At 35.1% G+C, this 121,896-nt stretch overlaps 1 protein-coding gene and 1 pseudogene across 5 annotated transcripts; both read left to right on the top strand.

The window, feature by feature from the left end:
* The first annotated feature begins 7,818 nt into the window (after positions 1 to 7,818).
* SLC6A15 (solute carrier family 6 member 15) lies at positions 7,819 to 77,614 on the top strand. Of its 5 annotated transcripts, XM_031650647.1 has the most exons (14): positions 7,819 to 8,165; positions 28,039 to 28,527; positions 33,944 to 34,101; positions 34,451 to 34,577; positions 36,199 to 36,380; positions 43,587 to 43,697; positions 47,200 to 47,441; positions 47,737 to 47,929; positions 49,856 to 50,048; positions 53,337 to 53,496; positions 56,920 to 57,082; positions 58,494 to 58,623; positions 62,243 to 62,307; positions 77,404 to 77,614. In XM_031650647.1, exons 2-14 carry the CDS (start codon positions 28,239 to 28,241, stop codon positions 77,458 to 77,460), a joined length of 2,070 nt encoding a protein of 689 aa, XP_031506507.1. In that variant the 5' UTR covers positions 7,819 to 8,165; positions 28,039 to 28,238; the 3' UTR covers positions 77,461 to 77,614. The 5 variants fall into 5 exon arrangements, with proteins under 5 accessions (XP_031506507.1, XP_031506508.1, XP_031506506.1 ...); XM_031650648.1 differs by lacking the exon at positions 62,243 to 62,307; XM_031650646.1 differs by lacking the exon at positions 62,243 to 62,307 and having other exon boundaries at positions 58,494 to 58,807; positions 77,404 to 77,490.
* Positions 26,329 to 26,477, top strand: LOC116269097 (annotated as a pseudogene).
* Positions 77,615 to 121,896: the final 44,282 nt, after the last annotated feature.

Here is a 121,896-nt window from a genome sequence, read left to right as displayed (position 1 = left end):
ATCAAACTGCAAAAGTTATAGCTACAGTGCATATTTAGTGCTTAGATAAGATGGAAAAGGCATTAAATTTGTGGATAAAAGACATTAAAAGAAACATATTCCAACTGATGGCAATCCAGTTTGGTACTGTTCGTGATTTCAAGCATCCATGGAAAGTCTTAGAACATATTCTCCCAGGATAAAGGAAGACTACTGTATTGCTGAATGTGGTCTGATAATCCTAGGGCATTTACCTACTCAGGTTCTAGCATATGTCAACTTCAGATTTGGGAGGTGGGGGAGTAAATATTTACTACTTGCATAAAATTACATATGCTGAATCCCTGTACACCTAGAGAATTCCAAATTCTCTAGGTCTAAAGCCAACTTCCAATTTATTAGACTGGTGACCTGCAAGTCTACCCCTATTATATTGCTTGTGGTCAGGGATGGGGGGGCAAGGATGAGATACAGAAATAACAATAGGAGGTCAGAGTTCACCATTACTCAGGGATGATGCTCTTCATTCATTTGAGTACTCGTGACTCATGATTTCACCATCAGCTGAGAAAGCCAGGCCCAAACATCACCCTTTAATTACATGCTAGACTGTCAAACTTTTTCTCAATGACTCAAACTCTTCAGTTCCTAGTATCCAATGTAGCTATACTCCCTGTAGAAGGTATTTTCATATCATGAAGTGTAGGAAATCTTCTATTTGTTTATGTTTTTGAGTGTTTAAAATGTTGTGTTTCCCCCCCCCCCCCCTTGCCCTTTTACTGTTAATAGTGCTTTCTTTCATTGGGAGAAGTTTATGCCACTCTGTTTGATCATATGGAAAAATGAACTTCATTTGTGAGGCCACCTTGGTTGGCTCAGGTGTAGGAATGTGACCCAACATAGCCAAAGTCTTCCCTGGGAGGTATAGAAGTCAAAGAAGGAGAAGGAGAAGGAGAAGGAGAAGGAGGAGAAGGAGAAGGAGAAGAAGGAGAAGGAAAAGAAGGAGAAGAAGGAGAAGGAGAAGGAGGAGAAGGAGAAGGAGGAGAAGGAGAAGGAGAAGGAGGAGAAGGAGAAGGAGAAGGAGAAGGAGATGGAGAAGGAAGGGGAAGGGGAAGGTGAAGGGAAAGAAGGAGGAAGAGGGGGAGGAGGAGGAAAAAGAAAGAGAAAGAAAACAAACCAATCCCCTTCCCACATTTTATTTTTTTAATCTAAAATTAAAAAAAACAAAACAAAAAAAAACTAAGTCTATATACCATAGAATACTATGCAGCCATAAGAAAGGATGAGTTAATGTCCTTTTGGAGGGACATGGATGAAGCTGGAAACTATCATTCTGAGCAAACTATTGCAAGGAGAGAAAATCAAATACCACATGTTCTCACTCACAGGTGGGAATTGAACAATGAGAACACTTGGACACAGGGTGGGGAACATCACACATTGGGGCCTGTCGTGGGGTGAGGGAAGGGGGAGGGATAGCATTAGGAGATATACTTAAAGTAAATGATGAGTTAATGGATGCAGCACACCAACATGGCACATGTTTACAGATGTAACAAACCTGCACATTGTGCACATGTACCCTAGAAGTTAGAATATAATTTAAAAAAAGAAAAGAAGAAAGAAAGAAAGAAAAAGAAAAAAGAAAAAACAAAAACAAAAAAACTAAATCTAGGCCAGGCATGGTGGCTCATACCTGTAATCCCAGCACTTTGGGAGGCTGAGGTCGGTGGATCACTTGAGATCAGGAGTTTGAAACCAGCCTGACACACATGGTGAAACCCTTTCTCTATTAAAAATACAAAATTAGCCGGGTGTGGTGGCACATGTCTGTAATCCCACCTACTCAGGAGGCTGAGACAGGAGAATTGCTTGAAACTGGGAGGCAAAGGTTGCAGTGAGCTGAAATCGTGCCATTGCACTCCAGCTGGGGCAACAAGAACAAAAATCCTTCTCAAAACAAACAAACAAATAAAAATCTAAATCTAGTTGGAATAGGATTATGCAATCATATGTGTCTTAAAAGTCTATGCTACATATTTGAAGATTTAAAATCCACAATTAATAAGCTGGATTTAACAAGTAAAACATACATACTCTTTGGAAGCCAACATAGATAACGTAAATGAAAGTGAGCAAGTACTAGGCCACAAAGAATGTCTCAACAAATTCAACAGAATTGATATCATAAAGATTAAGTTATATGACTTAAATGTAACTATAAGTAATAAACAGTAAAATAGTTTAAAATATGCTTATAAATTAAGTAAATAATAATTGAAATTATGGTTATTATTTTTTAGGGTAGCCTCCTCAAGCCAGAATAGGTTCAGAGAGACTCCTGAAATTATTTTAAATGAGCACTTAAAGTATTATATAACCAAAATGTTTAGGTTGCAGCTAAAGCTATACTCATAAAATAAATTATAACCTTGAAGCAATGTAGAAATTAAAATATAATGCACTTGTTCGAATTCAAAAGCTAGAAAAAGACTGAACTCAAAGAAAGTAGAAGAAAGATATAAATAACACAAGAAAAGAAATTTACAGAAAATAAAAAATTACAACACCAGTAATAGTAATAGCTGTTTCTTTGAAAAGACTAACAGATAACGTTTAGCATTTAACAGATTAAAAGAGAAATGAAGAAAAGGTTGAAACCAATCATATGGAGAAGTGCATATATCTATAAATGTAATCTAGGATTTAAAATTCAATAGAAAATAGTATAAAAATTATTGAAGCACTTTTAAAAATTAGGTGAAATGAACACTTTAAAATAAATGAACTGCCAACATTTACTCATGTACTCGAGAAAAACTAGTTAACTTGAATAGACCAACAGAAAAACTGAATAAATAATAAAACATATTGCTAGGTACTGTGGTTCACAACTGTAATCTTGGCATATTTAGAGGCCAAGGTGGAAAGACTGCTTGAGCACGGGAGTTGAAGACCAACCTGGGCAACATGGTGAGACCCTGTCTCTACAAAAATAAATATTAAGCCGGGTGCAGTGGCTCACGCCTGTAATTCCAACACTTTGGGAGGTCGAGGCAGGCAGATTACGAGGTCAGGAGTTCGAGACCAGTCTGTCCAACATAGTGAAACTCTGTCTCTACTGAAAATACAAAAAGTTAGCCGGGTGTGGTGGTGTGTAATCCCAGCTACTCGGAAGGCTGAGGCAGGAGAATCGCGTGAACCCAGGAGGCGGAGGTTACAGTGAGCCAACATTGTGCCACTGCACTCCAGCCTGGGTGACAGAACGAGACTCCGTCTCAAAATAATAAATAAATAAATAAATAGATATTAAAAAATTAACTGGACATTGGTGGCATGCACCTGTAGTCTCAGCTACCTGGGAAGCTGGGGTGGGAGGTTCACTTGAGCCTGGAAGATTGAGGCTGCAGTGAGCTGTGATTGCAACACTGCATTCTAGTCTGGATGACAGAGCCAGATTCTGTCTCAAAAAAAAAAAAAAAAAAAAAAAAAAAAAAGCATAAATAAAATATCTTTATCTTACCCCTTTCCTCCTTTCCTTGATTTCTCAGGTGAGTAAGAAACAATATCTATCTCATAAAAGGGTATTCGAGAGACTAGAAGTGTAAGCTTTGGATCTCATTTTACAATGCTAGAATAACCTTATAAGGAGAACATAAATCACTTATCAATTACATTTATGTATATAGATGAAAAACTCTATAAAAATATGAAAAAAATGGGTCCATCAACTTATATAAACAAGAATAGTATCTCATAATCAAGTAGGATTTATTCCAGGGATGCAAGCATGGTTCAATAACAGAAAATCTATGAATATGAATTTTATAAAATAAATTATAAAAACTATAAGCTTGTCTCTACGGAGTAAGACATCTTTGCAATATCTGGGTCTCCTTTCTCTTCCTCAAACACACCAGTTAAATTCTTCTTTTACAGTCTATTCACTGATCCTACAATCTTTTTAAACTGACTGAAAAGACCCTTTTCACTGACCTCTACCTGGAACTTACCCCCATCTCCTAATATCTGTAAGGCTAACTCCTGCAAATCCTTCATGTCCTTGAACCAATAAAATCTCAGTGAGACCTACCCTGACCACTCTATTTAAAATCTAACTCTACCCTTTTCCTGGGACCCTCCTCAAAGTCAGGGGAACATAAACACAGGGGCCTTAACTTTTCACCATGTACAAGTTCATAGATTGAAATGTATTCAATGAGCAAGTATCACTTTTGTATTCAAATTGTTTTTAGAAGTAAGTATAAAAATCATGGAGCCTATAGAATCTGTATATATCCGTGAGATTGTGCAGCAAATAAAAGGCAACTCATATACTTTATACAAAACAAATATCATTAAATATTTTGGTTTTGGATATTTAAGTAGCTATATAGACTAATGCTGAGCATAGTACCTGACACACACAAAATGTTTTAGAGACATAGTCTGCTATTATATTAAACATTATAATAAAAGAGCAACTTAAAAACTTAGTGGTTATAATCAGTTCACAGAGGTAGGGGGTGCATTTCTCTGTCAAAAAAATGACAGCTTGTGTTGGTATTTTTACTTGCCAGGGCCATTTAGACTTTATCTTCAAAGTGCAGAAACAGCAAAATTCAATCATTTTCTACATTGTCTTAATTGCTTTACTATCTTAATCAATTAGTTAAAAAATTGATTTGATTACTTTGGCATTTGTCAATTCAGTTAACCCATCCTCTACCTATTGAGACATCAGAGAACCTACTTTCCTTGCATCTACCTCTCAGCTCTTTATCAGTAGTATGAATAGAACAGAATATTCAGTGGATATTTTGGGCTTGTGCAGACTTTGGTTTCATAAAAATTTGGATACCATATTTCAAACAACATTTGGCATGGAGGACATTAGAATTAAAAATTGTATTACAATGCCAAAAAAAGATCCTCACAATATACTCTACTGCACGTATAGCAATATAAGCAAATGAATTAATGTAATCTTAGGATGTGAATTGTTTTCAATTTTTTTTTTTTAGTATTGTAGTTTTAAAATCATCCTTTAGTAAATGTTTGAATATTTTTGTTATTATAATAATATAAATGTTATATAAATATATAAATATAAATATTATAATAATATAAATGTTAAATATTTTTCTGAACTCTAGTGCTACATCTTTGGAAGTTTTTACATAATATTGTTATTCTAAGGGATTTGGTTTAAGAAATAAGGTAGAAATGCTTGGTGAGTCAGATTCCTTCTCTCCTCTAGTCAAAGAGAATACTCTTTTCCTTCATGTGATCTTTTATCAAATTTTAAAAATAATAAGTATAATGTTAATTGCTTGAAAGCAGGTATCAATTTCAGAAAGTGATTTAGATAGGGGCAGGTTTTTATTTTTACAATATCTAACAGATGCCTTCTGACTGTATGACCTTGGACAATCAAAGCTTCAGTTTTTTCTTTGACAATGTTTGGTAATAACTAGACCTACATCACAGGCTTGGTGTAAGAATTAAGAAGTATATATTCATAAAATATTGAAATTATTCTGTACATTGCAAAGACATAATTAACATTTAATGAATCTTGTCAATATTATTAAATACAGTGTGGCTAGAAGCACTAGTCTACCTTAACTTGTAGTTAATTTTTCCAAGTTCTGTTTTTTTGTTTTTTTTTTTCCTTTCTGTGTGCTGCCTCTTCCTCCCACACCAATACCATGTTGGCTATTTTGCCCAATAGTGAAACAGAAAGAACTCTGTGATCATTAGCCTAAAATGTATTAGCAACTGAATTTTAAATCTCTGAAGGCTCATTGTTGTTAAATTTTAAAAATGGATACATTTTACCTTTGGCTGGGGTTCTCAGACTCTCCTTTTGGGGTCTCTCCATTCTTCCTCTATTTATTGTTTTCAAAGTTGCCTACCACATGTGTTGAGATTCCACTCTTTCCTCCTGTTAAAAATATATAAATTTGTTAAAGGTTTACAAATAGTACAAACGTACATGAAGTTTGAGGCCAGCAGATCTGAATTTATTTCTCCATTCTGTCATTGAACAAGTTGTCTGACTTTTTGCAATTTTTTTGAGTATCACCTCTCTCTAATCTCTAAATTAGGAAAAATCACCTCATTAATTAGTTGAGAGGATTAAGTAAGATATTATTAAGTCCCAGGTACTTAGTGGGAAGCTTAAAACAATAGTTCCTTTCTCTTACTTCTCTTCATTGGCATTGAGACATAACTTAGTATCAGTCATTATGGAGGGCATCACTCTACAAATATTTTGGGACCTATGCGTATGTATTGGAATTAGGTATCAGACATAAGTGAAAACGCATGAGAGAGAAATAATTTTAGTACTTCTTGGTACTACCGTGAACTATTTCTGCCAGCATAGGGATAACTTTGCTTCCCACAGATAATCCTAATCCTGATCATGGTGGACACAGATCTCCTTATTTTCTTAAAATTTTCTCAGTTGTTATTGATAATGTTGGTACTGTATTTCAGTTTCTTTATATATCAACATTAAATATTTGCCTGTCACCAAAAATGTGAAGTAAAAAGCAAAAAATTTCTATAAAAGGTTTATTTTGACTGTTTTTATTTTTTCCTGTGGTGCATCTATCAAAGAGCATTTATTTACTTATGGCAGGGGAGGGGTATCAGGGAATCAAATCTAATTTAATTTCTTAACTTTTAATTTTTCAAAGTTGGGATTGGAAGAGAGTCTGAGAAAAAGCTCTCTTGGCTGCTTTAAAAGCTAAGGATTAGTAGCAATGTTCTGACCTGAAATTTAGGTCTTGTGATTTCTTTCCAAGAGATTTTTCACTGCATGAAAAACCTGTCTGCAATGGCCTTTTTTATTTAATTCAATCTTAATTGGTTGCGAACTGTAAAAATCTAAGGGATTGTTAAAAGGCCTCAAAGTGCACAAAAGTATTTTTAAGAGTAATATTAATAATCTGGAAGTGAAAAATGTACTTTGCTAAGTTACTTAACCTTTTACCTATGTTCTAGGTTCATTTTGCATTTCTTTTAAATTTTGAATGTTTCAAGGACGGAAAATTTCATCCCTAGAGCATATGCACTGTTTAGGGGACAGTTCAGCCATTTTCAAAAGCAGGCTAAGCTTTGTGTTCAGAGATGTATATTTTAGGAATTCTCCACGTGGCTTAATTACGATCATGCCTTGATTGTCAGCAGAGGTAAGTCAGGCTTCATCTTCTAATGAGACCCCTTGGAAAAGAGTCGGCTGCTGAGGCACCAACACACCATAGGTGAGGGAGGACCAGCTTTCTAAAACGGCCTTTCATAACCTGGAGGGAATCACTGAGCGCTATCAGACCACCGCCTGACGGAGAAGCCAATGCCCAGAGGCTTTTTCTTTCGCAAGAGATGGAAATGGCCGGCTTGTGGAGATAGGTAGGGAAAAGGGTTCTTCGGGTCACCCATTTTTTTTTTCTAGTCCCATTACTGACTCTTAGAGAATATTCACATGGTGCCAGGTAGCACCATGCCTATTATTCTTCTCACCGAGGCAAAAGTCAGGGGCGGGTAACTGGTGTCCATTCTTTCGCTTGAGTGGGTTGAGAAAGACGGGATGGCTGGAGGAATTTGTTTTGTTTTGCTTTGGAGCGGGCTTCCTCAGTTGCATCCCGCATCGGGCGGGCACAGCCCTGGGCTCTGGGAAGACGCCGCTGGGCAGCCGCAGTGGCCGTTGCATCAGTGGGTTTTGGGGCGGGGAGGTGCGGAGCTCAGCGGGCTCTCCTGGCTACCCCTCCGCGCCCCGCCGCCGCCCACAGCTTACCCTTCTCCTCTGCAGCCCGTAGGCGCCCGCAACACGGGCGGACCGGGCACGTGGGCGCCTCCGTCACACCCTCACACATACACACACACGCGCGCGCGCACACACATACGCATGCACACGCGCACCCGCACCCGCGCGCCTGTATCCCGTGCTGTTTCCCTGGCAGACACACAGGCGCTCACGAGTCTCTCCTTGCTAGCCTGCAGGGCAGCAACCCCCAAAACCCAGCTCCTGGTCCCATCTTAGACAAGAAGCTGCTTCTCTGAAAACAGCTCCTCTTCGGCCTCCGTCACAGCCACCTGGACCCTACCCTTTCGCGACTGCTGCTGCTCCTGCCGGGACGTGGAAGCAGCAAAAGGCGCTTGGTCAAGACACACTGACGGTAATGGCAAGCGCCTACGCTAAGGGCACAACTGGGGATGAGGTGGGGCTCGCCATTAGCCACCCAGAAGCCTGGGCACCAGCACAGGGAGCGAATTGGCAGACGGATGCCGGGAAGGACTCGCTGCGTCTTGGGGTGGGAGGAGGGAGGGCAGCTCAAAAGCCCTGGGAGGGAGAAGCTGGGCTGGGCGGGCAACCTTTTAACTCTGCACCTCTGCACAATCAGGGTGGGGGGCGACAGGCTGCACATGTAAGGGGAAGCACATGGGTTGAAACGTGCCGCCATCCTTCCTTCCCGTCGTGGAAATTACCCACAGCATCCCCAGAGACCTACTTGTTTCCAAGTCAAGTCGGGGTTGATTGAAGGGTGGGGTCCAACACGGGGAAGTCCAAGAGGAAAGTTGGGAGGGTCGGGGCAGAGAGAGGCGCGAGGTGAATTGGAAGCTAAACCTCGTGCAGGTGGGCGATGGGGTGGGGAGACCAGAGAGCTTTATTCCTCGTTCGCTTCCGTTCGCTTTTGCAAAGGCTGAAGGCGACTACCGAGGACAGAGTGTTTTCACGTGACCACAGTTCCCTTTTGCTTGAGGTATCCTGTGATAAATGGCCCGAAAGGGGGCCTTTCGCCGTGCGAAAGGCACGTGGCTGCTGGAGAAATCACGGCTCCTGTGTTTCTGCGCACCTGGAATTTGAGAGTGTGGCGGTGAGGGTGGTACTGCTGGGATTGTAAGAAGATGGGAATCAGTTAGAAACCCAGATCGTTTCTACCTTTCTTTCACTAGGCTGTTCTGTGTGTGACTGGGAAGAAGACGGTATTGAGTACAGGGAAAATCTTGCACTCTAACGTAGCGCACCAGCGTGATACATAAGAATGAATCAAGACGCCCGAGGCGTTCGGGGGCCGGCATGACCCACCCAGTGGCACAGGCTGCGGGAGCGGGAATTATTTTCCCTGAGCTGAGAAGCAGCATTTGATATGCATTTGAGGAAAGCAAAGCTCCGAGGCTCGCGCTCGCCATCCTCCCGCTTTCCCTTTCCATCCTCCCGCTTTCCCTTTCCATCCTCCTCCCTAGCTGGGAAAGGCTGGAGTAAGACGGGGCGGGGTCCGGACTCCGGCGCAGTGACGTAAGCAGTGTTTGGGTGCTTATGCAAATGAGTCTGCGACCGTTTCTTCTGGTCTTGCCATTTTCCCCTCCAGATCTTAAAGGTAGACCCAATCTTAGTCTGCACCATCCTTGCAGTTCACTACTTAAGACATATGGGAAAAATGAAGGATTTGCTTTATATGCTGCCTTTGGTCTCCTCATAGCCCATCCTGTAAAAACTATTTTCTACCTGTCAATGCCTGATTGCTTTTCCGCGACACCAGCAACAAAGTGTTTGCTTTGAGGAATTATTCTCTGCAGACACAACCCTCATCAAGCCCCTCACCTACCCAGTCTCATTTCTGCAAGAACAGTGCTGAAATACAGACCTACTTATGTCTTAGGCACCTAGTACTGGGCTTGACTTGTACGTTCTTAATAAATGCTTAATGATGGACTAAATTTTTTTTGAACAGTGTCGGATTTTGAAGGGAAGGCGAGGGTTAAAGAAAGACACACACACACACACACACACACACAGAGAGAGAGAGAGAGAGAGAGAGAGAGAAAGAAGGCGGCTCAACAGCAAATTCAGGCTTTCTGTCCAGCATAAAACCTACAGAAGTGGGGGACCCGGCTAATGCCAGAGCCCGCTGCCACTTACAGGCTGGGTCAATTTAAAGGTATGGGCAGAAGGGGTCTGAGCAGTATGGCTTGCTGCCCGGCGGGATATTGATAAGATGCTTCCATGAAGAGGCGGTTCTGGCCCTTGTTCCGGCGGAATGTCGTTCTGGTGTTCAGGGTGTTCCTTGGACCTTTGTCCAATAAGATATGATAGGGATGTCTCTTTAGTTGGGCCTTTGTCCCCCTTGTGGACAGTTGGTTAGACGGGATGTTTCTCACAGCTCGAACCCCTGTGAAATGTTTCGCTTTGACCAAGGTCTGCAAAACAGCAGGGAGCTTACAGCATGGTGCAGTTTGGACTAATAAACAGTATGTATTTTTTTCTTTCATATTAAATTCAAGATATTCGACCATCAAAATCTGGTGATTTTATTTTTGTGGATTGTTGCCTTTTCATGGAATCATCAGTGATCCATGTGTATTTGTTGGAGTAAAACATATCCCAACAAATTTAAAACAGAATTTATTAACCATTTTTCTCCAAATAAAGCTTTCTCAGTCTTTTTTTTTTTTTTAAAGATGACAGGAATTAATAGGATTTTTAAAGAAAGATAATACTTTACTGTTGATAAGCTTTTTTTTTCTGATTGCACATTATATACTTGATTGAAAAATTATTTTATAATTCTAATATAGTTAACTCAAGATATAATATTTTAATGGAATAAATAAAAGCATTTTTATATGTTTCTAGGAGATAAGTAGTCTATCACTGAATAAATATGAAATAATACAGAATCTTAAAACTGGATAACAGTTATGAGAGATGCCAATAATCAGATGAGATGCCTTCCTTACCACCTACTGAAACATTTAAAATAAGTCAGACTAGTTACTAAAATCTAAAGTCCATATTCATAGTTATTACCTTACCCAGTGATCATAGTTGAAATTGTAAATATGCTTCTCCTATCATAAAATAAAATGTGTATGTGATAGGTAAGATATTTGCATCCTTTTTAACTCTGGATTATATCATCTAGGCAATTCAATCATTGACTTAAAATGGCAGACCCAAAAGAGACCTTGGTGGCTATCAAAAGCTCCTAAAAACTTTTCTTTCATTTCTCAGTGGACCTCTCAGCTTGTGGAAGAGTATGTGTTAATTCTTTATTACTACATACATATGCATGATAGGATATATTAGTATATTCCTATGCAGCTCTGCAGAGTAGATTTTGAAATGGTTTCTCAGCAGATGGTATTAATAAAAATCCACAGGCATAGTTGGATGCATGAACAACATTCAAGGTTACACAGCAGGAATCATTAGATTTATTTCCCCCTTACTTATAACACTACTCTTCTGGCAGTCTTTACTAAATAATTTTTGCTATATTTATCTGCTTAAGTATTAACTTTGACCAGTAATTATCATCTCTTTTTCTGTGGACAACAAGCCCTAAAAATAAACTGGGATATAGGGCAATTTTAAATGCATAGTATCACTTGACACAGGGCAGAGTTGTAAGTTGTGTTCAGCCTTGAAGGTCACTTTATTTCCTTGTGATTAATGTGCTAAGGTATCTTTTCACATAAGATTAATTGATTTTTATTTTTAAATAGAATGCATACTTTGGGAACTTTTTCACCTATCAGATTGGCAAAGATCAAAGAGATTATTTGTTATACAGAAGAGGGCAGAAGAAAGCGGGTACTCTCATGCATTGCTGGTGATAGTGCAAATGGACACAATTTTTATAAAGGGCTATTTGGTAATATTTATCAAAACTATAAGAGCGTCATACCTTTTGATCAAGCTATTCCAGTTCTAGAAGTTTATTCTACAGATATGGAGATGCAAGATATACAAAGTAATTTGTTGGAACATTGTAGTAGCAAATTCTCAGCGGTGATCTAAATATATGGTATACCTATACCAAGCAATATCATACAGAAGTTTTTCTAAATGAAGCTATTACATTGAGATCAAAAGTTTCGAAGAATTTATTTGAGTGAAAAACTAAGAGGTAGAATTATGCACATCGTAATTGTTGTGTAAAAAGAAGCAGATTGGGGGCTGGTGGGGAGAAAACACATATTAGCTTGAATATATAGAGAGTGTTTAAGTGTGTATACACACACACATATATATATGCTAGTATATACAGAAAATATTTATTGAAGATTTTGATTACTTATTGGGAGGTACAGATGGTACAGTATATTCTAGGGAGAAAGGGTAGGAAGATATATATATATTTCTTTACTCTGTGCCCTTTAATATCATAGTATTCTGTATTCAAAATATAAATACATAAAATATTTTAAAGTGAAGACAGAGGCAAATGAATACCTTTGGTAGAGTTTTATTCATTCATCAGGTGCCATGGAATTAGTAAGGTACAAAAGTCAATGAGTATTTTGACTACTCCCTGATTTTTGTTGTTGTTTCTGAATTTACAAGAAAGTTTCCTCTTTCCAGAGTTTTAGTAATAAAATTATATTGCAGAAGCATATTTAGTACTTGATTCAATAAAGTTAGCCAATTATACCAGCCAAAAAAAAAAAGGCATAATTTTAGGGTATTAAAAAAGTCTTAATTTTGAGATGGGAGTTGAGTCCCATGTAGGTGGTAAGAAATAACACAGAGTTCTTGTAAGCTCTTGACAATATAACATTGTGTCATAACATTTACACAATATATATAACATTTTGCAAATATAACATTTTGTAATAACTACATGAAAACTTCCTAATCAGAATATTGACATTGATACAGTCAAGTTACAAAAGAGTTCCATCACGTAAGGATTCCCTGTGTTGGCCTTTTATAACCACAACCACTTCACTCCAGTTCCCAGGCTCTCCTTAACTCCTGGCAACCTCTAATCCATTTTCTCTGCATCCTTGCCAGAATTTGGTTGTCACTATATTTTGGCCATTCTGATAGGTATATAGCAACATCTCATTGTATTTTAAATTTGCATTTACCTATTGGCTAATAATATCGAGCCTCATTTCATGTGCTTATTTGTCATTCATGTATTATATTCAATGAAATGTCTGTACCTATTTTCTTATTTTATTTATAATGGTGGGGTATTGTTTTTTTTTTTTCCTCCCGAGTCTGGCTCTGTCGCCCAGGCTGGAGTGCAGTGGCGAGATCTCGGCTCACTGCAAGCTCCGCCTCCCGGGTTCACGCCATGCTCCTGCCTCAGCCTCTCCAGTAGCTGGGACTACAGGCGCCCGCCACCACGCCCGGCTAATTTTTGTATTTTTAGTAGAGACAGGGTTTCACCATGTTACCCAGGATGGTCTCGATCTCCTGACCTCGTGATCCGCCCGCCTCAGTCTCCCAAAGTGCTGGGATTACAGGTGTGAGCGACCGCGGCTGGCAACAGTTGAGTTTTTTTTTTTTTTTTTCCCCGAGACCGAGTCTCGCTCTTGTGCCCCAGGCTGGAGTGCAATGACACGATCTCGGCTCACTGCAACCACCGCCTCACTAGTTCAAGAGATTTCCCTGCCTCTGCCTCCCTAGTAGCTGGGATTACCGGCGACTGCCACCACGCCTGGCTAATTTTTGTGTTTTTCCTAGAGACGGGGTTTTACCATGTTGGCCAGGCTGGTCTCGAACTACTGACCTCAGGTCATCCGCCCACCTCGGCCTCCCAAAGTGCTGGGATTACAGGCGTGAGCCATGGCGCCCGGCAACGGTCGGGTTTTAAGAGTTCTTTATATATCCTAAACACCAGTCCTTTGTGACCTTCAAATATAGTCTTCCATTTTTAAGCTTTTTTTTTTTTTTTTTTTCCATCCTCTTAATAGGTTCTTTCACACAGCAAAAGTTTCAAATTTCGAGGCCCAGCTTATCAGTTTTTGTGTTGCTGAATCCTGCTTTTGTCATGTCTAAGGGTTCTTTGGTTAACCCTAGATCTCAAAGATTTAATCTGATGATTTGTTTCTTAAAGTTTTATATTTTCCACCTAAGTTTGTGATTCATTTTGAATTAATTTTTGTATAAGGTGTGAGGTTTAGGTTCAGGGTTATATTTTTGCCTAGGGTTGTCCAATTATTTCCAGAACGATTTGTGGAAAGAGCTATTTTTTTCTCCATTGAAATTGCTTTGGGACCTTTATCAAAAATTAATTGGGCATATTGTGTGCACTTCTTTCTGGGTAGCCTCTTCTGTTACATTCATTTTTGGCTATCCTTTCACCAACCTCACATAGACTTCATTACTGTAACTACATAATAAGTCACGAAATTGGAAAGAATCATTCCTCCCACTTCATTCTTCTGTTTAAAATTGTTGTAGCTCCTCTAATTTTTTGCCTGTTCATATAAATTTTGAAATAATCTTCTTTGTAGAAAAATGTCACTGATATTTTGATAGGAATTCTTTTAACCATATATCAATTTAGGGAAATCTGACATCTTTCCTATGTTGAGTTTTCTAACCCATGAACATGGCATGTCTTCCCATACATTTAGATCTTCTTTCATTTACTTTATCAGCACTTTGTAGTTTTCAGCAAAAAATGTACCATCCAGGTTTTGTTACATTTTTTGTGTAATTATGTCAGTTTAATGATTATAAATGCTATTGTATTTTTAATTTGTGTCCACTTGTTTATTGCTAACATATGGAACTATAAATGATTTGTGTATGTTTACCTTGTATTCTGTGATTTTTTTGTACTATTATTCTAGAAGGTATTTTTGTAGGTTCATTAGAATTTGTAATATAGACAATCAGAATGTCTGCAAAACAATTGAATACTGTATTATTAACATTTATATAACATCCTTGAAATGACCAAAAAATAAACATGGAGAACAGATTAGCGGTTGCCAGGAGTTAAGGAGAGCCTGGGGACTGGAGCAAAGTGGTTGTAGTTATAAGCCAACACAGGGAGTCCTTATGTGATGGAACTCTTTTGTAACTTGGCTGCTCTTCCTGATTTATGTGACTTATACATAAATTTGTAACTTGACTCTTCTCCTTTCTTGATTTATGTGACTTATACAGTTAGCTTTCTGTATCCTTAGGTTCTGCATCCACAGATTCAACCAATGCAGATGTGAATCTAATACTTGTGGGATGCAGGACACACAGATGAATGTGGGACTTGAGCATCTGAGGATTTTGGTATTTGTGGGAGGTCCTTGAACAATGCCCCTTGGACGCTAAGGGGTGACTGTATTTCCTTCTCCTTACCTTATGCCACTGCTTAGAACTTCCAATACTATGTTCAATAAGAGTGTGAGAGTAGACGTTTTTGTCTTGTTTCTTATCCTGAAGGAAAAGCATTTAGTTTCTCACTGGTAAATATAATGTCAACTGTAAAATTTTTGTAGATGCTGTTGATCAAGTTGAGGAAGTTTCCTTCTATTCCTAATTTTTGACCATAAATGGATATTGAATTTTGTCTTTTCTGGATCAATATAGTCACGTGATTTTTCCTCTAGTCTGTTATTATTGTATATTACATATTGATTTTTGAATATTGAACCAACCTTGAATACTTAGAATAAACCCTACTTGGTTATGGAATATAATTTTTTTATACATCGCTGAATTCTGTTTTCTAACACTGTGTAAAGGAATTTTGTGTCTATATTCATTAGGAATATTGATCTGTAGTTTTTTATTTTTTACTATGATCTTTGCCTGGTTTTGGTATCTGAGTAATACTGCTTTCATAAAATGAAATTCAAATTATTCTATCATCTTCTATTGTCTAAAGAGATTGTGTAGAATCGATGTTAATTCTTCTTTAAATGTTTGGTAGAATTTTCCAGTGAGATTTCTTTTGTGACAGTTTTAAAATTATGCATTCAACTTCTTTATTAGTTATATAGCTATTAAATGATCTATTTCTTATTGGCTAAGTTATGGTAGTTTGTGTTTTTTAAGGAACTGATTGGTTACACCTAAGTTACTAAATGTATGTGTGTAGAGTTTATGTTAGTATTCTCTCATGGTCATTTTGATGTCTGCAGATTTTGCAGTGATAATTCCTATTTCACTTATGATTTCCAAGATGCCTTAAGCATGAAATTGACTATATGCATCTTTACATATGATTCACTGAATGTGGCTTGGAAAGTTAATACCTATTTTGTGGTTAAAATAAAATCACTGTGTGTATTTAAACACCTAAACCACATATCCTCTACATAGATCTAGCCACATTGTGAAGATTATTGGACAGTGTTTTAAATTTCAGTAAAGTTTGTTTAATTTTAGTTAAATCCAATACATAATTAATCTTATCCATAGACAAATGTTTCAGGTATCTATTGCTACACAACAAACCATTCTACAACATAGTGTCTTAAAATAATGACTTTTTAAAATCATTCTTCTGTGAGGTGGTTGGGCTCTTTTGGATGGTTCGTCTGTTCTGATTGGTGTTACCTGGCAGTTCAGCTAGGGTTGGAATATCAATACCTTTTTTCCTATGTCTGGAGCTTCACCTCAGATGATGGTTGCTTGAGACTATTTCTCGCTCTCGCTCTCTCTCTCTCTCTCTCTCTCCCGCTCTTTCCATGTGGGGTTTTAGCAGGAGAAGTAGACTGTTTTATATGGTGCCTAGCTTCCAAAAGAGGGAAAGCAGAAACTGCTGAGCTTCTATAGCCTTGGAACTTGCATAGTTTCACTGCTGCTGCCTTCTGGCCAAAGCAAGCTCAAAGTTAACCCAGATTGAAAAGAAGGGAAAACAGCCTACTATAGCAAATAACTATGAAAGATCCAATAACATTTTATAAGGATTTATGAACAAATAAAACATATTCAGTGCCTTTAAATTATTATTTTTAGAAAACATAGTATACATTAGTTTAAATATGCCTCCTAAAGATTGGTCTAGTTCCTACTCCCTGACATCTGTAAATGTTACCTAATTTGGAAGAAAAGTCTTTGCAGATGAAGTATTTGAGATGAAGATATGATTTCAGAAGATCCAGATGGGCCCTACATGCCATGACAAGCATCTTTATAAAAAAGATGGAGAAGGATATTAGACTGAAGTAGAAAGAAGTAGGCAATCTGACCACAGAAACAGAATGGAGTAATGAGGCCACAAACTGAGGAATGCCAGCAGCCACCAGAAGCTGGAGAAGGCAAGGTTCACACTCTCCCCTAGAGCCTCCCGAGAAAATACCGACCTGGTAACGCCTTGATTTTGGTTGACTGAAACTTATTTTGGATTCTTTGGTCTCTAGAAGTATGAAAGAATACATTTCTGTTGTTTGAGACATTAAATTTGAGGTAATTTGTTAAAGCAATCTTCAGGAAATGAATATAATGCCTAAGTCTGAGGTGTTCTTAATATGTTAATAAAACTTTGTTTTAAAAACTTTTTCTCTACTTCAGAAATCTTTAAAAGAATTTTGAAAGATTGTCTGTCTTTGGTTCACAGAAGTCAACAAAAATATACTCCAATTTATGGAAATTGCTTTCTGATTATAATTAATTTTGAAATAATTACAATTTCACGGAAGGGTGCACATGGAGGTCTGTGCACGATTTACTTGACTTCCCCACCACTTTAACATCTTATGTAAGACACAGTACTATATCAAAACCAGCATATTGATATGGCAGAATCCACAATATGTCTATGTTTATAGCTCTATGAAATTTTATAAAATGTGTACCTTCTTGTATCCCTTACCACAATGAAGATAGTAACCTGCCACTCTTTTAAAAGCACACGCACTTACCGTCTCTGTCCCTAACTCTTCAAACCATGGATATGTTGTACATTTCTATAATTATGTTATTTCACAAATGTTATATAAAAATTGTTATATATGTATTTCTTTGAAATTGGCATTTTTATATTGTTTTCACTGAGTATCATTTCCTTTAGGTACATGCAAGTTGTTGCATGTATCAGTAGTTTTTTTTAATGCTGAGTAGTGGTTCATGGTGTGAATGTAGCACAATTTAACCATTCACCGATTAAAATGCATACTGAATAGTTTCCAGTTTTTGACTATTATGAGTAAAGCTGCTATGGACATTTGTATACAAGTTTTGTAAGTCTTTTTCTTATTTTTTCTGTGATATATCCCTGAAATATAGTTGCTGGTTACTACGAGAAGTTTTTACTAGTGTTAAAAGTAACCAAGCTTTTTTCAGAGTGACTGTACTATTTCACATTTCCACCAGCAACATGTGATTGATTTAGTTTCTACATGTCCTCACCAATATTTGGTATTATTACTTTAAAAAACAAAGTTTAGCCATTCTGGCAGGTATGTTATTTATAGTCCACCTTTAGGGGAAAAAAATATATATTTAATGAAGGACAAATTGTGACTTGGTATCGTTATTTGTAAAAAAAATTTTTCCTTTCCTTTTGATTGGTTCTGTAATTTTTTATTTTATAGCTCATTGTAAAAATTTTATGTAAAGGGGATATAATTTGCAAAAAAAAATCATATTTTTCATCAACATTATTATTTCAGTATTTCATCAAATCTCTTGATGAAAATTTTTTTCTCTGTAATTATACCATAACTATAAACTAATCAGCATATGGTGACAAATTTTCTTGAGCATTACAATATGGTCCAAATTTTGATTTTATTTGGATGGTCTTTATTTTTGTCCTATATTAGAAAATAGAAAAATGAATTGCATTTGAATCTGGAAATAATTAATTCCATATTCAGATTAGTTCATATTTAAATAAAACTTTTTTTTCAGTGAAATTTTGAGTTGTCAAAGTCAGGGAGATAATTTACTGGTGTTCTAGTGCTTTATTATAGAATATTAAGCTTGTGACAAATGCCAAAAATTAGCCAGTGCAGACATATCTGTTGAGTCATCCATCATTTATGTCAGATGCAGATACCTACCTGCTACTTCAAGTGTTTGCATATTTTCCCTGGAAATGTTAATTAAAATGTAATACAATTTCAAAAGAGATTGTAACAATGGCTTGGGGGGTAGAAAGTTTTGAAAGATGGAACAAGAATGGCAGAAAGTATTGAGTTAATTTTGTAGTGAACATATTATATAGCAAGACTGGTCAAGATAAAAACAAAGAAAAAGACCTATTACCAATATCAGTAATAAAAATGAGATATGATGGCAAATTCTATACACGTTTTAAAAACTGTGGAATATTATAGAACACTTTATGGCGATGAATTTGGCACTTTACGTAAAATGGACAAATCCCTCAAAAAGATGGCTTACCAAAAGTAAAACAAGAAAAGGAAAATCTTAGTAGCTGTATATCAATGAAATAAATTGAATTTTTTAATTTAAAACATTTTCAGAAAGAAAACCCCAAACCTAGATGGTTTGGGTTATTGGTGAGTGCTGCCAAACTTTTCAAGAAGAAACGAAACTAATTCTATACACATACTCTCAGAAAATAAAAGAGAAATCATTTTAAAGCTTTCTAAGACACCACCAAAACCAGAGAAACAAAATAAATTTATATATATATATATATATATTTATATACCCACTTTCCCATGAATGCAGTTGAAAGAAAATCTATAACAAAATGTAGCAGATTTATTTTAGTGACGTATTAAAAAGTAATTCATCATGACCAAGTGAGGTTTGTTTCATAAATGAAAGATTGTTTTAAGATACAAAAGCAACGAATATGGGATACTCCATATCAATAGATGAAGAACTCATATGGTTATCTTAATAAAGGCAAAAATAATTTGTCAAAATTTACCATAATAATTCAAAGTAACTACCACACTGAACTAGGAATATAAAGTAACGTATCTAAACTAATAAAGGGATCTATGAAAAAATTGCCCAACTAACATTGTACATAGGGGAACATTGACTACTTTTCAAGTAACACTGAGACATAAATGAAGATGCTTGCCTTTAGCATATCTAGTCAATATTTTGGTGGATGTCTTAACCAGTAAAATAAGTCAAGAGAAAGATATAAAAGTCAACAATTATACAAATGAAAATTAAATTATCATTATTGACTGATGACATGATTATGTAAGTGGAGGTCCTCCGGGATCTTAGAAAGATACAAAACTTGATTTAGCATCTTTGTGGACAGAAGCCTATATTAAAAATCAGTTATATTCCACATACTAGCAAAATACAATTGAAACCTGTAACTAATAAAAGAATTTGCAATCATATCCCAAACACACATTAATCAGAGATAAATTTAACAAAAGTTGTGCAAGACCAATACAATGAAATCTCTGAAGCACTGTTGAGATAAATTAAAGGCACGAAATAAATAAAAAGATACACCAAGTTTATAGACTGGAAAACTTAATTGGTTAGATGTCAGTGTTCCCCAAATAGATCAAGAAAATCAACGTAATTCAATTTTAAATCCTAGTAGGCTGTTTTTGTTTTGTTTTGTTTTGTTTTGTTTTTGTGGTGGAAATTGTCAAGCTGATTTCAAAATTTATGTGGAAATCAAAGAACCTAGAATAGGTGAAACAATCTTGAGAAGGAACACAAAAAGCAAAATGGTTGGGGTTAAGAACCACTGAGATGGAAATTTATTATCATGGTTATAAAAATTTTGGATCTAGTTTTAAGTGCTTCAAAATGGATTTATTTTGAAAAATATATGAAGATAACTAAAGCAATACAAAAAATGAGAGCTTGAGAAAGAGGTAAATGTAAGTTCAGAGTTAAATAATGTGAAGTTCCCAACATATTTGTGTATTTATGTTCATATACAGAGATAGATGAATGGAAACATAGCAGTAGTTTTTGATTCATAATTGGTGTGCCATTTGGGGTTTTTTGCAATCTGTAGAAACTTATGCTGGATAAGAGGCAAAAGAAAAGTAATATTGGCAGCCACAGGAGCTCAAAGAAACAATGGGGTGCTTGGCAATGAAATGGAAAAGGACAAGAATGAAAATAGTTCTCAAAACCAGGAACCAAAGTCCATGACTACGGCAGTATTTACAGCCTGGGCATAATGCCTTTGATGGAATTGGATGACATGCCTACTTTTTTAGTCTTTTTGTGCCTCTCCTCAAGACTACAACTCAAGGGAGGTGGAAACTAAGCAGATGCTAAATTTTTTTCAAAGATAGTGGCAGTATTTTTTTTTCCTCTCTTCACATGCCCTTTGCAGTAGGGTTTTGTTGCCCCTTCCATCAAAAAGTAAGGTTTATCTCTACTCTTGAATCAGCGTGGACTTACGTTTGAGACTTTCTTTGGCCAATGAGGCATTAGCAAATGTGAACTAGAGAGAGGCTCCAGTAGCACTTGTGCATTGGACTCATCTTTTTTTTTTTTTTTTTTTTGGCTACGGTTGGAAATCTGAGCTACAGTATGAACAAGTTGCAGCTAGTATTTTGGAGAGATTACTTATAAGCAAACCAAAGTGCTCCATCTGATAGCTTGCCTTTTGCTAGAATGTCAGTTAGACCATATTAGACCACCTCCTTATAACTGATAGATTACTGCAGTGCAGGACCAAATTCAAGAACAACTGATCATGTAAACCTGGTTCACACTGCTAATCCAGAGAATCATGAGCGAATTAAACTGTTTTTCAAAGCCACTAAATAGAGAGGATATTTGATGTGCAGCAATGGATATCTGAAACAAACAAACAACAAAAAAATTGTGTTAAGGAGAAAATTAAAACATGTAGCATTGGCTCTGGACTTAACATTGTCCTTAATATTACAGAAGCATATACAACAAATCAGTTATAGTCTTGACTATAGTCAACAAATCACTATAGTCTATAGTGTTGTGATAATCATAGTAATAAAAGAGAGAATATACTGAGTCCTCTCAGTGTGCTAACATTGACTTTATGCACTTTTTTAGTAGATAAGTATATTATTGTTCTCATTTTATAAATGAAGAAACTGAAGCACAGTTTAGTAACTTGGCCAGGGTCATAAAACCATAAGTGACAGAGTTACAATATGCACTCAAGATAGTCTCTTTCTAAAATCTATATTTAAATATTTGGGAATAATACATGTCTTTTCACATCAACACATAGCGATTCTTATAATATCACATTACAATTAAATAGGAGAGATTATATGAACACATGAAGAGCTTAAGGTCATTATCCTCTTTTACATAATAAGGTTTTTTTTTTTTTGTTTTTTTGTTTTTTTTAAGACAGATCTTACTGTCACCCAGGTTAGAGTGAAGTGGTGCTATCTCGGCTCACTGCAACATCCACCTCCTCGCTCAGGTGATTTTTGTGCCTCAGCCAACCAAGTAGCTGGGACTAAAGGTGCTTTTTTGTAGTTTTTGGTAGAGATGGGGTTTCACCATGTTGGCCAGGCTGGTCTCGAACTCCTGGCATCAAGTGATCTGCCCATCTCAGCCTTCCAGTGCTGGGATTATAAGTGTGAGCCACTGAGCCCAACCAAGTCATATTTACACAGTATCTATTACTTCCTACATGAAAGATGAGCATATTTTTACACTTTTATTTCTTTTTCTCCTCTCATTTCAATTTTTGCTTTTATTTTTATAATTTAATTCATAATTGTCCCCTGCACATAATTTCTATAAAGTGTAAACCATATCTCCTTGTTTAAATTAATGTTCACTTCTATTCTTTAACACAGCTCCTCTTTACTAAGATCTTTTACTTTGTTTTCTCTCTTTGGCTAAATTTTATGATTATTTAGTCTTTCCCTCCATTCCCCACTCCTTCATCCCATAGGACTCATCATTATTTAGTCTTTCCCTCCATTCCCCACTCCTTCATCCCATAGGACTCATCATTTCTCTCATGCATAGGAATATTTGCCTGTGGCTTTTATAATCGGAATACAAATTAATTGAGTATAAAATTGGAAATCACGTATTTTTCTCTTAGTTTTATTGACATTAATGAATATTATGAGAAGTGTTTTAATTTCATGTATTAATGAATATTATGAGAAGTGTTTTAATTTCATCTTTCTAATTCTGCTTGAAATCCCTCAGAATTCTTTATCTTAGTAATTTCTCAGTGTTTATTCTTCTATATTGTTATTATTATTTGCAAATACAAGTCTTCAAGCAAAACTTCTGCTTTTCTTTTAGTATTTTGTGTTTTATTAATTGTATTATTGTGTTTGGCTATACCAATTAGAAGTTTGTTGGATTACCTTTAGCTGACTTCAGTTTCCATTAGCTTTCTTCTAAATTACTTTAAGATATTTGTACCTTTTCATTTCTGTTTTTGTGAACATTCTTTACATCTGTCCTCCATGTCTCAGATATAGTTTCAGTAGTATTTATTCTAGTTTCTGTTGTTTCTTTTTCTATTTTATTTTATTTTATTTTATTTTATTTTGAGACGCAGTCCTGCTCTGTCACCCAGGCTGGAATGCAGTGGCGTGATCTCGGCAACCTCTGCCTGCAACTTCTGCCTCCCTGGTTCAAATGATTCTCCTGCCCCAGCCTCCTAAGTATCTGGGATTACAGGTGCCCGCCACCACACCCAGCTAATTTTTGTATTTTTTTAGTGGAGAGGGAGTTTCACCATATTGGCCAGTCTGGCCTCGAACTCCTGGCCTTAAGTGATCCACCCACCTAGTGCTCCCAAAGTGCTGGGTTTACAGGCATGAGCCACCACACCCGGCTTTCAGTTGCTTCTAATGTGATTTTTAGTCCCCTGATGAATTCTCCCATTTCTGGTGTTCATCCACTTACCTTTTTCTTTCAGTTAATCTTTTAGTTCACTTCCATGAAATTTATTTTAAATAAATGTTTTCTTTGTAACTCTGAAGCATATTGTTTCCCGGTGTATATTTATATTCTGTATATGTCTTTTGCTTATGTTTCTTCCTCTGTCCACTATCACCTCTACCTCTATCTCTCCATTTCCATACACATATTTTTCATTATTTGAAACTACTCATTTTGAATAAGAAAAGTTCTATATTAGAATATTTTTTGACATGGAAAGTAGTGCCGTACAAATGGAGTGAACTGGGGAACTCCACATTTTTCATTTAGATTTATTCTCTGAAAGAGAGGTTGGCAAATGTTTTCACTGAAGAGTTAGTAAACATTTTAGGCTTTACAGTCCATAACAATAACTCTGTTGTTGTAGCACAAAATCAGCCATAGCAATATGTAAATCTATGGGCAGGGATATGTGCCAATACAATCTTTTTTACAAAATACAGATGGTGCGTTGTATTTGGCCCATGAGCAATATTTTATGGGCATGGATACATGCCAATACAATCTTTTTTAACAAAATACAGATGGTGGGTTTTATTTGGCCCATGAGCAATATTTTGTTGACTCCTCCTCTATTGTACAGTTGTAGACAGGAGGCTCTTACCAAATAATGATGAGGACATGTATTACAACTCTTCCGTGCAGAGGAAGTGCAGTGAATGATAGTTTGTTCCTCAGTTGATTCTCTGTCACAAAAATGGATGCTGCTAAGTTGGCAGAGGCTGTGCTGTTACTTGATACTGATTCCACCACTGTCCATATGACTTATCAAGCACTGATACTTTATCACTCTATCTCTCTTCCTGGACAATTCTGTTCATTTCTTCTTCTATTCCCAGATGTAACAATTATAACACATTTTTGGCAATTGCCAACCTGTCTTATGATTTTCTTTTTTGTCTATGTTTATAGACTACATTTATGGACTAAGGTTTTAGGCGGGCTTTTAGAATTTATAAAAATGGTTATCCTTCAAGAAAGTTTCTCTTAAAAATTTGAAATTGATCTGGCTTCTAAATTGTTGTCACTATACTTAGTTTTAATAAATCTGTTCAGAAACTAAATTTATTTATTTACTTTTGGCTGTATGAAACCTGTGCACAAGAAGTGAATTCTTATGTTCAGTGGGTGCATGGTCTTGAAGTAAAAATACAAACAAACTGGGTGCGGTGGCTCACGCTTGTAATCGTAGCACTTTGGGAGGCTGAGGCGGGTGGATCACGAGGCCAGGAGTTCAAGACTGGCCTGGCCAAGATGGTGAAACCTCATCTTTACTAAAAATACAAAAATTAGCCAGGCATGGGGACAGGCGCCTATAATCCCAGCTATTCAGGAGACTGAGGCAGAGAATTGCTTGAACCCGGGAGGCGGAGGTTGCAGTGAGCCGAGATCGCACCACTGCAGTCCAGCCTGGGCAACAGAGTGAGATTCCATCTCAAAAAAAAAAAAAAAAAAAAAAAAAAAGAAAACATCTAATAGTGCACAATACTTGTTTAGTTATATGATCTTATTCTTTAAACCTTTCAGTTCATTCATTCAACAGATGAGTTTAAACACTGATAATATGGGGGTAAGATAAACAATGTCATTCTCAAGGCAATGACTTATTTTCTCCCAGACTTACATGTTACTGTGAATACTTTAATATTAATTACAATTCTTCCCCTATCTTCCTACAGCCACCCCAGAAAGACCAAGAAGTGGGAGAGGGTAAACAAAATAGTAAGAAAAGAGAGCTTAAATAATTTTATTTATAATATAATTAAGGATTCATTATTTTTTTTTTTGCTCATATTAGAAGGGGAGCTCTTAATGCATGCAAATACTCACTTCAACTCCCTTTTTAATAAGTATTTTATTATATAAAGTTTGGCTAGAGTTGTTATACAATATCTATAGTATATGTGTATATTCAAAGTGTTTATGATATAATATTACATTTAAAATTTGTTTACATTAGATACTGATTTTTTAAAATAGAAAATATGACCTTTAGGTAGTCTGATCAGAATTTTTAAGTGTAAACTTTGCCAAAGGATATCTTATCTAAATTGGTGAGGATTATTCACTTGGTGTGTAAAAAACATGCAGTAGTAGCCAGAGGTATTACCTTTTATTTTGATTTTTCTTTGTGTATTATTTTGTTCAAAGAATAGAAATGTATAGAAGAGATATACTATTTTCCATAATAATTTGGGGGAGATTCATGGTTAACACTATTTAAATTTTTTTCTTTTTAAAATGTTGAGTGTTTTTACTATGATAGTATCTCTAAGCTTAGATATCCTCCTTACTTTTCTGTCTGTATGGAAAAAGCAAAAGGAGTAAGAAACCAAAGTTTATTGTGGGAACTGAGGTTAAGAGAGGCATAACTATCAGCTTTTACACAATTAATAAGTTGTAGTGCTAGGACACAACTCCAAATTTATCAGACTAAATCCATGCTCTTATCCATATATCACTTGCTACTATGCCAACACATTGTATCTTCAGATAATTTAATAAATGTAAATCTTTTCTTCTGGATAATTCATGTCTTACAAATCACAATTTTTTATAGATTCTATTGTTTTCTTCCAGCAAATACTGTCTAGAAATTTGTTTATTTCAGTTTTTCAACGGCTATATTTATTAATGTATTTAACTAATAATTACTGAGCTGTAGGGGAAAATAATATAAATTAAACAGATAAAATGTCAAACCTCATGAATTATTTCAATATCAAAACCTTGTTGGCCTCTGTGAAATAGTCACTGTGATCACTTCTTGGCCTTTTTGCTAAGATCAAGTGTACTATCTGTTCTTATCAGTTTAATCACTGTGGGAAGTTTTACACCTATTCTAGAGATGTGTCTATCAGTCAAAATATTTTGGGAATGCACCTCTTTCACAATTTTCTAAACAATTTTCTCTTAATCTTCACCAAATCCTAAATGAGAAGTGTTTGCTCTTAGGGTGTATATTTTAATTTTAGAAACAACTAAACATCATCCAACCTAAAGGCAACAAATTAGTTACATAGTAAGTTAAGTAATTTTTTTCCATTGGGTTACCCAACACTTTGTCTTGCTCCTTAAGATTGTAGATTGAAATATGATAGCTGTTTTCTTTGACTTTGAATGTCAATCTAATAGCAGCTCTCTTAAGAAATTATATTTTATTCCATAAATGAAGGGCAGAATTATTGGGCTACCATTTCATAAGCTTCCTGATCCAGATTTGAAGATAAGTGCTCATATTTTCAGTCACATTTTAACTAGGTGTCGCTGATTTGTAGACATGTCTTGTATACTTACTCGGTCTGTGTCTGAATGGGGAAAAGGATAGGAGATGTAACATACAAATAAAAAAAGGAAAAAAAAAAATCCCAAAGTGATTACAGTGTTTTTCTTGAGCTGTTAAGAGACTGATCACATATATAATGTACATTGATCATTTCTCGTCTCATTTATACTTTTCCTTATGTTTGGGTATGACCTCACTCCATTTGTGCTCAACTCTAATTTTATCCAACATTCTTGATTTTTCCTGTTGTAATAATGTTGGGTCATTTAAATTCTCCACTATAGTATTGTTATTTGATGTCCCTTTCTCTCTGTTAAATATAATATCCTTAAAAACAAGCTTTGTACGTTTCATTGATTATTATATCCCATAAAGCCCCATCACAATAAATATCAAACGGGTTGGGTGCAATGGCTTATGCAATATAATCCCAGCACTTTGGGAGGCCAAGGTAGGATCCCTTGAACCCAGAAGTTCAAGACCTGCCTGGACAACATAGTGAGACTTAATCTCTACAAAAAGGAAAAACAAAATTAGCTGGGTGTGGTGGTATACACCTTTAGTCCCAGTTACTTGTGGGACTGAGGCAAGAGTATCTATGGGAGAGGTACAGGCTGCAGTGAGTCCTGATTTTGCCACAGCACTCCAGCCTGGGTGACAGAGTGGGAGCCTGTCTCCAAAAATAAAATAAAATAAACTAGGTTAAATTTTTAAGAAGAACAATTAATATCAAATGAGTGAATGACAAATATTTGAACAGAAGAGATTATATTTAAGACAAATTTACAGAGTTGGTTTGCAATTGTGTATGTAATTCTATAAGGAAAAAAATCAAGGATATATAAGAAAAGATCTGCTTTAGTCAGGGAGGAAAAAATAAAGAATTAAGAAAAAGAGTCCTAAAAGTTTAGTTACTGATGAGCAGAATATTCATTATGCATTGGAGTGTATCTGAGATTTTTGCAAGAAGGAGGATGTTAGCTAAGAAAGTTGTATTTGAAGCTCATACGTGCTTTACAATTCTCATACTTATGAGAATATTAAGCTCTGAAATGCTAAAGACAATTACATGTCTTATACTCTGTAGAAAGGGTTTCTGTCATAAAAATAAAAAAGAATAATTCTGTATTTTAAATATTTTTCATCATTAAATATAATCACATTTCAACTTATAATTTTACAGGTACCTACAGAATACTGGACATACGGATTCAGAATCCATAAGGCTTTATCACCTTGAATCAAGGATTTATTTGATATCATCCTCGGTCTTCCTATCAAGTAACATTGTTTTGAAAAACAGAATTAACACATTTGCCATAGGGAGTTGTTTTTTTTTGTTTTTTTTTTTGTTTTTTTTTTTAATACTTCCCATACTTTCCAATGCCTAAAAATAGCAAGGTGGTAAAAAGAGAATTAGATGATGATGTTACTGAGTCTGTCAAAGACCTTCTTTCCAATGAAGACTCAGCTGATGATGCTTTTAAGACAAGTGAACTAATTGTTGATAGCCCGGAAGAGAAAGATACAGATGTTGAAGAAGGATCTGAAGTCGAAGATGAAAGACCAGCTTGGAACAGTAAGCTGCAATACATCCTGGCCCAAGTTGGATTTTCTGTAGGTTTAGGAAATGTGTGGCGATTTCCATACCTATGTCAGAAGAATGGGGGCGGTAAGTAATTTTTTTAAGTGATAAATTACTGTAGTGAATTGCAATTGGGTTTCTCAAATAGCTCGTATTATTGCTGTGTCTCATTATTTTTGAAACTTTCAATTTCATTGTAAAGCTAGAGAAACCCACTTCTTTGTGGGAAGTGAGCCCAGATATGTTTTCGGATTAGGTTTCCATAGGAGCAGATGGGCTTGCTGTGAATACTCCGGGATCGCTTAAGGGTAACACATTCTCAACTTCTTTCTCTGGAAGCTTATTAAACATCTCTGAATTACTGAGTGAAACTTTTCTAACAAATATTGCATCATTTGTGCCTGTCAGTTATTCCCTTTGAAGAATAATCTAAAGCTTCTGATATATGACAATACTGGTGAAGGAAAATAGAGAATTTTCTCTCCATGATTTATTAATTCTTAATTTTAAGTTGCCTCACTCTTCAAAAAATAAAAAATGATATGTAATTTAGAATAATTATGATCTTCAAATGCTGACAAGAACATTTAAATACCAGTAGAAGGAATGTAAACAGATAATATAATGCTAGACATTCTTCATCCTTAGGCATTTTATGTATTTCCTTTCCAGTTCCACGGTATTTTGGAACAATGTTCAGTTTCAAAGACAACTTTAAAGAAATTAGCAACCTTAATTTTGAACAAAATTATCTGCAACATCATTGCTATTCTTGCTATTAATATCTGTGTTTGTACTTAATAAAGGCTTATTTAGCAAAAATTATCTTAGAAGTCCAGGGAAAAAACTTTACAAAAGAGAAAATTGTTTATGTATGATGCTAGTTCTATAGTATACCAAAATCAAACTGAATTTAATCTAACATTGGATTGAAATGTTATTATATATATGAAATATTATTATTTATGTACATGTACATGCTGTTAAAATAAATGTGGCTGAAAACAAAATACTCCATATGTCATGCATTTCAGGACACAAAGTATATAACAAATATTTTGGTATTTGATTCTAGTTTGTGATAATTTCATTGACTGGGCAAAAATATGGTTTATTTTTAATATAGTTGTAATCTACAAACCCTGCATCAAATAAAATAATAAAACCCATGCGTATGTAAATGTTTTCCTGGCCACTGAAACATGAAACTCTAAGATGTTATGGTGACAAAATATGTTTAAGATATCTTTTAGTTAATTCAAGTAGGCACAAAACAAAAGGTTTGGAAAACATAGCCCATTTGGCAAATCTGCCTCAGAGGTAAAGATCGATACATAGAGTCAGTGATGCACTGTGCATCCCTATACTGAACAGCTCCTTAGCTAGCCAGTAACCTCACACATGAATTATTTATCAAATCAGCTGTAAGCAACTATGTACTCTCCTGCCTTTTGTTTCTCACAAATCATTCCATTTGCCAAGACTAGCAGAAGATCAATTCTGGTTTTGAGACGTTTTTGCCTTGTAAATGGTATTGACCACACTGTTAAAGAGGATAGCTGATTTGGCTAAAAAGTCAGGTTGACTTCCATTTTGTACAATTTCTGTCTTGCTGGAGAGTGCTGAAAGATTTTATATGTAGTAATGGGTTCTTAGCAAAAATGGCTCCTCCTTCTTATTTCCAAATGTTAAAGAAGTCAAAATATCTTTCTAGTATTATTTATTTTCTACTAAATGGAAATATTAGAAAGCAGTACTATACATATTATAAAATACCACCTGATTTTTCATTTTAGAAAGGTTGTTACAGTACCAAAGATTGCACTCAAAATTCAGTATGGCATTGAGTCTTCTAATTGTTGGACAAATATCTTCTGGCTAAACAACAAGAAGATAGTTCTCAGCCTCAGGCTATCAAAATCTTATTCATGAATCATTTAAGCACTTTCTGAGTAATAAAGAAAAAGTAATAGAGTCAATATAAGTTTAATTTCCAAATGATTTTATCCTTTTAAAGCACAATGGTTAAGCGAAGTAGGTGGTATAATATACAGACTTCCAGATCAGGTTTGGAAGTCAATTTGACTGTTTGAAGCCTGGTTCTTTTTCACACTACCCATGTGACCTTTCACAGGCTACCTCATTTGTTCAGGCTTAGTTTCCACCCTGTAAAATAGGGTTAATAATTGTATCTCTCTCCAAGGATTCTTGTAAGGGATAAATTAATAGCTACATGTAATATGTTTAGAAATGTGGCTGGCAAATAGTAAATATTCAAATATATATATTTAAAGCATAACACATTTATTTAATCGTAGTCTTACATGACATGAGAACTTTCAGAAATGAAGACCCAAAGACTCAGGGAAAACTGTTTTTATGCTTAGATTATGTGAAGAATAGGCAGCCATGTAGAAATGTACTTGGACAAAAGGGTATGATCTAATGAGAATAGACTAAAAGAAGCAAACCCAGCAAATCCTGTCTGTTCAGATTCTTCTTGGCCTCTCTGAGTAGCATTCCTTCCTCCTGGATATGAAACAAGACCTCTCTGGAATGAGGATCTTCAAGGGAAAAGGGAGAAAATGAGCTTTCTAGGTGTTGTGGCTTGCTTTGGGGAAGAGACATTCTAGTTTCTATGACCCACCTTGAGGGAAAATAAATCTTGTGTCTGTGACTTGCTTCAGGGACAAAAAAAGAGTGGGAGACAGGAGTAAAGGAAAAGGCCAGGAAGCCTTGGCTTCCGAGTTCCTTCCAATTTCCTTTAGTTCAAGGTACCCAGCATGCCAAAGTGCCATGCTTAAAAGAAAAATTATTTCAATAGCTTTTGGAGTACAAGTGGATTTTTGTTACATAAATGAATTATATAGTGGTGAATTCAGAGATTTTAATGCATCCCTCACCCAAGTAGCATACACTGTACATAATATGTAGTTTTTTAACCCTATCCCCCATCTCAGTCTTCCCCTTCTGAATCTCTAAAGTCCATTACATCATACTGTATGCCTTTGCACACTTATAGCCTAACTCCCACTTATGAATGAGAACATAAAGCTTTTGGTTTTCTGCTCCTAAGTTATTTCACTTAGAATAATGGCCTCCAGCTCCATTCAAGTTAATATGAAGGGCATTAGTTTGTTCCTTTTTATGGCTGAGTAGTATTCTATATGGTGTATAATATCACCTTTTTTTATCCACTCGTTAATCGATGGAAACTTAGGTTGTTTCCACATCTCTGCATTTGTGAATTGTACTGCTGTAAATATATGCATGTAAGTGTCTTTTCCTTTTTGTTTTTGGCTTTTTTTTTTTTGACAAGGTCTGACTCTGTCACCCAGACTAGAGTGCAATGGTACGATCTCAGCTCACTGCAACCTCTCCCCTACTCCGGACTCAAGAATCAATCTTCCCACCTCAGCCTCCCAAGTAGCTGGGACTACAGGCGCATACCCCATGCCCAGCTATTTTCTTTTCTTTTGGATTTTTTTTTTTTTAGTAGAGACAGGGGTCTCACCATGTTGCCCAGGTTGGTCTCGAACTCCTGAGCTCAAGCAATCTGCCAGCCTCAGCCTCCCAAAGTGCTGAGATTACAGGCATGAGCCACCATATCCAGCCTCAAGTATCTTTTTCACATAATAACTTTTTTCCTTTGGGTGAATATCTAGGAGTGGGCTTGCTGTCTTGAATGGAGATCTACTTTTAGTTCTTTAAGAGATCTTCATACTGTTTTGCATAGAAGAATTTGAGATAGAAGAAAAGTCTAAGTATCCAACAGCACATCACACACACATAACTGGAAAAAAAAATCCCCAATGAGTTCAGTCATAATTCTTTCTCTCTCTTTTCTTACTCATTCACATGCATGTAAACAACCCATTCATAATCTAAGATTTGATGCAGGTGTTAAAATTCACTTTCAGTCTTTGGGAAAAACGTTCAGGTCAACAGTTGCTGAATGTTACTCATCATTTTAGAACTAGAATTTTGTTTTCTAAGCTCATGCATCCAATTTTTACATTGTATATGTAGTTTTGTTAGAATCAACTAAGAATGAAAGACTGAAAATCAGTCATAGGAAAGTTCAGATTATGTAGCAACCACTATGTAGGGAAAATTCCTGTATATAATCATTATTACAGAGATATACAGATGCTGAGATAAATAATTTGAAAAAATCCATTATTTCACTGCTTCAGCTGAAGACAGTTATTCACTAAATATTTGTATTCCACTAAATATTCCATTAAGACAATTTGAATAGCTTCAAAAATCTATTCAGTGCCATTAACCATATGATAAATATGTAGGAAATGCATAATAAAAGGCTCTTTATAGAAAATAGGAATTAGTTACCATTGATTATAAGACCTTTACATTTAACAGTATCTAGTTGGACAAAACTGCAGATTAAAAAATTGAATATAAAAAGTTTAGCTAAGAGGTTATTTAATAATAATTTGCACATGTAGCTTCTTGTAGGAATGACCTCCGCAGGCTCAGGAAGGTCCCTTGAGCTGGGTAGTTTGAGACTGCAGTGAACAGTGTTCCCACCACTGTACTTCAGCCTGGATTTTGGAGACAGAGTGAGACCCTGTCTCCAAAAGAAGAGAAAGACACAAACAAATGAGTAAAGGTTTCACATTTATCTTTTTATAATTCAGTTAATAGAATCTTGTATTAACACTGTCAAACTATTTAGGTACCTTTTAAAATCACCAGTCATAGTCAAACATCTTAATTTGTGATTTAACTAAAAAATACTTTTTAAAATATGGAAACTTTATTATAAGGATAATAACATACATTTTTACAATAGACATTAAATGTTTTAGTTTCTTAATGACTCACTACCTTTTCTGATAATTTTGGAAAACAAAAAACTCTTTGTATACTTCTTTTCTGTAGTATTTATGGGAAAAAACGACATTTGTCTCCGGTAGAAATTATTTTGCTGTTTTTTTTTTTTGTTTTTTTTTTTAAATTTTTCAGTCTAAGCAGACATTTCTTCTTCCATGACATTATTTTATTTGGAAATAAAAGTCAACTTTAATGCCATAAAATCTCATTCACTCTAATTTTTCTGATTTAGAATGCATTATTTCAATGAGTTTGCATAAATTTTAATAAATGAGTTCATAAACATTGTGTGAATAAGATTTCTAGGAGTTTGTGAAATCTGCCCCAGAAAAGAATGAATTTTAAATAATCAATTATTTTTATGGAAAATGAAACTGTTTTACTCTTTAAATAAATTTAAACTAAAGCTATTCATTAATATTCTTAATTTTATCCTAGTTATTTTATTATCAGAAACCCTTTGTAGAAATCAAATTCAAGTTTCAGAATCTAGAAAGTGCAAAGTAATTAAATTGTGTTTTCTTCAGAGTTCTCCATAATGACACTATATAGTAATTCAAATATCTTTAATGGGATAAAGTGAATTAGTGTATTTTCTACTGTGAGTATTGAAAATATAATCTATGTTTTGTTCTTGTTTCTTTAGGTGCATATCTTTTACCATATTTAATACTACTTATGGTAATAGGCATTCCCCTTTTTTTCCTGGAACTCTCTGTGGGTCAAAGAATTCGGCGAGGCAGCATTGGTGTATGGAATTACATAAGCCCTAAACTGGGCGGGATTGGATTTGCAAGTTGTGTAGTAAGTTTCCTGGTGTTGATGTATGCTATAATCTTTATAGGGTTTGAAATGATATAATTCATTTTTAAATGAAACTTTGGAGTGTGTGTTAATAAACAACTCTTTTACCATGTTTTAGAAAACATTACTGGCATATGGACTAACTATAAATATTGCTATAGCTCGGTGGTGTCAATGCCTGTTCTAAGTCCTGAGAAAGACATTAACTTTTTAGAAAAGATAATGTGTTCCAAATAAATAATAAAATGAAGAGGATGTTTAAATGTTAAGTAACATTTTATGCATTTGATTTCATTGTTTTAATGGAAGAGGTATGAGAGGTTTAATGGAATGTCATTTTATTTTGCAGGTGTGCTATTTTGTGGCTCTCTACTACAACGTCATCATTGGCTGGAGTTTGTTTTATTTTTCTCAGTCTTTTCAGCAACCCCTGCCTTGGGATCAGTGTCCTTTGGTGAAAAATGCTTCACACACTTGTAAGATATGTATAATATAGTGTTTTGGTATTTAAGCATTATAAGAGTGGCAAAGGTACAAGCTTTCAAGATATTTTCTTTTTAAAAATAATGTAGAAACATCATTCAAAATTATCATTATAACAGACTTTGCTCACATTCAGGATTGACATACTCTTAGAGATAGACTTTTGGGACCATCTAGTTTTTCTAGCTCTTTCCTAGTTATTTTACTATGCCCGATGATATTAGGGTAAAGCATTATAAGCCTTCACTTATTAACTTTGATAATCTTTATTTTGTAGGCCCTGATTGATGCCTTACATTTTCATTAAAACTAACACAAAGGGGACAGAAATACGAATTTGAATGAAAATAGTTGCCTTTATATCTTTGGTTCGGTTGTTTCATACTTTTCCCATCATTTTTTAAATCTCATAATATAATATAAATATTATAAAGAACAGTCACCTATAGTAGTGATGTCTAGTAAACATAGATTCTAATGCACAAGTATAGTTTACTGTAAACATTATTAATATAATAATTCACAATAATTTCCAATATTGAATCTGAAATCTAGTTCAAATTTCACATTTGTAACCCATGTCACTTTAGATTGGCCTCATTTCTTTTTTTTTTTTTTTTTTTTTTTTTTTTTTTTTGAGACGGAGTCTCGCGCTGTGTCACCCAGGCTGGAGTGCAGTGGCGCGATCTCGGCTCACTGCAAGCTCCGCCTCCCAGGTTCACGCCATTCTCCTGCCTCAGCCTCCGAGTAGCTGGGACTACAGGCGCCCGCCACCACGCCCGGCTAGTTTTTTGTATTTTTAGTAGAGACGGGGTTTCACCATGTTAGCCTGGATGGTCTCGATCTCCTGACCTCGTGATCCACCCGCCTCGGCCTCCCAAAGTGCTGGGATTACAGGCTTGAGCCACCGCGCCCGGATTGGCCTCATTTCAAAAGCAACACTTGGCCAGCAGCTAGCATATTTGACAGTGCTTACCCAGGGAGTCAATTCCATAATTCCAGGGGTAGTAGGGGTGATAAGCCTGATTTGTTTAAATTACTTTGATAAGGGTTTGGGTGCAGTGGCTCACACCTGTAATCCCAGCACTTTGGGAGGCCAAGGCAGGTGGAGCCCCTGAGGTCAGGAGTTTGAGAGCAATCTGGCCAATGTGGTGAAACCACATCTTTACTAAAAATACAAAAATTAGCTGGCTTTGGTGGTGGGTGTCTGTAATCCCAACTACTTGGGAGGCTGAGGCAGGAGATTCACTTGAACCTGGGAGGCAGAGGTTGCAGTGAGCGGAGATCGCGCCATTGCACTCCAGTCTGGGCAATGGAGCAAAACTCGGTCTCAAAAATAAAAATAAAATAAAATAAAAATAAATAAATAAAAATCACTTTGATAAGAAGTTCACATATTCTTACTGCAGAACTATGTAAGAAATATCTAACAGGATACATTTCTGTTGGTTGCACAGTTGAGATTTTATTGTTCATTGTGAATGTACACGCTGCTATACAATGGTAGTACTTTTCTAGGAAGCATTAAGAATTCACTTACAGGTTTATTGGACAAAAAATTGTCTCATTTTCTTTATATTCTGAAATAATTGTGTGTTACTTTTCTTTCTACAGTTGTAGAACCAGAATGTGAACAAAGTTCTGCCACCACCTATTACTGGTACAGGGAAGCACTGAATATTTCAAGTTCCATTTCTGAAAGTGGGGGCTTAAACTGGAAGATGACCATCTGCTTGTTGGCTGCCTGGGTCATGGTTTGCTTAGCTATGATCAAAGGCATTCAGTCTTCTGGAAAAGTTAGTATGTTAGAGCCCTTCTCTTTTCTGCTAATCACCATTTCTGGATTCATCCCTCTCTCAAATTCTGTTAAAATTTTCTGTGGGCAAATCACACATAACGCTTCATTCTAGGTAGTTAAAGATTAGTGAAAAGTGGCACTTTAAAAGTGTGCTTAAATTTTTAAAAAGACAAATAAAAACATAAGTGTTTTATAATGAAATCTAAGGTTAATTATAACGTTTCCTTATTTCAACAAGATCTTTAAAATGTTTGTTAATACTTAAAAGTCCTTTCTTCTTGCCATTTATTCAATTAACCCTAATGTTTCAGTTCTCTAATTACCAATTAAATTATGGAAGTTGGGAAAGTAGTAAAATGAGTAATTCATTCATTTTGTTTGTTTGATATCATTTGTTTCACTCTGCTGTAGGCGTTCTAAGGAATAGTTGCATAAGACATTTTGAAATAAAGTCGTGTGGAGTGTTTCTTACAGCTCTGAACATCATTAAGTAGTTAATAATAATTCTAACAAGGAATTCAGAGTAGTGTAAAAGACTAAATATCATTCCTTCTAAGGCAAATTGAAAATTAGAATGGTTGTGGTTTAAAAAGACATTAAGTGAATTCTAGGTAGTTTGTTTGTTGTTATTTTTAAAGGATGCACTAGGAAAGTAATTGCTATTCACTATTTTGCTTTCATATTACTTTTTTTTTTTCATTATTACAGCCATTATTCTAAAGCTCTCTATATCTCTTGGCTGGATCATAGCAAGAATTTACTGTTGACTCTTCTCTCTGCCGTTTAACAGTACAGCTGTTCCATTTTCCTTTTCAAAGTATAACTCTGATTTCAGGCTAACTTATTACCACTCATCATCACATACTAGCAGGAATGGCAATAGTATTAGTAGTAGTAGCAGTAATAGTAGAAGTAGTCATAATAATAATAGATGATAAAGATGTTTCTGATAATAATTATGGTAAGAACAATCATTGAAGCCAATATTTATTACAAATTTATTTTGCTTTGGGTGCTGTGATAACTACTTCTTATGCTTTATCCCATTTAATTATAAAAACAACTCTTGAGAAGTAATTTTGATTTTCAGAACAATTTTACAGATTTAAAATAAACAGACTTGAGAAATTAGGTTGACTTATCCAAAGTTTCATGGCTACTAAGTTCTAGTATTTGGAGTCAAATGCAAGTCTGTCTAAATCTAGAGCCCGTGTTCTTTAACGCAACACTATAATGTCTTACCCTGTCCTAGTCCCAACAATTAGTGAATTCTTTCAGGGCAGAAGTCTGTCTGATTCATCTTTGCTTCCTGTTACTTTATATTTAATTAAAATTTTTAGTGACTTTTTAACTTGTAAATTGTAGCTGATTTTACATTTACCTTCCTGCAGGAAACTCTGTATCATTTTGTCTTTTGAATTTGTGAATATGCTTGATAACACATCTAAATATCTTTAAGTCTTTGGCAAATGTTATTGTATTGTATGACTAAATAACTTCAAATTGTTCAATTGTGTGTCTTCCACTACGTCAGAACCACATTCCACTCACATTATAAATGAAGGAATAGATTCTTAAATAAGACCTAACCATATTGATATGATTCCTAACATAATATTATTTGGTAGAAAGAAAACCAACTGTGGTCATCCAGAGAAGCTTGAAAACTCTTGTACTCAAGTTCTGTTACTACCACGTTTTGTTTCTGTTTCTTCTTAGTCTGTGTCGTAGCATCACTTAAAGAATTATGCATCCTTTTCTTATCACAGAATCTTGGGCTTGTTTTTCTCATGTCACATAGTATAAATTTATATAGAAAATGTAATACAGTTTATTTAGTGCATACACTCATTATTTTAATGAGAATGCTTCAGGAAAAGACTAGTATTTGGGCAATATTTGAAGAAAGAATTTAACAGGCACTGATGGGGAGAAAGCAAGCTGTAGGTAATATGAGCAAAGATGTGGAAGCCAAAATAGTCACAATTCCTCAATCTGAAACAATGAGTTAAGTATAATAAGAATGACTTCATGAGGAATTAAATGTTAAGCTTTGTGTTTACCTACTAAACAGAAAATGCCCCCAAATAAACAGTGTCACAAGTACTGAAGAGAGAAATATTGTTTAAGGCTAGGACATGGAAAAACAACTTAGAGGATTTAGCAGCTAAAAGAAGAATGAGTCAGCTGGTGATGTGCTTGGTCAAACCACATAGTCATACATGCATATACATATACCGCAAAATGCTAAGTGGAAACTGCATGAATTAAAAGAGGGGTATGATAGGGACATTGTCCTTTGGGCTAGGTAGGCACATATCAGTTGGACCACATCTGCAATACTGGATTTTACTGAAATCTTGTATTTTCCTTTTTATTATGAGAACTTTCAGCTCTGTGATCAAAGTCTTCAAATAGTTAAAAAAAAGAAGAATAGGGCTGCTTTGTGTGACCATAGAAAGCAAAACTATGATCAAATATTGGCTATTATGGAGGAGGTTGTGATGGTGGTAAGCCTTCAAAGAAAGAAAGGCCTTTCAAGAATCAAACTTGACAATAATGAAATCAGTTGCCTCAATGGTAGAGAGCTCAGCATCACTGGAGGTGGTCACACAGAAGTGGCATGTGCCCTAGTTATAGCATCTAATAAAGGGATGCCTGTCTCAAATATGGAGGATAGAAATGAGCAGCTCCAAGCTTTCTTCGAACTCTAAGGTAGTATTTTCTACTCCGACTACTTTTCTATTGTTACTATTACTATGCTAAATACTGTGCATACATTAGCTTGTTTATTCTTTCTGTCAGCTAGATAATTTACGTGTTTTATCCCCATTTTACTGCAAAGTTGACAAGCTCAGGAAAAATAAATATTTGGCCAGAATTAAGCAACCAATACATGATAGACAGGGCTAAAACTAGACTATAAAATTTTCAAAAAGAATGATACATTCTGAAGGTATATTTATAATAAACATTTTCATATGTAAAACAATGGTTTATGTTTTCGATTTTTTAAATAGTTTAGTAAAATGAAAATGTTTTATACATGTTTCATACAATCTTTTGAATGATAAAATAGTCTCTCTTACTAACATACTTGCTTCCACAGGCATAACAGTTGTCAAGGCCCAGGGGGGTCTTAAAAATCAAAGGAACATGTTTCATTGTATCATTTCCCAGTTTTAAACATGTATACTTCTTGGCCAATGAGTAAGAATGATTCACCCATTCATTATTATTTTGAGAAAATATTTATTAAGCATTTACTATGTTCTAGACACTGATCTAGTTTAGGAAATACAGCTAACAAGGTAAACAATGTGCCTGTCCTCATGGAGTTTCCATTATAGTGGCAGAGGCAGCAAACAATAAACACATTTATAAAATAACTTCAAGTTACAAAACATAAAGCATGGAAACAAGAAAGTGGTTGGTATACATATAGTCAGTAGGTTGAATTTAACTCATTTTAATAATATTATGCAACTGGCTATTTTGGTCTAATAAGATTAGAGCCATATGACCGGATGCAAATAATTTGTGTTTAAAAATGACACAGATATTTATGTAACCTGCTGACTCCTAAGACATATCTTTTTAAATCATGGAATTTAATAATGAAATATTTTGTCCTCTTACCTGCTTACAGAGGAATACAATTGATGGGTTGCCTTCTTAATATCACTTAAATGTTTGAAATACTGACTTATTTTTCTCCATTTTGTGGGCTTGAAATGTTCTTGTAACTTACTAGGAAACTGTGTTAGAGTTTTATTGAATACAGATCAGTGTTCTTAAGAATTTAAATGTTTGTTGAATTAATAAATGAAAATCGAAATATCTGGACATATAATTAGAATATAATTTTCAAAATACTGCAGAATAAAGATAAGCTTGCAATTTTAGGAATTAAGTGCAGGAAGAAAAACTCAAATTCCTGTAAATCCTATCTCAATGAACAATGTATTTGAATATCTGCTGTTTGTCAGGCACTGATGGATATGCCTATGAGGCCACAGTCTGTCCTCATGGAACTCATAATCAATGAGTGAATTGTGTACAAGAAGAAAAACTTAAATTCCTGTAAGTCTTATCTTAATGTGCAATATATTTTAGTATTATATTATTGAACAACAATAGCACAACATATTGTAATGATGATTAGAACATACTAAGTAGAGTAACAGAAGCACATAGAAAGTGTGTAAGAGTGGCCAGGCGGTGGCTCACGCCTGTAATCCCAGCACTTTTGGAGGTCGAGGCAGGTGGCTTGCCTGAGCTCATGAGTTTGAGACTAGCCTGGGCAAAACAGTGAAACTCCGTCTCTACTAAAATACAAAAAATTATCCGGGCATGGTGGCAGGTGCCTGTAATCCCAGCTACTCGGGAGGCTGAGGCAAAAGAATCACTTGAACCTGGGAAGCAGTGGTTGCAGTGAGCTGAGACTGCACCACGGCACTCCACCCTCAGCGACAGAGTGAGACTCGGTCTCCAAAAAAAAAAAAGAAAGAAAGAAAAAAGAAAGTGTGTGATAGTGTAGAGTCAGCAATTGCAATTAAACTGGATTAGGAAGAAGGCTTCACAGGGGATGTAAATTTTGGAACAGGGTTTGATGGTTGAAGAGAAGTTCACCAGCAAGTTCACAGAGAACTGTGTGTAGGCACAGATAACAGCATGTGCAAAGCTCAACGACTGCTGAGTATTTCTGTGTGACTTTTACATACAACTTGTGCAGCTCGTGGAAGATGAAGGATGATATGCAAATTGGTTGATGATATTGAAGGATCTGTGAACTCTTGTAAAATGATGGGCTGTTACCTAGCAAACAGTGTGGAACATTTGAGGATTTTAAATAGTTCAGTGACAGCACCAGATTTTTAGAAAGATCACTCTGGCAAGTGTGAAAGATGGATTTCTGGGATGCAGAGGAAAGCTAACAGAATCTGGAGGCAAGATGAGCAGGAAACTGTTTTCATACTGAAAGGTATTGTGCTATTGAGAGGGGAAGCAAAGGGACAGATGTGAGATTTCTGTGGTAGAATTAGCTAGGTGTGGTGATCAGTTGGTTTATGGGATTTGAGGAAGAGGGACATACTAAGGATAGATTAGAATATTTTAGCCTGGAATAATATGAGTACAGGAAGAATCTTTTCTTAGTACCTAATTAGAAATTATATTAAAAATATAAAATATAAATTAAAAAGGTATATTTTATTGGATAAAATCATAATCTAACTAGACTTTATAATGTATAATCTTCATTACACTTATATAAAAGTAGAATTAATAAAGCAGTACATTTGAGTTTTGTTTTAAAAGGTAAAAACAAGCTATTGTTCAAAAGTAAATCCATACTTCTGGCTAGCCTCAACATTTGTGAAGAAGAATCATAAAGGTGATAACTTTAATTCAAGTGAGATCAAGGCAACTGCCAAATTTAATGAATGCCAGAAGTAGGCAGGGAGAATGAAAAAAATCCATCTGAAAGCATTCTGATTTTTTTAAAAAATCAAAAAATTTGAGTGAAGGATTAATCAAAGGATTAAACCAATTTGAAATTATTAAAAAATTATGTTCATTACAACTAATTAAGTTAAAATATAATTTAGTTTTAAAATATTGAGTTCTAACGTATGCTGACATTTTATCCATATTTTTTCCTTAGAGTGTGCCACGTGTTTAAATATGATTCTTAAGTGGGTAAAAGAGAGAGAGAAAGTGCCCCTTATTGTGTTGCCTTATGTTAATGTTGTTTGTAGTTATTACTGAATTCAGTATCTCTTACCTGCCCGGAGGCATCATTTGCTATGACACTTTTTCCTCCATTGTTCCCATTCTCCTTCCATTCCTTCCTTCCATAGATACATATTGTAGAGTTACTATGTCAGCAACTGTGTTAGGTGTGTGGGATTTGGTAGTAAACAGAAAAGATCTTTACCCTCACTAGCTTATACCCTGGTAGAAGATACAAAAAATAAACACAGAAACACATAAATAAAATGCCAAAAGTGCTAAGTACTCTAAAGAACAACAACAAGCCCAGGTAATATCACTGAGGGTTGGCAGGGACAGATGGGAGAAGAGAGGATGGAAAGAGGCGTCCCCTTATTTTGGGTGGTCAGGGAAGACCTCAGGGAGAAGACGAAGATGAGACTAAAATAGTAAGGAGGAGCAAGTCATCTGCAAATAAGGAAGAGGTGCTTCTGAAGGAAGGTGCAGCCCTGCACCCTAAGGCTGGCTGAGCTTGGTAGACTCACAGGATAGCAAGGGCCTGAGTGGCCAGCGCTCCATGGGAAGAGTGGTGGGCAGGCAGGCAGGCACTGTGGCGTAAGGCTTTGCAGGCCAGAGGGTGGAATCAGCACTTCACTCCAATGGCCTTAGAAATTCCTGGAGTGTTTTAAGCAGGGAAAGACATAAACCAAGGGGCAGCCAGCAATTCAGATAGGAGAATATTGTGAATGGTCCAGAACCACTTCTAGATGTTTGGCTTTACCTGTGGGATGGAGGGTGGGGCCATTTTCTGAAATAGAGATGGGTGGGAACAGCTTTGAGGGAAATTCAGAAGTTTCCCTCTGGATCTGAAACATTTTAGAGACCTACTAGGCCTCCAGAGGAAGATGTCAAGGAGGCAGTGACTGAGTAGCACACTTCCTTTTCTATTATAAATATTTGATGAACTGTTTAATGGTGAAAATTGCTGAAGCGGAAAGTAAAATCTTTACACGTTTGATTGTTTGGGTTCTGGAAGACACAGCATAGGAACAATGCTGCATTGAAAGCTTTACAGAATCACAATGAAAATTTGGTTAAAAGAAAAAGACATAGGACTTTATTTTGCTACTTAGAACAACAACAAAAAAGTAGGAATTCATTAGGTAGGTAGTGCCTGTTCATTTCTGTCTTAAATATTTCTTGTTTTATGGACTATAAGGAATCAACACTGTTGAAGCTACACCAAAGCTTATGGATTTTTTCAAAGGAGATAGAATCTTTTAAATTTAAATTACATCTCAGATAGAATCTTAAGGCCAAATCACAACTCATAAACCATTCTTAAAAAATGGCTTTAGAAGTTATTAATAGTTTTATTAACCCTGTCATGAAACAGTGACTGTCAAAGTACAGAAACTAACATATAAAATCTTAACTATAAAAATATAATTGTCATTGCATCTCACTTATTTTTATTTTTCTTTCTGTGCAGATCGTATATTTTAGTTCTCTGTTTCCGTATGTGGTACTTATATGCTTCCTCATCAGAGCATTCCTTTTAAATGGTTCAATTGACGGAATTCGCCACATGTTTACCCCTAAGGTATGTACCGTATTTCTATTTAAGGCTTATGATCATGAAAGCTTTATGTTTATTGTTAAAATGTTCTAAGTTATGTTTAAGGAATAATTGTTCTAATATATGTACATTAAACTTTTAAAATATAGTTTTTAACCAGTCTAGAAAAACCAGCATTTTTTTATGTATAATTATAGCCATTTATCTCCATTTTCTAGATCCCATTTTGATTTTAGAGTGAGGCTACCACTATTTCAACTTCAAAAATCCCTCTTTTATAATAAATTTGTTTCTAATTTTTATACTGATTTAACTGCAATTTTTCGGTCTTCATTTACTCTTTCCCCTTTCTTCTAGTGCTTTTTAATCTTTTTGTGTTATGGACCCATTTCAAAAAGTGACGAGGATTTTCTTACCAAAAAAAAGTAGTGAACATATTAATTTGCTTAGTGTATCCGGAGGTTGACCGATCATCTAGAATCCATGGACCCTAAAATAAGATTAAGAACCCTAAAATACTCTCTCAGAGAAAATTAGTGTTTTCTTTTCTTAGTGAATTTTTTTGAGGTTTTGTAGTTTTGTATCTTCTGGAAGAATATAGTGATCAGCTTGTGAAATTCTGTAACTTCTATAGATGCATATATATTTTAGGAAAATTCTCATTAGACGCCATCAAGGGCTCAGAACTTATAATCCATCATGCAACTTAGTAGAGCCAAACTCAACACTAGGCACATTTAACCTGGTAAATCATAACTGTGGACTTAATCATAACTTCTTATATTGATTTAACAGGAAACAAATAAGTTTTTGATAGTATATATATATGTGTGTGTGTGTGTATATATATGTATATATATATAAAATTCACTGAAATGAAGGTGATCCCCATTATTAGTTTGCTAATGCTATCATAGGCAGACATAAAGATGAAACTGTCTAAAGATATGATTTCAAAATTAGTTTAGGAATTAAAAGTTATCTGAAGGATGAATGTGCAGGCAGTATTGTGCTGTGAGATTTGGGCAGAAGGGATTAGCTTCTCTGGAATTCTTTGTCACTCCTGGCAGCTGCCTTGATACTGCGTAAAAGAAGCTGTGTTCTTTGTGCGTCTGGTTCTGAGTTGGTATTCATTCTGTAGTAGCAAAATGCTGACACCGGTGTCTGGTTTTCTCAGTTACTTCAAATGTCCTGTTTAACATTTAGAGTTCTTGGAACTTCTCTGTGAACAACTAGTTAAGATTTATGAATTTCAGCCACACTATAATTTAAATCTGCTACAAATGGGCCATACTTAATGACCAAAAATACTTATATGTATAATATTGAAGAAAATGTTTTCTGAGTTCAAGACAACCAAAGTTCTGTGTGAATTTCTAGAATATATTCTCTTTCTAAACTGACAATTGCTTCTGACAAAATTCTAAACATTTGATTTAACTAGATATTTTAGAATTTAAATGCTTATACATAATAATTATATATAGTCCCAGTACTGAAAACTGCAGCATGAATTAACATTTTTTACCTAGACTGGGGATCACTATTAAAATGTTAATTTTCCTTCAGCTAACTTTTCATTGAGTGTTGATAAGACTCTATTACATTTCTGTAGGATGTGATACTCAATATGAGAAGTAGTTGTAATTTTTTTTTTTTTTTTTTTTTTGAGACAGAGTCTCACTCTGTCGTCCAGGCTGGAGTGCAGTGACCGGATCTCAGCTCACTGCAAGCTCCGCCTCCTGGGTTCACGCCATTCTCCTGCCTCAGCCTCCCGAGTAGCTGGGACTACAGGCGCCCACCGCCTCGCCCGGCTAGTTTTTTGTATTTTTTTAGCAGAGACGGGGTTTCACCGTGTTAGCCAGGATGGTCTCGATCTCCTGACCTCGTGATCCGCCCGTCTCGGCCTCCCAAAGTGCTGGGATTACAGGTTTGAGCCACCGCGCCCGGCCAGTAGTTGTAATTTTTTAAAAAAATTACATTGTTTGTGTAGGGGAGAAAGTATGTAAGCACATCCAATACTCCTGAAACAGTGAGTGGAGGTTTAGGTCAGAGATTGGAAGGGATGCTGGCAAGGTCTTTAGTAAATAGGTCTTTTCTGCCATCTAGTGGACAAAATAGAGATAGACAATTGAATGTATTTTAATAGAATATGATGTAGCAATGGCCAGTAAACAATATGCATATGTTAATTGCTCATAAATGATGAAGATAATCATGATTATGTTTAATAAGCATATTTCATAGATTTTAATAACCAAAATTAGTTGAAGCAATACATCCTATTGTTTGAGAGAATATGGATTTTGGAATCTACCTGTGTTCTTATTTCATCTCTACCTCAGAGCTGCTGTGTAACCTTAGGCAAGTTACATAACCTTCCTAAGACTCAGGTAAAAGTAGCAACAACTTCATGGGTTGTTGTGAATACTAAAAGAATTAAGCCACATAAAATGCTTTTCAGTGTGTTTGCCGCTATAGCTTGTCTATGTTATCGGTTACTGAGCATTTTTAGAGTGTGGTAGGCACCGTGGTAAGTGGTACCCTTCTTATTATTCTGATCTTTCTGTTGAAGAAGCTGAAACTCAGAGAGGACACGTCATTTGCCATTGGTTGCACTATTGTAAAATTACTAAATGGCAGAATCAGAATCTGAAACTCTCTGTAGAACTCATGTTCTTAGCCATGTTTGACATTGCTCTCAATAAAGGCAATTTGATTGTAATGGTAAAAAGAGATAAAACGCCAATTTAAACACTATTATTACTGAAATCAAACTGAACTGTTTTGATGTATTGAGGTCTGTGCCATACATGGCTGATCTGAATTGTTTCATTTAAGTTTTGATTATATACAGTGATAATTATCTAAGACATAAAGCACAACCGCATGAAATATCTGTTCAATATTTAATATCTGTTCAGTGTCAGAAGTTTGGATCTGAAAGAGTATCTTATATACAATATAGATGAATTTACTCTATTTTCAAAGAAAAATCTTTTAGTAGACTTTTAAATGAATGAAGAATACATATGTGAATATGCAAAGTACAAGTAGTTCAACTCTAACAAGTTTATAATCGTTTTCTGCTTCAACCATTAGATTAACAGCAGAAAACACAAAACATGGAGTCTTAGTGAAGCAACTCTTAACTTTTATTGGTAATTGACCTGTTTTGCTATGGAAAGAAAAAAGACATAATGGGAAATTACTGAAGATAACTAATTTTTCTTCATATTCTCATTTCATATTCCCTTTCATATTCTTAAAGTATTTAAAAACCACCATGTAAGTGGAAAATCCCCATGTACTTAAAATCTCCATGTAAAGGATTAATAAACTTGCTTACTCATAATTGTTTCCTAAAAATAGATGTTTATTTATGCTTAAGAATATATTATTTCCCGATTTAAATAACCTTTGGCTGCATAAATATTGTAATATATTGAAACAGTAAATTCTATAAAAATTAATTATTCTGAAATATTATTTTGTAGCTTATTCTATTATGTTTATTTTTAAACAGCTTGAAATAATGCTGGAGCCCAAGGTCTGGAGAGAAGCTGCTACTCAAGTATTCTTTGCCTTAGGTCTGGGATTTGGTGGTGTCATTGCCTTTTCAAGCTACAACAAGAGAGACAACAACTGCCACTTTGATGCTGTCCTGGTGTCCTTCATCAATTTTTTCACTTCTGTCCTGGCAACATTGGTGGTGTTTGCAGTTCTGGGCTTCAAAGCAAATGTCATAAATGAGAAATGCATTATACAGTATGAATATTAATTTCCATTTGCCTTTTTTCTTATTTAGTTTTTATTTTGTTATTTATAATTTTACTGATACATGATAGCTATACATATTTATGAGATACATGTGATAGTTGGACACAAACATACAATGTATAATGGTCAAATTTGGGTAATTGGGATAGTCATCACCTCAAACATTAATCATGTCTTTGTGTGGGAACATTGCTCATTCATTAGCTTATAATGGCATAGTCGTTTACAAACTATACACCAAAGAACTCTTATGTGCTCATTTGTATGTTGTTTTATTTTTCAGAAATTCAGAGATGATCATGAAATTTTTGAAAATGGGAAACATTAGTCAGGATATTATTCCCCATCACATCAACCTTTCAGCAGTTACTGCAGAAGATTATCATTTAGTTTATGACATCATTCAAAAAGTGAAAGAAGAAGAGTTTCCTGCTCTTCATCTCAATTCCTGCCAAATTGAAGAAGAGCTAAATAAAGTTAGTAAGCCATGTTTGAGCAATAAAATAATTATCATTCAGTTGAAATATGCATTATCCAGCAGACTCCCTTCAGGAAAAGGGTCTTCAAATGCCCGAGGAAGCTCTTAAAATGCCCAGAGAAGCTCCTGGGCATTGTAAGGCTTTCAGAATTTACATTCTTAATTTTAGAGAATATGTTTTCTTAAATGGTAAAGATTTGCTTTATTTTAAAAAGTTATTTCATTGATTGAGCCACAATAATTTAAAATATGAATATAAAGTGATTTTCATCATAGAATGATGATCAGTCTGAAATCTTTCTTGCTATAACATTCAATACAGAATTAGAATTATGGCCCTCATTTACATATACATCATATGATTGCTTTGATGCATGAATAATATTTAAAATAGAAATTTTAGTAGTTGCGTTCCACAAGTCATGATCAAGGTTTTTTTTTTTTTTTTTTTGTTTGTTTGTTTGTTTTTTGTTTTTTTAGCCGGAGTCTCACTCTGTCGCCCAGGCTGGAGTGCAGTGGTGCGATCTTGGCTCACTGTATCCTCTGCCTCCCAGGTTCAAGCAATTCTCCTGGTCAGCCTCCCGGGTAGCTGGGATTACATGCATATACCACCACATCCAACTAATTTTTGTAATTTTAATAGAGATGGAAGAAGGGGGTTCACCATGTTGGCCAGGCTGGTCTCAAATTCTTGACCTCATGATCTGCCTGCCTTTGCCTCCCAAAGTGCTGGGATTACAGTTCTGAGCCACTGTGCCCGACTGATCAAGTTCTTTTTCTTAGCTATGTTGTATTAAGTAAGAAAAAGGTCAGCGTTAATAAATGTGCTTGTATTGGCTGCCACTGTCTCCTGTATGTCAAAAAGGGAAATATAATGGGAAATTAGTCACTATTTGCTTTAAGATAGTTAAATGTACTTGAGACTAACGTAAAGAATCATGTGTGGATATTATTCATTAAAAACGTAAAGCCATCATTAATAGAAAAACCTTGAATTTCTCAAGGAAATATTTAATTAATTACTAATGTACTATTCAAAGTTTTGTTTTTTTAATTCTCATCTATCTTTATGAGATGACACAATCAACTTGAAGTTTGGTTATAGGTACAGTTAGACGAAGTAAGTTGTTATTTTACAACTCAATATTTGTGATATTTGTAAAGATAAGCTAACATTAATATTGGCAAGTAAGTCCATTTCTTTCTGCCCAATTGGAGTATCTGTCTTTTAATTCATTTATCTGGAAATTCATTGTGTCTCCTGAATTATGAAAACCATCCCAACTTTTTTTTTTTTTTTTAAATCAGGGAGGTAGGAATATCAGAAGTAAAAAATGTAAAGATACAGATTTTTTAAATTAAAAATTGGCTTTTTATGATCTACTTATTCTGTTCACATCCTTTTATTTTGCATTTGCAGTTTTCTCTTAAAACAAGTTTATTATTCATAGTATATATATATTTTACAACGATTGAGCCACTTTGAGGTAAGGTAAAACCAAATTTTTAAAATCTTTATGTATATGAGCCAGAAATAGTTTATATATATATATATGTATTTATATGTCTATGATAATATGTCACTATTCATATTCATAAGCTTTAAAAAAACCCAAACATATTATGTATTCTTTAATATAATTTTTCATTCTAGGAGTCTTGTGAAATAGTATATACAACACAGTCGTGTACTCTGCTTAGTAATTATACACAAAATTTCATTATTTGGATCTGCTTGATCTCATTAAATCCGGGTTCTGAGAATGACAACATGATTCATCAGGTTAAGAGCTGATGTGAGCATGTCTATTTCCAGCAGCCCTGGACATTATTCAGAGTTCTTTTCTCCTCATTGTAACTGAGATATAGAGCCATTGTTTAATTATTATTCTGTACTAATGTTGCTATTTTGTGTATTTTACAGGCTGTTCAGGGGACTGGCTTAGCTTTTATTGCCTTTACAGAAGCGATGACACATTTCCCTGCATCTCCCTTCTGGTCAGTGATGTTTTTCCTCATGCTGGTCAATCTAGGCCTTGGCAGTATGTTTGGAACCATTGAAGGGATTGTCACGCCTATTGTGGACACTTTCAAAGTGAGGAAAGAAATTCTTACTGGTGAGTATTTTTCTATTTCACTTTTCATTGAACAAAGCCAGGCCATTTTATTCTTGGTGAAAGTTTAGAGATGAAAACTGGAAAGTCTTATATTTTGAGTTTTATTAATTTCTATTATTACTATTTATTTATGATTGTATACATTGTATACATTTTAATTATATAAATTTTTATTGTATATATATTATAAAATAGGAATGTTTTAATATAAATTACATTTTATCATTTATTAATAAATATTTATTGTTATAATTCATTAATAGTAATGCATTATCAAGAATTACTGACACTAGAATAAAGTCATGGAGTGTTTGTGTATAATTTTGTATTCAAGTCAAATAATCATAATTAGAGCAGTTCAGATGCAATATTCCTATCCAAAAAGTACATAGCTGAAAATGATAAACCTAAATCCAGTTCTCATATACAGCAGCAACAGTGATTTACTAGTAGTTAATGTCTCCAAGTAGAGAAGAAAATAATTTATCAATATGAATGGTAGTTAATAGGTCCAATTTACAAGTGATTCTTAAAGTACCAGTTTAATGCATCACACTCTCATTTAAGGGATATAAAAGATATAAAAAATTATGAGAGAGATACAAATATATATTTAAAAATCTCCAAAAATAATAACACTAAAATTAAAATCAGATTGCATAGATAAGACTTATAGCATGTAAAATACTGATAGAGAGCATAATGGATTTTACATGTTAGAATTCAAAAGATTCTAAGTCATCTAAATATATGATGGAGCTGTCAGAGAAAGAGATGGAAGTTGAATTGGAAAGAGGAAGGGTCTTCTCAAGGGTCAGAGGATAACTTTAGTAAACATACATAAATGGAGATAAAGGCAACAGTAAGAAAGCTAACCATACGAGAGTACAGAAACAGTACTAGTAAGTGATGTAAAATAAGATTGGATAAAAATTTTATGGATAACCTTGAATGCTGGGCAATGGTGTGCATCTCCCAAAGGCTATTTCTTAGCCATAAAAATTAACTAAGAATTTATGTGTAAATAACTCTCAAATATATACCTTTATCACTTGCTGCTCTGATAAGTATGTCTGTATGTGTTTGTGCATGTGCATGTATGTGTGTGTATAAAACAATTTAATTTCAGCAGTTTGTTAATGTTGATAGCTATATATCCACAATTCAGCTGAACAGAAATGAGGAACTGCTTTATATTATTCAAGAAAGTGATTTCTACTTCTTAATATGAAAATCCATATCCTGCCTGAAATGCAAGCTAAAGTCATTTTTGTATTCTTATCCTTGCTCACCATATCCAAACTGTCCTCTCCTGTAGTAAAGGGCTTACAGGTTAAGGAAAAAGTAACAATGTAAAGGGAAAATCACATAAAGTAGTATTTTCTAACTCCTTCTAGAAGACTTATTTGGAAAGAGCAAAAGGGAATGTACCCTCTTTCCCACTTCTTGTGTTTTGGGATCATACTGATACTTCAAATAGTAGTCATATTTGACCTCAATGAAATATTACCTCATTTTCTTTGGTAGGTGTGTTTTCTTCTCTTTTATGCAGTAAGATTTAGGCAAATGAATTACTCATTATCTTTTCCCTCACATCTCCAGCAAAACTCTTACTGTCTGTACCACTTATAATGTGCTTTTTTTATATTTGCCTCATACTGTGGTGTAATTAGGAGATAGTGAAAGTGACACAGGCTGTTGAGAAAGACAGATTTGAGTGCAAATCCAGACTCTGCTACTTCCAGCTTAGACTTTAAGCATATTACTTAACATTCTTCAGGACCATTTCTCTAATCTGTAAAGAAAGCAATACATTGTTCAATTGGGATGTTATAAAAATTAAATGAGATAATGCAATATTATTTTATACTGTGATAAGCATTTAAATTTAATATGCAGTAGAATCCAAGTAAATGTTACTTTTCTTATTCTACATTATATGTTTACATATGATATTCATTTCTGTAAGATGTAACTCACAGCACCAGTATAGTACTTAAGAGATGGAGGTAATTTCTTCGTGTAACACATACTTGCTGAAATTGTTAGGGAACATTCATATGATTGAATCCATGGATGTCTTTTTTCCTTAGCTGCCATTACTACTCTACTTCTTTCAAGTTTACTCACCTCTGCCGAAATGTGGTTGAGGAATGGAATGCAGTCATCTTTTACCTTTGGAGGCTTCTCTGCTAATGAGCACAAAAAAACAAAGAGTCTAACAAAAACATGGGAATATTATATGAATTTCAAATCTTCTCTAAGTAGTAGCTGGTCAGAAATTTATGCATCTGTTTCTTAGCTATTACTGGGGAAACTCTTTTTAGATTATTTTTCTTAGATGTTATTTGGATGATCAGATTGCATAACTCCATTATAATTTGTTTCCAAACTAACCTGTTCAGGCAAGATAAAGATATAAATGTGGATTGTTGTTGAGGTTTTAGGTGTGGTCAGACTTTTTCAGTTATGCTTGAAAAGTAACCATATTTCAATCAATGATATAATATGTATACTTCATAATATTATAAGCCATATTAGTCTCATTATTAATTCAAAAATTTCATCTATATTTCAACACTACAGAACATTATAAAAGGAAGAAATGACCTATGAATATTTGCTGCCTGAAGTCACTTTGCTATTAATTATAGGAATAGAGTATGGAAATTTATACTTTCAAAATTTTCTGTAAATTTTGTCTCACTTATTATTGTACTTGGTAAATGAATAACTTGCTGCATACAAACGTTATATTTATATGGAGTCATTACTTAAATTCACTATATGCATAAACAATGAATAAATTCACTATTCATAAATTCATATCAAATACATATACTTTTCACATCAATCAAGTACACTGATATGAAAAGTATATGTATTTTAACTGATGTGAAGCATCAGAGTAATCTCAAGGGAAAAAGACCTTTGGAGGATTTGTCCAATACTTTTTATAGTCACTGTCTCTAATCACATATATGGACTGAGAGGTAATAAGATCACCAAGCTCATTACAGCCCTATTTACCTTGGTAAATTTACCTTGGTAAATGAATTCAGGGAGATGAATTACTGTCTTAGAATAAATTTGTATGAATGTTGGGACTATACCCAGGTAACCTAATTCCTAGTAGGTTATATACCATGTATCAGGAAAGGTATTGCCTGTTTATATGATGGACATGTTATAAAAGTTTTAAAAGTTTGAATATAATAATTTATAATAAAGTTTAAAGGACTTGGCTCTGCATAGAGTCTCATTTTTTCATTTGTTTCTTTTGTCTAGTTATCTGTTGTCTTCTGGCATTTTGTATTGGCCTGATATTTGTGCAACGCTCTGGAAATTACTTTGTTACAATGTTTGATGATTATTCTGCTACACTGCCTCTGCTAATTGTAGTCATTTTGGAGAATATTGCTGTATGCTTTGTTTATGGCATAGATAAGTAAGTATATTTGCTTTTATGTATTCACTTTTATCTCTCTTTTGAAAACATCAATTATCAACATTCATTTCATTAAGAAGAGGAAAGAAATGAATAGAAGAAACAATTCTTTTAAAAAATCAAATCTTTTGCAGGCTCTTATTGATTCAACAGTTTTGGTAAAGTACATTTACCTATTGGGCAAATAGAATTATATAGGATGTAATAGTGTGTAGAATTTTAGAGCTTTGATTTAGTCCTGGTTATCAAAAAGTAACTTTCAGGATCTAGTAAGTATTGGCAGTGTTCCAAGAACCTTAGGTTCTTTGAGTTGTTAATCTACATTCCACAGATGTAGTTGTTATCTACATTTCACAGATAAGGAAAATCAAGCTTAGAGAGATACCCTGTGACTTGCCTGTCACCCACCTGGACAGCGACAGACCTGGGACTCATGTCCATTTCTGTTTAACTCTAAAGCTTATCTCCTAATTATTTTGCTAAACTGATTTATAAGAGGAGTGCATGTGTCATAATGACTTATATAGCAGGACAATATTGGGAAATGATATTTTCCCAGGTGAGACGTGTATGTCATTTGCTGCACACAAACGTTATATTTATAAGGAGTCATTACTTAAATTCGCTATGTGCATAAACAATGAATAAATTCACTATTCATAAATTCATATCAAATACATATACTTTTCACATCAATCAGGTACACTGATACGAAAACTATGTGTATTTTAACTGATGTGAAGCATCAGAGTAATCTCAAGGGAAAAAGACCTTTGGAGGATTTGTCCAATACTTTTTATAGTCACTGTCTCTAATCACATATATGAACTGAGAGATAATAAGATCGCCAAGCTCATTACAGCCCTAGGTAAAGTAGCAATGCATGCACCTTAAGTGAAGACCAGAGTCCTTTTAAGCAACATAAAGAATATTGTTGGTATTGAATGAGCTTTGTAACAAAGCTTTGTAACAAAGCTTTATGGTTGCCAAAAGCTCCAGGCCAGGAAGGTTAGGAGAACTTACATTTAATAATCATGTACTGTATAATAATAGTAGTAATAGCTCGTACCATATAATTCAGCAATCATGCTACTTGGTATTTACCCAAAGGAGTTGAAAACTTATGCCCACTTAAAATTCTGCACGTGGGTGTTTATAGCAACTGTATTCATAATTGCCCAAACTTGGAGGCAACCAAGATATGCTTTAGTAGGTAAATAGATAAATAAACTGTGATACATACAGGCAGTGAAATATTATTGAATCCATGAAAAGACACAGAGGGAATTTTAATGCATATTACTTAGTGAAACAAGTCACATATGAAAAGGTTACATATTGTAAGATTCCCCTATATTATAATATGGAAAAGGTAAAACTATGGAGACAGTAAAAACATCAGCAATTGACAGGGGTTGGGCCAGATCCAGGGAAGTATAGGCAGAGCACAGAATGTTTAGGGCAGTGGGACTACTCTGTATGACACTGTAATGGTGGACACATGTCATTATACATTTGTCCAAACCCAGAGAATTTATGACACAAACAGTGAATTCTAATGTAAACTGTGGGCTCTAGGTAATAATGATGTGTTAACTTATGTAGGTTCATCAGTTGTAACCAATATTCCACTCTCGTGGGAGATACTGATAATGGAGGAGGTTATGCGTGTATATTGGTAGGAGCTATATGGGAAATCTCTCCACTTTCAGTTCAATTTTGCTGTGAACCTAAAATTGCTCTTAAAAAATAAAATCTGTAATAAAAAAATAGTCCGTGTTAACTAACATGAACCATATCTTACAGATGGGAAACTGCCCCTTCTTTTACAGGAGGATACAATATGTTAGCTGTAGAGCCAGTACTGTAACCTTGACCTTCATTTCAAGGCCAGTTTTCTCTAAGCTTTACTAGGCTACTCAAAACTCATAACCTGTACCATGATGGAATTTGATGTTGTTATTGGATTGATCTGTAAATACATTTGTAGTTTAGATTTCCATTTAGATGGTTAATTATTCATGATAAACTTGCTAAGGAATCTCTCTTTTTAATGCTGGTGTTCCTGAATAACACTATTTATAACAACAGAAGAAAAAATACTACTACTAATAGATACATCTGTCGATTTTGTACTATATGTGAGGTAGTATGCTAAGCATCCATTGTTTATGGTTCTAGTAATAACCCTCAAAGGTGGGTATTATATTATCTTTTTGGAAAACACCAAAAATGAAACTTAGATTAAGATACACATCAAAAGAACACAGAACTGTGATCTGAAATGAGGTCTCTTGCTCTTCAAAGTTCGTATTTTTTCTAAAGGGCAGGTATAGAATTCTTACACTGAAGATGTCCTTTAAGATTCTGGAGCAACTTGGAAGAAATGAAAAAGGGAGGAGAAACATAGAGATTAAGACTGGGTCGGGCACGGTGGCTCACACCTGTAATCCCAACACTTTGGGAGGCCAAGGTGGGCAGATCACTTGAGGTCAGGAGTTCGAGACCAGCCTGACCAACATGGTGAAACACCATCTCTACTAAAAATACAAAAATTAGCCGGGCATGGTGGCAGTCGCCTGTAATCTCAGCTACTCGGGAGGCTGAGGCAGGAGAATCGCTTGAACCTGGGAAGACAAGGTTGCAGTGAGTCGAGATTGTGCCACTGTACTCCAGCCTGGGCAACAGGTGAGACTCTGTCTCAAAAAAAAAGAAAGAAAGAATGGACTCAAGAGATATGACAATTCATAACAATTAGTTACTATATGTAGACCTTTTTAAAAATTCAGAATGTAAAAAGAAGAGTTCAGAAAATACAACATTGATTAGGTATATTTGATGATATTAAGGAATTATTATGCTTTTAATGCTGTGATATTAAGGAATTATTACTTTTACTAATTTTTACTAAAAGTAATAGAAAAATTAGTAAAAGCAATAGTTAGTAAAATTATTTACTAAAAAGTAATTATTACTAAAAGTAATAATTCCTTAATAGCATAGTATTAATAGCATAGTAATAATTCCTTAATGTATAATTACTTAATATTTCTTAATAATAATTAAGTAATAATTACTAAAATAAATAATTTCTAAATAATTTCTTTTAGTAATTATTACTTGTATTACTAAAAAAGAGACAATAAATTTTTAATGCACTGAAAATATTTTGTTTATAGAATAGAAAGTTATCAGTAGAAGAATTCAATAATTGGCTTAAGAGAGTTTTCCCTAAATAAAAATTATAGTACTTAACTGTTTTCATTTTACTTTATAGTCATCTTCCAAGAGGAACTTTGATACAATATAAAATGTCATAGGGTATCCATGGCTAAATCTTTGTCAGACCATTAATACAATGCACATTTTTAAGGTTTAGCAATATTAAATTAAGGAATAATTAAATACTTTCTTTTTATTCAGGTTTATGGAAGACCTAAAAGATATGCTGGGCTTTGCTCCCAGCAGATATTACTACTATATGTGGAAATACATTTCTCCTCTAATGCTATTATCATTGCTAATAGCTAGTGTTGTGAATATGGGATTAAGTCCTCCTGGCTATAATGCATGGATTGAAGATAAGGTAAATACAAAATAAGGGAATTACATTTTTAAAAGGTACATAAAAAGCTTTTTTAGAGCATTTTGTCTCTGTCACAGCATTTTTTTGCTGTTAATGAATGGCATAGCTTTTATGCAAGGATATGAGATTTACGTTTGTGCCCTGCCCCAAGCATATATGATTTTTAAAATACATTGTGGATGTTTTTAACACATATGAAACACTGACCTTGTCCTTATTAAAGCAGATATATCCATCTTAACATTGATGAACCAATAATTATTGGGCCTTTGACTCTAGGAAACATATTAATCAAACCAGAAATGCTTTAATACATGAATTTATTAAGTTGTATCCCAGGCCAGGTGCAGTGGCTCATACCTATAATTCCAACACTTTGGGAGGCCAAGGCAAAAGGATCACTTGAGGCTGGCAGCTTGAGAGCAGCCTGTGCAACATAGAGAATCCCTGTCTCTACAAAAAATGAAAAAAAATTATCTGGGCATGGTAGCACTCGCCTATAGTCCTAGTTACTCGGTAGGCTGAGGCTGAAGGATAGCTTGAGCTCAGGAGTGGAAGGTTACAGTGAGCTATGATTACTACTGCACTCCAGCCTGTGTGACAAAGCAAGGCTCTATCAATCAATCAATCAATCAATCAATAAGAATTGTATCCCAGATTTTATGTAATGATGAAAAATATGTATTAGCAAAGTACACAATTTAGTAAATTTTAAAGTAAAGTTCTGTTATAACATTTATATTAGCAATAACTATTTCAATTTCTATTCTCAAGCTGAATAATAATGTAATCATTAGGTGTATCTCAGCTGCCATAAAATCAAAGTGCTTATTTTCCGAGATACCTGTGACCTTTAACTATCCTGTGGTTAATAATTCTAGACTGAGGCATAAACAAATCTGTTCTCTCACCAAAACCCTTGGGGCCAGATGTGCTTCAAAAGTTTGGTTTTCAGATTTGAGAAAGATATATGACACGTTTAAGAGGTATCTATTGCTTAGTAACAAACTACTCTGAAATTTAATGGCTAAAAGCAACATTGATGTATTATTTCTTACAGTTCCGTGGCTGAGCTAAGCCGTTGTTCTTCTTTTCTTGCCTGGGCTAACTCAAGCAGTTGCATTCAACTTGGAGGAGAGCTGGGCTCTCTTTTTAGGTGGTTTTTCATTTATAACGTTTCCAAGCATTATGGATTCAGGGCAACATTGTAAGAAACAGAAGCAGAAATTGGAAGGTCTTTAAGGCTTAGTCTTGGAATTTGCTTAGCGTCATTTCCACCGCTTTCTATTGGTCAATACAAGTCACCAAGCCAGCCCAGATTCTTTCCTCATAAGCCGGAAGCAAGTACGATATTTCATGTATGTGCAAAGAAAGATAGATTACTAATAATTATTATTTTCTTCTTTAACAGGCATCTGAAGAATTTCTGAGCTATCCAACTTGGGGACTGGTCGTCTGTGTCTCTCTGGTTGTCTTTGCAATACTCCCGGTCCCTGTAGTCTTCGTTGTTCGTCGCTTCAACCTTATAGATGATAGTTCTGGTAATTTAGCATCTGTGACCTATAAGAGAGGAAGGGTCCTGAAAGAGCCTGTAAACTTAGAGGGCGATGATACAAGCCTCATTCACGGAAAAATATCAAGCGAGATGCCATCTCCAAATTTTGGTAAAAATATTTATCGAAAACAGAGTGGATCCCCAACTCTGGATACTGCTCCCAATGGACGGTACGGAATAGGGTACTTGATGGCAGATATTATGCCAGATATGCCAGAATCTGATTTGTAGCTGGGGGAAAAGTCAGTGGGTTTTATTTGGTTCATTTTTACCAATGAACATTGGCCCTACTAAGAGAAGCATTAGGCTTCCCTTATCAGAGGGCGATCTCAGGTGTTCCATGGCTGTGATCTTTAATCCTAACAGTATATGTCAGTTCAACTTGAGCATTCTTTTGGATTCTTTGGTTTACATTTGTACAGAAAGGTTTGCAGACAAATCTTAGGATGGCTGAGGCACATGTATGCCAGGATTTTTTTTAAGTACCTTTGGTGTATTTTCAAGTATTTCTATCTCTTAAAAAAATGGTGTTACCTCAGTTTCTAATAATTTCTGGGTTTAGTAGTGTTGGCAATTAAAAATGGTATACCTTAAAATTTATAAGTTTGCCTTCAGGGTAACTTCCAGTATCATAATGAGCAGTTCTGTAAGTGGGTGCCTCTCAGCACATTTCCATGAATATATTATGTAGATAGGCTGTATTGATTTTGGTAGCATTGATACCTTCTTAGGCAATTAGTTGAAGAAAACTGCAAAATATTTTCTTATGTAATAGCTGTATAGAGCAATAGCATCAAAGCATAAGAAGGCACTAATGCTGGGATGAAAGATGAGATTCAGAGGTGACTGAGAATCATGTGAGTGATGGCTGTATATTTTGTGTAAAATATATGTGTGAAAATGAACTAGAGTGAGTTACTCAGCACTCTCAAGAATTATGCAGACTCTGCATTTTTCTCATGCCATGTGCCTAAAAATCTACTTGATATTTATTGTGGTTTCAAGATTATTCATAGTATATTTATACAATATACTTGCAATGCATATAAGTACTTAAAGTACTAATTGGAAAACTTGAAGCAAGATGGCATTTTAATTAATCTATTTCTGTTTTGCTTCTGTTTTATGCAAATATACATCATTTTTAAGTGATTGTTAAAATTGTAATGCATTACATTTTAATCTACAAATAAACAAAGTTTAGAAATGTTTGTTTTTCACATTGATTTTCTTTGTATCACCTCAACTGGATTGTCTTTCATTTCAGTCAGCACTTAGGCATTTCATAATAACTAAACATCACATTCCAAGTGGGATTAATTACATTAATTGAATAGAGTTACCACCACTTCAGAGACAAAGGAAAAATAGAATATTATGGTTCAATGGTGTTCTTATGTAGTCTTATGATTCTTGAAAAAGTACTTATAGCCTCCCAAGAAACCATGTGTGCAATTGACTGCTTGCTGTGTCAATATTGTCTGTAAAGTATAAAAGACTATGATTTTTAAATAAAACTGTTGTGTATATGAAATTGGATAGAGCAGAGAAACCTCACTGAGTGCCCTCTAGTTAAAAATCTTTCATTTATCCTACCACCAGATCAGTTACATGTTAAAAACAGTGACGGAAATAGCAGCAAAATAGGTGAGATAATACACATGCCGTATCTATCGATTTATTTCAGCCAGTATTCTTGCTCTGCTATAGATAGATGTTAATAAACAGTATCATAGCATTTAAAATATTAATTCCACTGGTGCATACATTTTTAGTCTTTTAAAATATATTCATGAGTATTATGTTTTGTATCCCTTTAAAAAGGTTTAATATTTTATAAATAGGCAGTATATGCACATGATACAAAACTAAAAAATTATGACAATTCAGTGTGAAGCAAGTTCTCATCCAACATTTCTCCTGGCCATCCATTGTCCATCCTTAAAGGCAATCACCATTGCCGGTTTCTTCTGTATCCTTCTGGAAATACAATATATTGCATAAATGACAGCATTCTATATTCTTTCGTCTATATTTTACTTATTTCTGTGAAAAATTTATTTTGGACAGCATTTTACATATGAATACTCACAAATGTGCTTCATTATTTCAGAGGCTGAAGTAATAAAAATTTTGTTTATTTTTGTGTCGAGGCAATATTTTTATATAGTACCCTAATCTTTATAATACTTAACCTGCCAGACTTTAACGGTAACACGATAATGCATTGCCAAATAGCACCATTCTTCTTCTCTCGCTCTCTTGCCATGGGGGCTCTTAAAAAAAAAAAGTATATATCTAAGGCATGCAACATGCTGTTTTGATGTATATAAATATAGTGAAAGCAAAAAAAGTATATATGTAAGGTGTACAATATGCTGTTTTGATATACATAAACATAGTTGCAGCAATTAACTTGTCAATCATCTCCCATAGTTGCCTTTTCTGGTGGCAAGTGAACCTAAAATCTATTCTTTTAGCATTTTTTTCAGTATGCAATACAATATTATTAACTATTATTTTCATGTTTTACATGAGACCTCTAGAGTTATTCATCTATATAACTTTGAACCTTTTGACCTACTTCTCCCCATTTTCACCTTCTTCCCACTCCTGGTAATCAACTGTTCTACTCTCTGTTTCCATATACTTGGCTTTTTTTTTTTTTTTGTTTCTACATATAAGTGAGGTCATGCTCTATTTCTCTATTTCTTTCTGTGTCTGGCTTACTTCACTTAGCATAATGTCCTCCAAATTTATCCATGCTTTTGCAAATGGTATAATATTCTATTGTGTATATATATCATAATTTCTTAATTCATTCATCCATTGATTGACACTTAGATTGTTTCCATATCTTGGCTATTATGAATCATGCTGCAATGCATGTGGGAGCACAGATCTTCCATGAGGTGCTGATTTCATTTTCTTTTGATATAATCTACAGTTTGGGTACCTGCCTTGCACTAGGAATTATTTCTGCATCCTTCTATTCACTGAGTAATATGAACAATGCAGGAATATTATTTTTGAGTTGAAATAGAATTTAAAACCCTTATTATGGTTTCACTTGGCAGATAAGGAAATCTGGCCAAAGAAGTTAAAGAAAAATGGACAAAGTGCTCTTCTTTTTGCTTCCTTCATGCAGTCGGTTCTTCAGCTGTACACTTATTTATTGATTTATTCACTCAGGATCTATTAACTAAAATTCTAACTTATTCTAAGTACTTTATGCAAGACACCATTATAATTAGAGTATAAATGCTATTCATTTTTTTCCATTTTCTCTTGTTTGCCAGTGAGAACTGCTACCTGCCTTTTCCCAGGCAATGTAAGATTTAATCAACAAATAGCAGTTTGAAATAGCCTTCTCTATACTGTAAAATTTGAGGCTTTCAAATTTGTGTTACTTTCCACTACTTCTATAAACTCTGGCCTAATGTTGCACCTCCATGTGATGTAGCCAAGATTCATCTGTCTTCAAACAGAAAGGAGACTAGGGACTGAGACGGGAGGGATAATAAATATTCTGGAGTAGAATACAAGGATGACGGGGTGGAGCAAGATGGTGGAATAGAAGCCTACACCTTTTATCTTTTTTGCAGGAACACCAAATTTTAACAACTGCATGTACACAGAAAAGCACGATCACAAGAACAAAAAAAATCAGGTGAACATTCATAATACTGGTTTTAACTTCGTATTGCTGAAACAGGCATTGAAGAGGGTAGGGGACATTCTTGAATTGCTGAAGCCACCTCTTTCCCATTTCCTAATAGAGGGCCTGCTGTGCAGGGTGTGCACTTGGGGAAGGGAAAGCACAGTGACTAAGGGACTTTTTCATTTAACTCAGTGCTGCCCTCCCACCGTAGAGAGAAAAGCTGTGCTGGGCTCAGTCAGCACCTGTGCACAGGGAGAGTATTTGGACCATGCATAGCCAGAAGGAAATCGCCCATCCCAGCAGTCAAAACTTGGGTGTCTCAGCAAGCCTCAACAACATGGGCCAAAGTGCTCTGGGGTCCTAGGTAAACTTGAAAGGCAGTCTAGGACACAAGGACTGCAATTCCTAGGCAATTCCTACTGCTGGGCTGGGACTAGGATGGACTACGGTGGCACATGACCTAGACACCAGCCTGGGTGGTTAAGGGAGTAGTGCCTGTGCCACCACTCCCCCAACCCCAGGCAGTGTGACTCACAGCAACAAAAATGACTCCTTCCTTTTGCTTGAGAAGAGATTAAACAGTAAGAAGGACTGTATCTTGCATCTTGGATACCAGCTCAGCCACTGTAGGATAGGGCACAGGGTAGAGCTGTGAGGTCCCCATTCCAGATGCTAGCTCCTGGGTGACACTTCTAGACACATCTTGGGCCAAAAGGGAGCCTTCTGCCCTGAAGGAAAAGACCCAGTCCCGGCAGGACTTACCACCTGCTGACTAAAGAGCCCTTGTGCCTTGAATAACCAGTAGTGATACCCAAGTAGTATGCCATGGCCCTTGGGCTCTGAGATGTACTGGCTTCAGATGTGACCCAGCACACTCCCAGCTCTAGTGACAATGGTAAAAGACTCCTCCTGTTTAAGTAAATCAGGGAGAAAATAGAGGACTTTGTCTTGCACCTTGGGTACCAGCTCAGCCACAATGGGCTAGGGCAACAAGCACGGTCTTGGGATCTCTGAGCCGAGGACTAGGCTCTTGGACAGCATTTCTGGACCAGCTCTTGGCCAGAGGGGAGCCCACTTTTCTGAAGGGTGTGTCCCAGTCCTGGCAGCATCCACCATAGCTGACTGAAGAGTACTTGGTCTTTAAGTGAACATCAGTGGTGGTCTGGCAGAGAACCTTATGGGCTGGTGGTGATGGTGGCCACAGAGAGGCTCCTCTGACTGAGGAAAGGGGGGGAAGAGTGGAAAGAATTTTGTCTTGTGCTTTGAGTGCCAGCTTAGCTGCAGAAGAATAGAACATCAGGTATATTTTTAAGATTTTTGACTCTAATCCCTGCCTCCCGGACAGCATCTGTGGACCTGTCTGGGACCTGGGAGAACCCACCACCTGAAAGGAAGGACCTGAAAGGAAGGAACTGGTTGGCTTTGCTACCTACCGATTGTGGAGCTGTAGGGCCTTGAATGAACACAGGTGGTAGCCAGGTAGTCATTACAGAGGGCATTGGGTGAGACATAGTGTCGTGCTGGCTTCAGGTCAAACCCAGCATAGTTCCAGTAGTGTTTACCACAGGGGTACTTTCAGTGCCACACTCCCAGTTGCAGGTGGCTCAGTACAAAGATTCCATTTATTTGAGAGAAATTAAGGGAAGAGAACAAGTGTCTCTCCCTGGTAATCCAGAAAATGTTCCCAGATCTTATTCAAGTCACCAAGGTGGTATCTCTGTGAATCTGCAAATAAAACAAAACAAAACAGCATTATTGGGCTTCGGGCCCAAGTCCTTTTGAATACCTTGAAAGCCTTCTCGAGAAGGACAGGCACAAACAAGCCCAGATTGCAAAGAGTACAATAAACACCTGACTCGTCAATCCCCGGAAGCACTGACCATCCATAAGCATCAAGATGATTCAGAAACACATGAGCTTGCTAAATGAACTAAAAGGCACCAGGGACCAGCCCTGGAGAAAAAGAGATATGTGATCATTTGGACAGAGAATTTCAAATAGTTGTTTTGAGGAAACTCAAAGAAATTCAAGATAACACAAGGAAGAAATTCTGAATTCTATCAGATAAATTTAACAAAGAGATTGAAATAATTAGAAAGAAGCAGAAATTCTGGAGTTGAAAAGTGCAATTGACATAATGAAAATGCATCAATCTCTTAATAGCAGAACTGATTAAGCAGAAGAAAGAATTAGTGAGCTTGAAGACAGACTATTTGAAATACAGTCAGAGGACACGTAAGAAAATAAAAAGAATCAAGCATGTCTATAAGATATAGAAAATAGCCTAAAAGGGCAAATCTAAGAGTTACTGCCCTTAAAGAGGAGACAGAGAAAGAGACCAGGGTAGAAAGTTCATTCAAAGGGATAATAATAGAGAACTTCCTAAACCTAGAGAATATCAGCTTTCAAATGCAAGAAGGTTATAGGACACTAAGCAGATTTCAGCCAAAGAAAACTATGTTGATGCATATAATAACCAAACTCCCAAAGGTCAAGGATAAAGAAAAGCTCCTAAAAGCAGCAAGAGAAAGGAAATAAATAACGTATAATGGAATGTCAGTATGTCTGGGAGCAGACTTTTCAGTGGAAAGATTACAGGCCAAAAAAGAGTGGCATACCATATTTAAAGTGCTGAAGCCAGAAATAAAATTAAAAAAAAAAAAAAACAAACTTTTACGCTAGTATGATATATATGGCAAATATATTCTTCAAGCCTGAAAGAAAAATAAAAGCTTTCCCAAGCAAACAAAAGCTGAGAGAGTTCATTCATACCAGACCTCTTCTACAAAAAAATGCTAAAGGGAGTTCTTGAATTTGGAAGAAAATGACTTGAATAAGCAAGAAGATACAAAACTCACACATAATAGTAAGCTCATAGAAAAGGATAGAATATTATGACATTGTAATTGGGGTGTATGAAATACTCATCTCTTAAGTAGAAAGACTGAACGATGAACCATTAAAAATGAGTACAACAACTTTTCAGACATAGTACAATAAGATATGAAGAGAAAGAAAAACAGTTTGTAAAGTAGGGGATTAAATTACAGTATAGAGTTTTTATAAGGTTTCTTCTGGCATATTTGTTCATTTATACAAGTAGTATTAAGTTGTCATCAGTTTAAAATAATGTATTATAAGATAGTATTTGCAAGCTTCATGGTAACCTCAAATTGAAAAACATACAATGGATATACAAAAAGTAAAAAATTAAATCATACCACCAGAGAAAACAATATTCACTAAAAGAAATACAGGCAGAAAAGAAAAAAGAGAAGACAATGAAACAACTGGAAAAAAATTAGCAAAATGGCAAGAGGAAGTCCTTGCTTGTCAATAATAGCATTGATTATAAATGAACTAAATACTCCAATCAAAAGACATAGAGGGGCTGAATGGATTAAAAAACAAGAACAAATAATCTGTCGCCTACAAGAAACACACTTCGCTTATAAAAATACACGTACACTGAAAATAAAAGATGGAAAAAGATATTCCAAATTACTGGAAACAAACAAATAAGAGCAAGAGTAGCTATACTTATGTCAGACAAAATAGATTTCAATACAAAAACTATAAAAAAATGAAGAAGGTCATTATTTAATGATAAAGGGGTAAATTCAGTAAGAAGATATAACAATTATAAACATATATGTGACCAACATTGAAGAACCCAGATATATAAAGCAAATATTATCAGATCTAAAGAGAGACAGAAACTCCAATAAAATAATAGCCAGGGACTTAAAGTCCCCGTTTTTAGCATCCTGAGCAAAAAGAATAAAACCAGGGGAATCATATTGCCAAACTTTGAATTATAGTTCAAAGCTATACTAGCCAAAACTCCATGATACTGCCATAAAAATAGACACATAGACCAGTGGAACAGAATAGAGAATGCAGAGAAACAAAAGACAGTCAGTAGCAAATGTTAGCAAGGATGTGGTGAAAAGGGAACTCTTGTACACTCTTGGTGGGGGTGTAAAATAGTACAACCACTATGGAGAACCTTTTGGAGTTTCCTTGAAAACCTAAAAATAGAGCTACCATGTGATCCAGCAATCCTACTGCTGGGTATATGCCTAAAAGAAAGGGAACCAGTATACCAAAGATATATCTAGACTCCGATGTTTGTCACAACAATGGCCAAGATTTGGAAGCAACCTAAGTGTTCATTAGCAGATAAATGGTTAAAGAAACTGTGATAGTTACAGAATTGAATATATCCTGTCATAAAAATGAATGAGAGAGCCTGTCATTTGCAACAGCATGGATGGAACTGGAGGAGGTCATCTTGTTAAGTGAAATAAGCCAGACACAGAAAGAAAAACATTGAATGTTTTCACTTATTTGAGAGATCTAAAAATCAAACTAATGGAACTCATTAAGATAGAGAGTAGAAGGATGGTTACCATAGGTTAGGAAAGGTAGAAGGAGAGTTGGGGAGTGTGGGGGAGGTGGGGATGCTTGATAAGTCAAAATAAATAGTTATAAAGAATGAGTTATGACCTACTATTGATAGCACAGCAGGGTGACTATAGTCAATAATAATTTAATTGTACATTTTAAAATAACTAAAAGAGTATAATTGGATTGTTTGTAACACAAGGATAAATGCTTGAGGGGATGGCTACCCCATTTCCATGAGTTTATTATTATGCATTGCAGGTTTGTATAAAAATGTCTCATGCATGCAGCTGTATTAATCCATTTTCATGCTGCTGATAAAGACATACCCAAGACTGGGCAATTTACAAAAGAAACAGGTTTAATGAACTTACACTTTCACATGGCTGGAGAAGCCTCACAATCATGGAGGAAGGAAAGGAAGAGAAAGTCACACCTTATGTGGATGGTGGATGGTGGCAGGCAAAAAAAGAGAACTGGTACAGGGAAACTCCCATTTTTAAAATCATCAGACCTTATGAGACTCATTCACTATTGCAAGAATAGCTCAGGAAAGACCCACCCCCCTAATTCAATCACCGCTTACTGGATTCCTCCCATGACATGTAGGAATTGTGGGAGTTACAATTCAAGATGAGATTTGGGTGGGGACATAGCCAAACCATATCAGCCACAAATATGTACACCTGCAATGTGCCCACAATAATTAAAAATAAAAAATTAAAGCATAAAAGAATGAAGGAGAAAATGTACTTAGTAAGGTATGAGAGTCATAATGAGATAGTCTAGTATATCGATGCAGGGAGATCTTAGGACATAATTTCATGAAAATATGCTTGCATTTTCATGTGTTTGTGTTTGTGTGTATTTTTATGCAGAAGTTACTTCTTTTTAAGAAATCATCAAATGAGTATGTGGTTCCAGTAAATTCAATATCAATACATAGTGCTTCTTAACTATAATTATGTTTTCAATCACCTGTACCTTTGTTAAAGCTATATTTCTGTATTAATCTATTCTCACACTGCTATGTAGAAATATCTGAGACTGGATAATATATGAAGGAAATAGGTACAATTACCTCATAGTTCCGCAGGGCTGGGAAAGCCGCAGGAAACTTACAATCATGGCAGAAGGCAAAGTAAACACATCCTTCTTCCCATGGCAGCAGGAAAGAGAAGTGCTGAGTGAAGAGGGAAAATCCCTTATAAAACCATCATATCTTGTGAGAACTCACTCACTATCACAAGAACAGCATGAGGGAACCACCTCCATGAACTAATCACCTCCCATGATGTCCCTCCCCCAACACATGTGAAATACAATTTGGATTACAATTCAAGATGAGATTTGGATGGAGACACAGAGCCAAACCATATCAATTTCCAACCTACTAAATAAAAATTCTTTTGGGATTGAAAGCAGGACAAGGGTATATTTTTAAAACTTCAAAGTTATTCTAATATGCATTCTTGGTTAGGAATTATGGGTGCAAAGAAAATTTAAAAATGACAAGTAAAATACTGATTTTGATATCCTTTGGATATAGTTTCTCCCCAACTAAAATGCATGTAGAAATTTTATCTGCAATGTGGCAGTATTGGAATATGGGGCCTGATGGGAAACGTTTGGGTCATGAGAGTGGACCCCTCATGGATTGCTTGGTGGCTTTCTTGCAGAAGTGAGTTCTCGCTCTTGTGAGACTGGATTAGTTCTTGTAAGAATGGAATAATGCCCGTGAGATTGGGTTGTTGCAAAGGGAAGTTCCTCCTGGTTGGTCCCTTTTCACACATCTTCTTCCTTTTGACCTTCTACCATGTTGTGACCAGCACAAAAGCCCTCAGCAGAAGCCAAGCAGATGCTGGCATCATGCTTCTTGAACTTCTCAGCCTGCAGAACTATGAGCTAATCAAACTCTTTTCTTTATAAATTACCCGGACTTTGGTATTCTGTTATAGCAACGCAAAATGAAATAAGACAAATTATTATTGCCTTTTCTCAAACAGAATGAAAATGAAAGTGGTTAGTTGTAAATTTTTGAGCCATAAAGTTTTGACAAAAAGAGAAAACCATAAAACTCTAGAAAGTTATTGGAAATATTAAAACAAAACAAAACATTCCATAAACTATATATTACTGAGTATAGCATATTTTCACCTTCACAATTTGGAACTGAAATAAAATGCTTCATATGTTACTTTGCCTCAAATGCTTGACTCCAAAACTGACTCATCCTCTAGTTATTATGACATGAAATTCTACCTAAAAGTTTGTCTTAAGAATGCCTCTCATATGGAGGTGAAAAGAAAAAAAGGGACTACACATTATCTTGTCCTAAATTAAATGCCCTTTGGATTTGGTTATTGCTTTAACACACCATGATCGTTTTTAGCACCACCATCAAAACCTATGTACCCACACCGTCACCACCAAGGCCAAAAACACTTGATTTGTTTGAACAGCAAAAATGTGCCATGCGATGCCTGTGCAATACCATATGTGGTGCCGTGTAAATAAAAGAAACCATCCCCTGTAGATGAGTGGTGATATCCCAGCTGCTATTATTTTTCATCGATTGCCTTTTCAAAGTATATTCAGTTGCACAGTAAAGAAGATTTTTTAAAAAACTAATTAGTAGAGATTGACATTTATTTTTCTGAGAATAGAATTTTTTTCGGAACAGTCTATTATTCTAGTTACAAAAATTTGTTGTTTCAGTGTTTTTAAAGGAATGTTTCATTATAAAAAGCAAAATAAAAATAAAAATAAAAATAAAAATAAAAAGTAGAACATGAAACCCCAGCAAACCTTGACCTGATAATATAGAGTAAATTTTAAAATTTTCAAGCACAAAAGCAATGTGGCACCCATTCTATCTGCTCATTATTAACATTTACAAACATTACTGCAAGGTCAATAGACTTCATAATGCAGACCCCTGGCTTAGATTTATTCCCTCCAGAGCACTCTTCGTCTCACGGGGATATGCCTTTTTAAACCTCCATTTTAAAGATTTTAATTTGAGCAAATATTAAAAGGAACATATGAGCATTACAATAATGAAATTAATATCTTATAGAACTGAACAATGAAGATTGCCTGTCTCAGCAGAAGGGACATGGATGTCCAAATCTCTGCTAAACAAATCAGACCAAAGTTTAACTATTCACTCTATACTTTCTTAATCCACTTTTCAAAATAATAATTTGAATTCTTTCTTTATGTAAGCATTCCTACAAGAGATTTAATATTTTCAAATTCGTTTTTTCTGAGTTCCTGTATCAAGTAATGCAATGTTGAAATAGACAACCAACCAAACAACCAGCGATTCTAAAATAGCAATATCTACCCTATTTCTTTCTCTTTCTCTCTCTCTTTTTTCTCTTTCCCCTTCCTTCCTTCCTTCCTTCCTTTCTTTCTTCCTTCCTCCCTCCCTCCCTCCCTCTCTCTCTCTCTTTCTCTTTCTCTTTTTTCTTTCTTTCTTTCTTTCTTTCTTTCTTTCTTTCTTTCTTTCTTTCTTTCTTTCTTTTCTTTCTTTTCTTTCTTTTCTTTCTTTCTTTCCTTCTTTCTTTTTCTTTCTTTCCTTTCTTTCTCTGTTTTCTTTCCTACTTTCTTTCTTTTTTTCTTCTTTCACTTTCTTTTCTTCCTTCCTCCCTCCCTCTGTTTCTCCCTCCCTTCCCCTCCTTCCCTCCTTTTTTTCTTTCCTCCCTTCATCCCTCCCTCCTTCCTTTCTTCATCCCTCCTTCCTTACTTCTCTCCCTCCCTTCTTCCTCCATTCTTTCCCCCTTCTTCTCCTTCTCTTCCTTCCCTTTCATTTCTTCTTTCTTTTTTTTTTTTTCTTTTTCTCCCCATGGTGCCCAGGCTAGAGTTCAGTACCTATTCACTAATGTGATCATTGTACACTACAGCTTCAAACTCCTAGGCTCAAGTCATCTTCCTGCCTTGCTTCTGAGTAGTTGGGACTATATAGGCTCTTGCCACCATGCCCAGCCCTACTCTCCATTTCTTTCGCCAGATGAAGCAACTGGCAAACTGGTTCTAGGAATTAGTTTCAGTAAAATAAGTCTGACCTTCTACATCATATACACTTTAATATCATGATATGGAAGTTATTTTCTATTGTGTTTTTACTTTATAACTCTTTTAATAATAACTCATCCATAAAGCAGAGGGAGCATTTTCTTATCCAAGACCGTTTCATTTTTATTTTTTCTCAACTGTTAATAAAATATTTATATTCAAACAAATTTCAACCAAAATAAGTAAATAAATCTATCTTCTGGTTTTGCTATTCATTCGTTTCAATAGCAAAAACAACACTTATTTTTGTTATGAATTTGTTGTATATTTACCTGTGTGTTTTTAGAAAACACAGTAGTTCAATACTAAACTTCAGTTTTCCAGAGGTTCCAAATTTTCAAATTTCCAATTTGTTTAAGCTGTTAGAACTGATTCACTTAGGCAGAGTGAGCAAATACCTCTATGATAGGGATGGGTAGAAACATTCACTTTTTTTCACATTCTCATCATTAGTGTGCATTTCATGATGCATGTAATGTTGATAAACAGTAATTCTGAGATTTTACCTTGATTCCACCAGCTAATTTTCTATTTCATCAATTTTTGATGACTACGTGAAAATATCTGAAATTTCACAAGTAGTTTGTTTCAGAAAATTCAATAGTTGTATATTATTAAAGCATAATAACTTTTTAAAATTATAGTCATACAATTTCAGGTAACGTTAAGGCCATAAAAAAGTTTTTCATATAGGGAGAAAATATTTTTGGCATTAAATTATGCTTTGTCTTAATAAAAAGTATAATTACTTGATAATAGACTGAATAGAATTATAAATTTCTGTCTTCACATTATAGTTTTGATTATCAGAGATGAAGGACTAACTATATGTGGATGAGATTTTATCTTTTAATATAAAATAGTATTAGCTGTGTAATATCATTAAAGAAAAATGTGAACGGGACAGAGTAATGGACTGTGAGCTCCTACTTTTGTTTTCCATTCTTTGAGGTCCTTCACTGATCAGCCAGGCATGGCAACCTTGTCTGGCTCATTGAATAACTATCAAGCCTGACGTATTTTTAAGAGAATGATCAGACTAGAATTATACTTTTAAATTTTTCAGTTATTTGTATTTTTCTCTAGAAATATGAAGGAAAATAGTGAAATCTATATTATTATCTTAGCAGTATTAGACTTATATGGTATATTATTCAAAATGATGTAAATAAATTTATTGTGCTAGCCTACTTAATACAAAGAGGTTTTATTATTATCAAAGATGATTTATGGCATTTAACACACAGTAATACACATAAACACACACACACACAATAATGCCAAAGCAGTGATGAAAAAATCTAGCTAATTAATCTTTTCACTATTTATATTTTAATGAAAGTGTTTTCAAAATATTTTACTAATGTCCAGAATTGTTATTGGAATATGAATATACTGTATCAGTTTTCTTGATGCTTGCTTTCATTTAGGAGAACACTTTTAATGATTGTATTTTGTTTTTAGGAATCAATAATGTTGACCTTTTAATATTATTTTACTAAGTTTATTTCTACAGAGAAATATAAACACATTTTCTTTTAAAATTACACATTAGTAGAGGTGTATAAAATAAAGTTTTAAGCAAAGAAAACATAAAGAAACAAGATTTTACATAAACATACACCTTCTAAGGTACAAAAATCATTTTAAGTCTTTTTATTTCCTTCAGTACAAAGTGTTTAAGATGGTAACCCTCCTTCTTTGCAATAGGTTTCTGCCTCTGTCCCCTAGCAATTGCTATATTCATCGTTCTTTAACTATTGTATTCTAAATTTCTTCTACTTCATTTCTTTCTACATGCTATTACCTATACCATTCTTCCCTTAATCATTGACTAAAATCAGCACATCTTTCGGTTCTTAGTTTAGATTGTATTTTCTTTTGTGGGGCTGTTTGCCCTGATTATGTGCTCTGTTCACCCTTGGAACAGCATTCATTACTGTATTGAAATTATCTGTTTCTTACAGTAGTCTATAAACTCCCAGAAGTGAGGTGTTTTGTTTTGTTCAGAATCATGTTCCCGGAACTTACACAGCACTTGACATGGAAGACACATGCTTTTTGTATTTGTATTTTTTTTTTTAAAGTAGATGGGGTAGAAGGGAAGCAGGTATCGAAGGAGGAAGAAGCATTAGAGGAGAATAAACAGAGCCCCATCTGAACAATCACACTCTTATTATAGGATCAAATTAGTTTCCCACTTAAATTGTGGAAACTCATTATAATGATATAAGTAGAGATGAGCTGACCATTGCTAAGTTCTCTTTGGGGATCATGGATAAATACACAGCATACCTTAGAGATTTTGCAAGTTCAGTTCCAGACCACCTGAATCAAGCAAATATCACAATAAGTGAGTCACATGGATTTTTTAAATTCCCAGTGCATAGAAAGTTTACACAATACTGTAGTCTACTATCTGTGCAATAGTATTATGCATAAAAAATAGGGTACATATTTTAATTAAAAATATTTTGTTGCTAAAAAATGCTAATATTCATTTGAGTCATCAGTGAGTCTTAATTTTTTTGCTAGTGGAGGATTTAACCTTGATGTTGATGGTTGCACTGTTGACTTAATTTCTTTCTACATGCTATTAACTATCCACTTGACTGATCAGGGTGCTGGTTGCTGAAGGTTAGGGTGGCTGTGGCAATTTCTAAAAGTAAGAAGACAATAAAGGTTGTGCCATAGGTTGACTTCATTTTGTGAAAGATTTCTGTGAAGGATGTGATGTTGTTTGATAGCATTTTACCCACAGAACTTCTTTCAAAATTGGATTCAATCCTTTCAAACCCTGTTGCCACTTTATCAAGTTAGTTTATGCAGTATTATAAATCCTTTCTTGTCATTTCCACAATGTCAATAGCATTTTCACTACAAGTATATTTCATCTCAAGAAACCACTTTTTTTGCTCATCCACTAGAAGCAACTTCTCATCTATTGAATTTGAATCATGAGATTGCAGCAATTCAGTCTCAACTTCAGGGTCCACTTACTGATTCCAGTTCACTTACTATTTCCATCGTGTCTACGCTTCCTTTCTCCATTTAAGTCTCTGAACTCCTCAAAGTCATCCATGAGGGCTGGAATCAACTTCTTCCAAACTACTGTTAATGTTGATACTTTGACCTCCTCCCATGAATCACTAATGTTCTTAATGGCATCTAGATGGTGATAATTTTCCAGACGTTTTCAATATATTTGGCCTAGATTCATCAAAAGAATCATTATCTTTGGCGGCTATAGCTTTACAAAATGTATTCATTAAATAATAAGACTTGAAAGCCAAAATTACTTCTTGCTCTTTGGGCTGAAGAATGTATTAGCAGACATGAAAACAACATCAATCTTGTACATCTCCATCAGAGCTCTTGGATGAACAGGTGCATTGGCAATGGGCAATACGATTTTAAAAGGGTTTTTTTTTTTTTCCCCCCCCCATGAGTAGTTCTTAACAGTGAACAGTGCACTTAAAATACTCAGTAAGCCATATTATAGACACATGTGCTGTCATCCAGGCTATGTTGTTACATTTAGAGAGCACAGGCAGAGTAGATTTAGTGTAATTCTAAAGGGTCCTAGGATTGATGGAATGGTAAATGAACAATGGCTTCAACTTAAAGTCGTTAGCTGCATTAGCCTCTAACAAGAGAGTCAGCCTGTCTTTTGAAGATTTAAAGCTAGACGTTGACTTTAAGTTTTAGGTTACATCTCCTTAAAATACAAAGTTATTTCATCTACACTGAAAATCTATTGTTTAGTGTAGTCATCCCATTAATTATCTTTCCTGGATCTTCTAGATAACTTTCTGCATCTTCTCCATAAGCACTTTCTGTTTCATTTTGTACTTTTATGTTATGGAGATGCCTTCTTTCCTTCAATTCATGGATCAACCTCTGTTAGCTTCAGTTTTTTTCTTTTTTTCTCACTACTCTCAGATTTCATAGAATTGAAGAGAGTTAGTACTTTGCTCTGGATTACGCTTAGCTTAAGAGAACGTTGTGGCTGGTTTGATCCTCTATCCAAATCACTAAAACGTTCTGTGTATCAGTAATAAAGCTGTTTTGCTTTCTTATCATTGGTGTGATAACTGAAGTAGCACTTTTAATTTCCTTCAGAAACTTTTCTTTTGCATCCTCAACTTGGCTACCTGTTTGGTGTAAGAGGCCTAGCTTTCAGCCTATATCAGCTTTCAGCCTATATCAGCTTTCGGCCTATATCAGCTTTTGACATGCGTTCCTCACTAAGCTTGATCATTTCTAGCTTTTGATTTAAAGTGAGAGATGAGTAACACTTCCTTTCGCTTGAACACTTAGAACTGTAATGCGATTAATTGGCCTAGTTTTTATATTCTTGAGTCTCAGAGAATAGGGAGGCCCTAAGAGTAAGAGAGACTGGGGAAAAGTCAGTTGGTGAAACAGTCAGAACACCGGCAACATTTATTAAGTTTGCTGTCTTATAAGGGGGAGGCTAATGGTACCCCCAAACAACAACAATCTAACATAAAAGATCACCACAGAAGTTGTGATAATAATATAAAAGCTTAACATATTTCAATAATTACCAAAATGTGACATAGAGACATCAAGTGAGCATGGTGTTGGAAAATTGGTTCTGATAGACTAGCTGGATTAAGGGTTGGAAGAAACCATCAATTTGTAAAAGAAAAATCACAGTATGTGCAAAGCTCAGTAAAGCAAAGTGTAATAAAACAAGGTAGGCCTAAGATCTTCACATAAATTATTTGAAACCAGGTTGCCTTGGCTGAAATACCAGCTCTGCTACTTTGAATCCAAATGACTTTGAATAATTTATGTAACTTTTCCATACCTCCATCTGAATTAGAAATGATAACAGTACTTGGTTCATAAGGTTGATGTAAGCATATAGTGGATTAATAATGTGGAATACTTTAGACCTAGAACAATGCATGTCAAATAATACATATTATATAATGTGAACTATTATTTTCCACATCTATCCAGCTTTTCCATCTGTGTTAACCAGCCATGATTTAAACATTAAAATGAAGCATTGTCACCCACCTGCAAACATAAATGCTCAACTACTGTATTTTAATTTTTCACTAAGCATACTGTTATAATTCTGATACAAGTTTGAAGGACGATATATGAGAAGGAAATTTATCAAAATTCTATACTGATTAGTTCAAGGGGAATTTTAACATTATACAAATATAATTTTAAAATATTTTGTAGTTAGGAAATTAACTTACAAAAATCTAAACAATAAGTGAACAGAATAAAGTAAAATGAATCAAACCATATTGTTTACTGTAATTTTATTTATATCTTCACTCCAAACGTGATGTGTGAAACCATTGAGTGTCATTCAAGTATCTTCCATAAGAGGGCAGTGGAACATTTCCATACCAGTAGGTTTTCAACTACTTTCATTGATGTTATGTCCAAGTAAATTGACGCTAATAATTGGTTGCTTGGAAGGTGTAGTTGATGTAAAATCCTCTTGTTTTTGGTTGTTGTTGTTGTTTTAGTTTTATTTTGTACACTCTATTATCACTCAACTTTAAAATAAAATGTATTTTATTTCTATTTAGAAATGAAACCTTTACTTAAAAAACACGAGAGACCAACATTATTGATTCCTAAAAACAAAATACAGACAATCATTAAACATATTGTTTTTCTAAATGAAAGCAAGCAGCAAGAAAATTGATATAATGTATTGATTTTCTAGTAACAATTCTGAACATTATTAATATATTTTAAAAATACTTTTATTAAAATATAAACAAAAGATGAATTTGTCAGTTTTTTCGTCATTGCTTAGGCATGTATTATGCATCTATATATGTGGGTGTGTATTAGCGTGTGTAAAATGCCATGAATCAACTTGAAAATAACAGAATCTCTTTGTAATTTGTAGGCTAACATAATCAATATATTCACATCCTTATGAATACTATGCTAAAATTATGCAAGATTTTTATTGCTGTGAATTTATATGTTTCTTAAGAAAAAAATCTTCAGAGAGTTTAATGGTAACCGTATAGCATGTAGTTATGATTTGGAGGATACATAAATTATTGTAGGAAAAAATCTGAAGAGTGTTAATGCTAATATTAACATCAATTGAACCTGATAGCAACAACAATACTACCGCAAATATATTTCAGCAACAGCTAACGTTTCTTAGTTAAGTGATTACTACATGCCAGATAAAACTCATGCCAAGAACTTTAAGTTCTGATCTCCTTTGTTCTTTACAACATCTGGATGAGTTAGCTGTCTTTGTACAGTGAGCTCCATTTTATATTTGAGAATTAAAATCTATCACCCAATTTCATAATGCTAATAAGTGGCAGAATCAAATCTCAAAGAGTCTAAGATCTTAACCCGTTTACTGGAATAAAGCATCAAAAATTTGACACATTGAAAAAAACAACATTATAAAAACTAGGTAGTCAATGTACTTATATTTTCACTTGGGACCTGTGTGGCCCTGTGTGAAAAGGCCATTTTAAAGGGTAGTTGCATTTGAGCTAAGACCTCAAGGGTGAAATTGAACTAGTTGAAAGACATGGTGAGATTATCTCTTTCTTTGTTTTTCTTTTCATTTTTCCCCCTCCATAGGTGTTGAGCTATTACCAAGACTGCTATCAGATTGCTACATACAATATAAGAGGATGAAGAAAATAAGCAAACAAATTGAGGAAAAAGGAAGCTAAGTTTCACGCTGTTAAAAAATGGAGTTACAGACATGGAAATGGAATGGCTAGAATTTGAAGTAGCAGCGTGAAATCATGATTTTCAAGAATAAATTATATATAAGTTGATATTAAAATAGATACATATGTGTGAGTTTGTATGTGTATGTATATATATACACACACATATATGTGTGTATATGTAAATATACATACGTGTGTGTATATATATATATATTTCCCAACTCTCTCCACAGACCAGTCAATATACAGTGATGCTTCATTTGAAATGAGCACATTAGCACATTGGTCTTGGTTCATAAATATAATTCTTCACTAAAATGAACCAAGGTTCTTTGAAGAAGTGGCTCACTCCAAGGCTTGGGCAAGGAAATACAAGATGAGCTGGAAACCACTTGGTCTTGGAGTAAGAATGTGCTCAAAGAACAATGTAGGTGTGTCAAAAAGATACAGCAGCAACACTGAACAGGCTTCCACTGAACAAATATAAGATAATTTGAGTGTCAAAATAACTATAGTAACAATGTCAACATTTTGAGTAGAACAGAAATCTAAAATCCATAAATAAATAAACAATAACTGAATAAATATTAAATGGAAGAGAGGGCAAATTCTGCTTAAGTAGATTGCTGACTAATAAGTGCAAAAGAAATGATGGAATTGGGTAATCAGCATTTGGCGATCATCATAGTAATAATTAATGCATGAATCTTAAATGGATGCAAATTGGTGGGTGAAATTTTGATGAGGAACAGGACAGTTACAAAGTGTCAGAGTATATTTCTCACAAAATAATTAAACTTATACATTAATTAATGCATATATTACTTAATTTTACAGTGGAGAAACCTGGCACTATCTTAACAAAATGATAAAAGTTAGTATCATCAGTAAAATGACAATTAACCATTGTCTACTTTCTGATACAAAGTAATGAGAATACAAATCAATATAAAACACTGCAAAGCAACTAGCTTGCATTCTTCTAGTCTCTCAAAGCCATGAAATACAGTGAGAGCCTGAGCAACTGTTCCAGTCTTTAAAAGCTAATGAAACATGACAACTAAAAGTATTATACAATATCGGATTGGATTCTAGTCCTTAGAAGCATATTACAAGGAAAATCAAGGAGATTTGAATAAGGTTTGTGGATTAGATAATGATATTTAATCAACATTTGATCAATGATAATTTCACGATTGTGATTATTTTGCTGTGGTTATCGATGCAAGTGTCCTACTCTAGAAAAAGTGCTTCTGCGAGTTCTTAATACTAGCTGACAACATTGACATAAATTCAAAAATTATTTCAAAAAAAAATTTTTTTTATTTGAAAAAAGCACTAGTGGGCCAGGCATGGTGGCTCATGCCTGTAATCCCAGCAATTTGGGAGGCCAAGGCGGATGGATCACCTGAGGTCAGGAGTTCAAGACCAGCCTGGCCAACATGGTGAAACCCCGTCTCTACTAAAAATATGAAAATTAGACTGGCATGGTGGTAGGCGTCTGTTGTTCCAGTTACTTGGGAGGGTGAGGCAGGAGAATCGCTTGAACTCTGGAGGCAGAGGTTGCAGTGAGCCAAGATGGCACTATTGCACTCCAGCGTGGGCAAGAAGAGTGAAACTGCGTCTCAAAACAAACAAACAAACAAACAAAGAAAACACCAATGATTTTACAAGGGAGAGAACTGAAAATACGAAGATGCTAACACAAAGGAAGGAGGTTGATACACAAGGGTAGAGTGGCTGCAGCATAGGAAGGGAAAGGGTGCAGTATTACGAGATAAGGCTTGAGAGATGTACGGGAGCCCTGTCTTGCAGAACTTGAGTGACCAAAGGCATATGCATGTTGTAATTTAAAAAGGTGGAAGCCCTGAAAGTTTAAAATCAGGTGATTTGTATAATCCTGATTTTTTTTAAACTGTCATCTCCATGCTCAGTTTAAATTAGCTTGGTGGTGGTGGTGGGGTGGGGAGAAAAATGTATAGAAGCAGGGATAAGGAGGCAGGCCCATGGTGATTATGGATGACTCTGAGGTTCTCTGTAAAATCAGGGAGCATATAAATTATACTTTTTGCTATTTCCCAAAGTACATGTATTGCATCGGGTCTTGTCTGTATGAAACATTTTGTGTGTGTTAATATATAAATTTATTGGAGATTTTTGTATCATTTGAAAATAATTAGAAGAGTGAAAAGAATGATAGAATAATGCTTCCACAGGGAAAGTTTTAGGAGGAAATTATGCAACCCTGTACCTAGAAATAGTTTTAAGTGGTAATATAAGCTATCAGTCCTATTACTGCTATTATTCTATCACATTTTAGATAACTTAATAACAATTCCACAATGGTTCAGAACACCTACCATTCAATGATGGCTCTTAGAAATGCAATATTGTAGCATTAAAGCTAATTTTAGACATAATTATTAGATTCCTTAAACAATACTGATTTTCAGCACTTTCTGACAAATGTTTATCTGATCCATCTCTAAGTATCCCTGGGACTAGGAAATCTTTGTATTAATTTCCAAGAAAAATAAACAAATACTGATCTATTTTGCCTTTTCTCCTTATTCCTTCTGCTTCATCTATCTTCATTATGCAATTTATGAAGGAAAAGCATGGAATTGAATGGTGTATCATGCATAGGTGATCACAGATCAATGTAATACGGGGAAAAGATTTAACTGAATAACAAGTAGCTTCCCAAAACCATTATAAGGGCTGAGAAAGGCACTTTTAGGAGATTGAGAAATGAAAATAGAGCAGAAAACTAGTTGCCAGTGACCTCAGCTGCCTGCAGTACCAGGGTGAGTCATTTTCTGAAGGACCCCAGAAAGCCTCAGGTAGTCTCTACTAATGATCTCAAGTCATAGAATACTAACGTGGAGAATCCTCAGGTGGAATTCCTGTCTCAAATACCCTTTATCTGCTGCTTGCCTGCAGATTCCCTCACACTTGCCCACAGCTGTCGCAGAATACTCCTCCTCATCTCCTACCTCCCAAACTTACATGAGTGCTTCTCATGGCCCTACTGACAGGGCATTAGGGAAATAGGGCCTTTAGCTTTCTTCCCCTGCAGTTTTGGGGAGAGAGTTGAAGGATAGGGATGATACTGAGAATTAGAAAACAGTGTCTATTATAGGTGATTTGGTGTTATTTCTTCTTTAAGCTCAATATCCAAATTAATTGCTATTATTCAGCCCTGCCATTCAAGTCAGCTGAAGATAACAGTTTTATCTTTAGTTCTTCAAAAGCCATCATATCAACATAATAAAAAGCAAAGTGAGAAATGTGGGTACCTCTGTACAGGATTACTCAGAAGATTTTTTTATCAGGTTGGCAAAATTAATTGAGTCACTTTTTGGTCATATTTTGGCAGACATGTATCAGGCAATGGGAATTTCAAACCCAAAGACATCAATGTATTTGATCATTTAGTTCAGAAAACATCACTTGGTTTAATGACAATTTAATTAGCTTGGTAGACAATTTTTATTCAGTTGGCAAGTACTTTTTCGAGTATTTAAATGTGCCAAAACTCTCTTAGATTTTGGGGACAAAAATATGGCTAGTCAGTATTCTTTTTTCATTGCATATTCCATATGCCCCTAGTTTTGTGTCAAGAGTCTCAGCTTGTTGAAGTTCTTTATTTGGTAGTGATCTCAACCTTCATTTCTGAAAGGTCTGAATCATGAGTGAACATGCCTCATCTCTTTTATGGTTGCCTGTTGGTTTTTTCATTTGTTTTGCACTTTGCTCCAACTTTTCATTGAAGGTTTTTTGTTTGTTTGTTTGTTTGTTTTCTTAATTAACCTTTACTAGTTGGAATGGAAGAATGAGAGGATCCCCTAGAGTATTCCATAGGTTTTAGACAGAGCCCTTCTTGCTCCCCTGTGGAGTAGCAACCCCATTTTATGTTAGTTAGGATCTATCGCCCTGGTCAGTATACTATCTCCTCTTTGCATCTTGTTTCAACAGCATGAGGAGTGCAAAATGGCCAAATGGAAGATGGGTAGGTGCAATTTAACTTTCAATGCTACGAAAGAGCTGGCACCCTGCAACAGGTTCATATGAACTCCCCAGAATCACTGATGTGCATCATTTCCCAACTGTGTTTTTAGTGACATCACTTTGACATCTTGAAATTGGCATTCATGGGAATACTTACCGCCACAGAATTCAGCCAGTGCTACAAATCAGGGCATAATATCAACTATGGCTTTAAGGCTGGTTACAAAAGCAAGTACTGTAACAGCTAAGCCTGTTTCTTCTTGCATGTTGTGATGTAATGTGTGTGTGTGTGTGTGTGCTCATGTGTACCAGTTACTTTGCCCCCCATTCTTACCCTTATCGTATTAAGGATTGTCATGGATGGTCAACTTTACAGTTTAGTTTTTAGATTACAGTATTTTCAGATGGGGATTAATGGATAGTATCCAGAGGGGGATCCCATCACTGTTTAGATTTTGTCTGCCCTTAGGGAGTAGATGACAACATCTTCATGTGTATAAAAGATAAGTGAATACTTTGAGACAAAAGCATAAAATTGTTTATATTGTTATATGGACATTTTAATATATGCAGAAAGGTGTGTACAAGTGATTAGAATCAGAAGGGATTTATTATCATGTTAGTCATTTTTCTCTTATCTCCAAACTTACACCTATTATCTGCTCTGTGATGCTAATGTTATTCCTGACTTTAATTATGGTGACAGGAATAACTTTCTTCCCCAAACAGACTTATTGTATCTCCTTAGAGGCACTAGTTCCAGATGAGTAGAGCCCTCTCTTTAGAGATATGAGTTCCATCTTTGCAAAGCACTGGATCTGAGTTCCTGGGATACCAGCACCAGCCAAGCAGCATCTTCATTCCAAGGCCTAGGTCCTAGCTCAGTCGAGTTCCTTTCCCTGGCTCCTAAAATATTAGCACTACTTGCTCTTCCCCCTTTCTAAGAAGACTAAGTCTTAACTCTACAGGGTTCTTCTTTCGAACTTCTAAGTTCTAATACCTTCAACTTCTTCCTTTTTCCTCCAACTGAAAGGATGATGGTTGCTTCTTCCTTTTACTTTCTTTGTGATACCTATTTATTTATTTAGAGATGGCGTCTTGCTCTGTTACCCAGGCTGGAGTGCGGTGGTGCAATCTCGGCTCACTGCGACCTCCACCTCCCCGGTTCAAGTGATTCTCCTGCCTCAGCCTCCTGAGTAGCTGGGACTACAGGCACCTGCCAACACGCCTGACTAATTTTTTGTGTTTTTATTAGAGACAGGGTTTCACCATGTTAGCCAGGGTGGTCTCGATCTCCTGACCTCTTGATCTGCCCGTCTCGGCCTCCCAAAGTGCTGGAATTACAGGTGTAAGCCACCGCACCTGGCCCAGTTTCTGTTCTTTAAAATAGACTTTATTAATACAATCACCATCAACCAACACAGCTCTGAAAAAATGTTGGACATACAAAGGTGAAAGTCTCTTTGTTAATTTTTACTTCATAATTCCTTCACCGTTGCAAAAGGAAGATCAAGGTGTTACTTCTACATAATATGCACCCTTCTGTTTTATGTTTGTTGTGTGTCCACAGGAATCTTGGATGGTGACCAGAGTGAATAGTGATTTTTTTTTAATTAGAAAAATATCTGTGATTGTATGTGATTGTACAAATCTCAACATAATGAGACTTGATGGAATAGAGGAGAAAAATTATAGGAGTAAACAAATAAGACAAGCATATAATTAAAGGAATGAGATGAAGGGATGGAGTAGACAAATAAAGGAGATTAAACAAAGACAATATTCCTGGATTTTTAAAAATAATTTCAAAACAGTTCTGCAGAACAACATAAAATGAGATTTCAAAAATATTTGCCATGCTACCATATTTTATCCCCACCACTTCATAGAGACATTGGAATAAAAAATAGAGGAAGAATATACTGTCAGAATTGAAGCTAACCCTTTCAAAGAAGAGGCAGTTGGCAGCGTATTACGGAACACAGACACGTGTAGAAATACACAGATATTCCTCGAGGATCATTCTCTGCTACTGTATTTGAGAGAGAAGGTAGTTATATCTTCATCTAACTAGATCGTGTGGAAGCAGATATTTAAACTATTCTTTCCCAATTCTCTCACTTCTAAAATAGAACTCACTGCAACTTCTTTACTGATTATGGTCTAAAGCTTCAGGACCATTGCCCTCCCCAGTATATGTGAAAATGTTTTCAACAGAGGTGTTGCCATACAAAAGGCCAGATTTCACTTGGGGACTCGAGGCAGAGGCAGGGGGCATTTAAAAAGGTCACTGTTTTAGAGCTAGCTAAAATCAGAGATGACAGCATTTTCTGGGCTAAAACTCAATTTTTTAAAGGTAATTTTCTAGCATACATAAGGGAGAGAGAAGGTAACAATAAACAACCCCTCCTGCACCCTTTTTCATCCAACTTAAATAATCATAAAAGATTTACCAATCTTGTTTAGTCTATTGTGTAAATGTTTTCTAGAATATTTTAAAGCAAATATCAGACATCATGTAATTTTAGTTTGATTCTTCTGTAAGAAACAGAAATGACACAGAGGCAGAGACCAACCTACTATGCCTTTTTATTATTTACCCCAAACCAGCATTAAACACATTCAGTTTCTATCCCTACAGGTTTCATCCCTTAGTTCTAATTAGAATGACTCCTTCTCTTCTTCCTCCTTTTCTCAATCTCTGAGAAGTTCTGGGCCTCCCAGAGAGGGAAGTTCTGGTATTGTTTACAACCAGGTGACTGTTGCAAAGTAAAGAGGAATTTGGCCACTTTTACAACTTCCACTTGGGCAGAAACAATGGGTCATGGGAAGAGGCAATTATAATTCTATCACCTCATTTGAGATGGGTTCAATGAACAGGTGGTCCCTTCCTATTTTCTAAAAACAACACTAAAATAGCGACCAATCTTACATGTTATTTCCATTATAGTTAATTTTATCTTCTTTGGGGAAAAGTTCATGCAGATTTTAAGGTCCGTTGTCAACAATCAAAAGTTCCTAATCCCACCTATACTCTGAGAGAATACGGGAAAAAATGTCTTTCCTTTTATGATAAGTGTTAGGGAAATTCCCATGCTATTAGAAACCATTAAACCAAAGGATTTTCAGACTAATCCAGGCCCCCATGAGAACACTCCCCAGAACCTAGCCCTGCTACCCTACATGAAGGCCTTCTTTGTTCTCTATCTCCTGACAATACTTCCCCGCTAAGCTATCACAGTTTCATTTTTCCCTCTTGGAAAACTCCACTGAAAACTGCAGAGTCCAGCCTTATTTTATAATCAGTTTCTTTCCCTCCATTATTTTATAATCAGTTTCTTTCCCTCCATTAGTACAATCTGGGAGACATAATAAATAGACCTGAGTAAATATCATAGGTCTAAGTCATTCTGTTTAAAATAAACTGCCTGAGAAATGTAGAGGAGGCTTAAACAGAACTGTCTGTATGAGACCTGGGACTTCAGGTATAGCTCACAGGTCTGGAATCAGATTTTGGCACTCCAAGTTTCAAATAATAATTTGTCAATAAGGCCCATATTCATATTAAATACACTATATATCTATAGGGTGTGTTGCCTTCCATGTAGACACCAAAGTGGTGTAACTCACCCTTGTGTTGCTCTCCCTAATTCCAAAACCATACCCAAAGGGTTATGAGCCAGTGAGAAATTGTGGTAATTGCTGTGCATTTTCCAAGCATCTGTCCCTTGTAGATACCTTCTACTAAAAGTTCTTTCAGAAAACTAAATACCATATTTACTTACCTTAGATTAGACAGAAGCAAATATATGGAAGTGAATAGGGTGATAAAGATTCATTATCCTCCTGTTCACAGCAATCAGTTCTCCAGGAGGCTGAGAACTAGTTATACACTCACTGCCTTATCCTTATTTTCTCATGTATTGTGGACCACAGAAGACTTCCTCTCAGACTGAGGAAAGGATACAAGATTTTCTCCCATATTTAAAATGATGATATGATGAACGTTAATTATTGAATATAAAGGTATTTAATAAACAGGAATTTATGCATTTAAACAATAGTTTTCAAACTTTACTGTGATTAAAACAACTTATGTAGCTCATTTGAATGATAACTTCTGAGCTCTCAGAAATTCTAATTTAACATATCTGGAAGGGATTCAGTGATCAGCATTTTTTTTAAACAAATATCTTCGGGGATCTTGATGCAAATGATTTGTGTCACTTACTGTAAGAAATATTATTCCATAGAGTATATTAAATAAACTTTAGTAATTGAGAAGAAGAAAAAAAAAGTAGTGAGTATATTTCATACTGCACTAACTTAGGTGCACAAACTATTTTACCCTACCAGATGCCCTTAACTCTGTCCTACTGTGAAACACCTGGATCTAAATAATCCGACTTCCTTCGATCCAATGCAGAGTCTTTGGCTAATTCTTTCCCCCTGCATGGGCACTTTCCTTGCTTCCTTTTACCCCAATAGTTTGAAAACTACTCTAAAACATAAATTCATGTTTACTAATGACTTTCATATTCAATAATTAACATTTGTCATATCATCATGAATGCTTCCTTTCACCTACTCACAGTCTGTATACATTCAATGAACTCAAATTTTTGTGTGAGAGAAAAGGAAAGTATTTTGCTTTGCTTCTGAGGAAGGGGTGCCCAAGGACATGGTTTGAAAAAAAGGGAAGGAAAAATATTAACAGGAATGAAAGCACAGAAATTATTAACTTAATGAATTATCACCTGAATAAGCAAATTGGTGTAGATATCCTTGATTATTATAACAATATTCATACAATTTACAATTTGCATTTGGTCTTTTTAAAAATTTCTTTCTAATTGTGAAAGTAATTCAGAAAGATTATGTAAATTTACAAAATACTGAAAAGTTTGTAACTTTTCAGTAAGTAATAAAGTAAATAAAGAAACACATAATTCCACTAATCAAAATTTAATTGGGAACACTTTCAATGAGGCTTACTCTAAACAGCCTTAAAATCTCTTCACCAAACACTTTATTCCTGTATTTCTCAAGTAGATTCCCAAAATAACCATAGATAAAGCAATGTCATAGTGTCATAGGAAAGAGTGGTAAGAATAAACATGACATAATGGAGTGTGGAAAACAGTAATTGCAGAGATATTTACTTGGGATTTGATTCTTGTCTGAAAAAGATTATGTTTACTTCAGGACACTGGCATGAGTGCCCAGTTGTACTTCGTAGCCACTATGGTTGGTCTCTGAGATAATACATAGCCTTAAGCAAGTTAGACTGACTCATTTACAGAAAAAAAAAATCTAATTTATTTGAAAATTCAAGTAGTTCCACACTGAAATATAATATTTATATTTTTATGGAATTGTTACATATTTTGAGTTATTTTTATTTTTATGTTTTATTTTATTATCTCTTTAACATAATCTTATATATTTGAATCTTTTGGCATAGATTATAAAACCTCATATCTATATTAGGGGACCATCCAAGTCTGTTGGGATCTTTAAAAAAATGAAAACTCAAATTCTAGATCTCTATCAAATCAAAATCTTCAGGGATTAACATTTGAATTTTGTAGTTTCATTAAGTAGTGTGAGAAATTCTACTGTGTGGTAAATTTGGGGAACTAGTGTAATAGGATGAAAAGATGTGGGTGTTATTAAAAAGTTGTTTTCCTTTAGAAACAGTTTTCAAAATATTTGAACTTCTTTCATAATTTTTCCCCAGACAATAGTCTCTAAATTGTCAGTGATTCAAATGCATATATTTTGGTATTGCAATAGCTCCATTCTGAAGAAACATTTGATATAATTGAGAATTGCTAAAAATAAACCAGTAAGTTTCTTACCACTACAACTCCCACATTACTCAAGAAAACAGGTACAATACATATTTCTCTTTTTCTAAGATAATTCAGTAAAAGTTTTTTGGCATATATTATTCAAACTAATTTCATACACTATTGAAAACCTTGAGTTTATTTTAACTTCTGCTATAATGACTGTGTATTAGAATCTGAAGGTTCTAGTTAAAATTAGGGAAATTTAATTTAACTACAAAGAACAATTTTTTTGGTCTTATAAATGGAGGCACAGAGACATTCCCTCTTGGATACTAGGTATGTTAATAAATCAAATTACTGATATTATGTATTCTCTTCATCCATTCTTCTATGTTCCTCAAACCATTGGATCTTTAGAAAATGTACAAGGGACTAGAGAAGATAGTTGTTTCTGGAAAGTACATACCTAGATGGAAGATAGCTTAGTTAATGTTTAAAGACTGTAAGGAGCAATCCTAAAGATTTTGACCTTTCGATGAGTAATCCAAAGGATTCTGGATTTCTAAGGAGCTGTCCTAAAGATTTTGACCTTCCAAACTAACAAAATTATAGTGAGGTTGAAATGAAATATTTAAAATAAAAGCTACCTTAAAAAGTAGAAAAAAAATATGAATTGTCTTTAGATAACACTTTTTACATGCGGTATATTTTATCTGACATCTTCAAGTTTTTGGATTTAAAAGGTGCAGGCCAACTTTTTTTTTTTTTAAGTTCATGACAGCATTGTGATGCTTCCCCCAAAGTATTTTACTTATTTTTCTCTCCTGAACTAATTACTCATTTTCCTATTTTTTAATTTAGTTAATAATCTTTTCTCATTAAAGTTGACCTTACCAAAAAGTGATAATCTCTAGTGTATCACGTTAAATAAGGCTTTTAGAGTTTATTTATATATGTGAAAGCCTAAATAATTTCCTTTCAATTTTTTTAATTAAATATTTTGTTTCAATTAGGGACTGTTATTTCTTATTTAAAATACATATGTGGAGAAAGAAATTCTGAGCCATAAGTGTATTCCTCCTGTCTGCTCATTAAAAGCAGAGAGAGAAAGAGAACAAAATGAAAAAAAAATTACATAGTTTGCCTAAATATTTGGGGCCCCTCCCTCAAATTTTCCCTATATTAATTTGAACATTTTCTAATTTCCAACATGTAGAAGATCCCACATGTATTTACAAGCTAGGAGAGGAGATATATTAGTCCACTCTCACACTTCAATGAAGCAACACCCAAGACTGTGTAATTTGCAAAGAAAATAACTTTAATTGCCTCATAGTTCTACATTGTTGGGAAGGCCTCTGGAAACTTACAATTATGGTGGAAAGCAAAGAGAAGCAGGCACCTTCTTCACAGGGTGACAGGACAGAGTGAGCACAAGCAGGGGAAATGCCAAATGCTTACAAAACCATCAGATCTCATGAGACTTATTATCAGAAAAACAGCATGGGGCAAACTGACCCCAGGATCCAATTACCTCCACCTGGTCCCACTCTCGACACATGGGGATTATGGGGATTACAATTCAGGATGAGATTTTGGGTAGGAACATAGTCGAACCATATCATCCCACCCCTAGCCTCTCCCAAATCTTATGTCCTCACATTTTAAAACACAATCATGCCTTTCCAACAGTTCCCCGGAGTCTTAACTCATTCCAGCATGAACCCAAAAGTCTAATTCCAAAGTCTCACCTGAGACAACGCAAGTCTCATCTGCCTATAATCCTGTAAAATCAAAAGCAAGTTAGTTACTTTCAAGATACAATGGGTACAATGGGGGTACAGGCATTGGGTAAATAAACCTGTTCCAAATAGAAGAAACTGGCCAGAGCAAATGGGCTACAGGTGCCATGCAAGTCCCAAATCCAATAGGGATGACATTAAACCTTAAAGTTCCAAAATGATCTCCTTTGATACTATGTCTCACATCCAGGTCATGCTGATGCAAGAGGTGGGCTCCCATGGCCTTGGGCAACTCCAGCCCTGTGGGTTTGCAGGGTACAGCCCCCCTCCTAGATGCTTTCACATGCTGGCACCAAGTGTCTGCAGCTTTTCCAGCCACATGGTGCAAGCTGTTGGTGGATCTACTGTTCTGGGGATGGGAGAATAGTGGCCCTCTTCTCACAGTTCCACTATGCAGTGTTCCGGTGGGTATTCTGTGTGGGTGCTACCACCCAACATATCCTTTCTGCAGTGCACTAGCAGAGGTTCTTCATGAGAGCTCTGCCCCTGTAGCAAATTTCTGCCTGGTCATCCAGGCATTTCCTTACATCCCCTTAAATCTAGGTGGAGGTTCCTACCTCAATTCTTGACTTCTGTATACCCACAGGCTCAACACTACATGGAAACTGCCAAGTCTTGGAATTTGCACCCTCTGAAACAATAGCCCAGGCTGTACCTTGGCCTCTTTTAGCCACGCTTGGAGGTGAAGCAGCTGGGACAGAGGGGACCATGTTCCAAGGTTGCATAGAGCAGGGATGCCCTGGGCCCAGCCCAAAAAACCATTTTTCCTCCTAGTCCTCTGGGCCTGTGATGGGAGGGGCTGCCATGAAGGTCTCCAACATGCCCTGGAGACATTTTCCTCATTGTCTTGGTGATTAACATTTCTACAGTGGGCTTCAATTTCTCTCCAGAATTTTTTTTTCTATCACATCATCAGGCTGCAAATTTTCCAAACTTGTATGCTTCCTTTTGAACACTTTTCTGCTTAAGAAAATTCTTCTACCAGATACCCCAAATCGTGTCTCTCAAGTTCAAAGTTACACAGATATCTAGGGCAGGTGCTAAATGCCACCAGTCTTTTTGCCAAAGCATAGCAAGAATGACCTTTACTCTAGTTCCCAACAAGTTACTCAACTCCATTTGAGACCACCTCAGCCTGGACTTCATTGTCCATATCATTATCAGCATTTTGGTCAAAGTCATTCAACAAGTCTCTAGGAAGTTCCAAACTTTCCCAAATCTTTCTGTCTTCTGACCCTTCCAATGGTTTCAACCTCTACCTATTACCCAGTTGCAAAGTTGTTTCCACATTTTCAGGTATCTTATAGCAATGCCCCACTACCTCCGTATCAACTTACTGTATTAGGCCATTCGTATACTACTATGAAGAAATACCTGAGACTGGGTAATTTATAAAGGCAAGAGGTTTAATTGACTCACAGTTCTACATTGTTGGGGAGGCCTCAGGAAACTTAAAATCATGGTGGAAGGCAAAAGAGAAGCAGGCACCTTCTTCACAGGGTGGCAGGACAGAGTGAGTGCAAGAAGGGGAAATAAATGCCAGACACTTATAAAACCATCATGTATTGTAAGAATCATTCATTTTCATGAGAACAGCATGGGACAAACTGTCTCCATGATCCAGTTACTTCCACCTGGTTCTGCCCACAACATGTGGGGATTATGGGGTTTATGGGGGTTACAATTCAAGATGAGATTTTGGGTAGGGACACAGCCAAACCATATCAGGAGAAATGTTTAATTTCAAGACTTCTCCATAGAAACTTAAAAAAAAAGTTTCAACAAAGAATTAACAAATAATTGTATTATTAGGGTATCAAATTACACAGAATTATCACGAAGGATTTCTGGTCACATAAAGTATTTTACAAATCGTTTCCAGGTTATAAAAATATGGGTGAGAAAGAAGAACAGATTTACACAAGAAGTTTGATGAAGTGTTTCTGTTGGGAAGGAGATTATTTTATTTCCTTGATCTGCAATTACTTTCATCTAAGAAATGATCTGAAGTACCTGGGCATATGTACAAACACTGAGTGTAAAGTAATTCAGAGTTGAGAAAAAGAGCTAGAGAAATGCATTTCAAACTTGAGTGTGCATACAAATCAACTGAGGAGTTTGTTAAAATATAGGTTCTGATTTCATAGTTTTCTGATGAAGCCTGAGTTTCTCATTTCTAACAAGCTCCCAGATGATACTGATATCGCTGGACCACAGACTGCACACTGAGTAGCTAGCATCTAGACCAGTGGGTCTTATATGTGACAGCCCATCAAAGTCACCTGAAGGACGTTTCACACCAAAAGAAAAGCCTGTGTCTAAACCTAATTCTGAATTAGGTTCATTCAAGTGGGCCTCTGACGTGTGCAGCTAATAAGCTCCAGCAGTGAGGCTGAGTCCCAGCCAGGGTGGTGAACCACTGACTTAGACAAATGATTTTCTCTGCTGAGAGTGCATGTAGACATAGGTGTATGTTGGAGAAGTATGTGGATGAAGATTTGGGGTAGAAGTCTTTTGTAAGATCAAGAGAGAAAAGGAAGGGGTTTTCATTCTGCGCAGGTGCACCTCCTCCCTTCAGAGCTTCTTTTCTATCAAGTAAAGCAGTGCTGAATTTTTAGGCAAAAATAGTTTGACATATAGCTACAGACACATCATTAAGAATCAAACCTGGAGACCTTACAATGTCCGATAAGGTTCCACACGTCCTGGATTCCCATTGCCTCTCTGCAATCTATCCCCTTCCTAACTCTACTGCAGACATAAGGGCCTCTTTGCTGTTTCTGATAATCTCCAAGCAAACTACCTCAAGATTCTGCACTAGACGTTGCCTCTTCCTGGAATATGCTTATTCCAAATATCTTATGGCTAGATCTCTTACCTCCTTCAAGTCTTTGCTCAAATATTATCTCTCCAATAAAACTTCCTGATCCCTATTTAAATGGCAGCTTTTCACCAGCTCTTAGGATCCCAAATATCTGTTATCACCTTTAAACGGCACATATCATACTCTCTTATATTAGTTATTTATTATGTTTACTGACCATATTTTTGGTTTTCACTCCTCTTCTCCATCATCATTGGAAGGTAATGATGGTAGGGATATTTGTCTATTTATTCATAATTATTGGCAAATTTCTTAGAAATCTTCATCTCCTATAGTATATGTTTCATAAATAAAAGAATGCATACAAACATAATTGTCATTTCCGAGGTCTTCTTTGACAGTTTCAGTAAAAATAAGTGCCCACTTTCAAACTTCTTTCCTGTCCTGATCACTCTTTTTTGTATTATTCTCTTATTATATATTCCTTATGTACTCTTTCCATATACACATACATATATATAATCTTAATTTATTTTTTAGTTTATTATTAGAACATATAATCTATAAGGAGAATGGCATTTTCTCAGAGATATCTATTAAGCAATTATAACAGCTCCTAATACAGAGTAGATAAGTAAGAAATATTTTATGACTCTTTTTGTTAAAGTGGGGTTATAAACACGTTTTATATTTTCTGCATTACTATAACATGGTGAGTAATCTCTGTCTTACATTTCTCTGTATAGAAAAACATTGTCTCGTGTTGATGGCTGATTTAATGCCCTTTCATTCAAGTGATCAAGGGTAAAGAAATCAATTAGACACTTTTTCTCACAAATGCTATGATTCTTTTACTGTGCAAAGTTTAAAATATAATTGTGTCCAGTTGATTTGCTTGCCAAAATGCACCTAGGTATTTGGATACTCCCTCCCTCTCTATCCCATTTTCTTGGCTCCAAAAGACACATACTCAGAATTCTACTAATGATGGATTGGCACTGTGAAGGGTCTGCCTCAGCCCAAGGCAAATTCACACAGCTGGCTAAAGTAATCACACGGTGGGATGCTGTTTTTCTACTTAAATATACTTGTGGTCTATCAAAAGTTCACTGTTGCATGGTTGTTTACTTTTGATCCAACAGGGCCTACATTTTCTGTGGTACAGCACTGCAGCCATGCTGTAGCTGTAGAAGCTGTCCACAGTGACATGGCCTGCATGAGGCAATAATACCCAGATTTGCTAAACAGACTTGAAGTTGTTGTTTATGTGTTTTTTTCCTGACCTAGGTCACCCAGGTGTGTTAATTTATTTGCATAGTTTGCAGCACAGGAGACCATACTTGAAGTTCAAAAAATACTGTGCATTTTTGTTCCTCTTGATCTAGCTACAAACACAGGTAGGTATAGGCAAGAAAAATAATCCTCAATTTTAACTTCAAAATCCAATAACATTATTTTCTAAAACTAAGGTAATGGTGAAAATCAAAGTAATTATTTCAGAGTTGACGAGGCAGGTGCTGAATGCAAACCATAATAGGCCTCTTGCTAAGCCTCTTGCTTAACAATTAGTAGTCACTTTATTTATGCATTCATTTTAAAATTCATTCAAAATAGTTTCTGAAACCTATAACATATGCAATGTTGTGGTGGATACTTAGAGAAGAAAGTTTCAACAATCCTAATTATCAAAGTGCGAAAAAAAAGTAGAAGAAAGGACCGTGGTTGTAGTGACTACAATGATTTTAAATCCAATTAAACAAATGTTTATTAAGATACCTATTTTATGCTCAAAATATATCACCTTCACATATACATAGATATACATATATCATTATTAGTTGGTCTGACCAATTACTAGCTGCATATTGTGTAAACATGAATTTGATGTTTGGATTTAGAAAAATCTTAGAACATTAGGAAAAGGAAATGCTGTAAAATCATACTCTCTTGCACTATTTCTTTGCAAAGAGAGAGTAAATAATGAAAAAAAGAGAAGAGAAAGAATTAATATTTTCACTCCCATGTTCATTGAAGTGTAATTCACAATAGTCGAGACGTGGAAACAACCTCAATGTCCATCAGTGGATTAACAAAGAAAATGTGGTATACATATGTAATAAAATATTATTTAACCTTAAAAAGGAAGGAAATCCTGAAATATGCAACGATATGGATGAACCTGGAGGACATTATGCTAAGTAAAATAAGCTAGTCATCAAAGAACACATACTGTATTTTTCCACTTGTATGAAGTATGTAAAATAGCCAAACTCATGGAAGCAGACAGTAGAATGGTGGTGGCCTGGGGATGAGGGAAGGGGAAATGAAAAGCTATCCAACAGATGTAAAGTTTCAGTTACAAAAGATGAGTAAGTTTTAAGTTTTAGGGATTTGCTGCACAACATCATGGCTATAGCTAACAATACTATATTGTACACTTAAAATTTGTTAAAAGGATATATCTCATGTTGTATGTTCTTATTAAAATTTTTTAAATGTACTCTATTTGTAACATATTCTTCTTTCTCTTTTACACGTAATCATAAAGGATTTTTACACTATTATGATTTACACAGAATTATGTAGAAATGCAACTACTGTATATATCAAGATAAAATATATATTATGTTGGGGAATTTACCAAGAGTATGTCATGTTGTGGGAAATAAAATAAATAATAGTAATGCCAATGATAATATTTAAGTCGACAGTATAATGCACTGAATCAATGAGCATACATGGCAGTGAATCCACTGTAATTTTATACACAGGCACAACCTTTTTGCCACTCATATTGTGTACTGCAGACCTGCTGGGGCATTGACAGGAAAAGAAAGCAGTGTTTTATTATAAATTATTTTATTTTTATTTATCAAATGCCAGATTCCAAAGTTGGCATTAGATATATTAGATAGATTATTTTTAATTAGTCATAGGCAGGTAATTATTTAATCTATGAATTTAATTTCAGGAAAATAAAGAAATGTTAGAAAATTATAAACACATTTTTTGTATAACTGAAAAATGTGACCAGTATTAATTTACCAAAAAAAAAAAAAAAAATTAAAGAGTTATGTTTGTCTATAAAAATCATTTGCAGGTATATACTGCTACACAAAAAATCAGTAAGTAATACATAAAAATGAATACAACAAATAATAACTTATAACAATTTACAATATGTGTCATCATAAAGAAGAAACAAATGCCATTAAGAGCACACAGGAAAAAGAACCAGGCTTTGAAAGATGAGTAGAATTTACTAGCAAGACTGGAGAGTGGATGAAGGAGCAATGATTGAAGACTGTAGAGATAGGCCGGGCGCGGTGGCTCAAGCCTGTAATCCCAGCACTTTGGGAGGCCGAGGCCGGTGGATCACGAGGTCAGGAGATCGAGACCATCCTTGGCTAACACGGTGAAACCTTGCCTCACTAAAAAATACAAAAACTAGCCGGGCGAGGGCGGGCGCCTGTAGTCCCAGCTACCAGAGGCTGAGGCAGGAGAATGGCGTGGAACCTGGGAGGGCGGAGCTTGCAGTGAGCCGAGATCGCCACTGCACTCCAGCCTGGGTGATTACAGCTGCAGACCTCGGCCTCCCAAAAAAAAAAAAAAAAGACTGTAGAGATTAGACTAAGTATAGGATGGGTTTAGGAAAAGGAAAATGGTCTCAATCTTTGAGAGAAATTATATTGTAGACAGACACTCTTTATTTTTGCTTTTAGATGTATTGAAAAACACAACAGACAGGAATAACATTTGGAACTTCTCATGTGGAATACAAAAGAATGAATGCAGAGTAAAAAAGTAGAGAAAAAGCTACTAGAAACAAGTTGTACAAATGACAATAGAACTGAAGTAAGTGGGAAGTAAGAGTACTAAAGTTTTTTATATTAAAAATATTTTCATGTTTTTACAACATAGAAATAATAAAATTGTGTTTCAAGTAATCATATATGACTCAAATTCCATGCCAATTGAATGAGTAGCACCCCTGTCCTTTACATTTCAACTCAATGCCTGTTGAGTTTATGACTAGACTCAAAACATATTTCAGAACCCAAATTTGTCTAGTTTTAATCATGTGGGTGCCCTAGAATATGCAGAGGATATGAGACTTAGTCTGGTTGACCCAAACAGAAACCACCTGTGTTCTGGCTATGTTTGTAAGGGTAGAGTAATTTAGTGGTTGAGAGTACATTTTTAGAGCTTATGGTAGGCAGATTAATGCCTGCCCACCCTCTGTCCTCACCACAAAAATGTCAACATTCTGCCCCAGAGCTTGTGAATATGTTATGTTATCTGGTGAAGGAGAAAGAAGTTTGCAATAAAATTAAGTTTGCTAATCAGCTGACTGTAAAATAGAGAGTGTATTCCAGATTATACAGATAGATGCAATATAATCACAAGAGTTTCTCAAATTGAAAAAGAGAGGCAGAAAAGACAGAATCAAAGAAGGGTGTGGCTATGAAAGAGGTCAGATGCGATGTGATGTGAGAAGGCCTCAAGACCAATATAGATGCAGACCATCTGGGTTCAAATCCCAGCAATGCCTCATAGTAACTGCGATTCTGGATTAGTTGTTCAACTTCTCTTTTCCTCCATTTCTCATCTGTAAAATAGGATGATGATAATAATAGTACATGACTTCTAGAGTTGTTGTAAAGATGAAAAGAGTTATCTTAGTGTACTTCTGTTAATCACTAGAAACAGTGCCTAGCACTTAGTGAATGCTGTCTAAGCCACTATTATGAACTCAGGAGGAAAATTCTGGAGGAAGAGTCTTGGCTATTTCCTCTTCTCTGCCTGGAATATTTTCCAGGAATCCCTATCATTTGCTCCTTCTCTTCTTGTGGGACTCTATTTAATGCTGCATTGCCACTGAGCTATGGTTGACTTTCCACTCCCAGAAGTGTTTAGCTTTCTTATCTGACATTTTCCCACTGTGGTACTTAAAATTATTTACTGTACTAAAGATTAGTTTACAAGTTTTTATTGGTCTTCTTTAAATGAATAAAGGCTAGGATTTTCTTGTTGTTGTTGTTCACTGCTGTATCCTCAATGTCGAGCAGAGTGCTTAGAACAGAGTGGGAGTTCAACCAATATTTGGTAAACTGATGAATAAATACATTAATCCATTTCAGTTCATGCCGGAGCTCTTAGGTTGCCTCCAGTGATTTTCAGATATAGCATCGTATTGCCACAGTGCAAGGGCTTGCTAAACTGAAACACGAAATGCTCTTCATCACTGTTTCTTTTATTAACGCCACTGCTATGTGCTTTCTTGGTCTTCTCCTTTTTAACACTGCATTGGTTTTGCTTGACTGCAGTTGCCTCACACTGTATTCTGGGTCTGCTGTTAAAGAGGTATTTTATTTATTTATTTTGCCATCTGGTCTCCTAAAATGTCTCAGGCTTCATGCTTTTCCTTTTGTTTTTGTCATCAGGTCCACAAGTCTTAGTGTTCACATGTTAACCCTTCTGGCTTAGGCAGAGCTGTCCTTACACACAATGGAATATTCATTTTGGTTTCCAAGACTTCCATAATCTTTCCTGCCTGCATTTTCTATGTCAACCCAATGAAAGCCCTTTGCCTCACTTTGGTCGTTTCGAATGGGGAAAAATAATTTTCTATAGAATTCTGCTAAGGAAGGTTTCTTCCCAGAAAAATCACTATTTGTTTTCTTTAGACTTTTTTAGTATCTCATTTTGCAAAGTGTAGAAGAATGACTGTAACTTTTGGGTCCATCATGGTAGATTAGAACGCAGGCTGTGAAAGGTATTAGATCAGGTCATTGGAGTTTATCTTCATTGCTAAAGATGATCGCTTGGCCTAGGCCTGATTCTTCCACCCCATCCTCCATCTCACTTTATTAGTTAACTCTTGACAGTCCTTTGATTACGAGCTCAGTCATCATTACTTCAGGAACGTCTCCTTGAGTCCCCAACCTTGTCAGTCACCCCTTATGTACTCTCATGTGGTACATCATACTTTCACTTTGTTACATGTGCCAGTTTGCATATCTGTGTATGTATTTGACTTGTATGTTTTCCTCACCTATAGGGAGCCAATCTGCTATACTTACAATTGTATCTGAACACACATGATGGATACTGAATATTTTTTGCTTTATTTTCTCTCAGACAGAATATATCACAATAAGTATATTTATAAATAAACTTTGGCTCTTCTAAAGTACAAACTCTAAGAGGGCAGATACTGGGTCTGTTTCCTAAGGTTTATCGTAGTTCTACATTACAGACACACAAAACTGTTTGTTAAATGACTGGACAAACAAAATGTCTGGATTTGATTTTACTCAATGCCCTTTATTAACACAAAGATTCTTTCTGAGTACTTTTTTGGTGTATTCAAAAGAAAGTACTTCTCTCTACTCTGTTAAGATTCCCATGACTTTTGCTTCTAAAGTCACCTAGAAACCAGGGGAAACCATTCCCTTGAAATGCTAGGCTTTCCTTCTCAGTAGCCTCTCTTCATCTCAGATCTTAACCTGAAATTCTCAATTCCTAATAAAACTCCATCTTCATGTAAACCTAGCTTGAGAGTTCCCTTTCACTCTTTTTTCAGAAGTGTAGACTTTTCCTTCAGTGACTCAGAAGACAGGGACAGTACTTTTTTGTTCCTTGCTTTGTCAGGTTCATAATAGGCTCACAAATAATTATGTTGAATAAATAAATGAAGGATCCATGAATCCTTCACTTGTGTGGAAGGATCCAAACAAATAGAGGGAACTGAAGAGCAGCCTCCAAATTAACAAAGGGCCAAACAGAGCTAAAATTTCAGAAATAATCATATATATTAGAGAGGAGCCTAAGGCAATCTTAGTTAGAGTAAGTTCCAGGTTACAATGTGTTTTCTATAAACTGTAAAAATAATAAATTGAACCTAATTTCGAGGATTTTTATTTATTGATGTTTATCCATGCATAGATTGGACATTAAATGGAATTTCTGGATCCCCGGTTAAGGTTAAAGTTTATATATAGCAAGACTTCTAGATTCATAGAAAAGCTAGTCTGCTATAAAATTCAATGTACAGTTACAGTTAGTTACACAGTTACAGTTAATTAAACAAGTTATCTACAAGAAGGCATATTCATTGGGGCAAAATTTGATGATCCGAGTTTGTTATCAGTAATTTTTAAAACAGAAAGTGGTATTTGACTATTATTAGTAACATTTTAAGAGGAGAGCATATGTACCTACTCTTTTTACTTAAATTTTACTTTGACACATAATAATTGAACATATTTATGGGGTACATGGTGATGTTGTGATTCATATAGGTATCAGATCAGTGTAATTAGGATATATCTCATCTCAAAATTTATAATTTCTTTATGTTGGGAACAGTCAATATCCTCTGCCTAGCTATTTGAAATTATTTCATATTGTTAACTACAGTCATCCTACAGTGATCTAGAACATTGGAATTTATTCCTCCTATCAGGCTGTAATTTTGTATCTTTCAATTTCAACAAATCTCTTCCTATTCCTTCTTCCTCAACCCTTCTTAGCCTCTAGTATCCTTTGTTTTACTTTTTACTTCTATGAGATCAAATTTTTAAGGCCTCCACACATGAGTGAGAACATGAGGTGTATACACAAACAGAATACTATTCAGCAGTAAAAAACAAACAAAATCCTGTCATTCATGGCAACATTGATGGAACTGGAGGACATTATGTTTAGTGAAATAAGCCAGGAACAGAAAGGTAAACACATTACCTACTTTTAATCATGTTTTTGGTTTGAGTTTTCAACTTTTTGTTGTTAAGGAAGTTTTGTTTACCCTTTCTTAGAGCAAGCACAAAACATCACACTGACAATCATTAAAAATTAGCTAATTTTTTTAATTTTTTAAAATCAAAAAGCAACTCAAATGTCTAGCTTTGCCATTTCTTCGATCTTGTAAAGAAAACGTGTTCACTGTTATTATCAAAGAGGAAGTCATAGTATTCTGTAACTTTACAGTTCAGGAGAAAGAGGGAGACTTCCATGAGGCAAAGAAAACAAAGAAAAGCATGAGCTATTAATTTTCCCTTTTCCTTGACTCTCTGGAGGAGAGTAAACTAAAAATAAGTAACTAAAATAGTTGCCACATTTTGCTCTTCTGAATTGGCTGTTAAGAAACAGAAAAAAAGGTTGCAATGTTGAAACATTGGGCAGTCTCATTTTTATGAGTCATTCTGGAATCTAGATCCTATTTAAAAAAAAAAAAAAGACTCTCAATAGTTGGGATAAAAAGGTGACCCAGGCCGGGCGTGGTGGCTCATGTCTGTAATCCCAGAACTTTGGGAGGCCGAGGCGGGTGGATCATGAGGTCAAGAGATCAAGAGCATCCTGGCCAATGTGGTGAAACCCTGGATCTACTAAAAATACAAAAATTAGCTGGGCATGGTGGCGCCCACCTGTAGTTCCATCTACTCGGGAGGCTGAGGCAGGAGAATTGCTTGAACCCAGGAGGTGGAGGTTGCAGTGAGCTGAGATCATGCTACTGCACTCAGCCTGGTGACAGAGTGAGACTCCAACTCAAAAAAAAAACAAAACAAAACAACAACAACAAAAAACCTGTCCCACACATATTACCTCTATTCTCTACCTCACTCCTGTCCTGAATAGTGAATCAGTAGGCTTTATATGGACTCTAGGCAGAATTTTGAAAAAAAATAATTCTCTTTTGATTGATATTTTCCCACATTTATCATCACTCACTCTTGGTTTCAAAGATCACTTGTTGATAAAAAGATAAGAAAAGATTGAAAAGTAAAAACTGAATGGTTTGTAATATCCATAGTTTTAAATTTTGAGTTCCTCTTCATTGCATAGTAAATACACATAACACTAACAGTAATGATATAGGAGGCACTATTGTAAGCACTCTACACATGCCAGCTTTATAATAAATCTATGATATAACATATTATACCTGTATTACAAATAATAAAACTGAAACATAAAAATGTTAAGTAATTAAACATTCAAGGAAGGGATTTGAACTCAAAAGTCTGGCCCCAGAACTCCGCCTTTTTTAATATCATAGGGTAGTATATGTATACTGCATATGAAAAAATGACTGTTACTGTAGTTACTAATTTAAATGCAAAATCAATTTCCAATTTTCAATAATAATGATAATTTATTTCAGATAGTCTAACAGAAGAAGAGAAACATTTAGAATAAAGGTAAGTTTTATTTTTGTCTTTGAAAGTTTTTACCACATACACATATATATACACACATCTCGTGTGTTCATATAAAGAAAAATATAAGTGAAATACATTGGTTAAGGTATCACCAAAATGTTTTCCCACTTAGAGTCTGAATCTTCTTAATAACTTTTGGATTAGTCATCAATTTCCACGGTTTTCCTTACAATACCATTTTCTGTGTCATCAAGAGGGTTGTTAATTCTCTTTTCCTTAAGAGAGTTTCACCATTATTTCCAGGATTTTCACACAAGGCACTGATAAACACTCTAATTTTTAATGCTAGCACTTTGTTGATTTTGCCAGAAGATGTCAATTGAACATTTTCAGGTAACTACTGGAACCTGTATTCTTTTCTTAAATGATTCTTAGATAATATAATGACTGAAACTTTGAGGACTTGTGATTATCCTGTCATGCTACAAGGAACAAAAACTAAGCCAATGCCTAAAGAGTAACATAACATATTTCCTGTCACAACTGCCCTCTGGTAGAAAGTGACTGTAAGATGTCATCAATTCTAAGATATATCCAGTTGAAGATATGTTAAACTATAAAAAAGTGTGTATCATAATATTTGAAATATGAAAATTTAGACAAAGTTTTATTTACATTATTCATCAGTGCAGAATGGATATGGACTTTCAGTAAATGAGAAGATGTACTAAAAATAGATTTTACTCTACCATCTTTCTTTGCAACTTTTTTCTTATCTAAGAATTATGTTGAAGAATGTAGTTAAATCATTTATTACATAGGTTATCCACTTAGGTAATGGAATCTAAAGCAGGTTCATAAATCAAAAGCAGACAGTATAACTTGGAAATTTTAGGAGCACATATAAATGCTGAGTTTTTTAATGTATGTGTGTGTGGGAACTGAATATCACTAAAGGTTTTTCAAAATGGAACACTTTTTGTTTTCTTGTTTGTATTGTTTGACTAGAAGATTTACTCATTTTTATAAGTTCGAGAGAGAAAAAAATCCATTCAATTCCCTTATAATTGGAAATGAAGACTTCTTTAAGGTCACAGCCTGAAAAAATACGGTGTACCATAACTCCATTCCAAATATATCTGAACCACAAGCTTTATACATGAGACCAAGAAAATAAATATGTTATAATAAAGATAGAAAGCAACAAATGGCAATTGGCATTCTTTCATCTCTAGAAGGAAAGCATAATCAAATCTCAAATTGGACCTTTGGAAGGTGATATATCTCAAGCACTGTTTATTGGAACTTGTTATAGACCACTTACCTTTTATTTACTTTATTTGATGGATATTTTTCAAACTCATATTCTGACTGATTTAATCTTAATTATTTTTTCCCATCTTAACTATAATTATGTTTACCACGTGCTACGTCAACTGGACTTCACATTTAGGTGCCCTATGATTGGGCTTTTAGTTTGTTTTAAACATGCTCTGTGTATGTTCTTTCCAATCTTTAAATGGCATTTCATTTAATTCTTGCAAAGCTGGTTCTTATTTGGATTTCATTTATTTACATTTTATTATTTTTACCTTTTACACTTTTAAATCTCATAACTTCTTCTTTTCTTTTCTTTCTTTTTTTTTTTTTTGAGCCAGGCAGAATTTTATTGTTTTCTTTCAAATTCATACCAATCTATAACTTCAGTATTACAATTAACAGATTTCATAAGCTGACAAGATAATACTTAGTAAAGGAGATGAGTGTCCACCTAACAATATGCATTTTGTTTTTGTTTTTTGTTTGTTTGTTTTTTTTAATTTATTTATTATTATTATACTGTAAGTTGTAGGGTACATGTGCATAACGTGCAGGTTTGTTACATATGTATACTTGTGCCTTGTTGGTGTGCTGCACCCATCAACTCGTCATTTACATCAGGTATAACTCCCAATGCAATCCCTCCCCCCTCCCCCCTCCCCATGATAGGCCCCGGTGTGTGATGTTCCCCTTCCCGAGTCCAAGTGATCTCATTGTTCAGTTCCCACCTATGAGTGAGAACATGCGGTGTTTGGTTTTCTGTTCTTGTGATAGTTTGCTAAGAATGATGGATTCCAGCTGCATCCATGTCCCTACAAAGGACACAAACTCATCCTTTTTTATGGCTGCATAGTATTCCATGGTGTATATGTGCCACATTTTCTTAATCCAATCTGTTATTTTCTAATTCTTTCCAAATGCCAATCTTAATCCTCTTTTTTAAAAAATATGATTTGTGTTTCTCTCATATGGTTGTGTTATTTCTCTGTTTTTCTGTATTTATCATTCTTCAGCTTTCTTCATTTGGAATAATTGTTTTTTAGACAGTGCCTGCACAGATAGGTACTCCGTAAATATAGACTGCCTGGTGGAATTACAGCAAAAGCTAATTCAAAACAACTTTATATACGTTAGAAACATTCAGACAGTTATTTAGCAACATTGGGATAATTTTTGGCAAAATTTATATAGAAGTGATTGATACATTAATTTTCATTGAGGTGTTTTGGAAGTATATATATAAAATAAATAATCACAGATTGGTTGACTTCTGTGTTATTTATTGATTTCCCTGTAATAATATTTCACTATTTTGATATTTATTATGTATATAATATACTTTCTCTATATATACAGAAAATAATGCACTTGTATACAGAAGGATTGAAAATATTTTGTATTTAGAATTACTAGAGTAATAAAAATTATTTTTGTCAGAATTTTTTGATAAATTTTATATCTTCTTTTAAAGTATTGGCCTTAAAAAAGTTGTTTTCTCTTGGATAACAAAGACATTTTTAGAGTAACATAAAAGCTATATATAGGATATATAAAATATCTTCGGTTCTAAAAATTAAAGAAAAAAATAGTCTTATTCTTGGATTATCTACATGTTTGATATAAACTTATCAAACAAAACAGAAACTTATTTTTGTTTTTTCCCTTTATGACTTATCTTTCCACTATCAGTTCATATTCTGTTAAACCTAGTATTTTCCATTGGTTTTGACAAAAATGGAATAAAATAATTAATCTTACTGAAAAATCTCACCGTATCATAATGTATTCTATTGGTAGAAGAAATGAATTACTACATATAAGTGGATGTAAAAACAATTAGTGTATTTATCTAATGTAATTAGGTATGGCTGTGCATCTCCTGTTGAATCAGGACCAGCCATACCACCAAGAATAACCACAAACTCTGGAAAAGATACAAACCACTACCAGAAGACTGGAGACTGTCCAAAAGTAGGCAGATACTGAAAAGGAGGTGACACTTAGAAGAAAAGAAAGGAATTACACTGGGAGATTTTTTCCATTTTTACAGCTTTTACTTTGTGGTACTCAAGACTCTTGGATGGTCATAGTTAATCAGCTTCCCCAGGAGTTACTTTTCACTTTCAGTTTGAATTCCATCACAGATAAACTAGCTGGGTGTGGTGGCATGTGCCTGTAGTCCTAGCTAATCAAGAGGCTGAGACGGGAGGATTGCTTGAGTCAGAAGTTGAAGTATGCAGTGAGCTATAAGAGTGCCACTGGGCTACAGAGTGAGACCATGTCTAAAAACAAGCAAACAACAAAAAGAGACTTAGATACCCTCTGATATTCAAGCAGTTTATTGTGGCATATGCCACCACAGATAGTGAAAGCAGTCTTGTGGCATGGGCCAGATAGAGAGATGCAGTTAGGGGTCAGAGGACTGTCTGCCCAAGAAGGTCTACATCTGGAGACCGTGCTCAGAGTTTGGGGATACTTCCTCCTTTCTTATACCGGTGTTGAGTCTACATCAGTTACAAGGCGTTTCTTTCTTAGAGGGAGTTTAAGCTATACTTGTAAGGATAAGCTTTGTTTTATGGTTTAGGTATATGAGAATTTCATCTGTGCTAAGGTGATCTTGCCTCCTGGAAGTCCTTGGGCCAGGACTGAAAATCCCTGGGCTAGATTGCTAACTGACACATAGTGTCAGCACTGCAAGATGTTTGAGTGAACCTAAGGGTACTGGTGATCTCATAGCTACAATTTGTCACTTACAGTGTACTACATACTTGGAGGCAGGTCTGAGATTATACATTGTGGGTCAGTTAAAACTTCAATGAAAACCCCTCAGTCTTATTTACATGAGAACAAGGCAGAGCTCAGGAAAGGACCAAAGTTACTGGAAAGCTAGGGGTGAAATCCTGAGAGGAAGAAAGTCAAAAAGGGGAATCCCAAGTTCTATGTATACTCTTCTCACATCTTTGTTTGGCCCCACAGTATGTATGCTTGGGGGAAGTCTCCAAGCAGTCCGGAAGAAGCTAAATGACCTGATCTGAGATTTAAGCTGTTGTTCACTGAAAGGGAAACAATTCTTAATTAGAGTTTAGCCAAGTTAAATCGCTGGTTTTAAAATAAAGTATTTGTGAGAATATAAGAGTCAGAATTTCTACATCATATCATTTATAATGTCTAATACAAAAATCTGAAAATAATTATCTTTTGATGAATCAGGAAAAACATAGGAAGGAGACTTTTTTTTTCAACAAATGGTGGTAAAACAACTAAATATATGAAGAAAAAAATCAACTCTTTTCTCCTTATATACAAAATTAATTTGAGATTAATAATTTGGATGATGTACTTAAATGTTAAAGTTAACCTCCATTGAGGGTTTAGAAGACAGGAGAATATCTTTTCAACTTGTAAGTAGACTAAAGTCTGTTAGGATGTAAAACTTTGCCATAAAAGTAAAAATAAATTAGACCTCATCAAATAAAACTCTATTCATTAAAAGATGTCATAAAGGAAACAAATATTTAAGTCTCAGATGTGGAAAACATATTTGAAATATTTGCTCAACATACGTCTGACAAAGTACTGGTATCTCAAAAATATGAACTCCTTTACATCAAATATTAAAAGATAATATAAATTAGCAAAATATTTTAATAATGTCTTAAAATATATAAGAATGAGCAATAAAACCAGAAAAAAGTGTGTAATATCCTCAGTCACCACAAAAGAATCATAATAAAACCACAATGAGAAGTCACTGTCTATTATTATACTTGAATGGCTAAAATAAAAAAGAAAAACTGACCACACTGAATATTGGCAAGAATGTGGAGATACTGGAACTCTTAAGTATTATTAGTGAGAGTTTAAAATGTTACAATTACTTTGGAACGATCTGGCTGTTTCTTATAATACCAAGCACATATTTTCTGTGACATGGCAATTTTAGTCCTAAGCTTTTTTATCCAATACAACTTTAAAGCATGTTCATAAAAAGACACCTACAAGAATATTCATACTGGTTATATTTATAGTAGTGAAAACTTTCTGGCAATGTATCAGGAGTCCTTCCGTAAAATAATGGATAAACAAATTGTGACATAATCATAAAATGGAATATTATTAAGCAATCAAAAGAACATGCAATTGATATGTGTAACATGGGTGACTCTCAAAAACACTGAATGAATGAATTTCGCCAAAGAGTTGATTGTATGGTTGTATATAACCTTGCATATGGTTACATATATAAGACTGTATGGTTACATATATAAGAACTTCTAGAATAATAAAAAAACAAAACAAAACAACGTAGTGTTTATCTCTGGGGAGTTGATACTATGATTTACCATGAAAGTAGCTGAGGACAATTCCTGGGGTCATGCTAATATTATATATCTTGATATGATATCGGCTTGCACAAGTGTATGTGTTTGTGGAAATTTATAAAATGATATACTGAATATTTTTGCATTTAGTTGCTTGTAAGCGTTTTCTCAAAAGAAACAAAGTTTAAAATCTAAATAATCATATATATTCTGAAGTCTTCAGAGGGGAGTGTACTGATGTCTGCAACTAACTTCATAGTGCTTAAAAATAACATAGGTTTATGAAGGGATAGAAGAAAGGTTGATGAGTAAGTATGTGATAAAGAAAGTATAATAAAATATTAATTATATCGTCTAAGTGCTGAGTAGGTGAGTAGACACTGTAAAACTTTTCAATTTTTTCCCTATGTTTGAAAGTCTTCATTATAATATGCTGAAAAAAAGAAATAAATATAAGATATAATTGTTTTATTTTCTTTATTCATTTTAAACATACTTCAGCACTAACTTGGTTATTCTTCTTGGTGGCACAATGGCACAATCATAACTATTGACATTTTCATCAATAAACTTTTAAGTACTATTGGAAGAAGGCATGTGAATTCTTGATCAAAGTAGCCCAGTATAAAAACCTGAAGAATGTATGTCATTCTTGGAAGAGAATTTAGCATAATTGTTAAGGATGCTCTCAAGAAATACCATAACATCCAGTGTTGGTAATGACACAGAGTTTGACTTTGTGAGAAAAATAAAAAGAATACCAATCTATCCAAGTTGAAAAGGAATTCTAAAATTTCAGATTCAGTGTGAATACATTCCAGGAATATATTTTAAAACCTATAAGAAAATACCATATAAAAAACAGTTCTAATTGCTAAAGTATTTTTTCTTCTTACTTAGTTGTGTATAACATGATGGCTCCCCTTACATAAGAAAGTATTTTAGATGTAATGAAATACAGTGTTTGTGAGTTCCTACTGTGTTCTAGACACCATGCTATGCTAGGCGTAAGAGAGACAGTGATGAATAAAATACAAACCTTGGTCAGGAACAGTGGCTCCTGTCTGTATTCCCAGCGCTTTGGGAGGCCGAGGTGGGCAGATCACGAGGTCAGGAGATTGAGACCCTCCTGGCTAACATGGCTAACCCGGTGAAACCCCGCCTCTACTAAAAATACAAAAAAAATTAGCTGGACGTGGTGGTGGGTGCCTGTAGTCCCAGCTATTCGGGAGGCTGAGGCAGGAGAATGGCATGAATCTGGGAGGTGGAGCTTGCAGTGAGCCAAGATCACACCACTGTACTCCAGCCTGGGCGCAGAGCGAGACTCGAGACTCCGTCTCAAAAAAAAAAGAAAAAACAAAAACAAAAACAACAACAAAAAAAAACCTTGTCACTTGAAAGCAAATTTTGAGAAGGAAATATACAAGGTACACAAATATAATCAATAATATAATGCCACGTGAGTGCACTCTGTAGGAGAGTCTAAACTTACCCAATCTCATTTGGGAAAACTTCCAAGAAGCAATATATGTTTTATGACAGTATGATGGGCGATTATCAATTTACTTAGCTGAGAAGACAGAAAAGTTGATGTCCAGTAAAATAAGCAGTAAGCACAAGAACATGCTTTAGGCATGAAGAAAAGAGTGTTTTAAAAGTGATGAAATCTTTCATATGTGACAGCATAAATGTTGCAAGAGGAAGTAGTGTACCATGAAGGTAAGTTGGATTAATTTTTAAAGTGCCTTGTATGCCAGTGTTTTAGTCAAATATTCCTAATCTCTGAAGTTGGAGTATCTGCCTCATAGGGTCAGGTACTGATAAAAATAAGGCTCTTCTCTTATTTAGTCCTTATAGTCAAATAAGTGCTTTTTATTTTTAGGTATAAGCAATAATTTCTTACTGGTAATCAACTGAGTTATTAATAATTATTCTTAACATTGTATTCATATACTGGTATTACAATACTGCTAGAGTTTTTGAGAACTAAAGTCCATTGTTCTGCTAGATAGTAACCTACCATTCAATTACTGTCAGCACTGTATATTTTCTAGGACACAGGCATATGTAAGTAGATAATTGTAATTCCTACAAATTGAAGGATTTCATATTTGTATGCTGGATAGCTCCCTATCTCCCTTATTTCTGACTTTTTTTTTTTTCCTTTAGGTTTCAGTGCTCCAATTTTTCCCTAAGCAATGAAACATCTCTCAAGATCGATTTGTGGTGATTTGGCTGTTTTGACTCAAATTCTAGGGCCAGAGTTTGGAAGGCAAATCAGATCTGACCAAGCAGAACATCACGTTGTGCTTGTCACATTGATTGATTCAGGGATGATTTTGCAACAATTAAACAAAGTTATAGACAAGAACTTCTCTCCCTCTCTTTCCTCTTTGGAATTCAACCTATAGATGTGGACCAAAAACTGCCAACAGCCATCTCGATACCAAATGAAACTTAGATATAGAAGCCATGGTAGAGGAAAACATAGCTGCAAATAGAGAGATGGTATTGTATGTGCCCTTGAATCAAAATACTCTTGAAGTTTTTCCTATTTTTTGGACTCTCAAATGTGTTAACCAATTAATTCTCCTTTTGTCCAACCTAGTTAGGCTTCTATTTTATGATACTACAGAGAGAGTTATAATACTAAGAGTGTATTTTTAAATTTTTTTCTTGAGAAATTCAAGATTTCTCTTTCTTTTGTACTAGCCTTGGTGTCAAATTGCCTAGTTTGCATCCTGATTCTGCCACTCCATTATGTAATCACTGGTACTAAACCTCTCTGTGCCTCAGTTTCCATAGCAGTAAATTGGCAATAAAAATATACCTTATTGATAGTGGTATGAGGAATAAATGAGATGACAAATACAAAAAGCTTTGTAAGGTGTTCACATTCTAGATAAATGTTAGCCATTATTACTACTTGATGATAAAATATGAATTTTTTCTATTTTCAGCTTTAAATGCTGAGAGACATTTGGCTTATTCTGCAGTGTATTTTCTTACAAATCTGTATATTTATAGCCTGTAATTTATCAATTAATGAATTCTCAAAGTTTTTAGTAGTTGGTTCCAAAATAAATCACCTATGATACTATTACTAAAGTCTGTAAATAATCTCTTCCTACAGCTTTTGTACAATGATGTACCATCGGTGATATACTGTAGCCAATGAAATTTTGTTATTTAGGAAACTGCTAAGAAATGACCAAAAGAGAGTTATAAATTACTGATTAAATGTGCATATGCCCTTATTCTTCTAATAAATAATGCAAACATTTCTAACAGAGTTTATTTTTTTCCAAATGGAAAATGGCTCAACGTGACCATTTTCAAAATTATTATTCAATATTACTTAAGATACTTTAATTTAAATCAAGATTTTTAATGCAAGTTAGCAAAGAGGTGAGATTTACCTTTTAAGAAAAAAACAAAAACAAAAACAAAAAAAACTGAGGTTGCAGCCTGGATGATGAATTGAAATGAGAACAAAAAGAATTGGGATGGTGTGGACTAAAGAAAGATTATTAAAATTTGTATTACACCTTTTATGTGTGCTAGCACCCATCTCTTTGCTACTAGACTGATTCTTTTGAGAAAAGAAATGGATAATTATTATTTTTTATCCCTAGGAACTAGCAAGAATGTATCACATATGGGTGTTAAAAAGATAACGTTAAATGAAAATGTTCTTATTTTCCTGACTTTACCAGCTAAAGAAAATAGTTGAAAAGACAACTGATTATCATAGCATCAGTCAGGAAAAACCTGCTCACGTTATAGGAATGATATGTAACACATGTCTTAGTGATATAGATATCTTCATAAAGATCAACTTTGAGATTACGCCATTTGAATATTAGATAAAGTGTTATGAGCAAGCATGTGCTCTAGTTACCAATGCAGTAAATGAAAATTATAACTATACTGGAAGAACAGACTGAATACAAGAATGTTTCCTATGAAAGAAAAAAGTTATAAAATAGATCTCTATTACAGAAAAAGTTTATGAAAGAAAATATAACCTTAAAGATTCATTTTGTCAATTTATATGTAATAACCAGACTTTGAAAGATCAAAATTTCACTTTTCCTTCACAAAGCATACATTTTAATAATGTTTCATTACTCTGATATTTTACATTTTGAAAAACCCCACTAAATATCTGCCTGTTTATATATACACATATGAATGTTGTTCATTGTTTTCTCTAAGTCTCTTTTCTTAGGCAAAATATAAAACTGGGAAAATGATTGACACTAAGAAAAAGATAACTTCAGAAAATGTGGTACATATACACCATAGAATATTGAGCAGGCACAAAAAAGGACAAGATCCTGTCCCTTTCAGGGACATGAATGGAGCTGGAGGCCATCATCCTAAGCATCATGGAACAGAAAACCATATATTGCGTGTTCTCACTTATAAATTATGAGAACACATGGACACATAGAGGAGATCAACACACACTGGGGTCTTTTAGAAGGTGGAGGGTGGGAGGAGGGAGAAGATCAGGAAAAAAAAACAAAAAAGAGAGTACTAGCCTTAATACTTAGGTGACGAAATAATCTCTACAACAAACCCCCATGACACAAGTTCACCTATGTAACAAACATGCACTTGTACCCCTGAACTTAAAATAAAAATTAAAAAAAAGATAATACCTTTAAACTTATAGTTGTACATTTTATTTTCTCACCCATTGCAATCACCAAGGCTGTGTTTAATATATTTACTCCATAATCCCAGTGTTTAGCATATTGTCTCATACACAGTAGGTATTTTAAAAGTAGAATTAATTAATTAATACACTGCTCTTTAATTCAAATTGTTAGCATAGCAGATATGGATTAGCATCTCATGTGCATGGAAATAATGAAATAAGTGTCTTATCTACAGGACCGGCTCTATGCTTCCCCCGGCCCCTCAAAATGTTCCTTTTATACTAAAAGATTTTAAGAATGGAGAAGGGTCTTAATACGAGATAATTTTGTGCACCTCCCAAAGATAAGCTGGGAAACAGCAAAGAGGAATTAAAATTGCAAATGGAATTAAAGTTGTTTATCAATTGACCTTAAAATAAGATTATCTTGAATTATCTCGATGGACCCAGTGCAATCACAGGGATCTTTTAAAATGGAAGAGGGAGGCAGAATGGAGTCAGAATGAGGAAGAAGTTTGAATGTGATAATCTGCCCACTCAGAAGACAGAAGTGGCCTCAAGTCGAAGAACGCAGGCAGCCTCTATAATCTGGAAAAAGCAAGGAAAGTGATTCTCACCTAGAGCTTTCAGAGGTAACACAGCCTTGGCCAAGTGTGGTGGCTCATGCCTGTAATCCCAGCACTTTGGGAGGCCGAGACCAGTTGATCACCTGAGGTAGAGAGTTTGAGACCAGCCTAACCAACATGGAGAAAACCAGTCTCTATTAAAAATACAAAATTAGCCGGGTGTGGTGGTGCATGCCTATAATCCCAGCTACTTGGGAGGCTGAGGCAGGAGAATTGCTTGAACCCAGGAGGCAGAGGTTGTGGTGAGCCGAGATTGCGCCATTGCACTCCAGCCTGGGCAATAAGAGCAAAACTCCATCTCAAGAAAAAAAAAGAGTAACACAGCCTTGCTGAAATCTTAATTTTAGTTCAGTGAGACTCTTTGCAACCCCCTCACATCCAGAACTGTAAGATAATAAATGTGCATTGTTTCAAACCACTAAGTTTATAGTAATTTGTTACAGCAGCAATAGGAAACTACTATATTGAAAAACAGGGTAATACAGAAGGCAAGTCTTGAAAGGAGTAAATATAAACACATAATAAGAAATACATATGGATTTCTAACAAAAGAGTTTCTGTACCCCCTTACCTTGGTCAAACCTACCCCATTCCCAGCCCACCCATATGGATGCTTCCTGTTTTACAAATTCTAAATGTTGTTGAATGCCGTGAAGCATTCACACTTACTTCCGCTTCCTCTCCCTCTCCCCATTTTTTAATAGCTTGTATCAACCAGGATTTGGTCAGGAAACCAGACGCTATTTCACATATACCAGGATTAAAGGTTTAATATAGCATTAGGGACTTGCACAAACATTGGCAGATTTGGGGACAAGCCCAAGAAAGTCATTCCTGAGGGTAAGACGAAGATAGACACTATGAAACTCAGCCTTAAGGAGAAAGTAGAATAATTTTCAAGACATTTTCAAGAAGCTCCTGCTATTCTCAAGCATATTTAAAAAGCTTTTACTGACTACATTACTATCTAACAGGAAAAAGAGTAGTTCTCACGCTTTCACCAGGAAGTTTCTTTGAGTCTCACATCTGCCAGTGCATCAGGCCACAGCTGCCCCCAGAGAATCACGGCTTCCCTTCTCCCATGAGTTTCTCAAATCTAACCTGAAACCACACGGGGAAAGACATTTGGGAAAATATAGTTCCCAGGTCTCTTCAGCAAGACAAGGAGACCTTAAAAGGATTTGTAATGTGGATGGAAAGCAGAAAGTCCAACAACTCATTCTGCTGTTTATTTAACTTTAAATATGGGAAACTCTATTTCCTGTCCCACTTAAGATTATCTCTTGACTCACTGCTGTAAAGGGATTGTTAGGATCCTTATGCTTCTTTGTACCTCTCCTGTCTATGAATGGGTTCGAAATGTTTGCAGGTAGACTTTTATTTTACATGGCCATCATTAATCATCTGTATGTATTTTTATATAATTATATATTAATCTTACACTTTTGTTTTAACAAATTCTAAAAGGTGAAAACAAAATAAATTCCATATTTATTATTATGACTATGTGTTTTAGATACTTCAGACCAAATCTGGTAAGCTTAGGATGGCTCTTTGAAAGATCATATTCTTACAGTCAAGATCAAATAGACTTTTTTTTTCTTGCATTCCGTAGTCATTGAAATCATGCCACATTTTAGTTGTTTCATATCTGGGCCATTAATTTTTAGGCTTTTTCTGGTCAAATTTCTGTTTCCTTGTCTGACGTTTTCTTTCTCTCTCTCATTCTCCCTCTCCTTCCTTCCCAGCCATTTTCCTTTATGCTATTCATTTTATATGGGAATGAGATATATTTTTCATTTCAAAATCTATTGTTTATCAACTTTTCCATTATTTTTTAAGACACTATTCTTTGCTTCCACTCAATACCTGTTCTAATTTGAACACAAAATTCACAGATAGAGTCTGACACTTAGGAAACTGTTTTTCCTGCCAGACTTTCTTGAGACCTGCTTTCTTTGCAGCCTGAATTGAAAGGCAAGCTGCTTTCTGAGTTCATTATCCTTCACAGATCCCCTCACTCTCCCCATTATGTTTGCAAATTTAGTTCTAAACTTAGTGTACTGCCATCATCTTGGATTTTTTTTCCTCTAACTGGGCTTATTCACTATTTATTTATTTGTTTTTGGTAAACACTTATTTCCACTTCTTGTTTTGGTGTCTCACCTGAAAATGAGACTGTGTACATTATTTCTCAGAAAAAGTCTTCTTACTCCCTTCTTTCTAAATTTGTAATGTTTCTGAGTAGATTATTCTTGGTTCAAAATCATTTTTCCTCAGAGATTTAAGGCATTGCTCTAGTGTTCTCGATCATCTGGCATTCTATTGAGAAGGACACTCATTTCTTTATAATCAACATTAAGTTCTTTTTTTTCTCTACTTCATAATCTATAGGATCCTTTATGTCTTTTTTACATACTGGCATTTCATAATGGCATGTCTTTTATTTATCTGGCTTGGCACTGTATAGACCTTTAAAATTTTCAGACTTGTGATGTTCTTAAGTCCAGGATATCTTTTTCAATCATTTTTGATAGTTTTCCCCATTGCATCTGTCTCTCTTTAGAATTTCTTATTCCTGAATTATTGCTTTAAAATAACACCCTGTTTCTGTTTTATAGGAACAAAGTAATTTGGCCTGAATATCATTGAGGATGCTTGATTTTAAAAAGTTATTTCTGTTGCCTGAGTTGTCTATTATGTATAGGATGAATTGTAATATTATTTTGGTTCTCTCTTGCTTTTGATTTTTTTCATATGTCTAGTAAACTTTAATACTTTCATTATGTTTTAGAAAAACTTGAGTTGGTAATTTTTGGTGGTTGCATGAGTTTCTTTTATAGATGTGTACATGTCATTCTATTTTCTATAGAGTTCATTCCTCTTCAAGATTGAGGCTTGTAAGGCTGAGGTGGGCAGATCACCTGAGGTCGGGAGTTCAAGACCAGCCTGACCAACATGGAGAAACACTGTCTCTACTAAAAACACAAAATTAGCTGGGTGTGGTGTTGCATGCCTGTAATCCCAGTTACTTGGGAGGCTGAGGAAGGAGAATCGCTTGAACCCGGGAGGAAGAGGTTGCGGTGGGCCGAGATCTTGCCATTACACTCCAGCCTGGGCAATAAGAGCGAAACATTGTCACAAAAAAAAAAAAAAAAAAAAAAAAAAATTAAGGCTGCCTGTGAAGACGATGAATATTAAGTGCTGATCTTCTTGCAGGCTTCACTCTAAGTTATCTAGTGCAGAGCTAGCCCTTAGTGTGTCATAGACCCAAATAAATACCAGACTAGGGAGGCTCTATAGTGAGGTGTGAATATCCTGCTCTAATTTGCTTCCCAAGTAGTTTGTTCCATTTCTTTAAAGAATACTCTGTTCTTTTTGACTGAGAGTAAATACTCAGCTACTTGTACCCAGGGAGCAAAATCATAGAATACGTGGAAAAAGAATAAGAAAACACGAGGATACCACTTGCTTTTCAGACTTGCTGTCAATTCACCTCCTTAATGTTTTATTTCTTCTTCTAATCCTATGGCAATTTCAAGCTCAGGGTTAATTCCTGTCCTTTCTTTGCTTATGATTTCATTCCTTCTATTAAACACCATTAGGGTTATTTTCCTTTTTATTTCTCAGAATCGTTTTAAGAAGTCTCTTAGCTACTGATAACTCTCATTCTCTTTAGCATTATAGAAGTTATAGTGTTATTCCCTTTATATATACAGAAGAAAGAATCAACTGTTAATATAATTAACTTTCTCAATATTATCATAAAGGCATCTATGTCTTTTTATCAGTCCAAAATATGGTCCTTTTGAGAACTGTCCCCTTAACCTCCTAGGGTTATCAATCTGGTATTTGGGGTTATGCCACATATTATCTCCCTTCATCTGACTATAGTGAATCAGCATTTCCCTTTCTCTAACTACATGTTCAGGGAAGAATGTATAACAAAATTCAAGCCAATAAGAGTTACTATCAAGAAATATTTTTGCCTGAGTTGTAAGAATGGTATGGTCCTAGAGCAGCCAGTGACCATCTTTAGTACCATGAGTGATCAAATTGTCTGATAATAAAAACAATATAGGAAGAAGAAAAGCTGGCTGATGGAGCAAGAGAATGCTGGTGGCTTGTTTGTGACCCTGGATACAGTGATGTCCAAAGTTATCTTTTTATAATGCAGTGATAGAAGTCAATAGATTTTCTGTCTTTTCCTACAATATAATATGAGTTGGGTTTTGTCACTTGTGCCATATAATTTCTGACTACATGGTTACATAGTTAGCAAATAAACATTAGGACTCAGACAATATGACAAAAGAATCTATATTCTCATTCACTGTTGGATACAATTTCGCCTGGACCCGTAAAGTCAAGAGATAGAAGAGAATTAAGAAAGCTGATTTGTTAATTTGGCTTACATAATTTAAGTAATAACACTTAACAGTTTTTATTGCACTTATATGTTTGTTCAAATGAGATAAAAAGGAATCCCTTTCTGTTCTCTATTTGATTTATCTATACTTGTTTTTTAAATGTACCCAGAATATTCATTTCTACATACAATCTAATAAAAAATAAAACAGGAATCAAAGTAGTTATGCATTCTATAACTGAATACAGATGATCTGATGGAAAGCAGCTAAAATACTTGTCTGGTAGCGGAGTGTTCCCACAGGAAAGTTATAGTGGAAAATCATTCTATGATATATTCTAAACTACAGGCATACTTGCCCCCTGTTGATTCAATTTAAGACTAAAATGAAAAGATTTCTAGCTAACTATAACAACTCAAAGAAAAAGGAAAATTTGATGTCTTGCCATGAAATAAATAAATACATAAATGTTCAGCAGTTAATCTATCTCAGTGTATTGAGGGGTAATGAAAGCTATATGTAAAATCTCAACTTTTAATTTCTTTTGACTTTCTATTATTTATTGGCTAAAAATGCTATGGATAATTAAAAACATTTAAATAAATGGATTAAGTGCTAGGAGGAAAAAGAAAACTATGTAACTTAATAATTAATACAATAAATTTTTTTAGAGAGCAATTTATTTCAAAGCCACAGTCATACAGGTAATCAAATTAAGACAATTTCTTAGACTTTTGAAGATATTAACTTTCGGCATGGAAGATATCTCCTGAGCAAAAATATTAAAGTAACCAAGTTACTAAAATAAGTAAATTCACTTTCAAATATTCTTGTGAACTAAAGGAGCAAATTAATTAACCACCAATGCTGTACCATCCTGGGAAAATGAACTACTATGTTATAAAATTGCTTCTGCTTTACCTACTTAGAATACATGTCTGTACAATTATATGTAGCTCAAGTTGTTGCAAATTAATGCTCTAGGTTCATGATTTTCATGATTAATTTATATGAGCGAGTCTTATTTCATATTGTGCAACAGAATTCTCATTTTATTCCTCATCAAGTTTAAAGATGTTTTAGCTTTGAGCAGATGTAGGAATCACATTGTCAAAAGCTGAGCCTATCTGTTATCACTGGAGGTCATGTTGCTTCATTATTTATTCAGCTGGGGTGTGGGGACAAAAATACAAGATTCTAGGACTTCAATTATTCCACACATATTTACAGTTGGAATTATATTTATGGTTCATAATTATCTTTTACTTTAAACACAACCCTACTGCCAATAACAAAAGAGTCTCCCTAAAATACAGATGTATATTTTTAACACTTCCATTAAATATAGTTAAATGGGATTGGTATAAAAATAACCTATTATTATATGGTCAAGGATTTTGTTTTCTTTGATTTTTTTTCTTTAAAAGAGACTTTATGATTAAGCAAAATACTCCCTCCATTCCACCTTATTCACTTTTCTAAATTCATGTGATGATCCTGTAGAGTCACAGCTGTAGTTTTAAGATAGTTTCCAGTAAATGGTTATTGAATGGCTATAGCTTTGTATATTTATTAATTTTTGAATATGTCATTTTGAACATTATCCCAATACATTGTCTTCAAATACTGGTATTTCTCTGATGACTCTCCATGCTTCCTGCATAAATGCTATGCAGGGATAGCATTTAACCTTGCAAGCTTGAGTCAGCACTTCCTAAGCAAGTCCGAGATATTTATGAAGAGATACTAATTTTACTTCACAAGTACAAGCATAAAACAAATATCACTCTGTGTATGCCATTAAATCAAATTTGTTTTGTCTCAGAGTTGCCAATCTCTTATGGTGGGTGATATTTCATCCATTGAGAAATTATTGGTTTAACTCAAAATCAGGAGATCTAGATGCTACCCCTGAAATGAGATAATAACTTGTAATATCCTGATTACTGATTATCAGAGGTGTCTTTTTTGGTCTAAGCCTGAAGTGTTCTTTTGATGTCTAGTACGCCTGTCCTTTTATGTTGCATGTGAGACAGAAAAATTTCTTCACCCAGGGCCAGGCACTGTGGCTCATGCCTGTCATCTCAGCACTTTGGAAGGCCAAGGCGGGTGGATCTCTTAAGGTCAGGAGTTACAGACCAGCCTGGACAACATGGTGAAACCCGTTCTCTACTAAAAATACAAAAATTAGCCAGTGTGGTGGTGTACCCTTTGTAATCTCAACTACTGGGGAGGCTGAGGCATGAGAACCACCTGAACCTGGGAGGTGGAAGTTGCAGTGAGCTGAGTCCTGCGCTCCTGCCCCAGCAACAGAGTGAGATTCTGTCTCAAAATATATATATATATATTTTTGCACCCAGGACCCATTTATTCTTTCTCTGTTTAATTTTTTAAAAATTTTCTGTATGTACTTAGTAGGTGTATATATTTATGGGGTACATTTTGTTCCTGAAAACTGCCATATCTTTCAGTTTCTTTCCATGTGATTTGGATAAAGCTGATTTTACTGTGAAGACACAAAAGCATATATTACCTAGATCTGGCTAATCAGCACAGCATATTACTCTGGCTGTAGTGATGGATTCATGAACATATGACCCATTCAGGGCCAATAAGATGAATAAAACCTTATGGTGGAGGTGGTCTTGGATAGGATAATCTCACACTTTCTTAAAAACCATGAAACTTAGAGCATGTATAGTTTTGAGCTGCTTAAGCTGTTTTTAAACCAAGAGGAGAGAGCTTACTGGAGAATAGCACTGATACTAGGTTTAGTAGAGTTGAGTGATAGAGAATAGGAAACTAAATCCTAGAACATTATTTCAACTGCTGATCAAATAACTTCTGAATTTTTCAGTCATGTAAGACAATAACTAATCTTTCTGTTCAAGACTTTGGAATAATTTTTCTGTCTGTAACAGATAGCACTTTTCAGGATATGTTACATAACCATCTCTAAAAAGATTATATTCTCCAGATCCAGCATAGAGCAGTGCTTGGTGTCCATTGCTGATGGAATTTCGAACGAAATCTTCAATTTCATAATCAATTTTCCCCTGCCTCTTTGCTTCTATAGAGGAATACCTAAGGCTAGATAGTTTATAAAGAAAATAGGTTTATTTTGGCTCAATTTCATAATCAATTTCCCCTGCCTCTTTGCTTCTGTCTTCAAATCCTGCCTGTGTCAACTAATATAATCTTTTCCATTGGCTTAGGGCCCACAATATTGGGCTGACTTGCTTACTGCAATCCGGCAGAATAAATTAGGGAATAGTTAGGCTTGTTTTGGGCTTCATATTTGAAACTATGTCAACAGTCTCGTTGACCTGGTTTAGCCCTCAGTGACAACTCTTTTTTTTTTTTTTCCAAAAGACAGGAAGTATTTACGATATTACTCTACTTATGAAGTTTTCCACCCTGTCTCAAATCCCTGGACTTCCAAATCCTGGCTACCTACTTTGATGAAAGGCAGTAGGGATGTCAGAGAAGCAAAAGAACAAAAGGAAGAACAAGCAGATGTTAATGTTACTAACTTATCTTGATTAATTAAAGTTCTTAGATGTCAATTAATGATTGAAGCATTCTGCTGACATATGATTGATTATTTAGTGTTCATGAATAACTTCATTGTATCTGAGAAGGTCAACCTATGTGTTGACCCATGTGCTGATCTAAGAATGTCAACCTACAGGTCAACCCCCGTAGTTTCTTGCACCAACCTTTGCAGGTCAAAGGCCTCTACCTTACGTGAGGAATAGTGATGATTATTACAGAAGGATTGCCAAGAATCAGGAATAAGTAAAGATGAGTTCCAACATAACATAGAGATGATTTTAAATAAGAACCCCAAGGAGATCAGGTTTGTGTCTGTATATCATAAGTACTCCCTTGAAGTCCTAGTACTTGGAGACTACATAAGTGTCACCTTGGCAGGAAGGAGGAAATGATGATGCAAGGTGACCTTGGAAGAAGTAGCACATCTCTCTGTTAGCTAGCTAGGGAGGCCATTAACAAAGTACCATAGACTAAGTAGATTAAACAACAAAATATTTGTTTTTTCACTTCCATCATTCTGAAGGATAGAAGTTCCAGATCAAGGTGTCAGTATTATTGATTTCTTCCTCTGATGCCTCTTTCCTTATCTTAGGGATAACTCTCTTCTCCCCCAGTCTTTACATAGTCTTTCCACTTTGTCCACTCATATCTGTGTCCAAATTTTTATTTTTATAAGACAACAAGTCATATTGAGTTAGGACATATCCTAACGACCTAACTTTAACTTCATTACCTCTTCAAAAACCTATCTCTAAATATGGTTACATTCTGAGGTAGTGGGAGTTAAGAATTCCACATATAAAAAAAATTTTGAGTGAACACAATTCAGCCCATAACATTCTCTTACTCTGTTCCTTGCCTCATTTGTTATGGCACAAATTCCACTGCTCAGTCCCTTCAGAGACTCCCATTGCATTTTTGACAGCTAATTTTAGAAAGAAAAAAAAGCTGGGCAATCGTGTTAGTCCATTTGTGTCACTATAGAGGATATACCTAAGGCTAGATAGTTTATAATGAAAATGGGTTTATTTTGGCTCATTTTTCTGCAGACTATTCGGAAGGTGTGGTGCCATCATCCACTCCTGGTGAGGGCTTCAGGAAGCTTCTGATCATGGTGAGAGGTGAAGGGGAAGCTGGTGTATCACATGGCAAGAAAGGGAGCAAGAGAGAGAGAGGAGAGGTACCACAGTCTTTTTAAAAACCAAATCTTCCATGAACTACCAGAGTGAGAACTTATTCATTACCATAGGGAGGGCACCAAGCTATTCAAGAGGAATCTGACCCTATGACCATAACACCTCCCACTAGGCCCACCTCCAACACTGGGGCCACATTTCAACATGAGATTTGGAGAGGACATATATCCAAACAATATCATTTTCCTCCTGACCCCCAAAATATCACATCCTTCTCATACTGCACTCATCTTTTCTCAATAGTATCCAAAAGTCTCAACTTTTTTGGCATCAGCTCAAAAGTCCAAAATCTCATCTGAGACTCAAGGCATGTTCCTTCCAACTATAAGCCTGTAAAATCAAAACAAGTTATCTAATTCCAAGATACAATGCTAGTACTGGCATTGGGTAAACATTCCCATTCTTAAAGGGAGGAATCAGCCAAAAAGGGATGACAACATGCCCCACACATTTGTGAAACCCAGAAGGGCAATCATTGAAACTGAACACTCCAAATTAATTCTAGAGTCATGTCCTGTATCCTGGGCACACTGGGATGAAGGGTGGGCTCCCAAGGCCTTGGGCAGCCCCATCTATGTGGCTTCTTTGGGTGTATTCTATGTGGCTGCTCTTACGGGTAGGAGTTGAGTGCCTATGGCTTTTCCAGGCTTAGGATGCAAGCTGTCAATGATGCTACCATTCTTGGGTCTGGAGGGCGTTAGCCCTGCTCCCACAGCTCCACTTAACAATTCGCTTATGGGGACT

This window comes from Papio anubis, chromosome 9, assembly GCF_008728515.1.
Source record: "Papio anubis isolate 15944 chromosome 9, Panubis1.0, whole genome shotgun sequence".
NCBI classification, from domain to species: domain Eukaryota; kingdom Metazoa; phylum Chordata; class Mammalia; order Primates; family Cercopithecidae; genus Papio; species Papio anubis.
The sequence above is the reverse complement of the archived record's forward strand: the minus strand, read 5'-3'. Positions and strand labels throughout refer to the sequence as shown.

Coding starts and splice junctions, on each gene's coding strand:
- SLC6A15 (XM_031650644.1), top strand. CDS start 28,239: ATGCCTAAAAATAGCAAGGTGGTAAAAAGAGAATTAGATGATGATGTT. Junction 43,698..47,199: donor GCCACATGTTTACCCCTAAG/GTATGTACCGTA, acceptor ATTTTTAAACAG/CTTGAAATAATGCTGGAGCC. Junction 53,497..56,919: donor TTTGTTTATGGCATAGATAA/GTAAGTATATTT, acceptor CTTTTTATTCAG/GTTTATGGAAGACCTAAAAG.